The sequence below is a fragment of the Solanum stenotomum genome, chromosome 5, assembly GCF_019186545.1.
Source record: "Solanum stenotomum isolate F172 chromosome 5, ASM1918654v1, whole genome shotgun sequence".
Lineage (NCBI taxonomy): Eukaryota > Viridiplantae > Streptophyta > Magnoliopsida > Solanales > Solanaceae > Solanum > Solanum stenotomum.
The window spans coordinates 9,582,756-9,723,717 of NC_064286.1; the positions used below are offsets into that span (position 1 = coordinate 9,582,756).

The 140,962-nt window shown below is 36.6% G+C and overlaps 3 protein-coding genes across 4 annotated transcripts; 1 reads left to right on the forward strand and 2 right to left on the reverse strand.

The window, feature by feature from the left end:
• Positions 1-41,761: 41,761 nt before the first annotated feature.
• Positions 41,762-113,425, reverse strand: LOC125864461 (vestitone reductase-like). Of its 2 annotated transcripts, XM_049544475.1 has the most exons (5): positions 113,332-113,425; positions 63,891-63,990; positions 62,003-62,527; positions 61,723-61,921; positions 41,762-42,129 (listed from the first exon to the last, which is right to left on the reverse strand). In XM_049544475.1, the coding sequence occupies exons 1-5, from the start codon at positions 113,374-113,376 to the stop codon at positions 41,985-41,987; spliced, it is 1,014 nt and encodes a 337-aa protein (XP_049400432.1). In that variant the 5' UTR covers positions 113,377-113,425; the 3' UTR covers positions 41,762-41,984. The 2 variants fall into 2 exon arrangements, with proteins under 2 accessions (XP_049400432.1, XP_049400431.1); XM_049544474.1 differs by lacking the exon at positions 113,332-113,425 and having other exon boundaries at positions 63,891-64,125.
• LOC125864480 (uncharacterized) lies at positions 81,291-84,316 on the forward strand. The gene is made up of 4 exons (XM_049544502.1): positions 81,291-81,382; positions 81,456-81,561; positions 81,848-82,034; positions 84,267-84,316. The coding sequence occupies exons 1-4, from the start codon at positions 81,291-81,293 to the stop codon at positions 84,314-84,316; spliced, it is 435 nt and encodes a 144-aa protein (XP_049400459.1).
• Positions 113,426-124,375: 10,950 nt separating the features above from the next.
• LOC125863666 (uncharacterized) lies at positions 124,376-124,948 on the reverse strand. The gene has a single exon (XM_049543705.1). It carries the CDS (start codon positions 124,946-124,948, stop codon positions 124,376-124,378), a length of 573 nt encoding a protein of 190 aa, XP_049399662.1.
• Between the last annotated feature and the right edge of the window lie 16,014 nt (positions 124,949-140,962).

A 140,962-nucleotide genomic window follows, 5' to 3' on the forward strand; every position in this document is an offset into this window, starting at 1 on the left:
TAGATCTGACTGTACCTCAATCTCAGAACCAAGTCGAGAAGCCATACTAAAATTCTTCTATATTTAAATAAAGCTTAGATCCGTTCATGGTCTATATAAAAGAGAAGTTAGTTATCCGGCATAGATATAATTCCTTAGCCGGACATAGTCACGGCTTAACTTAGAGATAAAAAGATAAAACTGAAAATAAAAGGAAGTACCTTGTAGGAAACAACACACTTTACTATTCCTCCGGCCAAAATCCGGTAAGCTTACAATACTTGAAAATATTTTACAAGTGGGGAGAGAGAAAGTAGAAAGAAGGAGAGAGGATTTCTAACACCTGCTCTCAATTAAAGAAAAACAAACCTATTTATAGAAAAAAGAAAGCATCTTTGTATAGGATACTGGGCCCCTATCTGGGTCCTGGTAACAATGTATTTACTGTTGGTGAACATTGTTGCTACAGTAGCGCGGGCCCGCTACTGACGCGCATAGGCTTTACACTTTGTCCTTTAATTTTGCCAAAAAATCTTCGGCTTTCTTCAGTGCATCCACTGGACTTTCTTCTTCATATTGTTGGGCTTCGTGCATATCTTCACTTGTTTCACTACGCATTGATGAATCTGATTTTGCGTAATGACTTATATTTAGAAGAATCTTCTTCTTTACTTCTTCTAGATACTTCATAATCATTTCATTTTGTTCTCCTTCATCATGATTAGAAATTTTTTAGCCATATGTTTTACGGAGGTTGAGTCATCAGTCATAATTCCTTTATTAGGAATCGATTTATAATTGTGTATGGTCTTCGTTATTAGATCCAGTAGTTCTTGTCCGTATATAGACTTTGTTTGAGGATCTTTCTTCATCAACTTATCCCAAAAATTATTATAAAAAGTTCTGTATAGGCAAGGGATTTGTTCCTCAGTAAAATCTACTTCTGGAACCCATTTATGAATCCATGGAACAAAGAATTCTATAAAAAAGTATATCTGTTCAATTTGTTGAAAATAACAAATATGTTCTTGATGATATAACTTGTTGGGATCTGGGGAAACCTTGACCCATTCTTTGTATAACTTGAGAAATGGTTCGGGCAATATTTTTATTGTTGGCCCGTGGTATGATCACCAGTTTAAAAACCAATTTGGTATAGGATTTGCAAATATCTTGGCACATACTTTTATAAACCAAGTATGTTTATGCCTCTCATTATTATAACAAAGAACTTTATTAAATGCCTGAATATAATCCCAATAGGTAAAGCTTACCATTACTTTGTTTAGACTGAATTGTCTTTCAGTCATTGAGGAAATACCCCAATCTTCAATATGAATGACGTGTTTTATAATCATTTTAGAGAAGTTATAAACATTCTCACTTGTATTATATCCTGAAAAATGTTGAAATTCAACACCTGTGCTTATCAGCAGAGTCTCATAATATTTTCGAGTTTTGTATGACTCACCCGGGAAATAAAGCCCATTAACTAAATACCTCTGGAATATTTTTCAAGGTTCATCTCTTCTCTGTATTTCAGAGTTTTCTAAGATAAATATCATTTCTCTTTTTTTCTACTTTTTCATATGTTTTGATATCATCAACTTCTTCTTTGGCGATTGAAGCAAAAGAATCACCTTGCTTTTGAGTTAGAAACTCATGTAGTTTAACATATAATGGATCACTTTTTGGAATATCTTCCAGATGTATTGATGATGAAGCTTTTTCTTGGCTCTAGAGTTTAAGTTATATAAACTCATTCCTCCCTTTTGTATAATTGGAGTACTAGATGATGAAATTGGGGATGCTCTTCCCCTTCCGCGAGTATAACTGCCTTTTCCTCTAGCCTTGGTTATCCAAGGAGGATCCATCCTGCAAACATAGCATTTAGTTTTAATCATTCAAGAGGTTATATTTTTAATCATTCAAGAGGTTATAAACTTCATCACAATAAAATCTTTCATAAAGATCTTGTTCAATCATGTAATTATTGACGATATCTATCACCTTTCCGTCTATAATTTTCCATAATATAAGTTCCTTTAAATCTCTATTAAGAGGAACTGCCTTCAAAATCGTAACCAAATCTTTATCAGGAAAGAAGTCAAGAAAACCCATCAGAAGAAAGATATTCTCTTGATAAGAAGTCTGGGAGGGAATTATCACTTCCCTTTTTATAATGAATATCGAAATCAAAAGGGGCTAATTGTGCCTGCCACCTAGCAAAAATTAACTTAGACGCATCATGTTTAAAATCTTTATCAAACATATACTTGACTGGCTGAGCATCAGTTTTTATCAAAAAAATTTGATTATATAAAACATCTTGAAATTTTAAAAACGCACTTAACGATAGTTAACATTTCATGAGCTACCGTCACATATTTTTTCTGAGCATCGCTCCATTTTCCTGAATGAAATCGAATCGAATAAGATATTCATTTTATCATGCGGATTAATTTGTTTCAATATTCCTCCATACCCAATATTAGACGCATCCGTCTCTACAATCTTTGGCCAAGCAGGATTAGCAAGGGTTAAACAAGGTAAAGATTTAACTCTTTCTTTAATAGTCTTTACAAGATCTGTGAGACTATTAGTCCAAGGCTTTTTATGATCTTTTTTTAGCCTGTCATATAACAGAGCTAAATCTCGAGACAAATTCTTGTAGAATAGGGAAACGTAGTTTAAACTTCCTAGAAACCGCTGCAATTGCGTCTTATCTGTAATAATATTAGGGAATTTTGATGCGAATTCAATAGATCACTGAATAGGAGTCATTTTTCCTTGACAAATCAAATGACCCAAAAATCTAACTTCTGTTTGAAAAAGACTCATTTTAGGTTTAGATATGACCAAACCATTTTGAATAACTATTTTCTTAAAAATGTCTAAATGCTTAATATGCATTTCAAGAGTCTTTGAGTATACCAAAATATCATCAATATAAACTATGATGAAATCCAAATAGGGATTGAAAATATCATTCATTATCTTTTGAAATTCTGAGGGAGCATTTTTTAACCCAAAAGGCATTACATTCCATTCATACTGTCCAAATGGAACATTAAATGCCGTTCTATATGAATGGTCTCTAAATATTTGGATTTGCCAATATCCAGATTAATCAACATTTTGAAAAGATATTAGTATCATATAATCTGGTTAATAAATCTCTTTTATTTGGAATAGGATATCTAATCCATTTTAAATTTTTTTTTAAAGGTTTATAATTTATAACTAACCTGGGAACACCTCGTTCTTTTTCTGCTGCGTTATTAACATAAAAAGTAGTACACGACCATGGTGATTTGGAAGGCTTTATCAAACCTTTTTGTAATAAATTATCAATTTCTTTTTTGCAGATTTCAACCAATTCGGTATTCATCTGACAAGGACGTGATTTGGTAGGGATCTTTTCCTCAGAGAAATCATCTTCATATGGAAGAGTTACAATATGCTTTTTCCGATTCCAAAAGGCACTAGGATGATCAACACAAATATCAATGGCCATTTTTTCAGAAATGAATTTAATCTTTTCCTGTACTTTAGCAGATTTTAAAGTATCGAATACATTCATACTAAATATCTCAAGTTGTAAATAATCAACATGCTTTTGTTTCATTTCAATTAGAGCATTAATATCTCTAGAAATAGGCTCGGTGATAAAGGTATAACTAATATCTTGATTTTTATAAGTACCAGAAAATCCTTTAGCATTTATATTAGTAAAAGGATAAATTGCATTTATAAAAGGAGTTCCTAGAATAATAGGAGGGTGTAACTGATTTTTTACTAAGAAAAAGAAGTGAGGAATACAAACTTTATTCTGGCAAATACGAGTATTAGATAATTTATACTTTATATCTAAAGCATGACCCGATGCAGATTTAACCATATGAGTTGTTTTTTCGAAATATTTAGTAGGTACAAGACCTTCTTGAATGCAACTCACATCAGCGCCACTATCAATCATAGCAATGTTAGTTATAGAAAAAGTATTATCAATTAATATAGTACATTTAACTTACCATTTATGAGTGGTAACAATTTGCATCATTCCTAAAAACATATTTTGTTTCGGATCAATATTCAAAGTGTTGGCAAGAGTATTTTCTTTAGCAGTAGAATCATCAACCTTATTTTTTCCTTTGCTATTAGCAGACTCAATCTGAGTAAGACGGTGATCATAAATAATATGATTTTTTTTAAAGAAATTTAATTTCTTCCTTCAAATGTTCAATTTCTCCTTTTAAATCATCAAAAGAGGTATCACGAATAACCATGGTTTATTTAGAAAAGAGTCTATTATGAACTTCAGACAAGGAGTAAGGAGCAGAATAATTAAAATCATCTTTAACCTTTTTATCACTAGGAATACTAGTTGAAGAGCTAGTTTTACTAGAAGCCAATTGAATGATCTTTTCACGAAGAGTATTATCGGTAACTTCTTTTAGAAGTTCTATCACATTGTCTGCAGTGATAGTGAACATATTCATGTCTTCGAAATGAGATTGTAGCTTGTAGAATTCATCATGTTCGCAGTGACAACTTGATCCATGACATTTGCAAGCATCATTCGATTCTTGTTGAACCTTACTAGATGACTCAGGTTGCTCATCCTTTGTTGCATAACTTGCTTCAGAATCATCATAATCTGATTCGGAACCAGAAGTATATAGAAAACTATAAATCTTCTCTTGAGTATCATCATCAAGTTCTAGAGTCTTAAGCTTTTCTAGCTTACAATTTAGAGCTATATGCCCAAATTTTCCACATTTATAACACTTAATCTTATCAAGATTTCATCTTGACCTATTCCTAGTAAATCTATGCGCTCATCTCTTTCTTCTCTAGTCCTTCTCCTAGATCTTCTTTTCTTATGATGAGATCTATGAGATTCTGATTTTAAAGTTTCTCGGTTGGTGCTTTTTAAAGCATCTGGTAAATCGAATTGACTACAAAAATCTCATAATTGAGACTTTTCTCTAAGCTTATCCATTTTAAGCTGTCTTGAGAGTTTTAACTCATTGCACAAATTTATGTCTTCTTGCGTACAAGCCCCAATAAGCTTTCCATAAGTAAAATCACTATAGGGAATAATTCCTTGTGGATTTCTAAGAGTCTTCTTTACTCTTTCTGCAAATAAAGAAGGTAAGCCATCAATAAATTTGGCTTTCCAGAATTCTAAACCATTTTTGGGAAGTTCCATTACCCGACTTAAATAAGTGTCTTTATACCATCTAAACTCACCTAAATGTCTACATCTAAGACCATTTAGTAGAGATCTAATGGTTTCATATTGATTGGTAAATCTACCACTAAAATGTTCAAGAATAGTCAAAATAAGTGTATACACAGCGTCTTCTCTACTTTGAACAAGGGCAAAGCCTAAATTATCAACTCCTTCATTTACTGCCTTAACATTGATTACTGCTGCTCTCGCATCAGAGGGCATATAATTATCCCACCATCCTCTTAGTTGACCGGTAAATCCTGCAATAATCATCTTGCAAATGGTCTTGTCAGTGTTACTAACACTTTTGCAGATAGTAGCATACATAAGCATCCTATGAACCATAATCGTCAACTGCCTATCCGTTAGCCCATCGAGATTCCATTCATAAATCTCACTTCCACTATAAGAAGTGTTAGTTTGATTACAATCTCTTTCCTCTATTAAAACATCTTGAGGAGTAGGCCTGGGATAGTAATATGTTTGCATGCTAGGTTTTCTAGCATAAGCAGTATAACCACTATTCTTCTTTGGATACCCATGAAGTTTATTAACTTCCATTTCCATTTGAGTTTTGAAATCAAAAGTGGCTTCCATCTTATCTGCGAAATCTTCAGCGAGACTTATCGGTTTCACACTTGCACCAAATTGAGAAAACTTTTTATCAAGAAGATTTTCAAGGTCGTGCAAAGGTCTAAGAATAAAATCCTGAATCTCAGGATATTCAGGATGATCAGCACAAATATCAATCCCCAAATTGAGTTTGATAAGTAGGACGCTTGATACCCGGTTAGAACTATCAGACACATGTGCTCAATAAAAGTATGTATTAGCTTCTTGACAGGCCCTTTGCTTGGGTAAAATAATTAAACCATGCAGTCTGAGAAACTATGTTAAAATTCTTGTGTATTTCGATTCTTATGTAGTTGGACTACCTCTACGGATATTGACTTGCTTGATCTATGACTGGGCGGACCACCGCCAGGTCAGTTACTATTATTATTATTATTATTATTATTATTAATATTATTATTTATGGAAGCTTAATTGATTAAATAAGGAGAGACAAAATTGGGTCTCAACAGTTTGCCCCTTTCTTTGTCCGTGGAGGAGAGTAAAGAAGACGTGGACAAAGAAATATTGACACGATCCAATTTTGGGAGACCAACCAAAATATATTTTGAGAAACAATCCTGACATGAAATATTTTTGGAATTATGGCCGAACTCTGGCTTCTAAGTTGCCTACATATCTCAGGTTTCATGAGAAATTAGGCCATGTGTAGTTCAAGAGTGTTTGATTAAAATTTACCCAGTATCAAATTATGGTAATACTGAAATCTTCCAGTGGTGGGGAATGAATATATTAACATGAATAGAGGGAATACAACCAAGCTCAAACTAATGTTACCTACATATCCCGAGATATGAAAATCAGGTCGGATGTAGTTCTTAAGAATAATGAAAAATGTTCTGAAGCAATCTCAACAGAAGACCTATGGTAGAGAGATAGATTTTCAAAAACATTGCCCTAGTGTCGAGTTATAATGATACTGAGGCGTGAAAGAGTTATAAGTAAAATTAAAATCCAAATTTCTAAAAATTGAGTCGAGTTGAGTTCCGAAAGTGAATCCTTGACATAGCTAGTGATGCTTGACATTCCCCTAGTTTGTTGCTTATAGGGAGTTCCTTGTTGTAATATGTTGTCATGTAAAACATGTAAAAGGGTGAAAAGTACCTGTTGCGGTTCTAAAAAAATTGAAATAGTAATGTAAAGAGTAGAGTGTAGATGTTCAAATGATTGTTGATGTCTTTTTTTTTTTGGGTTGTGAATATGATGTAGGTAAAGTAACTTGTAATGTAGAGGCCTCCGACTGGCGCAGCTGTTGTAATGTAAAACCTTCGTCTGACGAGGCAAAACCTGTAATGTAAAGCCTCTGACTGGAGGGACGGTTGTAATGTGAAAGCTTTCATCTGGCTATGTAAAGCTTGTGATGTAAAGCCTACGACTGGCGGGGCGGTTGTAATGTGAAAGCCTTTAACTGGCAATGTAAAGCTCGTAATGTAGACCTCCGACTGGCAGGGCCAAACTGGTAATGTAAAGCCTCTGACTAGCGGGGCAGTTGTAATGTGAAAAGCCTTTATCTGGCTATGTAAAGCTTGTAATGTAGACCTCCGACTGGCGGGGCCAAACTGGTAATGTAAAGCCTCCGACTAGCGGGGCGGTTGTAATGTGAAAAGCCTTTATCTGGCTATGTAAAGCTTGTAATGTAAAGCCTTAAACTGGTGGGCTGGTTGTAATGTGAAAGCCTTCATCTGGCTATGTAAAGCTTATAAAGTAGTCCTCCGACTGGTGGGGTCAAACTAGTAATGTAAAGCCTCCGACTTGAGGGGCGGTCGTAATTTGAAAAGGCTTTATCTAGGTATATAAAACGTGTAATGTAGACCTCCGACTGGTGGGGCCAAACTGGTAATATAAAGCCTCCGACTGGCAGGGAGGCTTTTAATGTAATGCCTTCATCTGGCGAGATAAAGCTTGTAATGTAACATTTAATTGTTGGTGTATGATAGTGTTGCTATGCGTGTATGCCCCCGATCAGTGGAGCTTCAATAACGTCGCTATGATGTATTCTCTGATTGGCGGAGTGTTGCTTCTTTTGCCTATATACAGACTACGATTGGTGGAGTTTGATCGACTTTGCTACGTACATCCTCCAGATTTTGATGATGTTTGCTATGTACAATCTCCAATTAGTGGAGTTTGGCTGATGTTTTCCATGTACAACCTCCTATCGGTGGAGTTTGAGTGACATTTGCTATGTACAACCCCAAACTTGTGGAGTTTGATGATGTTAGACGGTGTTCTCCGATTGGTGTAGTTGTTGACGAGGCTAGATTACAAGCTCCAGTTGGTGGAATTATTTTGATAGAAATCTAACTATCTTATTTTCTATGAGGGCCCTTTTTTTCTTCAGTATTTGATTTGGGTCTTGAGCGTACCTACAAAGATTAAAATGAAATTTTCTTAGACATAAGATGCATGTTGAAGTACTTTCAAGAAATAAAGTAGGGAAATAGTAGTTTGGCTCATGATTTTGAGAAGTTGAATGGTGTCTTTGGTCATGCCCCAAGACTTGATGTTATCTTTCTTGGTTCTTGTGTTCCTGCACTCAAAGAAAATTTTTAGTTTGGGTGGGAGTGTTGATTTGTATTGACTTGTGGACTGAGGCGTCATCATTAGAATCCTTCAGCATCTTCTTAGCCCGTACACATAGTCTCTTACCCTAGAGACTTGGTAGGTGGAAGATCTTTTTTGAAAAGAATTAGCTTGTTTTTTTAGTAAATAAGTATATTACGTTGGTGTGTATATATATATATATATATATATATCATTTGTTGCCTTTGGATTATGACATGTTTCGAAATCCATCGAGCTTTCCATTTTGTTGACTATATCCAACATAGTCATCTCGTAGTTTTACCCTTCTGATGAAGCTTCCCTAGCTGTTTTGCTGATACTTTGACGATCGAGATTCTTCATATTCTAAGGGTGCGCTAACTATGAGGAAGTGTTCCATAAGGGCAAATAATATGGAAATTATGCAATGCATTGATTGAGCCTGACTCAGGCTGCCTACTTATCCCCAAAATAGAAATCAAATCGTAATGTAGTTCGAATATGTAATGACCCTAAAAAAATGAACTAGGTGAACTAGAGCCTCTCATGTGTTTTGATGGTTGGTCATGTGGTGTTTATGGTCTAAATCAGTGTGTGTTGGTGTGAGGTAGTGTGTATTTTGTTTATATGATGAGTCATGACTTTATATGGGTGGTTTAGTGAGTTTTGAAGTCAAACATCAAGGGACGTTCATGACGTTCGAAGACTAGACTTATATGTGGTGCTAGTGTGTTTTGTGTGTTGTCGGTGAATTTAATGTGTCGTTTGAGGTGTGAAGCATGTGGGGATGACCCTAGGGGTTTGAACATGGGTTTCGGGGTTTAAACGTGCGGGTACAACTCCCCCAAGGACCCACGAGGGGCCCTTGAGGAGGACCCCATCCTTAGCCTTGAAGCTGCCTGGGCAGTGGCAAACGACAACCCAAGTTGACGGCCAGTCAACTGATTGACGGCCCGTCAACCATGGGCGTCGACCAGGCCTTGAAGTTCTGCATGTTGGTGAGCTATAGTCACAAACGACAGACCTCATTGACGGGGCGTCACTCAGTTGACGGTCCGTCGTTTGTGGGCGTCAAACGTGACTGTAATCTACAAAATTTTCTGCCAACTTAGGGGTGAGTTGGTAAATTCATCCATAGTTCTAATATGTGTATTGACGAATGTTTTATGTGTTTTTAGGTATTTTAAGTATATTTAAACATTTAAAGTCTATTTTAAAGTCATTCTCCTAAATTCAAAACCCTCCCTCTCTCAAAACTCTCTCAAAACCCCATGGAAGCTCAAGGTGAAAGATAGAGCTAGGGTTGATGGTGGCTACTGATTTCTTCTTTAATTTTGTTTGGTTCTTGAAGAATAAGGTATGGGGACTCTTTATCTTTGATTCCTTCTTCAATCAAAGAGTCAATTCAAAAGATTTCAAAAGTTATTCAAAAACTCAAAAGAAAACCTAATTTCAATTCTAGCATGGGTTCTTGCATGAAAACCTTTTTAAATGATGTTTTATGTTGTTATTAATGATTATTGATGGTTTTAAGAAAGAAATTTTCATGACCCCATGTCTTCTCAAATTCTCTAAATTTGGCCTAAAGTGGGTCTATGGATTTTGAGTAATTGGTGAAGGATTATTGAGTGGTTTGATGTGGGCTGTTCTTAAATGATCTTAGCTATGTTGAATTGTTGGGAATTGTTATTGAATTGTATAGTGTGAGGTAGTAGCCTTGAATGGTTATAAATTGGGATTTAGCCTTTATGTTGGTTATTGGATATTGTTTAGCTTAGCTTGTATAGTTGAATGTTGTTATTATCATTGTTTTTGTATTGTTAATTGTTGGAATATGAGGATGATGAAGATAGCTATGGAAAGAGGGTAAGTTGACCTAACTTGATGAATATTGTATAATTGGCATGGAATTGAGTATTGTGGCTTATGGCTTTTGAAAGGTGGTAAGATGGCTTGATCTCTTGATATTGCTATAATTGCTTCTTAGGTTGGATCCACCTTTGGTGGAAGTGTTGCTTGTTGCTTTTGAATTATAATTGTGGCCATGAAGGGCATTATATGAGTATTGTTGTATTGTTGTGTTATTATATATAAATGAATCTATATGTAAAGTTCTACATGAAGCTATATGTAAAGTTTTATGTGAAGGTATGATGTGAATGAGTTTATGTGATCTTGTGATGATCCTATGTAAAGTGGATAACATTGTGATTTAAAGTATGACTTCTCATGATGTACATATGTGATGTTGGATTATGAAGTGTCTCTATATGGTAATGTTGTGACTTTCTTGGTAGACTTAGATGTCCCTTCTTGTTACTTGAAAGCTCATTGAATGAATGTCTAGGATTGGTAGACCTAAGCATGGTGCCCTTTCTATGAACGATACAAGAGGACTTCTAGATTATATCTTGAATAGGCTAGACCTAGCATGGTACCCTTTTCATGAGTAAGTCTAGACTCCTTAATGTGAATGTATAACCTTGAAGGATGGGCCTTAGGGCGATGTTCCCTTCTTGAGTGAAATGATAGACTTAGAGATGGATGGAGCCGGAACGGCATGAGAATACTTATCTAAGAAAGTCAAATGAGCTATCCTTATGAACCTCGATTGGCCATAACTAAGAACTGGGGCCTTTCTTGGGAAAAGGTACTATGAGTTGGTTGAACTAGAAAAGGAACCCTCTCTAGTACATATGTGATTGAATACTCTATGGGAAACAAGGCTAGCACCGAGTGGATGTGGTTAGGAAGGTGGGCTAGTTGAGTATGAGATTGGGCACATTGAGCTTCCTTGGACATCCCCTAAGCCATGTGCCTACATGGGTGCTTACTAGTTCTACCCTTGACAAGTAGAACAACCTCCACGGAGTAGGATAGACTCCGGATTCCATACCTAGCTAGTATGGTCTATGTTGGTTATGCCTATTCCCATCATATGGGATGTGCACTCTACCTATTTGATAGGTTCTACAAAGTGTAGGTGGTAGTATGGGATGCTACCTATACATGGCACGAGTAGGCCTAGAAGATACTAAAGTTAGTTCCCTAAGTCTAACGACTATTATGTGAAAGTCCCCTTATGTGCTTGAATGTCACCTAAATGTTTTTTTAAAAGAATGTTGGTCTATTGATGTTATGTTGTTAAGGAAATGTCCTTATCTAAGGTAATCTCGAGGAACACTTAAGTGTGCTTGAAGATGTTGTATGGGCGGTCACTTCTTGTCCACTCAAGTGTGTCTTAAAGTTATATTAGGTAAAGGTCCTATGGAAATGAAATGGCATGTGTTCTTTTAAAGTTAAGCATGGGTTGTATATTGATATATGTTGAGTATGTGTATGGTTGGCTATGGTCTTATGTGTAAATGTTGACTTGTATTATGTCTCTTATACTTGTAAAGTGAAGGTTTTATCAAAATGATATGAAAGCATATATTCCTTGTAAATGTCCGTTGTGCATGTTTTCTTGCATGGTCTCCATACTTAGTACTTAATTGTTCTAACCCCTTTATTTCCCTTTTTGACTAAAGTGTAGGGATTTGGAGATGGTGAAATGTTATGGCTACTTGATAGGTTTCTAAGTGTTGAAGATGAAGACTTGGTGAGTCCTCATAGATTCGAGGACAATACCTTACATGTTCCTTTTGATGTATTTCTAGTATTTTGTTTAAGTTTTGTATGGGCTTAGTCCCAATGTTGTATACAAGTATTAGATGGTTTTGAGACATCATGTATAAAGTCTAGAAAGTCTTCCGCATGCTTATTAATGAAAGTATTCTTCGTGTGTGAAGAAAGTTTTAAATTCCTTATGGTTTTTAGTGTCTATGCGATGAATGAATGCTAAGAGGCTTGTATTAGACCTTCGAGAGGTCGAGTACGCCGGTTACGACTAGGGGGTGCTCTCGGGTCGTTACAAAATACAGTGGAGAATTAAAAGTATATATGCAATGACTGAGCTTAACTCAAGATGCTTACATATCCAAGTGGAATCAGGTCGTAACGTAGTTCGAATACAATAGGAAAAAGAAAAATATAAAATGAAATGACCGGGCCTGACTCAGGCTACCTACGTATCCAAGCGGAATCAAGTCAGGATGTAGTTCAATTACAATAGAAAAAGTGGAAAATATGAGGGGAAAAGTAAGAACATGTAATGCAATGACCGATCCTGACTCAGGCTGCCTACGTATCCAAGCGGAATTAGGTTAGGACGTAGCTCAAATACAATAAAAAAGTGAAAAAAATACAATGGACCGAATCCGACAAGGATTGCCTACATATCCCACTGAGGGACTTCAGGTCGAGCGTGGTTCTAAATACATGGAAATGATGATTTTGAGATTTCTAAGGAAGACCAAACTCGATGTGGGTTGCCCACGTACCCCACCATGGGAAGTCAGGTCTAGACATAGTTCTGTTACATCAAAAATGCAAAAGTACAAGAAATAAACACTAATCTTGAGGTCTTCAGATGTAGTATTTCTTGATGGCGTCTGAATCGATTGTCTTTGTGCTCACTTTGCCGTCCATTTCTACTAAGATTACTGCTCCTCCAAAGAGTACTCTATGAACCATGTAGGGTCCTTGCCAATTTGGTGCAAATTTCCCTTTGGCTTCTCTTTGGTGAGGAAAGATCTTCTTCAATACTAATTTCCCCGGTGTGAACTGTCGAGGTTTGACTTTCTTGTTGAATGCTTTGGTCATTCTGTTCTGATAGAGTTGACCATGACAAACTGCGTCCATCCTCTTTTCATCGATGATCATCAATTATTCATGCATGCTACTATCCATTCTACATCATCTAGTCCAACCTCTTAGATAACCCTTAAAGATGGTATTTCCACCTCGGCGGGTATTACTGCCTCTGAACCATAAACCAACATATAAGGAGTTGCCCCAATGGATGTTCTGATTGTGGTGTGATAACCGAGTAAAGCATATGGTAGCTTCTCATGCCATTGCTTATGATTGTCCGCTAGTTCCTTAAAATCTTCTTGATATTCTTGTTTGCGGCCTCAACTGCTCCATTCATCTGTTGCCGGTAAACTATGGAATTTTGATGAAAAATCTTAAAACTTTCACAAGTTTCTCTCATAAGATTGTTGTTGAGATTGACTACATTATCTGTTACGATTGATTATGGAATTCCAAACCAACAAACTATATTGTTGCGAACAAAGTCTGCTACCACCTTCTTAGTCACTGCCTTGTATGTCGAAGCTTTGACCCATTTTGTGAAATAATCGATAGCTATCAGCATGAAATGATGTGCATCTGATGTGGGAGGCTCTATGGGTCCAATAACATCCATTCCCCAAGTGGCAAACGGTCAAGCCGAACCCACTCGTTCGGCGGAACCCGTATAAAATCTCCATGTACTTGACATTATCGACACTTTTGCACGTACCGAATGCTATCCCTCTCCATGGTCATCCAAAAATATCGAGCTTTTAAAATCTTCTTTGCCAAAGTGAAAACATTCATGTGAGGTCCACATGTTCCTGCATGTATTTCTTCCGAAAGCCTTGTCGCTTCTATGGCATTGACATATCTCAGTAATCCTAAATCCAAATTTCTCCTATATAGGATTTCTTCGTTAAGGAAGAAATGATTGGCCATCCTCCTCAAAGTCCGTTTTTGCTTGCTTGTGGAATTTTTAGGATATTCTTGTGCTTCTATCAACCTTCTGATGTCAAAGTACCATGGATTTCCATCCAGTTCATCATCTACATGAAAACAATATGTATGTTGATCATATATCTCTACATCAATAGGGTTGATGTAATTCTTGTCTGGATGCTAAATCATCAAGGACAATGTTGCTAAAGCATCGGTAAACTCATTTTGAGCTCGAGGTACATGCTTGAACTCAATCCTTGTGAATTTTCTACATACCTCCTTTATGCAATGCAAATAAGGAAGAATCTAGACATTCTTAGTGGTTCATTTTCCTTACACCTGATGAACCAATAAGTCAGACTCTCCTATCACCAAGATTTCTTTGATGTTCATGTCTATGACCATTCTGAGTTCGAGAATACAAGCTTCATATTTCGCTATGTTATTGGTAAAATAAAACCTTATCTTGGCTGAGATTGGGTAATATTTTCATGTTTCAAGAATTAAGATTACTTCTATTCTGACTCCTATAGAGTTTGATTCTTTATCAAAGAACATACTACATCCATCATACGACTTTGATATGTATTCTCCTACAAAAAAACCTCTTCATCAGGGAAGTAGGTCGTGAGTGGCTTCTAATCCTAGTCCATCAGGTTTTCTGCGAGGTGATCAGCCAGGTCTTGTCCCTTGATGGCCTTTTGTGTCACGTATGCAATATCAAACTCGATAAACAAAATTTGCCACTTCGCTAGTTTACTTGTAGGCATGCTTTTGAAAGATATACTTGAGTGGATCTATTCTTGAGATAAAGTACGTGGTGTATGTAGACATGTAATGTCTAAATTTTTGCGCTATCCAAGTCAATGCCCAACATGTTTGTTCCAACAAGGAGTATCTTGCTTCGTATGGTCTGAACTTCTTGCTCAAATAATAAATGACTTGTTCTTTTCTACCTGTCTCATCATGCTGCCCAATACACATCCAAATGAATTATCCATGATAGATAGATACAATAACAAAGTCTTTCTAGGCTTTGGTGGGACTAATACTGGTGGATTGAACAAATATTCTTTGATTCTGTCAAAAGCCTTTTGGCATTCCTCTATCCATTTTGTGGTGGCATCCTTATTTAGTAATTTACATATGGATTCACCTATCACTGTGGATTGAGATATGAACTAACTAATGTAATTCAGTCTTCCCAAGAAACCCATCACGTCCTTCCTGGTCCTAGGGGGAGGTAGCTCTTGAATTGCCTTGATCTTTGATGCACTACATAAAAAATGATCATTAGCGACAATTAATTCTTAATTGCCGCTGAATATGTATTTTTAGCAGCAATTAGCACTCTTTGTATATGTCCCTTAAGCCTTTAGCGACATTGGTTCTAATGATACTTAACTAATGTCGGTAAAGACATTAGTACTCTTTATTAATGTCAATATTTATTGCCGCTAAAAAATATTTTTGTTGTAGTGATGGATCCAACTCTATGTCTTTCCTACTAACGATGAATCCTAGTATCATTCCCATGGGTACTCCAAATGCATACTTTGTTGGATTTTAGATTATACTTCCGCAACCTCTTAAAGAACTTTTGTAAGTCGTCCAGGTGGTCTGAACTTCTTTTGGATTTGATAACAACATCATCCACGTACACTTTAATTTCCTTGTGGATCATATCGTGAAAAAGGGTAGTCATGGCCCTCATGTAGGTTGCACTGGCTTTTTTGAGACTGAATGACATTAATCTATAGAAATATACCCTCTGTGGAGTGATAAACATTGTCTTTTCTGAATCATCTTCATCCATCAGGATCTGGTGATATCCTGCAAAGCAATCGACAAATGATTGCAACTCATGTTTTGCACAATTATCGATGAGTATATGAATATTTGGAAGAGAAAAATCATCCTTAGGACTGGCTCTGTTGAGATCTCGATAGTCCACACATATTCTGATCTTTCCATCCTTTTTCGGCACATGATTAATGTTGGCTAACATATGGGGTAATTTGTAACCCACACAACGTTCGCCTCAATTTGCTTAGTTACCTCCTCCTTGATCCTTAAACTCAAATTCGACTTGAACATTCTTGTATTTTGCTTAATGGGTAGACAAGTGAGATCAATTGGTAATTTTAGCAAGACAATATCAGTGCTTAATCCTGGCATGACTCGTAAGACCAAGAAAATACGTCAACATACTGCTTAAGCAACTCTATTAACTCCAGCTTTCTTTTAGCCTTCAAATGTATGCTAACTCGTGTTTCCTTCACATTTTATTCATATCATAAGTTGAAAACCTTTGTTTCATCTATATTGGGTTTTTGGTCTTTTAACTTGCTTGATCTCATGTGGTAGATAGTCAGGCATCATGCTTTCATCATACTCTTTGTGATCTTGTTCATCTCTTACACCATGCTCGATGGATTCATTACATGTCATAACTGTTGAATAAGGATTTTATTAATATGAGTGCTAAAAAGTGCAAAAGGTAAGTAAAATTAAATAGATATTTAAAATAACGAGACATTTTTTTAAAAGAAAAATAAAGACTTTTTATTTCAAAGCATTCTAGCTTTTAGAAGAGGCAAGCAACAAAAGATTAGGCATCATTCAAGACTCATTTTGATCATGCTAATTTTAAAAATTAAAACTACTTTTCCACACTACTAGGACTGGTTGAAACAAGGACAGACTAATGGTCCAGTTCTACAAGATTTCTCCAAGTTTGGCATTATGAATGGTCAATTTATTGAGATTTATCTCTTCCTGTTCTCCAATCATGGCCACAAATAAATTGTCTATTCCTTCTACGATGTCATCATTGCCTGCTTGATCTGGAATCGAATCTTTTTAAAGTACAAAGATTGTCTTGCTTGACCTGTGGTGGACTCTTCTCGAGGTAGGCTCATATCTGAGTCTGTTGATGCCTCTCTGATGCTTCAGCTAGATTGGCTCAACTATGCCATTGAACTTGGGTCCAAGTCCACTCTTAGGTTGATACCCATACTTCAACATCTCTGACGCAACTATTTTGGCTGCACTTGACAATTTTGTATCATCTGGATCGACTTCCTCATTACCCTTACAACTTGCATAATTTCCAAAGTGTGAAAAGTGGCTCAGTCTAACTCATCAACAATCGAAATAGAATTAGCAGAATGAATGGGGTGACCGAGCTCCCTGTGAATGGTAACCTCTATGCGATCCCATTCAAACTTTACAGACTGAAGAAGACTGGAAGGAACCTCTCTTGCCATGCGAACCCATGGTCTTCACAACAACATATTGTAGTTGGATGACACATCCATCACTTGAAATAGGATGGGGAATTCAGCCACCCCCATTTGCAACGTGAGATAAATCTCTCAAATCACACTTCTTTGTAGTCCATGAAAAGCTCTAACTTTCACACAACTTTCCCTTATCTCTCCCACATTAACACTTAAATCCTTCAGAGTGGTAAAAGGACAGATGTTGCATCTAGAACCACCATCTATTAGAACTCGAGTTACAATCTTATCACAACATTTGACTGCGATGTGAAGCACTTTGTTATGCCCAACCCCTTCCGTATGCAACTCATCATCATGGAAAGAAATCTCGTTAGCTTCCAATATTCATCCAATCGTTGAAGATAAGGTTTCACTTGTGGTCTCTTTTGGAATGTTCACTCCGTTAAACACTTCCATCAAAGCATTCCTATGAGCTTCAGAACTCATAAGCAGAGACAAAATGGATATGTGGGCAGGCGTCTTTTTCAGCTACTCTTCGACTGAATAGCCTATAGGCTGCATCGTCTTCCAAAATTCTGCAGCTTCAACATCGATAACATTCTTCTTTGGATTTTGTTCTTTTCCAAGAGCTCCTCGATTTATATCCTCTGAGGCATAACATATTCCCGATCTAGTCATTCCTTGAGCCACGACAGTATCGATCATCTTGCCCTTGGTGCCATGAGACTGCTTTAGTGTCATACTCAGGATTTCTAATGATTAGAGTGGTCACTACAACTCTTGGGAGATATTTTTGGACACTCAAAGGTTCACTTAGTTGAACAGTGATAACAGGTTGTGCCGAAGATGTCATGGCATTTGCTTTATCTATGTTTGGATTGTGAGGGACTTCATATTCTTCATCTAGAGTAATATGTTGACTTCCCGATTCTTATGGTTTGACAAGGGGTTGTTGTTTACATTGGGAGGTACTGGAGTGCATTTGATTACTATTTTCTTGATCAAATACTCGATCTGATTCTTCAAACCATAACAATCTTCTGTGTCGTGTCCTTGGATTCCCGAGTGGTAAGCGCATCGCTTGTTTCCATTGAAGTTGCAAGGGTTCAGATTAAGAAGATTTTATTCAACTGGTTGTAGCACTCCCACTGTCCTCGGCCTCTCAAACAATTGGGCATAGGGTTTGGCAATGGGTGTGTAAGCACAAACATTTGTAACTTCGAGATTTGGATGTAGTCTTGGTGCATATATTGGTCTATTTTAGTGGATTGGTGCATGTACAGGGACATATGGTCTTGGTGGATTTTGGTACGTTGGTGCTCGGGGTGGATAATAGTGTGGTTGGGTATTATGTACTAGGTATGAGCGTATGCAGTATTTGCAACAATTTGGGGATTGTTGGGTTATCGGTGGGATGGTCATCCCTATTGGTAAGTGACAGTTGAAACATCCTCCCTTTTATTGTTGATGCCGCCAATGGCACCCGATTGTATGGCCTTACTTGCAGCTTGCAATGCAACCATAGACTGAATTTTTCTAGATTTGACACATTTCTCTATGAAGTCTCCTATCTTGACCAATTCTACGAACTTATGGCCTATCATTGACATCATCTTGTCAAAGTAGATACCTTCTTGAGCTCGAATAAAGTACTCCAAGAGCTCACTCTCATCTAGTGGTGGTTGCACCTTGCGGCTTCAGTTTTCCAACGTCGTCTGTACTCTTGAACATTCTCAAATGGATTCTTCTATATATTGGCCAATGAGAATTTGTCTGCTCTTATTTCAGTATTGAATCTGAAAGGAGTCATGAAATCCACAGCCATTTCCTGTCAATCACGCCATTTGTGAATGTCCTGACCCGTATACTAGGTCAATGCTTCTCCAAATAGATTCCAGATGAACAACTTCACTCTCAGTTTCTCATTTCTCCCTTCACTGACTAACTTGTCATAATACACCCTTAAATGTGCATTAGGGTCATGATGAGTCCGAGATTTTGGCTCATTTAGGGCTTTGTTTTGATAGTATAAGTGTCCTCAAATGTCTATTTTATGCTCTAAACTGATGTTAAAGTGTTGATTTGCAGCTATGAAGGCAAATGAACAAGGCAAGGACAAGACCTGACCAAAATGAACTAAAAAGCTGAAGAAGTGAAGAAAAAGCAATTCTGGCGATCGCCAAGACCACTCGGCGCACCACCGAGTGGCTCTTTAGATCGCCCAAAGTTCTAGCATGCCAGCCATGGGGAAGAACCAAGTTCGCGATACAAATGGGCAGTTGGCGGATTGCCAATTGGTTTCGCAACAACAAATTGGATCACCCAAAGTCACAGGACCTGAGATGCTGAAGGCCAATGCAGAATGGCGATGGAAGAGGACAATCGGTGGATCGCCGATCGGTTCGGCGAGGCGTGACGTAATCCTCCATGTGGAATCTTAAGCCAAAACGCAACAACTTTTAATTGGAATTTAAAAAAAGACTTCAGGAGTTCCCAGACATTATTGATTCCCTAGTTTTAGAGTTAGAGTTTTCTCTTAGTTTTTGAGTTCTAATTGTAAAATTTTGAGGATTTTGAAAGTGGGTCTTTGAATATAATCCTTGGAAAGAATTGTAAAGGCTTGAAGACTCTTACCCAACTTATGGCAAATCGAGTTGGTAATTGTTTTTACCTTTTAATGATGTTTAGCTAAAACCTCAATTCTTGGGGTGTGATCATGTGATTATGGGTTGAATTAGCTTATGGGTATTGTTATTACTGATTTTAATGCTTAATTGAAGTGGGTTTAATAGATAGTTGTGTTTTAATCTAAGAATTTTAGTTGCAAATGCAATTCGAACTTAGAATTCTAGGCTTGCTTGAAAAAGAGGTTTTAGAATCAAAGCTTTCAATTGATGATAGTAGTCATCGGACTGATATGGGCTTAGCTCGAAAGAGTAAATCCTAATCTCGATTCCTATCTAGCTTGAGAGAGTAGATGAATTAAGGTGTGGGCTGTTCTTATTTGCTAAGCTTGTTGATGTTCGAAAGAAATCACTTGAATCGTGATAGTTGTTCGAGAGAAAACTATCTCACTTATAGCCTAGCCTACCCACTGATATTGATCTATTTATTAGTAATTTCCATTACCCATACAATGAAATTTTCCTATAATCGATCACATCCCGAGAATTCCTCTCCATATTGTTATTTTCCTTATTTTTCTTGTGTTGTAGCTGATAGCTCACAATCCAAACCCCCAATCTGACATTCGTTGTCACCCCTTTAGATTTATTTGTATGTTTCCAATAATTTTTAATTCCTATAATCGTTTAGACCACGTTTGTACTACATAACTGAATTTTAGACACGTACCACTCCCTGTGGGTTCAACCTCAAATCTTCGTTGGGTTTTATACTAACTAATGATTGTTTACACCTAGAATTAGATGAGGTTTATTTGAGACATTATTTATCAGGTCACCTTTTCCATCAAACACGTCAAACTTCGGTGGTTTGTACCCTACCGGCATGTCAATGTCTAGATGGATGCACAAGTCATCATAATCAAGGCTCTCCATTCCCCTAGTGACTTGTAAGATTTTTAATGCCTTTCTTAGACCATGAAGTTGGGCATTTATTGATGCATCCTCTTTCAATCGAGCATATTTCACCATTTATGCATATTGATCGACCTCGTACGAGACATGAACGACAACTGGTGTTATGAAGGTAGGAGCTCCTGCAACATATACATGTGGAACACGTGGCTCATAAGGAACGACGACATGTGGCCCAAGTATTTGCTTCATTATTGATATGGTAGGTTCGTGATTAGAGAGGTCAGGATTGGTCTTGACTGCGGGTGGAAAAACTGGTGGGACTTGACCGTCAACGGGAGCGTGTTGCATTGTTCTGGCTGATTTGGTAAGTCGGCAGAATGCTAGTCAGCCTTTGGGAAGTATATAGGCCTCTTGAAAGTTGGGAAAGTGGCAGCTGATAATTTGGCCAAGTTTCGAACTTGACGTAATTCTTCACTCAAGATCTGGAGTTATTGTTCCATGTGAGTCATTTTCTCTTCATTTTGAATGTCTGTTATATTTTGAGAACCTTGGGGTTCTCAATAGGTATCATTATGTTTGCGGCATCGTTGAACTCATCTCTATCAGTTATCTTTCCTTTGGATCGACAATTGTATCATGGTTCAGCCAATTTGCAAGTTGACAGAAATCAACGTACTTTAGAGAATAAATAATGAACAAAAGAAAAGAAAACAAAGAAAAAGGGAAACCATGTTAGTTTGGGAGATATTGAAAGATGTAACAAATATGTAACACATATATACATCAAGTTAGCGATATTCAAAACGCGTCCTAATATAGAGCCTCTTTTTGCTTAAGATAGGCCTATGTTGCAAATATTTATCTTTGATTGATCCAAAATTTCAACATATTCCAGATTCAGAACGGAGCTAATATTTCAATAATAATTGGGGTAAATCCCAAATTGATTGCCCTATTGGCATATTAGAACAATAAGAAAGGTCATGCAAGACCTCTTTTAAGGAGAAAGAAAATAAATAAAAAGTTTAGGGCCAAGTTAGGTAATCATCATCATCATCTCCCAAATCATAGTAAGGTCTAAACTGGTACTCAGGGATTTGTCGACCTGCCATCCTGGTAATTTGAATCTTCTCCTTCATCAAACCCTATGGAACCATACTCAGAGTGAGTGTTCTCTATTGATGGAACATGTTCATTCTATATGCATCACTCCTCCATCTTTAGGGTCATACAAGTTAGGGTCATGCTCTGAATGTTCTTCTGGATCCTCTTCTATCTCCTCAGTGGGCTCTCTAAGATCCTCTTCTGGGTCTTCCTCTATTTTTTCCTCTGGTTCATCATCAACTCCCTGTATGAGATTGTCCATAGACCGTGGAGTCACCTGATGATACATGGTTATGGTGATGTGCATGAGGTTTACTAGTTCCATGCCAATTTGATTTGATTATTGGGTGTCCGTGACACCCAAGATTCCGTCATAACTAGGCCTTGTCAGAATTCCTCCCATCATAAACCAAGTATAATATTCAGGGGTGCACCATGACTCAACCCCCATGCCTGATTCAAGAATACCATACCATCCTTGTACCAAAGCAGTAATCTTTTAGATCAGGATTATTCCCTCATAATCGACCTCTAGTAGTGCCATATTTGACCATAGAGGAACATCTTGGGTAATCCCAAACTGTCGAAGGACTCTTAGAGGTGCGTAAGGAAGGAAGCTTTCCAACCTAATCAGCTCAATGAAATAGATATGGTTGGTTCTTAACAAAGCCCGACCATGGACCTATGGTAATCGCCATTGAATACGGTTCCTGTGAGGTGGGTCAGGAAAATGTGTCAACCTTCTTCATTGTTTGGGGCGTCCCAGATGCTCAATCTCATCACATGGCTTTTGATCTTGTTGTGTAAGTCTCCGTCAGTGCCATTGTCTGCTTGTCTTTGATAGAAGTGTTCCAACACCCAAACCTGTAGAAACAAGTTATTGCCCCTGAAGTGATCATATCCTCTAGAGCAAAGGGATAGTGATTGAAATATTTCTGCTAAGATCATAGGTACAATGGTTACTCTAACAGGTCCTCTAAACATGTAAATGACCATAGACAGTAGGTTGAAGTTGACACAGTCTCTTTTCTTTGGGAAGATCATAATTCCCAAAAAGGCTACCATGAAAACAATAGCCCTGTGTCTCTCCCAATCAACCCTGGAAATGAAGAATTCTTGTTGAAACCTATCGTAGCTCTCTCGACGACCGAACCTCTTAAAGAGATAAACCAACTTGATGCATCCCTTGTTAACTCTTCACAAACCTAGGCCTACTCTCAACCCCAAATACTAAAGAAAACCAATTTCTGATGTAGTGCGCGGGGTCAAGGGTGCTCTTCCAGCTAATGTTAAATCAATAATTTGACTAATCTCTTTCAGTGCTGGTGTGATTTCAAAATCTGTGAAATGGAAAGGCATTGTCGTTGGTTGCCAGAATTCAATCATTAGAGTAATGAGCAACTTGTTTGCCTCCACATTCAGTAGATCAGTTAATGACCCCAAATGCGGCATAATTTCATTTACGTATACCACTCAGATGTTTCCCCACCAATGTTTCAAAATTTGGGGAACCTCAACCATCATCCTGAGATTAGGGAGGTTTAGGTTGATTTGCATCTGAAAGGAAAAGGGGAATCACTCCTAAAGTCCGGAATCTGTTACGGTTTTATTAGTTGGATCAATCAATCATTTTCACACAAATATATGTCTTTGGGTTTTAAAGAGAAACTCGTTGACAAAAGGGCGACTTCCTAAATGCAGGGACAATACCTCATATTGTCCCGCCTAAGGTGTATGCAAAATGTCTTATTTCTAGAGTAGGATCTTTCCTAGATAATTGAGAGTGGGACTGAGTAATTGCGAGAAGGAGCACTATCTTAATTGCACCAACTCTGAAACTAAAGAATACAAAAAAAGTTTTGGAGGAGTGCAAAACACCCCTCGCATGTTCAGTGTGTATTTGTGTACGGCCAAAGACTCGATATAAATTGCAAAGGCATTGTGAGTAAAGCAATAACAGATACTGTGTCACACCCCAAGCCTACACCCCGGACGTGGCTGGCACTCAAGAACCATTGTTAGACCCAAGCGAACCCTTGGCTTGACTTACTTACTCAGTGGAAGACTCTAAGCATTATTACAATGATCAAATGCGCTTACTCAATGTTAAATAAAATAACTTAGAAAGTTTAAAAGTCAACATTTAACTTGTCCAAAATGACAACTCAAGTCTTAACATATGAAATAATAATGTAAAGACAACTGAACTACTAACTGTCTGCCTGTCTATGAAGCCTCTAAAACAAAGAGGGATGTCGGGACAAGACCCCTGATCATCCTAAAAATGAAATACTGAAAGAAAAGTAAAAGGTGTCCTTCGGAATGCAAGGAGGCTCACCAACTAACTCTGAGTGCTCAACTGGATCAATGAGGCGCTGGGTGATGATCCTAGTTACCAGCATCTGCATCATAAGAAGATGCATGCCAACTAACATCAGTACATTGAATGTACGAGTCTGCGAATTGGAATGCAAAACACAACATAGGCCTAACAAGAATCTGAAAGAAACACTTATCTTGACTTTACTCAACTCCTGAATAACTTAACTCAATATAAAGCAATAAAACATATGCAATATATAGAAAGCTTGCAAAACAGTGGAAAACAACTTAGTTTGTTAAAGAAAATGCAATAACAAACACAACTTTACTCATATAATAAAGTAATATAATTTATGTGGGAGTTTCTCTAACCGACAACCACCACTATGAGCCTAAGTGGTGATACAACTTCTTGCCCACGCTGCCAGAACTATCCTATACTTTGCCGTCATATAGAACGCTTAACTAAGTGGATCCACTGGTGTATGCTAAAAGCATCTTAATGAGTCATCTAAAAAGTATGATCATTTACTACCCATGATGGCTACATAGTTTATGGAAACTTGAGTTAATATGAACTCGCATCCTCATATCGGTGCTCAATACTACTCCCAAAATATACTTAGCTCATCTGTTTTTAAAACAAACTTCTTTCTTTGGTTTGAGATAAATACTCAAAACTTAGCTTAAAAGCTCTCTTGGAATCAATGTTCCCTTTCTTGTTCAAATGTAAAAACAGTTTTAAACTCTTCGGGAATACATTGTCCCCATATACTTCTTTGAAGAAATGAACTTCAATCTTTAATCTTTACTCTTTACTCACCTTGAACTTTGAGTCTTGAAACAAAGTTAAAATGTTTGTGAAAGACTTTTGAAAACTTTGTAAATTTACTTGACTCTTAACTTTACTTGACTTGACTCTTAACTTTCCTTGAAGTGAATTATGGATTCAAGGACTGTGATTTGTGGTAGAAAAGATCTCATGATGTTTAGGAGTGTTTTTAGATAGTTAAACATGAGAAAATACAAGAAATCAATGTCTGGAAACAAATTCGCGACGCGGAGACGCATTTAAATATTTGATCGCGAAATAAAATTTTGATATAGAGGAGTCCGCATCCCAACCGCAATGCGGAGCTGATTTTTATTCGCCGGGGGAGCAAGTCCGCGATGTGGACTTGCGTGTCAAAACCTAGTCGACTTTTTCCTTCTTCTTTTTTCATCCCCAATTCGCCTAAACTTGACTATTCTTTTCAAAATCTTTTTAGATTCAGATACCCAGCTTATGTACCCAAGAACCTAACTCAAGACAACTCTAAAACTCGACATAAAGATCTCAGAACTTCTCAATTCAGCCCAATTCAAGAACGAAAACAATTTCAAAATATACATATCAAGAACATCAAACTTTCATCCTTTTCAGAATGAATTTCGCTGAACTAAACATGTTTGGCGCATGGGTGAACGAAACCAATGCTATAAGAGTCTCACATACCCTGTATAATCAAATCCTTGAGGAAACCCGCAATCAATTCCTTACGAAGCGATGAATCTTGCTCTTCCTCTTCTCCTTTCTCTTATTTTTTCTTCTCTCAAGCCCTAGCGTATTTCTTAATTGCGTAAACTGAACCAACTCAGTTTAGACCCCAAGTAATTTACTAAAAATGGATTTAATAAATTGGGTAAGGAAAAGACTAAACTACCCTTTCAAAATTCGGTTTAGACTTTCCTTAATTGAACAACCCAACTTCAAATGGGCATATCTCACTCATACAAACTCGGAATCACGTAAACTCGACGGCGTTGGAAAGATTATTCGAAGATATTTCATAGGATATCTAGAAACACGCCTAACTCCTTCTGATCTAGGAGTTATGATCATTTGAAAATGACCAAAACTCATCCTTAAGTAAAATAAATTTCCAGATTTTCATTATTTCCTAAAACCACTATTTCCAATTCTTGACTTCTTCCTAGTTACTTCAATTTGTGAGATGTTACAATATCTCCCCCTTGTGAACATTCGTCCTCGAATGAGATTACTCTTACTAGGCTAAGGGTGTAACACCTAACATTCAGCTCAAACACCCAACAAGCAATGCAATTGCAATATGCAATCTCAAAAATTAAAGAGTACTAAGAAAAGAATAAGTACCTTGATCTGGAATTTCTACGGTTTCAAAGAGATGTGGATATCTCTTTTTCAACTTCCCAAGTAGCTTCCTCAACAAACTGGTTCCTCCAAAGAAATTTGACTGATGCTACCTCTTTTGTTCTCAGTCTGCAAACTTGGCAACCTAAAATCTAACAGGAATATCCTCGTAGGATAGGGTATCCTTGATCCCAATATCTTGAGTTGGTATGATAAGTGAAGGATCTCCCATGCACTTCTTCAACATGGAAACATGAAATACAAGATGAACTGCTGCTAACTCTTGTGGTAGCTTTAACTCATAAGCTACTTTGCTAATCTTCTTGGATATTCTGTAAGGTCCAATATACCGGGGACTAAGCTTCCCCTTCTTACCAAATCTCATAACGCCTTTCATGGGTGAAACTTTCAAATACACTCAATCATCTACTTCAAACTCTAACTTCATTCTCCTAACATCAGTGTAGGATTTTTGACGACTCTGCGTTATTTTCAACCTCTCTTGAATCACTTTCACTTTCTCCGTAGCTTGATGAACCAAGTCTGGTCCTATCAACCCAGATTCACCAACTTCAAACCATCCAATAGGAAATCTACATCTTCTCCCATAAAGAGCCTCATAAGAAGCCATCTGGATGCTGGAGTGGTAACTATTGTTGTAAGCAAATTCAATAAGAGGTAGGTGATCATCCCAATTACCTTTGAAAATCAATCACACAATCCCTGAACATATCCTCTAAGGTCTAGATAGTGCGCTCTACTTCCCCATCTGTCTGAGGATGAAAGACAGTACTTAAGTTCACCTTTGAACCTAAGCCTTTTTGGAATGACTTCCAAAACTGTGCAATAAATTGTGCACCTCTATCTGATATAATCGAAATAGGAACTCCATGATGTCTTACTACCTCTTGAATATATAACCTGGCATAATCCTCTGCTGAATAGGTAGTCTTTATTGGCAAAAAGTGGGCTGACTTTGTCATTATATCAACTATCACCCAAATGGAATCATGCTGGCTGCGAGACCTCGGCAAACCTGTGATGAAGTCCATATTAATCATCTCCCACTTCCATTCTAGAAGTTCTATATTTTGAGCCAAACCACCGGGCCTTTGATGCTTTACTTTAAGTTGTTGGCAATTCGAGCACTTAGCAACAAACTCGGCAATGCCCTTCTTCATATTACTCCACCACTAAACCTCTCTCAAATCGCGATACATTTTTGTGGAACCCGGATGAATAGAATATCTGGAGCTATGAGCTTGCTCTGTGATCCTCTCTTGGAGTTCATCCATCCTTGGTACACACAATCTACCTTAATACCTCAATACACCATCTCCCCCTTGTTCAAAAGCCATTACTTTTTGCTTATGAACATTTGCGTTCAACTCAAGCAAAATTGGATCTTGGTCTTACTTCTCTTTTACTTCTGACACTAATGATGATTCAGCCCCATTCATCACCACTACTCCTCCTTCTGTGGAATCTATTAGTCGGACTACCAGGCATGCAAGTCTATGCACATCTTTCGCTAACTCTCTATTTTCTTCCTCAACATGGGCGGTACAATCCATATACAACCTGCTTAAAGCATCAACAACAACATTAGCCTTACTTGGGTGATAAAGAATACTCATGTTATAATCCTTGAGTAATTCTAACCACCGCCTATGTCTTAGATTAAGCACTTTTTGAGTAAACACTTACTGAAGGCTCTTGTGATCAGTGAATACATCTACATGAACACCATACAAATAATGACGTCATATCTTCAAAGCAAATACTACAGTAGCCAACTCTAAGTCATGGGTTGGGTAATTCTTCTCATGGACTTTCAACTATCTGGAGGCATAAGCTATAACCTCGCCATTCTACATTAATACGCAACCCAAACTAACTCTAGACGCATCACAATACACCACAAAACCTTCAGTACCTTCTGGTAAGGTCAAAACTAGGGCAGTAGTTAACCTCTTTTTCAATTCCTGAATGCTTTTCTCATAAGCTTCAGACCATTGAAGCTTCATGTATTTCTGAGTCAACTTGGTCAAATGAGACGAAATGGATGAGAACCCCTTTACGAATCTTCTATAATAGCCAGCCAAACCCAAGAAACTCCTAATATCAGTTAGAGATGTGGGTCTAGGCCAATTCTGCATTGCCTCTATCTTTTGGGTATCAGCTCTAATCCATCACCGGTAACTATGTGGCCCAAGAATGCCATAGACTCAAGCCAAAACTCACATTTAGAGAACTTAGCATATAACTTGTTATCTTTCAAAGTCTTAAGAACTATTCTGAGATGGCTAGCATGGTCTTCTTCATTCCTTGAATAGATTAGTATGTCATCAATGAAGACGATAACAAACATATATAAATAAGGTTTGAAAACTCTATTCATAAGGTCCATGAATGCTGCAGGTGCATTGGTCAAACCGAACGACATGACCAGAAACTCATAGTGACCATATCGGGTCCTGAATGCTGTCTTGGGAATATCACATTCCCTTACTTTCAATCGATGGTAGCTAGATCTGAGGTCTATCTTAGAAAAATAAGAAGCACCCTGAAGCTGATCGAAAAGATCGTCAATTCTCGGAAAAAGGATACCTGTTCTTGATGGTAGCCTTGTTCAACTGACGATAATCTATACACATCCTAAGGGAACCATCTTTCTTTCTTACAAATAAAATCGGAGCACCCCAAGGTGAGACACTTGGTCGAATAAAGCCCTTATGAATGTGATCTTTCAACAACTCTTTAAGTTTTTTCAACTCTGTTAGTGCCATTCTATATGGCGGAATAGAGATAGGACGAGTATCTGGAAGAACATCTATATCGAAGTCTAACTCTCTCTCAGGAGAGACTCCGGGTAGATCATCTGGAAAAACTTTTGGAAACTCATTTACTATAGGAACTGACTGAATAAGAGGTATATTAACACTAGACTCATTAACTCGGACTAAGTGATAGACACATCCCTTGGAAACTAACTTTATTGCCTTAAGGTACGAAATAAAATGACCCTTAGGCACTGCTTAACTACTTTTCCACTCTAAGACTGGCTCATTAGGAATCTGCAACTTAAGAACTCGAGTTCTACAATCAATGGAGGCATAACAGGCATGAAGCCAGTCCATACCTAGAATGACATCAAAATCTACCATGTCTAACTCAATTAAATCAGCCATGGTATCTTTGTGATTGATGGAAATGACACAATCATGATAAACTCGCTCAGCTAGAATAGACTCCCAAACAGGTGTAGAAACACAAAAGGGTTCACAAAGTGTCTCAGGAATAACATCAAACTTATTTGCAACAGAAGGGGTTACAAAATATAAACTTGCTCCTGGGTCTAGCAAAGCATAAACATCAAAAATAAAGACTTTGATCATACCAATGACAACATCTGGAGAGTTCTCTTGCTCATGACGACTAGTGATTGCATAGAGGCGGTTTGCTCCTCCGCCAGTACCGGAAGTAGCTCCTCTAGGTGCAGTCCTGTCTGGTGGAGCAACTGATAAAGATTGGGCTCTATTGCCCTAATTCCACTACCTTGCCTATTCTTAGGGCACTCTTTCATGAAGTGATCCTCTTGTCCACACTTGAAACAACCTGACTAGCCATCACGACACTTACATGGGTGGGTTCTACCACACCTAGCACATGCAGGAGCCTAGTTACCTCCTTGTGCCACACTACCTTGAGACTGTGCAGGTCTAGCTTTGAAATGTTGGGAATTTCGACCATTATACTAATTTTTATTTCTGGGTGCAAGTTTTCTGGGTGTAGGTGCACTAGAAGATGATGGTGCAAGTCCCTTTTGCTTTTGCTAAAAGGACGAACGGTTCACAATACTTTTCTGTTGCCCGTACTCATTCCCTATCTTAGCTTTCTTATTTCTGAATTCTTCCCTATCACTCAACTTTTCTTCTTCAACCTGCTGTACATAGACCATCAACCTTGATATATCCATGTCCCCAATCAACATCGCTGCCCTGCCCTCCTTGCTTGATAAATGGGACAACCCAACAACAAACAGACTCATTTTACTTCTCATATCTGCAACCATCTCTGGAGCATAACGGGATAGTTGGATGAACTTCAACACATACTCATGAACACTCAAGGAATCCTGCTTAAGGGTAAAAAATTCTCGTACCTTATCCACTTTCAGTTCTTAGGAAAAGAAACGCCCCAAGAAAGGTTCCTCAAAACATGCTTAACTCGCAGGTGGTGCTTCCTCAGCTCTACCCTTCTTCCATTGGTTGAACCAAGTCCTAGCAAAATTCTTCAATTGATATGCAGCTAGTTCAACTCGCTCAGTAGTGGCAACGTGCATCATATCAAATACCTTTTGCAGTTTCTCAATGAAGTTCTCAAGATCCTCAGTAGTGCTCGAACCAGTGAAACTTGGAGGGTTCATCCTCAAGAACTCACGAATCCTCGAAGTGTCAGCCTCTTCTTGTCGAGCTCCTCTTTGTTTCCCAACCTGGTTAGTGACAGCTTGACTTAGCATCCTTATTGCTTCTCTGAACTTAGCATTAGTAGCTTCCCCTTGAGGTTGCACTTCAGGTGCATTGGGTACCTCTTGCTCCTCAACATTACGCCTAACAGGACGACCTCTGACAGCTCTTCATAGAGGTATGATTATCTAAAAATACGCGCAAGCACGAATTAGAAGAAACTTTTTAGAGATCAAACTCTAACGCACAAAATGAGTATGAAAGAAGTGAGAAATTTTCCTAAGTGTCTCAGCCTCTTAATTATAGATGTGGCATGCTTCACACCGATAACTAGGACTCTACTAACACGGCTTCATAGCCTGCGTAGGACTCTTGAACTTTGTACTCTGATACCAAGTTTGTCACGCCCCGAGCCTACACATTGGACGTGGCTGGCACTCGAAAACCATAGCTGGCCCCAAGCGAACCCTTGACCTGCTTATTACTCTACGGAAGACTCTAATCATTATTACAATGATCAAATGCACTTACTCAATTGTTAAATAAAATAACTTAGAATGTTTAAAAGTCAACATTCAACTTGGCCAAAATGGCAACTCAAGTCTTAACATATGAAATGATAATGTAAAGACAACTGAACTACTAACTGTCTATGAAGCCTCTAAAACAAATAGGGATATCGGGACAAGACCCCCAATCATCCTAATAATGAAATACTGAAAGCAAAGTAAAATGAGTCCTCCAAAATGCAATTAGGCTCACCAACTGATTCTGAGTGCTTAACTAGATCAACGAGGCGTTAGGTGATGATCCTGGGTACCTGAGTCTGCATTATAAGAAGATGCAGGCCAACTGGTATCAGTACATTGAATGTACAAGTATGAAAGTTGGAATGCTAAACACAACATAGGCTTGAAGAGAATCTAAAAGAAACACTTACCTTGACTTTACTCAACTCTTGAATAACTTAACTCAATATAAATCAATAAAACATATGCAATATATAGAAAGCTTGTAAAATAGTGGAAGACAACTTAGTTTGTTAAAGAAAATGCAATAACAAACATAACTTTACCCATATAATAAAGTAATATAATTTCTATGGGAGTTTCTCTAACTGACAACCACCACTATGAGCCTAAGTGGTGATACAGTGTCTTGCCCACGTGCCAAAACTGTCATATACTTTGTCGTCATATAGAACGCTTAACTAAATGGATCCACTAGTGTATGCTAAAAGCATCTTAAGGAATCATCTAAAATGTATGATCCTTTATTACCCATGATGGCTACATGGTTTATGGAGACTTGAGTTAATATGAACTCGCATCCCCATATTGGTGCTCAATACTACTCCCAAAATATACTTTGCTCATATGTTTTTAAAACAAACTTCTTTTTTGGTTTGAGATAATTACTCATAACTTAGCTTAAAAACTCTCTTGGAATCGATGTTCCCTTTCTTGTTCAAATGTGAAAATATTTTTAAACTCTTCGGGAATACATTGTCCCCATATACTTCTTTGAAGAAATGAACTTCAATCTTTAATCTTTACTCAACTTGAATTTTAAGTCTTGAAACAAAGTTAAAATGTTTGTAAAAGACTTTTGAAAACTTTATAAATTTCTCTTAACTTTACTTGACTTGACTCTTAACTCTTGACTTTCCTTGAATTGAATTATGGATTCAAGGATTGTGATTTGTGATAGGAAAGATCTCGTGATGTTTAGGAGTGTTTTTAGATAGTTAAACAAGAGAAAAGATCAAGAAATCACTGTCTGGAAACAAGTCCACAACGCAGAGATGCATTTAAATATTTGATCACGAAATAAAATTTTGAGACAGAGGAGTCCGCGTGCCAACCGCGACGCGGAGCTGATTTTTGTTCACCGGGGGAGCAAGTCTGCGACGCGGACTTGCGTGCCAAAACCTGCTCGACCTTTTCCTTCTTCGTTTTTCATCCCCAATTCACCTAAACTCGACTATTTTTCTCAAAATCTTTTTAGATTCAGATACCCAACATATGTACCCAAGAACCTAACTCAAAACAACTCTAAAACTCGACATAAAGATCTCAAAACTTCTCAATTCATCTCAATTCAAGAACGAAAACAATTTCAAGATATACATATCAAGAACATCAAGCTTTCAACTTTTTTAGAACGAATTCCGCCAAACTAAACATGTTTGGCACGTGGGTGAACGAACCCAACGCTCTGAGATTCTCACATACCTTGTAGGATCAAATCCTTGAAGAAACCTGCAATCAATTCCTTACGAAGCGATGAATCTTGCTCTTCCACTTCTCCTTTCTCTTCTTTTCTCTTCTCTCAAAGCCCTAGAGAATTTCTTAATTGCGTAAACTGAACTAACTCAGTTTAGACCCCATGTAATTTACTAAAAACGGATTTAATAAATTGGGTAAGGAAAAGACTAAACTACCCTTTCAAAATCCCGTTTAGACTTTCCTTAATTGAACAACCCAACTTTAAATGGGCATATCTCACTCATACAAACTTGGAATCGCGTAAACTCAGCGGCGTTGGAAAGATTATTCCAAGATCTTTCCTACGATATCTGGAAACACGCCAAAATAATTCTGAGCTAGGAGTTATTGCCGTTTGAAGTTAACCAAAACTCATCCTTAACTTAACTTAAACAAATTTCTAGATTTTCATTATTTCCTAAGATTACTATTTCCAATTCTTGACTTCTTCCTAGTTATTTCAATTTGTAAGATGTTACATACTGTTTCAAAAATAAATAAGGAACACAAGTTTGAATTTGACTTGCGACCTTTCAATCAAAGCAATATATCATTTAAGTAAAACAAATATTAAGCTGGAAATAAACAAGTAATCTCAAATCTTATTCCTAAACTAAGTTTTCTAAGATTAAAAACCTAAGTAAGTTCCTCAACACAGTCGCCAAGTTGTCACACCCTATTGCGTTTTCTCTCTATGGTTTTTTTTTCACCTTTTTTCGTTCGTTACTGGATGATTTCAAATGTTGTTTGATTCGCTCGCTCGTTTCTGGATTTTTGTTCGATCTGTTGGTTGCCTTCAATGAGGACCAAAGTCCTTTTTTTATAGCCGATTTTGAGGGGAGGTTTCAAGAATTTAAAATTTGAATCTTTTAAAAAATCAAATCTTAGATGTTCTTCATGATGAAAGAGTAGAAAAATCTCTTAAGAATCTACTTTTTCATGTTGATTTGAAGGGGTTGAGTGATTGATGGAGGAAAAGGGCTAGGGACCACCGGAAAGCAACATTATCCAGCGGTTCATGGCCGTCCTTGGAAGAGATAATCGGAGAGGAGAGTGGAGTGGTCACGGGGAAGGAAGAAGATTTCTCGGAAAGGTAAAAATAAACCTGGGGAAGGAATGATTTGGGGAGAAAGAAGAGAGTTGAGGCGATCCTTTTGGAAAAGGGAGAGGAAAAGCGTGAAGATGGAGGAGTGTAGGGGAGGTAAGGCGTACTATTTTGGGGAAAGATTGAAAAAGTCTTTGGTTTAATTTGGACCGTCTGATCGTTTGATCGAACGATTGATAAAAATAAAGAGTTTAAAATAATAATTATGTATATACATAATAGTAAAAGGTTGGATTAATTAGAGTCGTTAGATTAGATTGGATGGTTAAGATTAAAGGAGAAGAAGCATAATCCATGTGCTTCCTACGTGGCACATTCGGATTGGCCAATTTGAAAGGACTTGGATTGCTATTTTTTTTACTCAAGATTAACCCATATAAAATGCAACCCTTTTCTTTATTAACTAGCCATAATTTATTAAATTAGAAATAATTATTTTCGCAAGATTAATTTATTTGATAAAATTAGTCATTCTAACAATAAAATTAGTAACTCATTAATTAATTAAGCTTCCTAATTTTGAATAATGTATAAAAAATGTTTACTTTTAACAATATAAATTATATATATATATATATATATTCTTAAAATCGATTTAATCCTTAAGAACAACATTTATTTGACGTAAATCTTAAAAAATGGGAAATTATGCAATATTTATAATATATTTAATTTTTATAAGAAATAATATTTATGAAATAAATTTATAGAATAAAATAAATAAATAAAAAATGTTTTCGTATTCCTACAAAAAAAAATTGTAACATATATATTTTAGTATTGCTATTTTTTTTTTATTATTATTATTATTTATTATTATTATTATTATTACTTATTTATTTATTTATGGAAGCTTAATTGATTAATAAGGAGAGCCAAAATTTAGTGTTATCATTCGTGACATTATTTGTTTTGCATTTGTACTTATCACAACTCAAATCTCCCTGTGAAGTACTTGGGCTATAAGATTGGTTCTCTGATGATAGAAGAAAAGAAGACTAAGTTGTGATAACATCTAATCCTACTCATCAGGAGAACCAATTATGAAGTAACCACTACACAAGGATAGCATAACAAAATAAAGTCTAATCGGATACTATAAAGAAAATATCATTAAATCAAACACAACGTGGAAATAGTTTATATAGCTCTGACGAACTAGTTTTACAAATCATGAGCAACTTAGAATAAGAAGTACAACACAAAGAAAACATACAACATATGTTGAATATGAATAACAAAGATGAAATAAGGCTTCGAGCTACCACGGACTAGCTGGCAGCTCAATACTGGAATGATGGTCTCCAAGGCTCTCTCATGAACTCTGCAACCACAAAACTCGTTCATTCGCAGAGGGATGCAACAAGTGTAGCATGAGTATAAAATTATAGTATATACTCTATAAATATAAGTGACATTGAGTCCACTAGCAGCCTTAGGGGAGAAGACCTTGTCCTGAGAAAAAATAGCATTATATTTTTTGTAACAACAATAGTAACTAACTATAGAAAGATTCTGCATAGATTAATGCCTATCAACTTTAGTATCTCTTTTGGCAAGATATAAATTTGAATACCAAAGATTATAGATTCAGGGGTCGTTTGGTAGGCAACAATAAAACAAATAGTCCATGTATTATGTATGGTATTATTTAGTACTATGTTTGTAGGGATTTGGGCCTATGCATAACTACTCTATGGATTAGTTATACCTCCTACATAGTATTATAGGATGTATTAATAATACCTTCCATTTGGAGATATTAGTAATACATATGATATAATACTATGAGATAAGTGTCACGGACTTAGAGTCTCACTAAAGCTCAGTGCGGCACTTGACAACTAACTCACTAATCTTTCAAGATCTTGTAAGCTCAATTAAGCCTTTTTAGCTAAGATCGCTAAGAAAATGTAAAGAAAGACAAGAGAGCTTTGAAAGAAGGCTTTGTATTGTCTTGTGGAAGATTGCTTACACTTTGTTGGATTGCTTGTTTCAAGCATGGATGCCTGACAAATGAGAGGCTATTCTATTTCTACTACTTCGTAGGGGACTAAGAATAAATAATATTTACTTTACAAGTACGTGTCTCATTCTCCTTCAAGAATCAATGATAGGTATTTCTTGATTTTTATGAATTATCCTAGTAATTTTTCGGTTGCAAGGTAGACTTCATATCCTATATCTTATTTGTACTAACAAATCTTGTTTTGTGGTTATTTAAAATTGTTAGTAAATTATGATAATCGTCATAACAATATTGAGAGGGACTATTAAAATGTTTTAATTTATTTTAACTTGGGACTTTTATATGGTTCCAACTTGTTGTTCTAATTAATTAGTTTTGTTCATTTTTATTCAATTTTAAGTCAAATTCATATTATATTTATGGTATTCAATATTTATTTTTTGGTAATGCATTTGGTTTATTAAGACAGTGATTGAGGGTAAGACGGTGAATTCAAGTTTTATAGCACCAAGCGGGTAAGACATCGAGTAAAGTTTTGGTGCACCATGATAATAAGAAGTTGGGTTCAAGTCCCATTGATTTATGACCAAAGACGTCTTTATATGGGTAAGACATTGAGTTTAAGTCATAATGCACTATAGTGATGATATGACGATGACTAACATAAAGTTGTATATTTTGACTGAAAGTCATGGAATTTGCCCAATTAATTTGCTCCATTCTCTTATGTGAATGTGGTAGCAGTGCATAGTATGTCTGAAAAATGACAAGTGGTTGAATTTATGAATATGAGTGTGGTAAAATGTTAATGATCATCATTGTTGTAACTAAAAGAAAGAACATTATGGGTTCTTAAGATGGTCCTTCAAATGTGAAGGTAATTTTGTCCATCAAAGTGGTATGAAAGGTTATTGGGCACATTGTTTTTTAAGATAGTCCTTCAAATGTGAAGGTAATTTTTATCCACCAAAGTGGTATGAAAAGATGTTGGACACATTGTTGTTGATGCAACCCAATTTGAAAAGTTTTGTAAATCCTCCATCAAAATATGGTAGTACATTTAGTACTTTTAAAGTGATGTTGATGTGGGTCAAATAAATTTGATAATGTCAAAGTATGACTAATAAAAACTTATGGAGCATGTACAAAAGGTTATGGTCATTTCTTGAAGAGAATGTTACTTGTGTTCATATGGATAAGGACATGTTCATGTATGGTTGGATAAATGCCGCATCTCACCTCTACGGGAGGTTTGAGATATTGAATTTTTTTTTTTGGATAAATGGTCATTTTGGTCATATACTTTCAGTACTACACAAATATTGTGCTATGTTTTATTATGAACTATTGGAGGACAAAAGAAACAAATGATTCTTTTCTATAAAGGTTGTGGTCATGACCAAAATAAATGTTGTTGTGAGGCAACACAAATTTGCCTTTGGTTGTCAAGAAATAAGTCTTGCATGTAATAATTTTAACCATGACAATAATAATAATTTTCTTCTTGAAGGAGATGGTCATTGATTTTGATGATTCTAAGTATGGAGCTACGGAGGAGGATCCACGGATTGTAGATCAAACCACAGTCCGTACGGTGGATCCGTCGATTGATTCAGAGAAGTGGAGATTTTGAAGATTGGAAAATTGCCTAAGTCCTGAGCCATGTAAGGGACCTACGGACTGTAGATCAATCCACGGTTCGTAGGTCAGTGTCGTAGATCTAAGACGCGTCCTAAAACATTATTTCCTTATTTCGTTTCCTTTTTAGTTAGGACTTGTTTTTCTATATATAGGGCATGTAAAGCTCGTTTTTGGGGGTTAGTCATTGTTACTTTTATTCTAGTTCTTGACTTTGGAGATTAACTTACAACTTTAGCAATTCTTAATTTCCTAAGTTCGTTTTGAAGATTTTGGTTTGGAAATTCAAGTTGAAATTCAGGGTTTGTCATTCACATTACATAAGTTCATGATTTTTTCTTCTAAAAATATGAATTGTGTTCTTGCTAATATGTGTAATTGAATCCACAACTAAGGTTGTGGGAACCATGAGCGATTAACAAAGTATGAATAGTAACTAAGCAATTCTTGAATAGTGTTGTTGCATGCATTGATAATTCTTTCGTTTAGAAGTCTTTTTAACGAGTGCACACGTTAGAACGCGCCTTGTTGCTACTTGTCGGATCAAGGAGGTAGTTAATAAGAAAAGAATTATCAACATAGATTTAGTATGATACTATCTAATAGTCTAATGTCGATTGGTGCGAGGGTAAAAACTAAGCCATACATCGATGTGATGTCTAATATGAGGTAAAGGTAAGGATTAGTAAATTATACACACGTAGCCGGACCAAGGTGCGGGGTGAAATTATCTAGTTACCGGACCAAGGAATTAGAGATACCTAACTTATCACTTTGCATGTAATACACTAGGAAATGATTGCTATTACTAGGATTACCGCGTTATGAGCTTATGGGGAACACATACACCCTAGTTACTTTCTCATCTTGATAACAACTAAAGTTTGAATCTTGCTCACTGAATACTTACATAATTTCTTGAATNGTTAATTACTTGTTTTCAGAAATACATTGACTAAACGAATATAATCGTCAGTTAAGTTAAGTCTAAACCAAATTCCTCGTGGGATCGAACCCAACCTACATGTTGGGTTTTTTACTTGATAACGTTCTCTTATTCTTTTTTAGTATCAAATTTTGGCGCCGCTGCCGGTGCATTTGGCTTTAGATTAAGTTTAATTGCGTTATTGAACTTTAGTCAAATATTTCCTAATTTTACTTTTTTCTTTTGTTTTTGTCTCTCTTAGGTTCCTACTCTAGTGAATGCCAAGTACACGAAGTCAAGGAGAACCGCTTACTCCCTATGATCCAGAACTGAACAGAACTTTACGGAGAATGAATAATCATGAAGTTCCAGTCAATCCTATCAGAGGAGAGTTAGGTGATGGTGTTAGGTTGCAGCCTCCGAGGGTTGGTGATGAGAATAATCAGGTTCAAGTTGAGAATCTACTGAGAGATATAGTGAGGGTACATGATACACCAGGACCAAGACTGTGTGATAACTATAGGGTCAACTTTAATGTTGTTGAATCTGACGGACCTCTTGTCCTACCTCCTCTACCTCCGGGGCATACATTTGTGGTGACTAGCAGTTTGATGCAGATGCTTACTGCAAGGGGCTTGTTTGTGGGTTTGGTATCGAAGGATCCACTTGCACACGTAACCAAGCTAAGGAGTGTTTGCAAAAGTTGTGTGGGTCGACCAGACTTGGACATGGATGTCATTGGATTGCAAGTATTCCCTCTATCATTGACCGGCGATGCTGCTGTGTGGTTTAATGAGCTTCCTTATAACTCAATCTATACATGTGACCAATTAACTGATGTGCTCCTAGCAAGATTCTTTCTAGTGTCTAAGAAGCTGAACCACAAAGATAAACTCAACAATTTTGTAGCACTACCTAGAGAGTCTGTGAGTAGTTCTTGGGACAAGTTCACTACTTTCATAAGGGGTGTTCCGAATCACCTTATTGATGATGAGTTGCTAAAGGAGTATTTCTACCGAGGTCGGTTATGTCGTATTAGAATAGAATCGAAATGACCGTCGACGGTATCTTTGTTATGAAGTAGCACTCAATGCTTTAAATGATTACGAGGATCGTAAATTCAAACATGTCATATAGTGTGGACAGATAAATGATTGGCCAAATAAAATGCACTATTCAAGTATATTTTGTTTCACTTAGAAAAATGATGTTTTTGAACTTATAGTTCATAGGTGGGGTACAAATGAATCATTGTGCGAAAGTATAACTGTAAGATATAAAGTATGATTTGTGACTCGAGACATAAAGGATTTTCGCAAAAATCCTGACATTATTAAATGGAGATATATTCTCCAGTGATGGATGAAATGAGACTTGTTTCAGTCTGGCAATAGATGAAATACTTGAATTTATATACTGAATGATTATTATGTCTATCTAGACGATGAATGTTATATGAAAATCCACGAAGGGTTTAAAAGGTCTTAAAGCAATTCCATTGAGTACCCAATGATTTTGAGACTGCTTAACACAGAGAAATAATCTTTTTGATCTTATGAAAATGATTTAAAATGTCATGTATTAGTGCAATTGTTGCACTTATAGATTGGTGGTTATTCATATGCTAGAAGATTATTTGATATACATAACAAAAGCTATGACAAGATACTAACAAAGCAAGTGACTCAACGCATAGAAGATGCGTGATTTTGTTTGAGAAGAAAATACAAGCTTGAATAAAATTGAAATGATCAATCTCCGAGTCAGAAATGACTTGATTATGTAAATGCAAAATATTTATTTGATCCACATAAAGCTCGATTGCAAGTGGGCTATTTATTTACATATGGAGGCACAACAATATCTTGACATTCAAATAATCAAACATTAGTAACCACTTCTTCAAATCATGCAGAAATAATATTGATCTATGAAGTAAGTCAGGAATTGTTTGGTTGGAATAATGATCTATCATATTCAGAAAATATGTGATTTTATTTTGAAAAGGATATTTCAGCCACCATATACGAAGATGATATATAGCTCAATTGAAGGGAGGATATAATCAAAGGAGATCAGACAAAGTATATTTCACCAAAAGTCTTTTTCACACATGATCTTTATGGTGAGATAGACGTTCAATGACTCATTCAAGTGATAATCTTGTAAACTTATTCAGTAAGGATTGTCAACATCAATATTTGAGAAGTTGTGATATAAGATTGGAATGCATCATCTCTGAGATATCAAGTAAAGTTTTTATCAAGGGGAGAAAAATACACGTTGTACTCTTTTCTTTAACCATGGTTTTATCCCAATTGGGTTTTTCTAGTAAGATTTTTTAACGAGGCAACATTCAAAGCATATTAAAAGATTTGTGCACTCTTTTTCCTTCACTAGGATTTTTTTCCACAAGGTTTTTTCCTAGTATGGTTTTAACAAGACATATTATCTATGGACATCCAAGGGGGAGCGTTATAAAATATTATAGTGTGGATGTCCATTACACCAAGAAGTTACTCTCACCCACTATTTCCATAACTTTCCTCAATTATAAAGATAACCATAGCCTCCATTACCTCCACCTTTATAACCATTATTCTTGTAACATTACATCTCCATTACCTCCTCCATTATATTCATGATTAATGTCATGTTTATTATTACCAACCTTTTGTATGCCTCTATGTCGACTATAAATAGAGGTATAAGAGTTCATATTGTATACACTTGAAGATTTGGTGAACACTCAAAAATAAAAACTTATCTTATATTCTTCTTGTCTTCATATTTATATTGTTCTTTCATTCTTAAGTTTTACAACACATTTCCATTATTTGGTCATGAAAAAAAGACACGGATCAAATCGTTCTAGCTAATCTAGCAGCATAGATTTTAGCTACTTTAAATATTAAAATTAATGATATTAGTTGATATTATAATTTATCAGAAACTTCTTTTCTTACCAAAACCGGAGGGGTATATTTTTAAAACGTATTCACTTAAATGTGATTAATAAGATATTCGTTAAAGTGAAAAAATTGTTAAATATATACACACATATAATTAAAAGACATAAATATGAATTGTATTTCTTCAGTTTTACGCTTTAGGCAAGAAATGTTCTTAATGGAGGCAGGACTTGGGACCTATGCAAGATGAACAAATGGATCGTCACACTTATCCACTTCATATAAAATAAAGCTTCTTAGGTTTACTTGATGTAAAGGTATTAGAGTATGTCTCTTTGTTTGAAACATTCAATTGCTCCATCGAACATTTCCTCAAGGCCATACTTGTACTTGAATCCTGTCTCCAAAAGTCTTTTTGATGACATGCTAGACCCTTTAGGGTCTTTTGTACTTGTCCATGTGTACCTGCAAATAAATAACAATGCATTAATTATTTCCCTCCATTGTAAATGTTTACAACTTTCATTTATATATAAAAAAAAAAGGAAAAGTGTCAAAAATACCTCTCAACTTTGTTTTATCGATTGACTATGTCCTTACTATTAAAATGAAGTTATTTTTACCTCTATCATCACTGATTTCATCATTTGTGCCACTCAATTGGATGAAAAGCTCCAAATTGACTTAAAATTACCCAATTTTACTTAAATTACCCAATTTTAACCCGACCCGACCCACCTAATAGCCTCCCCTTTTTCTCCATTTCCTCCTCCATGCCGGAAATCACCAAACTCCCTCTCTTTGCTGACCTCTTTCACCACCATACAACACCAAACCAGTCACAATAAACCACCGCAAAATGAAGCCCAGATGACCAAATCCAACCAGAAAGAGCTGCCAAATAAGAGCCCAACACCACTATTCTTCTTTTTCTTTTACCATCTCCGGCGAAGCTCCACGCCGGAGAAAAAATCAACCAGCAGCCATCAGTCCTTTTTCTCCTCCGTCACGCCATTGAATCAGTAACCACAAACTAAAAAACCTTGAGCTCGAAGGTCAGGCGAACAATAGCAACCAAAAACGCCTCTAAACAGCCCCCCATTCATCGTAAATTATCGTCCTAACTTAGTAAAATGAATTCTAAATTTTCATGATCTAAGTAAGTAGTATTATTGTTTGATTAGGTAAATAAACGAAGTAGTATTTTAATATGGAATTTATTAGCTTCAATTGAAGAATTATTTATCTTATTATTGTTATTTTGATAGGAAAATTTCAGTGAATGTTGTATCAAAGAAAGAGATAGATTTGGGGTTTTAATTTGATATGAATTCATCTGGTCCAATGGGTCGGGTTAGGGTTAAAATGGATAATTTGGTAAATCATCCAATCTAGATCGTGCTCCATTTGTTGATGCCTAGCATTTTTCGCCTCTCTTCACTTTTCAAGGTCTGTTCTTGTGGAAGGGTTGTTATTTAGGTCTGAATGACATTTAGTTTTGTCTAGCAATCTGCAACTTCTGAGCATATGAAGCTATATTGAAGTTCATACCTTTCAGAATATACTTTAATTTTTTGAGTTTATTTTCATAATTGAAACATACGAGTGCCTTGAACCTTGTAAGTTCATACAATATAGACAATCCATAGGATAGCAGGGTGGGTCATGACTATTGAATATAGCTTAAAGGGTTTAAAAGTTTTAGCCTTAACCTGTCAATATGTATAAAGCCACAACAGATTTCCAAATGGCCAATCTATTTTTAAGAGAAATTCCAAAAATTTTGATCTCGTTTGTTGCAAAAAGTGTAATTTCATTCCTTTGCTTTTATAGGAGTCACTTGGAGATCATCCACACATTTCTGAAACTCCTGTGTTTTTGTCATTGTTACAATTGAACCAATTTTATTCTTAGATGATAGTATGTTATTGAAATGATCACACTATACAATAGCCAAGGATTTTGAATATTCCTGGTCAATAATACAAGTCATTCCATAAGGAACATCTATTGAGAGCCTCATTTATGACATATACTATAGTAACAAAGGCAACACATCAACTTGAGAAATTCTCCACTTCACTAACAACAAGGATCTACATATGTAAATAGGACTTTCAAAAAAGACAAATTCTCTCATTAGGAGTCATTGGGTAATTACAAAAAGTGTTCCATTCTTGAGCCACCTTCCATGGGATGTTATTTGAGCTATACTTCTTCACTCTTGTTTTAATGCATCTAAATATTTCTATTCAATGCACTTTTTTTGCTTTTGGGATTGATTCAAGCCACCCTTATTGGATCTGCCATATTGTCAAGCTCACTATTAATGATAGGTTTCTCACCTATTTTTTCTACCCTATCATGTCGAGTTATAATTTTGATTTTTCCTCCTTTCCTCGTCCTCCTCATAGTAAGCTTTCTGGAAATCACGTTCAAACTCTTGCTGCCCTTTCTTCTTGCAACATTCTGCTTTCCAATTGACCGAATCACATATGATTGTAGAACTTGTGGGAACAAAGTTTGACAACAACTTTGACAGCCACATTTTATGGTAATTAATAGCCACAAATGTGAAAGTTGATAGCCATAAATGTGAAAGTTGACAGTCACATTTGTGGAAGTTGGTAGTTAAATTTTGGTAAAGATCTGGTAGAGTTTGGGAGCCAAACTTTATGGAAATTACTTATCACATGTATGTCACTAATGATGTAATAAAGAGGTTCAAAAGTCTATAAATAGAGTAGTAATTGGACATTTGAAGATAGAAAAAAATAGAGAAAGCAATAGAGAGTAATCCACAAGCTATTTCTTAGTTTGTGAGAAAATAGTGTGGAAGTAATATTATTGTGAGTTGTAAGAAATAAAAGAGTATTGTTCTTATAAAAGAGTAGTAGTCTTTTGACACTACCAAGTTTTCATCAATATTATTGTATTACCTATTCGATATAATATTTACCCCATCATAATATTTGGTGTCGTTGTTACTCTCTTGCTATTGCTATTTAGTGTGGAAATTATCCTTGGTGTGATTATCATTTTTTCCAACAACGTGGTATAAGAGCCATGACAAATAATAGTCGTTGTCCTTTCAGTACCCCTATCGCACAAGAGAAAATTATGAAAAATGGTTTCTACAAATGAAATCCATTGTTGAGTCTCAAGATTTTTTTGGGACGTTGTAGACAAAGAGTATACAAAGCCCGTTAACGAGGAAACTTTGTCCCCAAATGAAAAGGAGGTCTTGTTAAAGACAAGAAAGAAAGATCAACAGGCCCTCACTCTCATCCATCAATGTTTGGATGCTGAAATGTTTGAGAAGGTGGCTAATGCAACCACCTCAAAAGAAGCTTAGGAGATTTTACAAAATTCTCTCCTAAGAGTTGATAAAATAAAGACGATACAACTTCAAATTCTAAGGACAGACTTTGAAGTTTTATAAATTAAAGAATTCAAATTCATTTCGGATTTTTGTTCAAGATTAATGGCTGTTGTGAATCCACTAAGAAGAAACATGGAGGAAGTAGACGATGTGTGTGTGGTAGAAAGGATCCTTCATTTTCTAACACCTAAATTTGATTATATGGTGTGTGCTATTGATGAGTCTATAGATTTTGACTCTATGACGGTAAAGCAATTACATGTTCTTTACAAGCCCACGAAAGAAAGATGAAAAGAAAAAAAGAAGAGTTACTAGAACAACTTCTTAAAACTTAGACATCGTTCAAATGATATGAAGGTGAAAAAAGTTGCAAAGGAAATGGACAATGATAAGGTTGTGGAGGCCGTGGAAGAGGAAGCAGTTATATCAACATATTCAACAATGAAGATAAAAATCACCACTCATTCAGAGGTCGTTGCCATGGTGAGGTAAGGGACGTGGAGCCTATTAAGGTACCAATGAAATGAGGTATGAAAAATCTAAAATTGAGGGTTATAACTGTCATAAAATTGGACATTACTCTTGGGAATGTCGTAGTAATGTTGAAGACAAAGCTAATCTTGTTGACAACAACAAAGACGAAGATGAGTCAACATTGCTATTGGAACTCAAAGAAGAAGATAAAGATGATTGCAGTTCATGGTATCTCGACAATGGAGCAAGCAATCATATGTGTGGATCCAAAGACAAGTTTATGGAGATAAAGAAGACAATGAAAGGTAATGTTTCTTTTGGATATACCTCAAGGATCCAAATTGAAGGAATGTGTATGATTATGATATCCGGTAAAGATGGTGGTCATAAAATGATTAACAATGTTTAATATGCGCCAAAATTGAAAATTAATATTTTTGAATTTGGGTCAACTTCTTGAAAAAGGATATGATATTCATATGAAAAATATGCATATTTGGCTTAGATATTCAAGTAATAACTTAAATGCTTAAGTGCATATGGCAAATAATAGGTTGTTCCATTTGAGTCTTAATACCATCGATGGAAAGTATTTGAAGGCTAATGTCCAAGATGATGCATGGTGTTGACATATGTAACGTGGACACTTGAACTTTGAAGAACTCAAATCAATGGAAGACAAGAATGTGGTTGATGAAATCTCATCAATCAATCATCTCGTCTTTTTTATCTCCACATATTTGTCTTTGTGTCCACACATATGATCGTTTGCTTCATTGTCAAGATACCATGAACTGTAATCATCTTTATCTTCTTCTTTGAGTGTCAATAACAATGTTGACTCATCTTCGTCTTTGTTGTTGTCAACAAGATTAACTTTCTCTTCAACATTAATACGACATTCTCAAGAGTAATATCCAATTTTATAACAGTTATAACACTCAATTTTAGATTTTTTGTACCTCATTTCATTGGTACCTTGATAGCCTTGATGTCCTCTACCTCCCTACTAACCATGGCCATGACCTCTGAATGACTGGTGATTTTTATCTTCATTATTAAATTTGTTGAAATAACTTCTTCCTCTTCCATGACCTACAAGACCGCCATGGCCTCGCCATTTTCCATTTCCTTTGTAACTTCTCTCACTTTCAAATCCTTTGAAGGACACCTGAGTTTTAAGAAGTTTCTCTAATGTCACTTCTTTTCTCCTTTTCATCTTTTCTTCGTGGGCTTGTAGAGAACCTTCCTACTGTTATACTTTCATAGAGTCTAAATCTTTATACTCCTCAATAGCTCACACCACATAATCAAATTTAAGTGTTAGAGAATGAAGGATCTTTTCTACCACACGTACATCATCTGCTTTCTCGACGTATCTTCTTAGTTGATTCACAATAGACATCAATCTTGAACAGAAATTTGAAATAGATTCAAATTCTTTCATTTTTAAAACTCCAAAGTCAGACCTTAGAGTTTGATGTTTTATCTTCTTTACTTTATCAACTCCTTGGATAGAATTTTATAAAATATCTCAAACTTCTTTTAAGCTGGTTCCATTAGCCACCTTCTCAGATACGTCATCATCCAAACATTAATAGATGAGAGTGAGGGTCTGTTGATCTTTGTTTCTTGTCTTTTACAAGACCTCCTTTTCATTCGAGGATAGAGTTTTCTTATTAACGGGTTTTGTATACCCTTTGTCTACAATGTTTCAAATATCTTGAGAGTCAAGAATGCCTTTCATTCGTAGACACCATTTTTCATAATTTTCTCTTGTGAGATGGGGTACTAAAAGGACAACAAACTATTATTTGAAATGGATCTGATACCTCAGTGTTGTGATAATCACACCCAGGATAATGTCCATACTAAATAACAATAACAAGAGAGTAACAATAACACCAAATATTAAAATGGGATAAATATGATACCCGAGTAAGTAATACAATAATATTGATGAAAACTTGATAGTGTCAAAAGACTACTACACTTTTATAAGAAAAACATTCTTTTATTTCTTACAACTCACAATAATATTACTTTCACATTATTTTCTCACAAACTAAGAAATAGCATGTGGATTACTCTCTCTACTCTCTATTTATTTCTCTATTTAGGTGTATCTTCAAATGTTCAATTACTACTCTACTTATAGAGTATTGAACCTCTTGATTACATCATGAGTGACACAAATGTGGCAGCTAATTTCCACAAAGTTTGGCTTCTAAACTCCACCAAAACTCTACCAAAATTTGACTACCAACTTCCCAAATGTGGCTTCCAATTTTTACATGTGCGGCTATCAACTTTCACGGCTATTAATTTCCACAAATGTGGTTGTCAAAGTTTATCCCAATCTTTGTTCCCAAACTATGTCAAGGTTTTCTAAGATGATGTGTTCGCCTCTGAAAATTAAAGATATCTCATAGCTGGGTCGGTCCTGATATCCCCAAAAATCCTTTAACCTAACAGAGCCCAAATATTCATAGGTAGATAACCTACCAACATGATTGGGGGAAATCGAGATCCAGTGGTCGCTACCAGCATAGTCAACTAGACCGACGATCTTGGGTTCTATTGTAAAGACATGGTGAAGACTAAATACACCTAGAGAGAGAACATGATTTCCCAAACGCCAAAACCATTTAAGAAACTGATATATGCATTGCTTAGTGATGAGTCCACAAATTGGACTAATTTAGGGATTTATTTTAATAGAAATAGTGTCCTTAAATGCTCATTTTATCTCAATATCTGATGAAAACTCTTAAGATTAAGGTATTTGAAGTTTTAGTTAAATCATGGACACTTATGCACAAAAAGGAACAAAAAGGCTGAAAAGAACGAAAAAAGTTGAAGCCTGAGCATCACCGATCACACTTGGCGAATCGCCGAAGGGACACACTTCGCTCTTTGTTAAGATAAAAAGAAAGCAGAGCTAGCCAGACAAAGGAAATATACCAAGGAAGCTAGGGCTAGAAGAAGGATTCCCATTGATCCCATCATTCCTCCGTGGAGACGCGAATTCTACACAGCCACAGATTCCTTTTTGGCAGCTCATGACGTGGATAGAAGGGGTGAGGCTAACATCGATGCGGAAGCTAAGGCAAATGAAAACAATGCGAACCAGAATGGAAACACTTTGGGAGCCATTGTTTTATATCAAGCTGATGCATCAAACACCAACGCACAGACAGATAAAATGAATGCATAAACAAGACCCCCTCTTTACCTTCCGCTCTGAGTTTCTTTATTTTTACCGCTAAATATTTTATCACTTGCATTTGAGGACAAACAGTTTTATTGTGGTGGGGTGAGGCCCACACATCTTTGGTGTTGTTTTGAATGCTTTTTTGTGTGTAGATTTGGGTTGTCTATTTATAATTGTGTTAAAATTGTTTCTCGTGGATGTTTGAGCTTGTGGCTCCTCTTTAGTTTTAATTTGCAATACATTTTGACCCTTCCAAAAACTTTTCTTTTTCAAAATTTTTGCCACCTCTTGTGTTGAAAGTGGATGTTCTCTTGCAAATTCGAGTTTCGGTTTCGATCAATACTGTGACTTGAATAGTGCTCTCAATCGAACGAACATGAATGCGCGGCTACGACAAGACCAAATGAAGTTGCATAGACAATATGTGAACTCTTTGCATCTCATTGTGATTTAGCTATCTATCGAATTGATTCTCTTGTGATGACCGTTGCACATTAGCAAAAGTGTGTAGTCTTGTTTGACTTAAGTGTCGATGCCTTATGTGATGAGCGTACTTTGGACCTTGCATGAATAAACCTAGAGTTTGCCTCGTTAGTCTGATTGATTTAGTAAGGTGTGCTCTTGAAATGATCTTAGGAAACTTTTGAAGAGTGTGAGCCAAATTTGACATATACCTCTTTTGTGGCCAACCTGTGAGCGTGTGAAGATCTCTTGAACACCCTTTGAGCCTTACCCTTCTTTGGAAGAACCTTGATGAACCCTAGACCTTACTTGACCCACTACCTATAATCCTCTTGATTTGTGGTTTAGTGAGTAGCCAACTTATGCCAAATTCCTAAGTTGAGGGTGTGGTTAAAAGGAAAACGATAAGTCAAGAAGTGCAAGAAAAGTCTCCCTTAACTCATGGTGTTGCAGAACAATGGAAACCCTCCATATAAAAAAAATAGAGAAAGAAAAGAAAAGAATGAGAAAGAAAAAGTTGTCGAATAAAAGTACAAAAGAAATTGGGTTTCCAAGAAATCCATGGAGGTGGATACAAAGATGACTTAGAAGCATTAGAAAAAGAATTGATAAGGGAAAAGAAGGGGATGCCTTTAGAATACAACATCTCATGAAGAAAAAGTCACTGAGCCTAAATGACCATGCCTTTCCACTCAGCCCTATTACAAGCCTTAGAAAGACCTTTTTGATCTTGAGTAAGCCGCACCAAAGATCGATTGGAAAATAAGGGCAAGCCTATGGGTGAAAACATGCATTGTGTTCCTCATTTTTTGAGTGTGAGCATTGTATCTGATTCCTGATCTTGAATTGATTAACCTCTGTGTGTGAATATGGAATCATTCTTTATGTGAGGGCATTTAGATGTTTTTTGTTGAGTTTGAACTTGCACAAGTAGCAAGTATTGCGAGCATGAGAATCTTTGGTAATAGTGTGTCACAATTTGAATCTTTGAGTACACAATTGATCTTTGCATGAGTAATTTGAGTCTTGTTGTGTATGTTCATGATTTAGTCTTGTGTAGCACTATTCGAGACATCTTTTTTGAACAACTTAACTTGAGTTCTACTTGAAGACAAGCAAAATTTTAAGTTGGGGGTGTAGATGAGTCCACAAATTGGACACATTTAGGACTTTATTTTAATAGAAATAGTGTCCTCAAATGCTCATTTTATCTCAATATCTGATGAAAACTCTTAAGTTTCAGGTATTTGAAGTTTTAGTTGAAGCATGAACACTTATGCGCAAAAAGGAACAAAAATGCTAAAAAGAAAGTTGAAGCCTGAGCATCGGTGATCACACTTGGCGAATCTCCGAAGGGATGCACTTCGCCCTTTGTTCCAGTACACGAAGCCCTGAAGAAAGTGGATCAAAAGTCGATGAAAGGAGCAGTCAGCGTGTCGCCGATCAGTTTCGCGAATCAGAGATATACCACCCAATGATCCAGAACACAAACATGCTGAAGGCAAGGTATAGAAGGCGATGAACGAGAAGAAGGGCAAATCGTCGAATCATTCGGCGATCTCGACTAACCTCGCCGAACGATCCGCCATAACACTATTTCTTGAAACTATAAATACTCGTTGAGAGTTGTAATTAGATGAGACATTCACTTTAGAACATATTTTTATTTTAGCTTTTATTTTCTCTGGAGTTCCAAGTTTGGAGAGGGTTTTGAAGAACTCAAAGATTCAAAGGGTTTCATCTCCAAGAAATTGGGTTTGGGTCTTTTGGATTCTTGATTCTTAGCTTGTATCAAGACTTAAATCTTCATACCCATTTGAATGCAAACTCATTTTGGTATAAATTTCTATCTCTTGTTCATGTCTAGCTAAAGCCCCCATTCTTGGGGTGTGATTTAGCAAATATGTGTTGATATTATTGTTGGGTCTTGCTTGCTGATAGGTTAGATGTATTTTAATGGTGATTTCACCTAGTGCTTGTGGTTTAATTTAATGGGTTTGTAGTTGCAAATACAAAACCACCCATGTGTTTTCGGCTTGCTCGAGAGAGAGGTTACGAAACCAAAACCACTAGACTGATGGCCTAAGGAGTGGGTTGACATGATGTTCAGCCCGAGAGGGTGAGCCCTAGTCCCATATCTAACACTCAGCTCGAGAGAGTGAGTGGGGTAAGGCGTAGGCTGGCCTTCGAGTGGAAAATGGGTGTCCGAGAGGAACCCATTTGAAACAGGGTAAGTTGCCCGAAAGGGAACTTATATCAATTTAAAGCTTAGCCTAGTCACTATTATCTTGCAAATTTCCTATCGAAAGCATGTACCCAATGATTTATATCAATATATATTGTGGTCACACCCTAAGAACTTCTCCCCATACCTGATTTCTGTAACATCTCGCAATTTGAAATAGCTAGGAAGAAGATAAAAACTTGAAATAATCGTGTTTGGAAATAGTGACAAATCTGGAAATTTGTTTAAGTTAGGAAAAGTGAGTTTTTGGTCAACTTCAAATGGCCATAACTCCTAACTCATGATGATTTAGGTGTACTTCTAGATATGATTGGAGATCTACTGGAATGATCTTTCCAACGCCGCCAAGTTTGCGCGATTCCGAGTTCGTATGAGTGAGGTATGCCCTTTGGAAGTTGGGTTGTTCAAATAAGGAAATGCCCAATCCAGATTTTAAGGGGTATTTTAGTCATTTCCTTGTCCTATTAGTTTAATCCGTTTATAGGAGTTTAATATGGGTCAAATCAGATTTTAGTCAGGTTTAGAAAATAGTAATTTACACTAGGGCTTGGGGAAAGGAGAAAAGAGGAGAAAGAAGAAGAAAGGGGAAGATTCATCAAGATCGAACCATTTAGTTGTGGTTTTCGCCAAGGATTTATTCCTACCAGGTATGTGAGGCTTTCATAACGTTGGGATCGTTCTCCCATGTGCCAAAAATAGTTATTTCAGCATGGATTCGTCCTATAAGAGTTTGAAAGTTGAAGTTTTTGATATTTATTCTTGATTTTGATGTTGTTCTTGAATTTGGTTGATATGGGGAAGTTTCTAAGATCGTTACGTCGTATTATAGAATCGTTTCGATATAGGTTCTTAGGTACACTTGTTGGGTACATGAATCTAAAGTGAATTTGAGAAAACGAATTAGATTAAAACGATTTAGGATCAGAAAGAGAGATCAAAAATCCGTCAGACTCACCTGGGGAGGGCCAGGCACATCGAGCCCCCGTAGTTCCCCTGTAGTGCAAGGAAGGCTGGGGCGGTGCACCTGTAGTGCGCCAGAAATGAGCACCAACACGTCATTTTTTACAAGTTTTTCGTCGTTTAGCCTATTTAAGTTATTCTAAAGTGTATTAACACTTTCTATTGATTCTACCTACTCTAATTGACTTCTGAACATCTAGATATCAACCAGAAAGATGAATCATAACCTTGAATCCATAAATTCAAATTCAAGGAAAGTTAAGAGCCATGTCTAGAAAGTTCCTGGAGTCTTTTCAAGAAGTATTTTGCAAATGCTTTTAACTTTGTTTTTACGACTTAAAGTTCAAGTTAAGTAAAGATTCAAGTTCAACTCTTCAAAAGTATATGGGGACTATGTATTCCCAAAGGGTTAAAAATGTTTTCACATCTAAACAAGAAAGGAAAACATCGATTTCCAAAGGGCCTTTATGCTAGTTTTCAGAAAAGAGTAATAGCTTTCTAAACGAAGCAAGCAAGGAAATTGAGATTTCCAAGATAGCCTTGAGCTAAGTTTTTGAGCACTAATCTCTAATCACAAAAGAAATATGTTTTTAAAATATAACAGCTAGTATATTTTGGGAGTAATATTGAGCGCCGAGTTGGGGCGAGCATGAGTTATGATAACTCATGTCTTCATAAAACCATGTAGCCACCATGGGTAGAACATGGTCATACTTTTTAGATGAACCACATAGACTAGTGGATTCACTTAATAGTTCAGGTCCTATACCTTTGGCCGGGGATAGGATGTACTAGCAGTGTGAGGAAGATCGATGTATCATCACTATAGCTCCTATGTGATGATTGTCAGTTAGAGAAACTCCCACATATGTTATTGTATGTTACATACATCAGTTTATTTTGTATTTCTACATACATCTCAGAGTTCATATTGTATCTTTGCATACATACAAAGTTATTATTGTATTTATAAATACACAGAGTTGAAAACCACGTTTTAAATAGATTTTCTTTATATTGCACATGTCTTTAAACTTCTTTAAATTGAAATGAGTTCAGTTAAGTATTCATGAGTTGAGAAGAGCCAAGGTAAGTGTTTCTTTCAGAATCTCTTTCAAGCCTATGTTGTTTTAGCATTCCAACTCGCATACTCGTACATTCAATGTACTGATGCAAGTTGACCTGCATCGTATTATGATTCAGACACATGTAACTAGGACCGACATACCATCGCATCATTGATCCAGTGAGCAGTTCAGAGTCTGTTGGTGATCCTCCTTGCATTTCGGAGGATCCATTTCATTGTTTTCTAGTTTAGTTCATTAGAATGTTGTGGGGCTTGTCCCAACATCCATCTCAATTGTTTTTAGAGGCTTCATAGACAATGAGATGTTAGTCCTTTAGTCTTTTCATTATCATTTCTTATTGCTAAGACTTGGGTTGCCAATTTTGGCTAAGCTGAATGTTTAACCTTTAAACATTCTCAGTTATTTTATTATTAAGTCCACTTAAGTTCATTGATCATTATAGATATGAATATTGTCTTCCGTTGAGTTAAGTAAGCCAGGCTAAGGGTTTGCTTGGGGCCAGCAATGGTCTTTGAGTGCCAGCCGCGTCTGAGGTATAGACTCGGGGCGTAATAAACTTGGTATCAGAGCACATAGTTCAAGAGTCCTAGGGAGTCTATGAAGTTGTGTCTATAGAGTCCTAGTTATCGGTGTGAGGCGCACCACATCTATAATTAGGAGGCTGCAACATTTAGGAATTTCTTCACTTCATTCACACTCATTTCGTGCATTAGAGTTTAATCTCTAAAAGTTTCCCTCTAATTCATCCTTGTGCGTGTTTCAGATAATCATGCCTCCAAGAAGAGCAGTTAGAGGTCATCCAACTAGAAGGAATGCTGATGAACAAAAGTTACCCATTGCACCTGAAGTGCAACCTCAACGGGAAGTGACCAATACTGAGTTCAGAGAGGCAATTAGGATGCTGAGTCAAGCTGTTACTAACCAGGTTGATCAGCCAAGAGGAGCTCAATAAGAAGGGGATGACACTTCGAGGATTCGTGAGTTCTTGAGGATGAATCCTCTAAGTTTCACTGGTTCGAGCACTACTGATGATCCAGAGAACTTCACTGAGGAACTGAAAAAGGTTTTCGAGGTGATGCATGTTGCTGACACTGAACGGGTTGAGCTAGCTGCATATCAATTGAAGAATGTTGCTAGGACTTGGTTTGACCAATGGAAGGAAGGTATAGCTGAGGATGCACTGCCTGCGAGTTGGGCCTGTTTTGAGGAAGCTTTCTTGAGGCGTTTCTTTCCCCAAGAATTGAAAGAGGCCAAGGTACGTGAGTTCTTCACACTTAAGCAGGATTCTCTGAGTGTTCATGAATATGGGTTGAAGTTAACCCAACTATCCTGTTATGCTCCGGAGATGGGTAAGGACATGGGGAGTAGATTGAGCTTGCTTGTTGCTGGGTTGGGCCGTCTATCAAGCAAGGAAGGCCGGGCAGCAATGCTTATTGGGGACATAGTCATTTCGAGGTTGATGGTCTATGTGAAACAGGTTAAGGAAGAGAAGCTGAGAGATAGAGAGGAGTTCAAGAACAGGAGGGCTAAGACAGGGAATGAGTCTGGGCAGCAAAAGAGTAATATCACCGATCATCTTTCCAACAGAAACAGAAGGGACCTGCTCCATCATCTGCTAGTGCACCTGCACCTAAGAACAAGCGTGAGTACTATGGTTAGGATCCAGAGCTAAACCTGTCTATTCTCAGGGTAGTGTAGCGCAAGGGGGGTAGTAAGCCTCCTGCCTGCGCCAAGTGTGGTAGAAACCACTCAGGTATTTGTCGCGAGGGCTCTATCGATTATTTCAAGTGTGGTAAGACTGGGAATTTCATGCGAGATTGTCCAAAGAATAAGCAGGGAAATGGTAATAGGGGCAATAGAGCCCAGTCTTCTTCAGTTGCTCTACTAGACAGAGCTGCACCTAGAGGGGCTACTTCCGGTACTGGCGGAGGATCAAACCATCTATATGCTATCACCAGTCGCCAAGAGCAAGAGGATTCGCCAGATGTTGTCACTGGTATGATCCAAGTCTTTGACTTTATTATTTATGCTTTGCTAGACCCAGGAGCGAGTTTGTCTTTTGTAACTCCTTATGTTGCTATGAATTTTGATGTTATTCCTGATCAACTTAGTGTTTTTACACTTGTTGGTGAGTCTATTCTAGTAGAGCGAGTCTATCGTGATTATCCCATTTTCGTCAATCACAGGAGTACCATGGCAATTTTTATTGAGTTAGACATAGTAGATTTTGATGTCATTCTTGGTATGGACTGCTTCATGCCTGTTATGCCTTAGTTGATTGTAGAACTCGAGTTATCAAGTTTAAGTTTCCAAATGAGCCAGTCTTAGAGTGGAAAATTAGTTCAGCAGTGCCTTAGTGTCTTTTCATTTCGTACCTTAAGGCAAGAAAGTTAGTTTCCAAGGGGTGTGTCTATCACTTAGTCCGAGTTAATGACTCAAGTGTTGAGGTACCTCTTATTCAGTCAGTTCCAATAGTAAAAGAGTTTCCAAAACTCTTTCCAGATGATCTTCTCGGAGTCCTTCCTGAGAGAGAGATAGACTTCGGTATAGACCTTCTTCCAGATACTTGTCCTATATCTATTCCGCCATATAGAATGTCACCAGCAAAGTTAAAAGAGTTAAAATATCAGTTAAATGATCTATTAGATAAAGGATTTATTCAACCAAGTGTTTCACCTTGGGGCGCTTCGATCTTGTTTGTGAGAAAGAAGGATGGTTCCCTTAGGATATGTATAGATTACTGTCAGTTGAACAAGGTTACCATCAATAATAAGTATCCTCTTTCGAGAATTGATGATCTTTTTTATCAGCTTCAGGGTGCTTCTTGTTTTTTGAAAATAGACCTCAGATCTGGATACATTAGTTGAAATTAAGGGAATGTGATATTCCCAAGACAACATTCAGGACCCGTTATGGTCATTATGAGTTTCTAGGCATGTCGTTCGGTTTAACTAATGCACCAGCAATGTTCATGGACCTTATGAATAGAGTCTTCAAACCTTATTTATATATGTTTGTTATCGTATTCACTGATGACATACTAATCTATTCTAGGAATGAAGAAGATCATGCTAGCCACCTCAGAATAGTTCTTCAGACTTTGAAAGATAAAGAGTTATATGCTAAGTTCTCTAAGTATGAATTTTGGCTTGAGACTGTGGCATTCTAAGGTCACATTGTGTCTGGAGAGAAAATTAAAGTTGATACTCAGAAAATTGAGGCAGTACAGAATTGGCCTAGACCCACATCTCCAACTGATATTAGGAGTTTCTTGGGATTAGCTGGCTATTATAGAAGGTTCGTAGAGGGGTTCTCATCTATTTCATCCCCTTTGACCAAGTTGAATCAGAAAACAGTGAAATTTCAATGGTCTGAAGCTTGTGAGAAAAACTTTCAGGAATTGAAAAAGAGGTTGACTACTGCCCCAGTTTTGACCTTACCGAAAGGTACTCAAGGGTTTGTTTTCTATTGTGATGCATCTAGAGTTGGTTTGGGCTGTGTATTAATGCAGAATGGTAAAGTTATAGCTTATGCCTCTAGACAGTTGAAAGTTCATGAGAAAAACTAACCAACCCATGACTTAGAGTTGATTGTTGTAGTATTCGCTTTGAAGATATGGCGTCATTACATCATTATTTGTATGGTGTTCATGTTGATGTATTCACTGATTACAAGAGTCTTCAATATGTGTTCACTTAGAAAGAGCTTAATCTTAGACAAAGGAGGTGGTTAGAATTACTCAAGGATTACAACATGAGTATTCTTTACCACCCAGGTAAGGCTAATGTTGTTGCTGATGCTTAAGCAGGTTGTCTATGGGTAGTACCGCCCATGTTGAGGAAGAAAAGAGAGAGTTAGCAAAAGATGTGCATAGACTTGCATGTTTGGGAGTCAGACTCATGGATTCCACAGAAGGAGGAATAGTGGTGATGAATTGGGCTGAATCATCATTAGTGTTAGAAGTAAAAGGCAAGCAAGACCAAGGCCTTATTTTGCTTGAATTGAAGGCAAATGTTCATAAACAAAAAGTATTAGTTTTTGAACAAGGGGGAGATGGCGTCCTGAGATATCAAGGTAGATTATGTGTACCTATGGTGGATGGACTCCAAGAGAGGATCATGGAGGAAGCTCATAGCTCTAGATATTCCATTCATCTGGGTTCCACAAAGATGTATCGCGATTTGAGAGAAGTGTATTGGTAGAATGGCCTGAATAAGGGCATTGCAGAGTTTGTTGCTAAGTGTCCAAATTACCAACATGTTAAAGTAGAGCACCAAAGGCCCGGTGGTTTGGCTCAGAATATAGAACTTCCAGAATAGAAGTGGGAGATGATTAATATGGATTTCATCACAGGCTTGCCAAAGTCTCACAGATAACATGATTCTATTTGGGTGATTGTCGACAGAATGACAAAATCAGCCCACTTTTTGCCGGTAAAGACTACCCATTCAGCAGAGGATTATGCCAGGTTATATATTTAGGAGGTGGTAAGACTTCATAGGGTTCCAGTCTCCATTATTTCAGATATAGGTGCACAATTTACTGCACAATTTTGGAAATCTTTTCAGAAAAGTTTGGGTTCGAAGGTGAACTTTAGTACTATCGTTCATCCTCAGACAGATGGGCAAGCAGAACGCACTATTCAGACATTAGAAGATATGTTGAGGGCCTGAGTGATCGATTTCAAAGGTAATTGGGATGAACACCTACCCCTTATTGAATTCGCTTATAACAATAGTTACCATTCTAGCATCCAAATGGCTCCATATGAAGTTCTTTATGGGAGAAGATGCAGATCTCCTATTTGATGGTTTGAAGTTGGTGAAGCAGGGTTGATAGGACCAGATTTAGTCTATCAAGCTATGGAGAAGGTTAAAGTGATTCAAGAGAGGTTGAAAATGGCACAGAGTCATCAGAAATCCTACACTGATGTTAAGAGAAGGGCGTTAGAGTTTGAAGTAGATGATTGGGTATATCTAAAGGTTTCACCTATGAAGGGTGTTATGAGGTTTGGTAAGAAGGGGAAACTTAGTCCCCGGTATATTGGGCCTTATCGAATATCCAAAAGGATGGGCAATGTAGCTTATGAGTTGGAGCTACCACAAGAGCTAGCAGCAGTTCATCCGGTGTTTCACATCTCCATGTTGAAGAAGTGCATGGGTGATCCTTCATTGATTATACCAACTGAAAATATTGAGATCAAAGATAGTTTATCTTATAAGGAGATTCCGGTCCAGATTCTAGATCGCCAAGTTCGCAAGTTAAGGACAAAAGAGGTTGCATCAGTCAAAGTCCTTTGGAGGAACCAATTTGTTGAAGAAGAAACTTGGGAAGCTGAAGAGGATATGAAGAAGAGATATCCACATCTCTTTGGATCCGGAGAAAATGCAGACCAAGGTACTAATTCTCTTCGTAGTACTCTTTAAATTATGAGTGCGCATGTTGTTTGTTTGCATTTGCTTGTTGGGTGTTTGAACTTGATATTACCACCCATAACCCAGTTGGAGTAATCTCATTCGAGGATGAATGTTCCCAAGGGGGATATATTGTAACATCTCGCAATTTGAAATAGCTAGGAAGATGCTAAGAACTTGAAATAATTGTTTTTGGAAATAGTGACAAATCTGGAAATTTGTTTAAGTTAGGAAAAGTGAGTTTTTGGTCAACTACAAACAGCCATAACTCCTAGATGAGGATGATTTATATGTACTTCTAGATATGGTTGGAGAGCTCCTGGAATTATCTTTCCAACGCCGCCAAGTTTGCGCAATTCCGAGTTCTTATGAGTGAGATACGCCCTTTGGAAGTTGGGTTGTTCAAATAAGGAAATGTCCAATCCGGATTTTTAAGGTGTATTCTAGTCTTTTCCTTGTCCTATTATTTTGATCCGTTTTTAGGAGTTTAATATGGGTCAAATCAAATTTTAGTCAGTTTTAGAAATTGGAAATTTACACTAGGGCTTGGAGAAAGGAGAAAAGAGGAGAAAGAAGAAGAAATGGGAAGATTCATCAAGATCGATCCATTTATTTGTGGTTTTCGCCAAGGATTTATTCTTACCAAGTATATGAGGCTTTCATAACATTGGGATCGTTCTCCCACGTGCCAAACATATTTATTTCAGCATGGATTCCTCCTAAAAGAGTTCGAAAGTGGAAGTTCTTGATATCTATTCTTGATTTTGATGTTGTTCTTGAATTTGGTTGATATGGGGAAGTTTCTGAGATCGTTACGCCGTATTATAGAGTCGTTTTGTGTTAGGTTCTTAGGTACACTTGTTGGGTACATGAATCTAAAGTGAATTTGAGAAAAAGAATCGGATTAAAATGATTTAGGATTAGAAACGAGAAAAAAAATTCGTCATACTCACCTGGGGAGGGCCAGGCGCGTCTTTCCCCCATACCGCCAGGAAGGCCTGGGCGGCGTGCCTGCAGTGCACCAGAAATGAGCCCTAGAAAGTTGAAGGCTGGCGCGACGTGCCCGGGATGTGCCCAAAACGTCGTTTTTCACTAGTTTTTCGTCGTTTAGCCTATTTAAGTTATTCTAAAGTGTATTAACACTTTCCATTGATTCTAACTACTCTAAATGACTTCTAAACATCTAGAAATCACAGCTAAGTTTTTGAGCACTAATCTCTAATCACCAAATAAGTATATTTTTAAAACATAAGAACTAGTATATTTTGAGAGTAGTATTGAGCACCGAGTTGGGGGCGAGCATGAGTTCAGATAACTCACATCTCCATAAAACCATATAGCCACCATGGGTAGAACAAGGTCATACTTTTTAGATGTACCCTTTTCACATAGACTAGTGGATCCACTTAGTAGTTCAGGTCTTATACCTTTGGTCGGGTATAGGACGCGCTGGCAGCGTGCGGAAGATCGATGTATCATCACTATAGCTCTTATGTGATGGTTGTCGGTTAGGGAAACTCCCACATAAGTTATTGTATTTTACATACATCAGTTTATTTGTATTTCTACATACATCTCATAGTTCATATTGTATCTTTGCATACATACAGAGTTATTATTGTATTTATAAATACACAAAGTTGAAAACCATGTTTTAACCAGTTTTTTTTATATTGCACATGTCTTTAAACTGCTTTATATTGAAATGAATTCAGTTAAGTAATCATGAGTTGAGAAGAGCCAATGTAAGTGTTTCTTTCAAAATCTCTTTCAAGCCTATGTTGTTTTAGCATTCCAACTCGCATACTCGTACATTCAATGTACTGGTGCTAGTTGGCCTGCATCGTATTATGATGTAGACACAGGTAACTAGGATCGGCATTCCGGCGCATCGTTGATCCAGTGAGCAGTTCAGAGTCTATTGGTGAGCCTCCTTGCATTCCGGAGGATCCATTTCATTGTTTTCTACTTTAGTTCATTAGGATGTTGTGGGGCTTGTCCCAACATCCATCTCAGTTGTTTTTAGAGGCTTCATAGACAGTCAGATGTTAGTCCTTTAGTCTTTTCACTATCATTTCTTATTGCTAAGACTTGGGTTGCCACTTTTGGCCAAGTTGAATGTTTAACCTTTAAACATTCTTAGTTATTTTATTATTCAGTTCAGTTAAGTTCATTGATCATTATAGATATGAATATTGTCTTCTGCTTAGTTAAGTAAGTCAGACCAAGGGTTCGCTTGAGGTTAGCAATAATGGTCTTCGAGTGCCAGCCACGTCCGGGGTGTAGGCTCGGGGTGTGATAATTTCCCCTTTATTTTTGTTGTTTTAACTATACTTGTGACAAAGCCCATTTTGATATTTGACACATTTGTCACTTTTTAGATTTCTAATGATTTTATTCGTAAATATCTTTAGCTATGACTAATTAGAACTTAATTTTATTTTTCTATTAATTCTCAAAACCACTACCTTGGGACACGACCCCAACCCTTGGTTGGGTTACTATTTTATCGACGATCGTAGACATTCATACCATAGGTTAGTGTCGTTGGTCACGATAAGCATCACTTAGCTTATAAAAGCAATATCTCATGTTCTATTAGGCACTTCAAAATTAAGAAATTTATATTTTAGAATAGCTATCAAGGTTCATATGTTAAACTATTTAACTCTCGAAAAATGAAATGTGTCACATAAATATTGTGATAGAGAGAGTAATTGCTTAATAATTCACTTTTCTTCTTTCCTCTCCTTGTTTGAAAAGGAAAAACAAATAAAAACAATCAACCAATTAAAGTTAAGGCAAGACTTTGTACTTACTCAATAATTTGTTTTTGAAATTCAGGATATCTTGTCAAAAGAAACTCAACTAGCTTTTCCCTTGTTATTTCAATAGCTGAGCAAATAAACCTCCCTTTTGCATTAGGATTTTCAAAAAGGAAAATGTGAGCATTTGTCACATCATCTACATGTACAAAAGGTACAATTGGAGGGTAACTCATACTAAAATTTTGATGACCTGCACAAATTTTTCCAATTACAATTAAGTAGAACATATATATGTTGAGAAAATGAAAATCTATGATATTTTAAGACGTACCAAGAATCATTTCCATGGATGAACGAACAGAGCCAGGAATTTGAGGAGTAATAAAGGTACCATGTATCCAAGTTGGGATTACAGTCACAAGATCGATACCATTTTTTTCAGCAAATTCTAGAGCTGCTTTTTCTGTCAATGTCTTACTAATCGCGTAAGAACTTGCAAAAGGCTTCAATGTTCTCATAACATCTACATCTGTCCACGAGCATTCATCGATTATGATGTTGGAACTTCCAGTACCCACAACCGTAGATGCACTAGAAGTGTATACAACGCGTTTAACTGTTTTTGAATCGAGACATGCCTGTAAAATACCTATTGCCCCATTAATTGTTCTTTGTGTTATTGTTTCTTCAGGTTCTTTGTTTTCAAAATCAATTGGATGTGCAACATGAAATACACCAATACAGCCTTCAATTGCTGCATTGAAACTTTGTGGTTTGTGTAGATCAGCATTAAAAATATTCAATCTTTCTTGTGCACCTGGGAGATTTGTGAGGTAGCTTACATCCTTCTTGCGATCTACAATCAATAAAAGTTGGCTAAAATTTTGTTCTTCACTTACTTTCAAGAGAGTGTGCACACTCTTTCTGCCACGTTTAAGTTTAGATATGTCGCTAAAATTTTAATAATAATTTAAGGTTACTTATGCATTTATCATTTTTATATTTTCAAGTTCTTTCATTAGATGGTGGAGCCGTGGAGACATACCAACAGAAAACATTTCTCCTAATATTTTATTGCGTTGGTTTTCTTATTATTATTATTTTTTTTGTTGTTTTTGCTCTGACTTTATATTAGATAAGCTTGTTGAATTATAAAGATGAACTTTTATTAATAAAATATTATTTAAGACAGTGTTACACTTTTCAAGCTTTCAAAAAAATTCTACTATTTTCCTAATCGTACAATAATTTACCTATTTAAAAAATTACACTCAAAGTATACTGAAAGTAAAAAATACTAGTGATTTCAAAATATATTTAAGAAATTACAATTAATCATAAAGAAACCAAATGATCACACCAATGAGAAAATCCATGAGGCCATCGTCCCACCAAAAAAAAAAAAAAGGAAGAAAAGAATTCACTATTGGTGTAATAAATACAATCTTGAAAACTATAATAAGAAAAATGACTATAATTAATGATAAGTTAAATTAAAAACTAGGTGTAAAATTATCAATTGATTCATAAAGTGAACAAATATTATTGAACATCTTCTATAGTGAACAACTATTGATATGCGAATAAAGTATTTATCTTTTACCCCGCTCCAACTTACCTTACACCCCACCCCACCACACCTTTCCCTTTCTTCACGGCACTGTCTCTTTTGAAATCCCCATTTGTTCTTCTATCAATTTTTCATGTTTTTCTGAAGTTTTCCAAAATTAGTGTGATGGTTTTTATTTTTTATTTTGTTCATTTCATATTTTATAAGATTTTTCATCAAAAAAAATAATCATGTTTTATAAGATTTTTCTTCAAAAAAATTTCATAATGGAAGGTGGAATAGGTGATAGAGATAAAAATAATAGGAACAATATGTTAAGTAAGTAAAAGTGTCAAAATAACACATTAGAACTCTATTCAAAGTGTTTTAAATAATCAAAACCTACTTAAGGTGTGTCCAGATAAAAGTTAATATCAACTTTAAGAAATTACTAATAAGTTCCGCCTTGACATCATGCCATCACAAAATAGAAATGGCAGAACGTCTAGAAGTTATTCCATTAAAGAATTAAAAAATTGCATACACATAGAAAACAAGTAAAGAAATGCAAACTTAAGTGCCAATAATTAAAAGGATCAAAGTCATCATGTCAATCGACGTGATAAGCCTACGAAAGATTTCAAGTAGGATTGTAGGAATAACAAATTACCTGGATGAGATCTAATAGTTGTGTTAACATAATAACCAAGTTGAAGAAGTCTCATAACCATCCATGATCCAAGATAACCACTTCCTCCTGTTACACATACCTTTCCTTTCTTCTTCATCACTTCTTCCATATCCCCTCTATTCATCTCTTCTTTCTTTTCCTCTCTCTCTCTCTCTCTCTATGTAGTGGTTATAGGTTGTATCAAAGTGGTTAGAAAACAAGGACAAGTTATTGTCATTTACCTATTGGCCATTACCTTCACCTTTTAAAATTGGCCACACATCCCACTAGCATGATTGATATATGTCAAAGGCATTAGATGTAAATATGTCTTTTATATTTTTAATAAAATTGAGCAAGTAAACACACATGTTTTATGTGACATAATATACGTAGGATGTCGTGGAGGACATAAATTGCCACGTGAATAGGGTCGGACCCACCCTTGGGTAAGGGGTGTCAAGCGACACCCCTTCGTTGGAAAATTACATTGTAAATAGAGGTCAAATTTTGGTTTAATAAATATTTATACAAGTATATATTGACACCTCTTGACACAAATTAAAAGTTTAGTATAGTAGTTAAGTTGTTGTGAAAATTTCTTGAGGTTGTGTGTTCTAGCCCTATAGTCTCATAATTATATTTTTTACGACAACCACTAACACCTCTTAATGATAATCATGGATCCACTACTAGCCACGTAACACGCCAAATAGGACATGTGTATATCTACTTGTTCACCTTTATATAAATTTAAATATCTATCACAACTGGAAAAGCAAAATGGATATTTTCATTTCTTTAAATAATTGCTAAATATAAAAAGAAACTTTTTTTTAAAAAATAAATTAAAAAAGTATAAATAAAATTAATTTAAAAGGCCCAGCAATGATTGATGGAACCTTAGGTATTTCAAAATGCATTTAAATAATACTATACGTTTGGGACTATGTTTAAATAATTTTTTGAAATGCCTACTTTATTGTAGATTTCATCGATCAATAAAGTATTAAAATGCGTTTGGGGCCATGTTCTCAATATATGGTTGTCTAAGACCCAAAATTTATAGGAGTTGGGGACCGTATTTAGTTACAAATAATTGTATTTAAATGTTATTGACCTTGAATTTTAATACTTTATTGATGTTCCTTGCCTGAATCATAATGTTTTGAGCTTAAGGGGGTATTTTTATATGCAGTAGGTATTTTGGAGTGAAATGAAGCAAACAGCATGTGATCTAGGATTAAATTGACAAAAAAAAAAAAAAAAAACTGCTTGCAAATGGGATGCTTTATTAATTTAATAAGGTTCGTTCGAAGACATACAAATAAGAACGATGTATGATAAACAATTTCACAAGCATCTTTATTGAGAGTAGTAGTAAAAAATAGAGGGAGATGCTTCAAAAACATAAGATTTGTTAAATTTCAAGATCATGTCTTCGAAACTTCCATCTATAGTCTCCCAGTATATTCGCAACTATATTAAACTTCCTAGGAATATGGTGCAGATTCGGCTATCCCACTGCTAGGATTATAGACATGGACTTATTAAATATAGGAGTATTTGTGATTTGCACCCCTAATGTATGTGTTCTTTAATTTTATGATTTACACCTAATCCTATCATTTTTAATGATTTGCACCATAATTCCGTTAGTTCTTAGCAAAATCATAAAAAGTCTCCGTTAGTTGAATTATTTTCAAAGAATAAAATAGAAAAAATATTAAGTTATTATGTTTGTTAGAATTTTAAAAAATATTAATAATAATATAATTAAATTGATTTTTACCAATAACATAATTGGATCCGTGTGCAAGACGGTGTGTGTTTGTTGGCTATTCAGAATTTCAAAAAGGATACCGGTGTTACGACCTACAAAATAAGAAACAATATGTTACTCTAAATACATCTTTCCGTGAGTCAGAACCATATTATAAAGGTGGAGTGACACCCTCATCTCTTAGGGGGAGAATGACATAGGAGAGACTAGGATGAATAGAGCTTTAATTTAGGGGGAGTAACTGAGTTCTTGGAATTAGAAGCTTACGAGGAAAGATTAAATGCACATAGGAATATCTTGGAACAAGACATTGTCACACATGAAGACAATGAAGGAATCGGGGAAGAAGGAAATAAAAGTAAGGAAGTCGCAAATAAAGACAATGAAGGAATTATTTCAGAAAGTACAACAATCACTCCATTAACCAATGAGTCCTCTCAGAATGTTCTACTTGATCATATACCTCAGGAAACTCTTAATTACTCTTCAAATGAACTTTAAACTATGTCTAATGATTCTCATCCTCCTACTTCCCGTTATCCAATCAGAAAAACTAAAGGTTTACTGAGAATACAATATGAATCTGATCTTAATGCCAATTCAAAATATCATATTAGCAAATATACCTCCACCAAAAGATTATCAACCTCATATGCTCTAACTGTTAATCAATTATCCAAAGTGTCTATTCCTAGTGGCGTGAAGGAATTATTAGCAGAATCACAATGGAGGAAAGCGATGAATGAAGAAATGGAGGCCTCGCAGAGAAATTGAACTTGGAAATTGGTTCTCTTAACCGAAGGAAAGAGGATTGTCAGGTGTAAATGGGTGTATATTGTAAAGCTTAAAGTAGATGGAAGTATTGCTAGGTATAAGGCGAGGCTGGTAGCAAAAGGATACACACAGAAATATGGAGTGGACTATCAGGAAACATTTGCACCAGTGGCTAAATTTAATACTATTCATATCCTTATATCAGCTGCGGCAAATAGAGATTGGTCATTGCGACAATTTAATGTAAAAAATGCATTCTTAAATGGTAACTTGGAGGAAAAGGTTCACATGGATCTCCCACTAGGAATATGTAGGAGCACACTTACAGAAATAAGGTATGGAGATTAAAGAAGTGTCACGCCGAGCCCATACCCCGGGCGTGACCGGCACTCGAGAACTATTGCTGGCCCCAAGCGAACCCTTGGCCTGGCTAGACTCTCAGCGGAAGACTTTAAGCATTAATAAAAGAAATCAAATGAAACTTTACTCATCTGTCTCAAAATAACTTAGAATGTTTTAGAAACGAACATTCAACTAGCTAAAGTGGCAACCCAAGTCTTAACATAAACAACTGAAAATGGAAATACTAATGAACTACACCTACCCGTCTATGAGCCTCTAAAACTATGAGGGATGTTAGGACAAGACCCCCAATCATCCTAACAACTGAAATACTAAAACAATATAAAAGGGATCCTCCGAAAAGCAAAGAGGCTCACCAACTGACTCTGAATGCTCAAATGGATCAATGAAGCGCTGGATGCTGATCCTGGTTACCTGTATCTGCAACATAAAATGATGCAGAACAAATGGAGTCAGTATATTGAATGTACGAGCATGCGAGGGAAAAACTAAACATGACATAAGCTTGAACTGAAATTCTGAAAGGAACAATTACCTCAACTTTACTCGACTCATGGATACTCAACTCAATGCAGAATTAAACAAAAATAAAGATGCAGTTTATATAAAGCATTTAAACAGTTGATAACATCTCAAAGTATTGGAAAATACCATAATATATCAGTTTTATATAAGATTACAAAAATAAATTCTATTTGGGAGATTCTCTAATAGACAACCATCATTATGAGTTATGTAATGATACAACGTCTCACCCACGCTGCCATAACTGTCCTATAACTTGTCGGGATATAGAACGTCTCCACTAAGTAGATCCACTAAGCTATGCTTAAAAGCATTAAGGAATCATCTAAAATGTATGATCCTTTCTATCCACATTGGCTACATGATTTATGAAGACTTGAATTATTATGAACTCGTCCCCATATCGGTGCTCAATATTACTCCCAAAATATACTCAGCTCATACGTTTAAAACATAACTCTTTCTCTGTGGTTTGAGATTATTACTCAAAAACTAGCTCCAAAAGCTCTCTTGAAAATCGGTGTTCCCTCTCTTGTTTAAATGTGAAAACATTTACTCTTTGGGAATACTTAGTTCCCATATAATCTTTTAAAGAAAATGAACTTAGCTCTTACTCTTACTCATTTCAATGCTTAAGTCTTAAAACAAGTTTAAAATATTTGTAAAAAGACTTTTGAAATGACTCTAAGAACTCTCTAAACTTGACTCTTAACTTTCCTTGAATTTGAATTTATGGATTCAAGGTTATGATTCATATTTACGGATGATTTCAAGATGTTTAGAAGTCATCTAGAGTAGTTAGAATCGATAGGAAGTGTTAGTAAACTTTAGAAGGATTCAGACGGGCTAAACGATGGAAAACGGGTGGGGGCAGGTGACCCACGCTAGCCACAAAAGTTCAGAGGCTCTGTTTTGGCACACTGCTGGCGCGCCGCCCCAGACCCTCTGACGCATCTGGGGTGCGCCGCACCAGACCTCCCCCATGCAACTCCAACGAATTTTTCAACTTATTTTCTGATCTCAATTTGACTAAATTCGATTCTTTTTCTCAATTTCTGTTTGGATTCGGTTACCCAATACATGTACCCAAGAATCTAACTCAAAACAACTCTTAAAATCGATAACACTATCTCAAGAAACTCATCAATTCCATCTAAATTCAAGAACAAACGCAAATTCAAGAACACTAATAAAGAAAGTCAAACCTTGAACTTTTTAGGAAAAAAATTATGCTTAAATTAACATTATTGGTGCATGGGTGAACGAACCCAATGCTATGTGAACTCACATACCTCTTAGGGATTAACTCTTCGCGAAATCCGCAAGCGAAATCTCAAGAACGCGTGAAACCTTGGCTTTTCTCCTATTTTCTCTTCTCTCAAAGCCCTAGCGTTAATTTGGAATGCGTAAACTGAGCCAAATCAGTTTAGACCCCAAATAAATTACTAAAAACGAAATAACTTAATAGGGTAATGAAAAGACTAAAATACCCCTCTTAAATCCAGGTAACTTTCCTTAACTGGACAGCCCGACTTCAAATGGACACATCTCTTTCATACGAGCTCAAAAATTAACAAACTTGGTGGCGTTGGAAAGATAATTCAAAGATCTTTCATTTGATAATTTATGGCACACCTAAATCATCCTGTACAAAATGTTATAGTGTTTGAAGTTGAACCAAAACTCATACTTAGCATAACTTGCCAAAATTTCCAAATTTAAATCTTTCCAAAAAAATAGTTTCTTTCTAATTCTAGTTCTTTCAAATAGCGAGGTGTTACAAGAAGGCATTATATGGGTTAAAAGAGTCACCACAGGCATGGTTTGGACGTTTCATGTCTGCAATGACATCAATGGTTTATAAACAGAGTAACTCTAATCACATTATGTTTATCAGACAAAACGAAGGGAAGGTAACATAGTTGATTGTATATGTTTATGACATGGACAGGAAATGATTCCAATGAAATGGATCAACTTCAGAAATTTTTGGCAATAAAATTTGAAATGAAAGACCTAGGACAATTGTGATATTTCCTAGGCATTGAAATATCAAGGTCAAGACAGGGAATTTCCCTTTTTCAGAGAAAATATGTATAGACTTGTTAATGGAGACACAAATGATAGCATGCAAGCCAATTTATACACCTATAGAGACAAACCACAAACTTGGAAACTATTCGGGAGAGAAAATAAAAGATATAGGCAGATATCAACGTCTAGTAGGGAAGTTAATCTATCTGACTCACGCAAGGCCAAACATTGTATATGTTGTAAGTGTTGTGAGTCAGTTCATGCAGAACCCAACAGAAGATCATATGGAAGTTGTCTATAGAATTATGTTATACTTGAAGAGAGCTTCAGGAAAAAAGACTATTATTCTTGAAGAATGAAAGAACCGTCATCGAAGGCTACAAAGATGCAGATTGGAGAGGAGATCTCTTTACTAGGAAATCAACCTCAAGTTATCTCATTTTTGTTGACGACAATCTTGTCATGTGGAGAAGTAAGAAGCAAAAGGTTGTCGCGAGGTCTAGTGCAGAAGCAAAATTTCGAGGGATGGTCAATGGCTTGTGTGAACTATTATGGATTAAATATGTTCTGAAGGATCTTGAAATTGAATGTACAAGAACTATGAGCTTATTCTGTGATAACATAACCGCAATTCAAATAGCACAAAACTCTATTCAACATGATCGAACTAAGCATGTTGAAATTGATAGACACTTCATTAAGGACAAGCTAGATCAAAAGATTATACATTTTCCATTTGTCAAGTCTGAAAGTCAATTGGAAGATGTACTCACCAAGGCTGTATCAGTGAAGGTCTTCCACGAGATGATTGGCAAATTAGGCATGATAGACATATATGCACCGCCTTGAAGGGGACTGTTGAAATTAGGACTATTATGTAAATTTATATTTCTTGGAGTAGGGGTCAATTATTTGTCCTAATTCTAGTCTAATTATACTTGTCATTAAAGTATTAGTTGTATCTATATATATCTCTATTATGAGATGAATAAACAACGTGAAAGGAAAAATATTCTCTAAACCTAAAAGCCTACAAAAACATATGATGAAATCAATCATATTAACTGATATAATAATTTATAGGAGATATTTGTTGTAACGATCTGTTTCCGTAGTTATAGAAAAGTCACCGAGGGAAAATTTAGGGTCGGAAAACTTTTTTGTAGTATTTGGATTTCCCCAACCTTGTCCAGATTTGGTCAAAATTGAAGTCTTTGAGGTGTAGGGAAATCTGGTAACAATCGGGGGAGGTAATTGTGTTTTTGATTTCATAAGGGGATAAATAACTCGTTAAGGAATTCGTACGACATTACGAAATTGAATTCGGGCGAGTAGAACTCCTAAAATCGATCTTAGCGTAAAGGGTATTTTCTGAGCATCATTGGTTAGAGGTGTGTTGTGAAATGAGAATCTTGGAATTCTTGAAACAACTCTTTATCTCGCGTAACCCACTTTGGCGCTGGGTTTTGTTGCTCTGGCGAGGCCGCTACAGCGGGGTAACGGCCGCTATGGCAGGCTAGACCCGAATTAAAGTCGTTAATAAACCCCTTAAAGACCTCATTATGCACTTTTCAACTTTTAGATCTAAGGAACGAACCCCAGGTGACTCCTACTTATTTCCCACCATTCTTGAGGCTAAAGGTAAGCTTTTCACTCCTCGAATCCATTTTTTGATCCGTCGAGCGTAATAGAATTGGTGAATATTGATGGGGGAGGGTTTTGTTATAGAGTCTATGGTGGAAACAACCCTAAATTGGATAATTGGGATAATGGGTATGATCTAGGGTTCATCGAATTGTTAGTAATTCATGTTATTAGTGATTGTTTATTGATTTCCATGTTATATTGATTATTTGTAGACCAAGAACAACCGGAGCGAATTCGGAAAGGGAATGATCAAGTTTCTTAGGGTTTCAAACTTATTTTGAGGTAGGTGATAGTTATGATTTTATGATTGTGTCATGTATGTTTGTTGTTGCTTCATTATGATACTTGTATATGTATGAATGTTGCAATGTCGATCACACTTGTTCTAAATGAGATAGATGAATGATGATTGCCATGAAATTATGACTTATATGTATGATCTTGATGATATACTTTTGATTGTCATTGTGGTGTGTTGAATGGATTGGTTGCCATGTTCTGGCATAACTAACTTGGATCGGTTGCCACGTTCTACATAACTATGGGATCAGTTGCCACGTTCCGGCATAATTATGGGATCGGATACCACGTTCTGGTATGCTAACTGTTTGGGCTTGGGTTCCATGAGAGGACCACTGATTTGATATAAAATGTGAAGTTGCATGGTTGTTCGTAAATGTTGATAATATTGTATATGTCGAAATATATATGCATGTGATTATAATGTTTTCTTGACCTGCTTATGTCTCACTTAGTGGGATAGCCGCGTGATCTTACAAGTACATTGTGGTTGTGTACTTATACTGCACTTGCTCTTATTTTTGTTGAGTACAGGGCATCTTCAAGCGGCTACTGACAGACCTCGCTTAGGAGATCAATGATCATTCGAATTCAAGGGTGAGCCAATTCTTCTGGGCTACAATGGGATTCTCTTTCGTCTATGTCCTCCATTTCTGGACTTAGCCATTTGTTTTAGTTAGTTCATTAGTATGGGGTTGTATCCCTTCTTGTTTAGACTTGGATCATTGTTAGATGTTTTGGTACATTGACTTTCAGGTTCTAGGTTAATTCTTCCGCATTGTTAGTTGTTAGATAGTTTATTAAAGTTTATGGGAACTTTAGTTTTTAGCTATTATTGCTGCTTTCATATACTTAAATGCCTTAGTTTTGGTTTAGTTGCTTGGTTTGAGTTGTAGTAGTGGTTCTCCCACCGGAGAGTTAGTGTGGGTACCAATCACGACGGTCGGGGTCGTGACAAAGTTGGTATTATAGCCTAGGTTCATTGATCTCGATGTACTAGAACGAGTCTAGTAGAGTCTCACAGAACGGTGCGGGGACGCCTTTACTTTTCTTCAAGAGGCTATATGACTTTAGGAAATCTTTGTGTTTTCTCTTGTCTCCTTTCGTGCTATGACTTAATTTCAATTGGTATCTGGCGATTCAAATTGATATCTAACCTCCTTCACTCTTCTGTCCGCAGATGGTTAATTGTAGATTCAACGGCGTCAGGCCTGTAGCTCCTACCAATGCTTCGATTGAGAAATCTATAGTGAGAGGTTGTGGTCGATGCAAAGGTATAGGAAGAGCTAGGGGTAGAGGTCTTGGAAGAGTAGCGCCTGTTGGAAATGGAGCTCCGATTGAGAATGCTCATGTGAATGAGAACCCTCATGTACATCATGAAGAGATTGAAGAGCAAAACGTTGTTGTTGAATATGTTGAGGATATGGGACAAGAAGAAGATGTGCAGGCTGGGAATAGAGGTGTTCTTTCTTTGGATCCAGTGTTAGCTCAACAAATCATGTCGTTATTAAAGGAATTGGTTGGTCCTGGAGTGCTTCCTTCTGCTCAAGCAATTCAAGCTCCTACTAATCCTCCTGTTGCTAGCACTATTCCCAAGGTGGGTGGAACTGGAGGTAATGATGTCTTCTGGAACTGGAGGTAATGATGCTTTCTTTCCTCCTTTGTTGGGTTCTGTTATGACTGGTAATAAGAATGAAATGTTGACAAAGTTTCTGAAGCTAAAGCCTCCTGTGTTTCTTGGTTCTGAGAATGAGGATGCTTGTGAGTTCATTCTGGATTGCTATGAGAGGCTTCATAAACTGGGTATTGTTCATCAACATGGGGTTGAGTTTGTGTCTTTCTAACTTCAAGGTGAGGCTAAGCAGTGGTGGAGAGCTTATATGGAATGCAGATCTTCTACTTTACCTCCACTTATGTGGACCCAACTTCATGCTCTATTCTTAGAGAAATATGTGCCTAGGACTTTGAGGGATCGCAAAAATGATGAGTTCATGGATTTGGAGCAAGGTGGTATGGTTGTGGCTGCTTATGAGGCCAAGTTCCATGCTTTGTCTAGATATACTACTCGATTGGTGACTATTCAGGAAGAGAGAATCCAGTTATTTATTAGGGGATTAAATTCTGAGTTGCAAGTATCATCTGTTCATATGACTTCTGCAACAGACTATGTTAAGAAAGTGGAGGGGGTGAGGTGAGATGGTCAACCTAAGGCATGGGCAAAAAGGGCCAAGAACTCGGGTAACTTTCAATGTTCTTATTCCAAGGGGTCCGAAAGGCCAACGCTTGCAGCCAAGCCAATTCAATCCGATATGCCCGCCTCTACAGGTAGTTACTCGAAAACTCCATCTCATAATTTTTAGGATAGCCGGGGAGTCGCGCCTTCGACGGGCGGCAGACCATCTTCTGATCGTACTTGTTACAACTGTGGAGAACCTGGGCATATGAGGAGAGATTGTCCCCACCCACGTGTGTTAGATTCTGCGCAGCAGCAGTCTAGAGCAGTGGTACCCATGGGGAGTGGTAATAATGGTAGAAGACGTCCACAAAGTGGGCGAGGAGGTAATCAACGAGGCCGTTGAGGTAGAGAAAATGCTAATGCAGACAGAGGTAATGTGCAACAAAGTAGGGAAGTGGTTCGTCAAGATGATAGGGCTCAGTGTTATGCCTTTCCGAGCAAGAATGAGGCATAAGTGTTTAATGCGGTGATCAAAGGTACTATTCTTATCGGTGATCGGATGACTAATGTGTTATTTGATCCGGGTTCTACTTATTCTTATGTATCTGTGTGATTTGCCTCAGAGTTTGATATGATTTGTGATATACTTGATGCCCCTATCCATGTTTACACCCCAGTTGGAGAGTTAGTCATAGTTACCCATGTTTATCATGCTTGTCCTATTTTGTTTATGGGTTTTCTGACTTAGGTTGATTTGGTGATTTTGGATATGACTGACTTTGACATGAATGACTTAGTTGTCCCCCTATTATGCCGTACTTAATTTTAATACTAAGTTAGAAACTCTAGAAATTCTGGGAAGGGAAAAATTAGAGTGGGAAGGGGTGTACAAGACAAAACGAACTAAGATCATATCCTCCATTCGGGCTAAGAAATTGATAGGGCAAGGTTGTTTGGCTTATTTGGCTCATATTAGGGATATTGAGATTGAGGCTTCATCCATTGAGTCAATTCCCATGGTGTCGGAATTTATAGAAGTGTTTCCTAATGATTTGCCTGGTATGCCTCCGGATAGAGATATAGACTTCTGCATTGATTTAGAACCTGGTACTCGACCCATTCCTATCCCTCCATATCTCATGGCTCCGGCAAAATTAAGAGTGCTTAAGGCTCAAATCCAAGAGCTTCTTAATAAGGGATTTATTCATCCTAGTGCTTCCCCATGGGGTGCTCCAGTTTTGTTTGTTAAGAAAAATGATGGTAGTATGAGAATGTGTATAGATTATCGGTAATTGAATAAGGTCACTATTCGAAATAAGTATCCCTTACCTCGAATAGATGATCTTTTCGACCAATTGCAAGGTGCATTAGTTTTCTCTAAGATTGATCTAAGGTCTGGCTATGATCAATTGAAAATTAGGTCTGAGGATGTGCCCAAGACGAAGTTTAGAACTCGCTATGGGCACTATGAGTTTTTGGTTATGTCTTTTGGTTTGACCAATGCGCCTACAACTTTTATGAGTTTAACGAATGGAGTGTTCAAGCCATTTCTTGATTCTTTCGTCATAGTATTTATTGATGATGTTTTGGTCTATTCGAAATGTGAGGAAGAGCATGTCAACCATCTTCGTAGTGTATTAGGTGTTCTTGGGAAGCAAAAGCTATATTCTAAATTTTCTAAGTGTGAATTTTGGTTGAAATCGGTTGCATTTTTACGGAATGTAGTTTCAAAAGAAGGGGTAATGGTAGATCCCTAAAAGATTGAGACGGTTAAGAATTGGGTTAGACCTAGCACTGTGACGGAAGTTAGGAGTTTTGTTTGGCTCACGAGCTATTATCGTCGATTTGTGAAGAGCTTTGCTTCTATCGCTACACATTTGACTAATTTGACCAAAAAGGAGATACCATTTGAATAGACTGAAAAATGTGAGGAGAGCTTCCAAAAGTTCAAGACTCTCTTGACCACTGCCCATTCTAGCATTACCGGTTGAAGGTAAGGATCTTATTGTTTATTGTGATGCTTAACATTCTGGTTTGGGTGTTGTGTTGATGCAGGATAAAAATGTTATAGCTTATGCCTCACGTTAATTGAAGGTGCATGAGAGGAATTATCCAACACATGATTTAGAGTTGGCAGCGATAGTGTTTGCTCTTAATATCTGGCAGCATTACCTATATGGTGTTAAGTGAGAAGTGTTTACCAATCATCGTAGTTTGCATCATGTGTTCACTCAAAAGGATCTAAATTTGAGGCAACGAAGGTGGATAGAGTTACTTAAAGATTATGATGTGACCATTCAATACAATCCGGGCAAGGCTAATATGGTGGCAGACGCTTTGAGTCGAAAAGCGGTGAGTATGGGTAGTTTTGATTGCTTGAATGTGTCCAAGCGATCTTTGGCTAAAGAAATTCAAACCTTAGAGTCTAAGTTCATGCAATTATGTATCTCAGAAAGAGGTGGGGTGTTAGCTAGTATTGAAGTGAGGGCCACATTCATTGAGGAGATCAAGGCCAAACAATTTGCGGATGAGAATTTGGAGGATCTTAGGAAGAAGACTGTGAATGTTAACGCACAAGAGACCACTCTTGATGTGGATGGTGTGCTAAGTTTTAAAGGGAAAATATGTGTTCCTAGAGTAGATGACTTGATTGAGAAATTGTTGGTAGAGTCTCATGGTTCACGATATTCTATTTATCCGGGTGTGACCAAGATGTATTGAGATTTGAAGTGAATTTATTGGTGGCCGGGCATGAAAAAAGATATAGCCGAGTTTGTGGCGAAGTGTCAAAATTGTCAACAAGTGAAGTATGAACATCAAAGGCTTGCAGGTTTACTTCAAAAAATGCCAATTCCGGAATGGAAATGGGAAAGGATAGCCATGGATTTTGTGGTTGGGCTTCCCAAGACTTTGGGGAACTTTGATTCTATTTGGGTAGTGGTTGATAGATTAAAATCCAGAGCAATTGGCTAAAGTTTATGTGAAAGAGATAGTGAGGTTGCATGGGGTGCCCCTCTCTATCATCTCAGACCGTAGTACCCAATTCACATCCAAGTTTTGGAGGAAATTGCATGATAAATTGGGCACATAACTCACTTTTAGTACAACCTTCTATCCACAGACAGACGGGCAGCCGGAGAGGACTATTCAAGTATTAGAAGACATGTTGAGGGCATGTGTGATTGATTTTGGAGGACATTGGGATAAAGTCTTACCTTTGTGTGAATTCTCCTATAATAATAGTTATCACTCCAGCATTGACATGACACCATTCGAGGCACTCTATGGGAGGGGATATAGATCACCCATAAGATGGTTTGAGGCTAGAGATGTGAAACCATTGGGGGTTGATTTAGTGAAGGATGCTCAAGATAAGGTTAGAAGTATTCAAACTAAGCTTCTAGTAGCCCAAAGTAGACAAAAGAAGTATGAGGATCATAAGGCAAGAGACATGGCATTTCAATCAGGTGAAAATGTTCTTCTTAAGGTATCACCCATGAAATGGGTAATGAGATTTGGTAAGAAGGGTAATCTAAGTTCTAGATACATTGGTCCATTTGAAATTCTTGAATGTGTGGGACCGATAGCGTATAGATTGACTTTACCTCCTAATTTATCAAGTGTTCATCCGGTATTTCATGTGTCCATGTTGAAGAGGTATCATGGTGATGAGGATTATATCATTAAGTAGGATTCAATTGTGCTAGACAAGGACCTCCAATATGAGGAAGAATAGATTGCAATTCTTGATCGTGATGTGCACAAGTTGAGGACCAAGGAAAATAATTCCATGAAAGTTCAATGGAAACATTGTCCAGTTGAGGAAGCTACTTGGGAAACATAGAGAGACATGCGAGAAAAGTGTCCCCAATTGTTCGTCGATTCAAGTACTACTTCATTCCTTGCTTAGCCTATTTTCCTAAGTTTTGTCACTCGGGGACGAGTGATAGGTAAATTGGTATCTATCGTAACAACCTGTTTCCATCGTTATAGAAAAGCCAACAAGGGAAAATTTGGGCCGGAAAAACTTTTTTGTAGTATTTGGATTTTCCCAACGTTGTCCAGATTTGGATGAAATCGAAGTCTTTGAGGTGTAGGGAAATCTGGTAAAAATCGAGGGAAGTATTTATGTTTTTGATTTCATGAGGGGATAGATAACTCATTAAGGAATCCGTACGCCTTAACGGAATTGAATTCAGGTGAGTAGAACTATCGGAATCGATCTTAGCGTAAAAGGTATTGTTTGAGCGTCGTTGGTTAGAGGTGTGTTGTGAAATGAGAATCTTGGAATTCTTGAAATAACTCTCTGTCTCGCGTAACCCACTTTGGCGCTGGGGTTTGTCGCTCTGGTGGGGCCGCTACAACGGGGTGACGGTCGCTGTGGCGGGCTAGACGCAAATTAAAGTCGTTAATAAACCCCTAAACAACCTCATTATGCACTTTTAGACTTTTAGAGCTAAGGAACGAACCTTAGGCGACTCCTACTTGTTTTTCACCATTCTTGAGGCTAAAGGTAAGTTTTTCACTCCCCGAATCCATTTTTTGATCCATAGAACATAATATAATAGGTGAATATTGATGGGGGAGGGTTTTGTTATAGATTCTATGGTGGAAACAACCCTAAATTGGATAATTAGGATCGTGGGTATGATCTAGGGTTCATAGAATTGTTAGTAATTCGGGTAATTAGTGATTGTTTATTGATTCCCGTGCTATATTGATTGTTTGTAGATAAAGAACAAGTGGAACAAATTCGGAAAGGGAAGGATTAAGTTTCTCATGGTTTCAAGCTTGTTTCAAGGTAGGAGATAGTTGTGATTCTATGATTGTGTGATGTATGTTTTGTTCTTGCTTCATTCTGATACTTGTATATGTATGAATATTGCAATGTTGATCACATTTGTTGTAAATTATATAGATGAATGATGATTGCACTACTAGAAATTTGACTTACTGCAACGCTTATGTAGCAACGGTTACACAATCGTAGCAATAGATTGCCTATTACAACAGTTATAACTATTGCAATATATCATTGGATTTAATAGAACAATTCTTAAAATGAACCGTGACATCATCCCTATAACTGTCCCTATAGAGTTTCTATGGCTACAGATTTTAGAATCGTTGCAATAGATGACTCTATGGCAACGATTATTTTAGGAGAAATATTGTGGTTCTGATTTTTGTCCCTAAATATATATTTCCCTCCACTAATTTTGCAAAGCGCCAATTTTTTTTATGTCATTAAAAAAATCTAAAAGAAAAAAGGCCTTTCCCATAAAACCCTTTTTCAACCAAATTAAAGCACGCTTTTTCCCAAATGTTGTTCTGTTCTACAAAATCTCAGCGAAATTCTTGGTGAAGAAAACAACAGCGAAGTTCTTGGTGAAGAAATCTCTTTGGTAAAGCTCGTTGGTCTTTCAACAGAAAATTTCTTGGGCATTGATATCTTTTACTTCAGTTGAAGCTCCACTGGTCTTTCGACAACAAATTCTTGGATGTAAAGGTGAGTAAATTTTATGTTTTCTCTCCTAGTTAATGATTTCTAAGTCCCCATTGAATGAGTTTTGAAAGATCGTAAAGAATAATATATGGGTTTGTCTTAAATCTATGTTATTTGTTCTAATCTAGGTCTGCCATATAATCTAGGGTTATAGTTTGTATTTCGTGTTTGGTGGAGATTTGAGAACTCTCAAGCAAAAGTCTTTGAGAGAGTGAATTTTAGTTTTATGAGAGAAATTTCGATTTGTAGTTGACTTTTTCCCTAAAAAAAACGCACATGACATATTTCAAGTAAAAAAAAGTCTAAGATACTTGTCATCTTTTTCTATTCAATAAACTGAATATGCTGGACTGATCAGATTTGAAAATTTCAGGAAGAATTTTCATGCTAGAGTCTAAGAGAGTTTCACTGAATTTACTTCTTGTATGCGTTTGAGTTTATTCCCTCTACCTTTTGATGCTAATATCCACTTCAAGGGTAGCTACGTAGATGAAGATTCTGATTACACTATTTATTTATGATTCTGTTGCAATTTTTGATTGTGAGAGTAGCATGCATAGGATAGGTGAAACTCTTCTAATTAATAGTNATTTCAGGAAGAATTTTCATGCTAGAGTCTAAGAGAGTTTCACTGAATTTACTTCTTGTATGCGTTTGAGTTTATTCCCTCTACCTTTTGATGCTAATATCCACTTCAAGGGTAGCTACGTAGATGAAGATTCTGATTACACTATTTATTTATGATTCTGTTGCAATTTTTGATTGTGAGAGTAGCATGCATAGGATAGGTGAAACTCTTCTAATTAATAGTGTGTATGTATTGATGCAATCGTCATTTCTTTGAAATCCCATTGAGGTCATTAAGTAGTAGACTTTCAAAAGTTAGATTTCAAACTAGTTTTACATTTATTTTCTTCTAAGCTCTTGATAATATGATGTTGCTACTGCTGCTACTTAAGGGTACATTTTGTTTTCAGCTCTTTGTTTCGTAAAACTGATATGATTATTAAATAGAGTTAAATATTTGGTTTCAAATTTTACAGATAAAAAATGTTATTGGTAAGACTTGGTGGATAGTACAACTTCTGTAACTTCTGTAGTCCTATTTTTACACAGATTTGAATAGTCATGAGTCAACAAGAACCTTCAAAAAGAAACAAAAAACCAAAAAATAAGACATTCGCTAAACCAGGATCGTTATCATTCTTGGCAAATAAGAAACGGCGGTTATTGACAACAAATGAAATTGTTCAAGCTATATAGTGCGAGAAAGGACATTTGCTTAAATTACTTGAAGTGCAACAACCAATAGCACCACAATCTGAAGCAAATAGACAATCTGTAGAGGTGCAGCCTGTCGAGGAGCAGCCTTTCGAGGAGCTACCTTCCGTGGATCAAGTGCAAATAAATTATGTCACTCCTCAAACAGATGATCAACCTGAAGAACAAGGTAACATATAAGCTTAGAAACTTATTAAATGTATCCGTGATTTCTAATTATATTTCTTGTATTTTCTTATAGCTGAAGACGTTTCCACTCAAAATAAAAGAAGTAGAACTCAAATGCTTAATGTACAAGCCCGAAAAGAGCGTAAATTGATCCTACTGAATAGCGAAAATCAGCGTGTTGGTCCTACTGATGATGTTGTCATAGAATTAAGCAGCTTCCTAGGAATATTGGCTACAAATGCGACTCTTTGCCCATTTGATATATTAGATTAGAGGAGCATGGACACTAAACAAGATTTATGGGATTATACCAAGGTTTGTAGTTTACAATATTAAATTATTTGTAAAAGTATTTTACTTCTATTGGCTAAGTGAATGACACAAAATTATAGGAGAAATATTATTCCTGAAGCTGCGTACAATTGGACTATGGTAACAATTCGAGAGGCTTGGAGAAGACATAGAAGTGATTTGAAGATGACTTATTACGATCCATATGATAATGATGAAGTTCGAATGGAAAACAGGCCTGGTCATTCCAGAATGTCAATTTAGAGAGCTCCTCAAATATTGGAAGTCTGAAAAATTCAAGGTAAAAATGTTGGTGTGGAAGTCACAATTAAAACAACTTGTTTACAAGACACACTATTGATTCGCTCATGTTGTGAGTTTGATAATGTTGTGAGTTTGATAATTGTTGCAGTCTTCCAAATCTGTTTACTCGCTCTTTTTATTCAATTGGACTTGTTGAAAAAGAAATATTGAGATAATGACCTCGTCTAGTATACTATATAGCACTAATATGCCTTCAATTAACATTATTGATTCACTTCTTTGCAGAAAATGTCTGAAACAAATACTAAGAATCGAAAAAAACTGAAGAATCCACACACTGCTGGCAAAAAGAGTTTCGCTTTAGTCCGTAATAAGTTGGTGTGTTCTCTTATTTACTGTCTAGTATTAACATGACATTTAAACAATTTCTGATACACATTGCAATGTGACTAGGAGAAAGAAGAAGACAGTATCATCTAAGGATCTCTTTGTGGTTTCAAGAACAAGAAAACCCGGGCGTTTGTACGAGGCTTCGAATGAAAATACTACTAGTAAAATTGTATGAGTACTGTCTATTTTCAATTTTTTAATTGAGATAAGTTATTTATTTTAAATTTTAATTTATAAGATTGTGTTTGTTGGATATGCTTTTGTAGGCTGAAATGGAGGGAATTGAAAAACAAATGAGCACAAATGACCAGTATGTTGATGCATTTTCAACCGTCATGGGTCCTGAACATCCGGGACGCCTAAGACTATATGGAGTAGGAGTTACACAGACTACTTTGAAAAAAAAAGTTGGCAATTTGGAATCAACTTTAAATGCAACAACTGATGAAATGCAGCAAATGCAAGAAAAGATGCAGAAAATGGAGAAACAAATGGAGGAACAAAAGAAAACTGTGCGACAAGAAGTTATTGCAGATGTAATTGCACAACTCAAGCATGCGGGATTAATTGATCCTAACATACTGGCAGCATTGTCCATTCCTTCACCAAGCGAACCTACTTCTGTTCAAGGGGCTGAGCAAGGTTGGTGTCGCTAATTCTATGTTTTGAGTGTTTCTTCTTCTTCTTTATGTTTCTCTTGCAACTCTATTTCCTTTCTCTGTTGCGACTTTGTTTATTTTTCTATTGCGACTCTTTTTTTTTGCTCTTCTTCTTCATTTTCCTATTGATGGTGATATGGAGGGTTAAACCAAAGACCTTCCATAAGTTACTATAGTTTAGTACAATTTACGTTGAAGGTTCAGTTGGTGACTTTCTTTGCCTGCTCAATGCAGATGTGGGCATGGTGCAGATTATTTTTGTGCAGATTATGCTGAATTGTACAGATTATAATTGTGAAGTTTTTAGAGTCCTAGCCAAAATCTGCAGAAATTTTTGAATGTGCTCTGAAAATGTGAATATGCTGAAAACAACATTTTTATTTTGAAGTGTCATGTACTAAATTGTGGAGCTTATTTGTGGTGAAATTGTGCTGAAACAACACAACTTAAACCTATCCAAAAAGAATTTTACACATAGAATAGTCTGCTTGAATGGCTTTTTTCAATTCCATCTTTCAGAAACTCTTTCAGATTTCTCAAGAACTGAGCTTGTTCACTTGTACCTTCTATGTTTTCATCACCAGTAAAAGATTGCCATTCTATCCACTTGTGAGCTATAACTTCACAAATACCTTTTGCGATGAGGGACAGCCCCTCATACCCTATATATCATAGAGAAAAAGACAGATTTATTAGGAATGTTGTTCACTAGTTTATTTTCCATTATTTGTAGTTTAAATTAGACAAAACCAACTATAGATTATAGTAGAAAGCTGGAAAGCACCTTGGATCTTCATCCAAGTGTGCATCATTTCATGAGCCAAAGTTACTCCCAAGTCCAACCTGTTTACAAAGATTAGTTATGCATACCATAAACTTTAAGTGGAGAACTTGTTTCAACCTTACATATCCCCTCTTAAAGACTGGAAGTAAATTATCTTTGGAAAAACATAGACATCATCAATCCCAATTTAGGTGACATAGTGGGATGAGTAACACGAAAGAACCTACTACTTAAGGCAAGAACAATAGCTGTAAATGGTTGTTAATAGTGCAGATTTTTTGATAGATTCTTTGAATCCCGAAATATGTTGTATTTAATGCAAATGAGAGATGCATCTACTATTCTAAATCAGTTGCACTTCTTCAACTGGCCATACTATATATTCTAGGATATGTTCATCAGAAGTGGCATCTTGTGATTGTTTATTACATGAATTATGAAAATGCAGATTCTTTTTATATTTTAAGTATATAGCTTGTAGATAAACCTATTGGGTATCATACCACTAAATTAGTCAAACCCAATTTTTCTAAAATATGGCTTCCTTTGGCCAACCTGGGCAACTGCTGGTAGGTGTAATTGTTGTAGAATCTTGGACCATTTAGATAGGAAGTCAGTTGTACAGTTTGCCTCTCTATATATGTAATTGCACTTTAAGATTTCCAGCTGATTTGTGAGCCTTTGAAGGTCCTGAATACACTGGTGGAGTGCCGATGAAGGTTGGTTGTTGTGAGCCTATACCCATGTTGTATGCACTAGTCCATCTTTATCTCTCATTATTTCTACAAACAACAACAATACACCTAGTGTAATCCCTACTAGTGGGGTCTAGGGAGTGTATGAGACAAACCTTACCCCTATCTTTGTAGGGTAGAGAGTATCTACTGAACTAAAAGTATTCCTGACAAGCACCAGATTTAATGTAACAGTAAAAACAACTAAACCTTAATTTGAACTAGTTGTCACTGTCCATATGGTTCCTTTGCTTCCATTATCTTCTATTATTAGCTAGAAGTCATGAACATTACACATACATGATGGCGACCAGTTTGGTATTTCTTTTGTTCCTTTGTTCTCTTGTTTGGTAACAAAACAGAGAGAACTAGCTAAAGGTAGTTGTTCTGGTTGGACGGGCCAGGATGTATGGTATTCTTTACACCGTCTCCAGTTGGGATGAGATACATGCATTCATTTTGGGATTATAGACTTCCAACTCCCCAAGCTGAAGCATCTATGGCAGCAATGAAGTTGCGAAAAAGTTTGAGATTAGTCCATACTCCATATATATAGTTTAATGTTATTTGAGTTTATTGAATTATATGTATGTCTTAGATATAGAGTAATAACTTTGTAATATATGACTATTGTGGAGCCATTAAGCTTTTGCGAAAAAATTGCTAAATTATTTATATTTTTTCTAATTGTATGTAGGTGATGAAATCAAAGAAGGCGATGAAAGCAGTAGTGAAGACTTGACATAGATTGTATATATATTTTGGTTTTATGGATCTTGATTATAATTTTGGTAATGAACATTTCTTCTTGTGAACGATTTATGTGTATTTTATGTTATAAAATTACTGCAATAGCTCAATAATATAATATTTATGGAAGTGCACCAATAATATATATATTATATATACACACACGTTGCAATAGCTTAATAACAACTGTTGCAAAAAGTAAGAATTGTTGAAGTACCCTATAATAACTGTTGCATTACCATGTAATAGCTATCGCATTACTCTATAATAACCGTTGCATTACCCTATAACAACCGTCGCAATAGAATGAAATGGGTTTTGAATTGAAAGAAAAACTGTAGCCATAACCTCAAAAGAACTGATGCATAAAACTCTTTTCCAACGGTTCATAACCGTAGCAATACGACACTAAGCGTTGGCAACTTATTAAAATTAAAACCGTGGCAATAGGTCTATCTACTGCTACGTTTTTTTGAAACGTCGCACATAATCGTAGCAACAGATCTATTGCTACGTGATATGTTGTAGCGGTTGCTTTAACCGTGGCGTTAGACCAATGGCTACTGTAGGAAAGTCTATTGCAACGGTACATGAACTGTGGAAATAGATCAAATTTCTAGTAGTGTTGCCATGAAATCATGACATAAATGTATGATCTTGATGAAATAATTGTGATTGTGATTGTGGTGTGTTGAATGGATCGGTTGCCATGTTCCGGCATAACTAACTTGGATATGTTGCCACGTTCCGGCATAACTATGGGATCTGTTGCCACGTTCTGACATAATTATGGGATCGGATACCATATTCCAGTAGGCTAACTGTTTGGGCTTGGGTTCCATGAGAGGACCAATTATTTGATATAAAATGTGAAGTTGCTCATTGTTCGTAAATGTTGATAATATTGTATATGGTGATATATATGCATGTGATTATAATGTTGTCTTGACTTGCTTATGTTTCACTTAGTGGGATAGCCGTGCGATCCTACCAGTACATTGTGGTTGTGTACTGATACTGCACTTGCTCTTATTTTGTTGAGTAAGGGCATCTTCAAGCGGCTAATGACAGACCTCGCTTAGGAGATCAGTGATCGTTCGAATTCAAGGGTGAGCCAATTCTTTCGGACTGCCATGGAATTCTCTTTCGTTTATGTCCACCATTTCCAGACTTAGACATTTGTTTTAGTTAGTTCATTAGTAAGGGGTTGTATCCCTTCTTGTTTAGACTAGGATCATTGTTAGATGTTTTGGTACATTGACTTTCAGATTCTAGGTTAATTATTCTGCATTGTTAGTTGTTAGATCTTTTATTGAAGATTATGGGAACTTCAGTTTTTAACTATTATTTCTGCTTTCCTATACTTAAATGCCTTAGTTTTGGTTTTAGTTTTTTGGTTTGAGTTGTAGTAGTGGTTCTCCCACCGGAGAGTTAGTGTGGGTGTCAATCACGACGGTCATGGTCGTTCTTACCAAAAGTGAAGTGGTATATTTTTAAAACTGATTCCCTTAACTATGATCAATAAGAATATTATTTAGCGTGATACAATTTGGACTTTTAAATTCAAAGGGCAAAAATCTTAAGTATACAACTTAAATACCTTAATTACTACTATATAACAATAGTTTTTTTTCCGCCTATATAGCAATAGTTTTTTTTTTCAAAACTAGGATTTAATATTAAAAAAAAGATAGCGTAGAATAGTCAGCCACGATTTTCTCATATTCTCTGATTTTCTCCAATTCTTTTACCTTCCACGATTTACTCAGATTTGTTATATATTCTCTCCCATAAAAATATATTTTTTAACAAAAATAAAACTCTCTTTCTACTCATTCTGATCGATTGTTCAAACATGGATACCAATAATTTTTCAATTCTAATTCAACACAACGAACGATGGGCGCATCAGGTATTTGTGATAAATCACGATTGAATTTGTGTTTTTTACGTGATTATTTTAATTATTTTATTTAATATAACAAAGCCGCATAATTTTTTTGGTATTTGTTCATTGGTTTAATGTTAGGATTTTGTGGTTTTGTATAAAATTCATATTGCATGATTCTGTTTTGGTAAATAATTTGGTGAAATGATAGTCTTTTTTAATTTGTGTATAAATTTTATCAACTTTTTGGTAGATTATTAGGTGTAATTGATAGTGTACTTGTGTAGACGATTTGGTGTTAATTGTATTCTGTATTATGTTGTTATAAACACCAGAAATCCTAGTTTATTTTTTGTTTGGGTGTTAATTAGGTCGTATATAAAAATCAGCTTTGGTGATTTTTTTTGTTGGTAAATGAATTGGTGAAAATGATGGTATATTTAAATTCCTTTATTAAACATCAGATTCAGTGAAAATTTTGTTGTATAACATTAGGTATAATTGATTAGTACACTTTGTACAGAGAAATAATAAAAGGCTCAATCAGTCGCTGTCCATCTCTATTCATCTATATATAATGACTACAAAGGGGATACTGGTAAGGGGAATAGGTAACCTAGTACAACACAAATTACAACTAGGAGTCCTACAAGTATACGGACTATGAGTCCTAATATGCCCCCTCAATCTGGATGTGTTGGTATAACGGACAGATTGTCACGCAAAAAGCAAAAACGGGATAAGGATAAACCCTTTTGTAAAAATATCAGCAAGCTGTAAGTGAGAAGGCACATATTGGACAACAAGATCCCTTTGAGCAACTTTATCACGGACATAATAATAGCCAATATCGATATGCTTTGAACGATCATGAAATACTGGGTTGCGAGACATGTATGTTGAGCTGTCGTTGTCACACAACACTCTAATCGGCTCACTAAGATAAAGACCAAGCTCACAAAGAACATGACGAATCCAAGAAGTTTTAGCAACAGTATAAGCAATAGCCCTATATTTAGCCTTTGTACATGACCTTGAAACTGTGGGTTGTTTCTTTGCACGCAAAGAAATAAGATTGAAACTCAAGAGCACAACAAAACCAATAGTAGAACACCTACTGTCAGGACATCCGGCCCAATCAACATTAGAATAAGCAACTACCAATGAATTGGAGGACGAAGCACGCAAGAACAATCCATGCTTAGTAGTACCCTGTAAGTACCTAAAAATATGCTTCACATAATGCAAATGAGTAGTACTAGGTGCATGCATAAATTGAGAAACAACATTCACAGCATAGGCAATATCTGGACGGGTTAAAGTCAAGTATTGAAGTGCACCAACCATGCTCATATATTCACTAGGATCTGAAAGTAACTCATCATCCATAAGAGAAACAGTAGTGCGAGAAGCTAAAGGAGTACCAACTAGTTTACAAGTATGCATGTGAAACTTAATAAGAAGGCCTGAAATATATTTTTGTTGAGATAAATGAAGACCATCAGACGAGCGAACAGCCTGAACACCAAGAAAATAATGAAGTTCACCTAAATCTTTCATGGCAAACTGTCGGGAAATAAGGCTAATAAACTGATCAAGTAGAGGTGAATGACTACCGGTTAAAATAATATGATCAACATAAAGCAAGAGGACAAGAACGCCAGAGGAAGAATGATGAACAAACATAGAGGTATCAGATTTGCTACAAGTAAAACCATGAGATAGGAGAAATGAACTAAAACGATGAAACCATGCACGTGGGGCCTTTTTTAAACAATAAATCGCTTTGGTCAATTTGTAGACATGATTAGGGAAGTCAGGATGAATGAAACCCGGAGGTTGTTTCATAAAGACTTCCTCATTAAGAATACCATGTAAAAAGGCATTTTTGACATCTACTTGGCGAATAGGCCAAAAATTAGAAACAGCTAAAGAGAGTACAATACGAATAGTAGTAGCCCGAACAAGATGACTAAAAGTCTCGTAGTAATCTATGCCAGGTTGTTGGTGAAAACCTTGTGCTACAAGACGGGCTTTGTAACGCTCAATTGACCCATTTGAATTATATTTAATACGATAAACCCACTTACAACCAACTAAATTCATTTGTGACTGGAAAGGAACAACTACCCAAGTTTTATTATCCAAAATAACATTAAATTCATCGGCCATAGCTTGTTGCCATTTAGGATTTTTCACATCCTGAGAGAAACAAAAGGGCTCACAATCACGAAGAGTGTCACTCAACGATAATATATTCTTAGGCTTAGAAATACCAGATTTGGAACGAGATTGCATTTGATGTGATGTAATGATAGATGCGGAAGCGGAAGAACTGGTCGGAGGCAACAAGCTGGATAAAGATGCTGAAATATCATCAGTGTGTGATCCACTAGATGGATCGGTAGAAGGCACAAGAGTTAATAAGGTAGAACAAGGAGCAGATGGAGGAGAACTGGAGGAAGGAATGTTAGAAGGAGTTATGGGTTCACATAATTGCGGAGTAAATAAGGGTGATGTGACAACGAGAGAATCTGGAGAGATAGATGGGGAAGACACTTTTGAAGGACAAGATAATGTAGTGTATGGGAATGCTGACTCATGAAAGACAACATGACGACTAACATAGACACGACCAGTTTTGGGATCTAGACAATGATATCCTTTAGAGTTAGATGCATAACCCAAAAAAATGCAATGAATTGAACGAGTTGCAAGCTTGTGAGATACTCGAACAGAAAGGCTAGAGAAGCATGCACAACCAAAAACTCTAAGAAAATTGTAATCTGGTGGTCTATGAAAAAGTTTTTCAAAGGGGGAAAGTCCTTGCAAATTAGGTGTTGGCAATCTATTAATTGTATAAACAGCATAATAAGCTGCATCAACCCAAATTTGTGATGATAAAATAGCTTCTAAGAGAACGGTACACACTATTTCAATAATGTGTCAATGTTTCCGTTCGGCAACTCCATTTTGTTGAGGAGTGTTTGGACACGACTTACGAAAGAAACTACCCGAGTTAGAAAAATGTGAGAGCATAGATGTGTTATCAAACTCACCACCACCATCACTTTGAAAAGCCTTTATTTTAGTGTTAAATATGTTCTCTGCTAGTTTTTGAAAAGCACAAAAATGTGAAAACACTTCTGATTTATTTTTCATAGGGTATAACCATGCAAACCGAGAAAAATCATCAACAAAAATAACATAGTATTTAAAACCCAAGTTTGATAAAACTTGTGATTGCCAAACATCTGAGTGAATAATGTCTAAAGGAGAAGAACTACAATGATTCACTAAATGAAAGGGTAAGCGTTGAGATTTACCTAACTGACAAGGGACACAATCAGTATTGATAGAACTGACAAAACTAATGTAATTATTTTTCCTAAGATGATTTAGAGTATGAGCTCCACTATGGACTAATCTACGATGCCAAATATATCCAAAATGACGTAAAGCGACACATGCTTGATGATAAGAAGACACTGATGATGTTTGATTATAAGAAGACACAGATGACGATGGTAGCGGATAAACATCACCCTCACTGGAAGCTTGCAGGAGAGTTTGACCCGAGGCTTTGTCCTTAATAGACATAGAAGAAAAGTCAAAATTAATCGCACAATTGTTATCCTTACACAACTTCTTGACAGAAATTAAATTATGACGAAGTTGAGGGACGTGAAACATGGAGTGCAAGTGTAGTGGATGAGATGTAAAAGGTAACTGAGAATATCCAATGTTCTTAATATTAAGCAAAATACCATTTCCAACTAACACACGATCAAAGTCAGTATACGGGGATTTTCGCAAAAAATTACCTTTAGATGGGGTCATATGAGCAAATGCAGTTAAGTCAAAGTACCAAGTAGCGTCAGTTGTTTCACTAACAGACATAGTAGAAAAAAGACTTAGGAAGATCATTAGCAACAAAAGCATGATTGAAACGATTAGTGCACTATAATGCAGAGTGACCAGGATACCCACAAATTTGACAAAAGGTAGAAGATGGGGGTGATCTTAAGACTCCCGAGGATGGTGATGTTGAACTAGCAGATTGTGAATGATAACAAATAGGAGAAACACTACCAATACCTAATGAATACTGTTCATAAAAACCATTGCGTGGAGGGTTGGATGAAGAAATTTGGTGTGATTGATTGTGACCACCAAATGAGCCTCTCCCTCTTCCTCCATGACCCCGACCTCTATATGAGGAAGACCGGCCTCTACCACGACCTCTTGATTTTTAGTAGAGGAATTCGAGGATACATTATGAGTAGCAAAGGTTTGATGAGATACACCTGCAGAGTCTAATTCTTTGTAGCGTTGCAACCTTGCTCATGAAGCAAAAGTTTGGTGCGAAGTTCTTCAAGAGATAGTTGGCCAGGAAAGTGAGTAATGATACCAACCAATGTGTCATACTCCCATCCTAACCCAAGAAGAACATGATCAATAAGATCTTGAGAGGAAACTGGAGAGTTAATTGTTGCAAGGGAGTCTACTATCGTCTTAGCTTATCAGAGATACTAATCAATGGACAGAGAGTCTAATTTGTGCATTGTAGTCAGTTGGCGCTTAAGTTCTATTGATTTGGCCTGACTAGCATCCATAAAACGTCTATGTAAGGATAGCCAAATATCACGCGATGTAGGTAACAAGTGAACATCAACAAGGACCTCACGAGATAATGTCGCAAACAACTAAGACCGTACACTTTGATCAACTCTAACCCATGAACGATAGAGTGGGCTTACTTGCTGGTTGCCAGAGACATGACATAAAAATTGAGTGGGTTGAGGTGTAGAGCCATCCACAAAGCCAAGAAGTTCATGAGAGATCAACAAACAGGTGAATTAAGTATGCCAAGTGAGATAATCTTTAACGAAATTAAGTTTGATAGTCACCAATTTAGTGATATTAGGTATAGCTAAAGCTGTGACATAGTGGAAGGGAGATGGAATTGTTGGTTCTATTGTTCCAGTGTGAGGTGGGAGCGAAGGTAAGGAAATCTGGCCGATAGAAGAACCTGGAAGAATGCTTGGCCCAACATTTTGGAGAGAAAGAGGAGGAGAAAAAGAAGGCAAAGGAGGTATTGAGAAGACTGAAGTAGGTGATCCCGACGCAACATGCAGATGTAGATTGAGTAGATGTAGAATCTAATGTAGAAAAAGGAAGCGAGATATTTGAAGAAGAGGGAATAAGCTACTGGGGAGTCATATTATCGGGAAGAACTAATAGGAAAGAAAAGAACGACTTCAATTAGCCGTTGTCCATCTCTATTCATCTATATATAATGACTACAAGGGGGATATTGGTAAGGGGAATAGGTAACCTAGTACAACACAAATTACAACTAGGAGTCCTAGAAGTCTCAGACTATGAGTCCTACAAGTATATGGACTATGAGTCCTAATACCCTTGAGTATCTTTTAGGCCATATATAAACACCATAATTCGAGAATTTCTATTGGTGTGTGATCTGGTGTAATTGGTATCTTTTAGGCATTATAAAAATACCAACGTTCAAGCTATTATCTGGGTACATCTATTGGTGTAGTTAATAGTCTGATTTTGGTTATTTATAGATAACAATACAAAATTGAAGAAATAATATTGGTTATAGTTCTTATTGATTGGTGATGGTATATTTTAATTCGTGTATAAACAATAAATTTCATTATTTTTTAATGGTAGATTTTTAAGTGTAATTGATAGTGTACATGATTGTAAATGATTTGGTGTAATTGATTTTGTGTATTATGTTTAACTACCACAAAATTGCTGCTATGTTTTTTGGTAAATGATACGATGAAAATGATGGTGAAGAAAACTAATTTATGTCGTCAACAATTTTTTATACCAGAATGATTACCATTTTTTTTTATATATATAAAGGCATTCTAGGTACCAAATTGTGTAATTTAATTACAGTGGGAATACAATTCTATTTATTTTGAAAATTGATTAATAAGTTGTAATCTAATACAAGTAATTATGTGGATTACATTATTGAACGAGTGCTGTATTATGCAAACACTAAATACGATGACTTAATTACTACTATATCTTCCCAATTGGGTGTGGACCCAACCATTTTTCATTTAATACTCAAATATGTCGTGAATGGTCCATCTACACCAATGAAGATTCATAATGATATAGGTGTCAAGTTTATTTAGATAAAAAAAATGCAATTCTGATTTCTTTTCAAGGAATCCTTTATGTGTAACATGTGTGGATATAACTATAAAAGCCATTGAGTACCAAAATGGCATCCTATCAACAAGGCAAGAAATTTTGAGATCCAACACACTATGTTTGACTGATATGGATTCTATTTTGGATGATTTAATTGAAGAATATGAAGAAATTGAAATAATCTCAAATTCTCAACACGATTTGATAACAGAAGATCAAGTTTATATAAACATGAGAAGTTACCAAGATTGTTGAAAGGCTATTACCAAGATTCTACTAATTAGTTACCAAGTTTCATACATTACACCACACTTTAATGCTGTACTAATTAGTTACAAACCAAAAGATAACATTTTACCATAAAAAAATATGAAAGGCAACTCACCAAGATTCTATTAATAAACAAAGCTTTTGTAATAGAAATTAATTGCTACAGACCAAGATTTTTACTAACTCTCATTAAAAAAATCACTATATATACCAACATGATAACATTCGATTTATACTTACTTAGAACACAAATCAAAATGTGTACTTTTACTTTAAACACCATTTATAAATGAATCCTACTAAAAAGAAGGTCTTGAACAAACAATAGGCGGACTATCAATAACTACGATTGGTTTATGAAGCCTAGGGATTTTTCGGAGTGTCCTATTCATAGTATATTGAGGGAAGAACTAAAGGTAAACGATAACAAACCTATTGAAAAGTGATGGATTTATGAGATAAAACAATGGTGAAATTGCAGTTGAACAAAATTCGGAGAGAGAAGAAGAACAAAGAAGAGCGAAGAAGAACACGGATTAGAGAAGTTTTTAATTTTTCAAGAAAATAAAAGTGTATAGGAAATAACAACTGCTTGGAAAATTAAAGAAGTGGAAAAGATAAAAATCTTATACATATCTTTTACTCTTTACATCATTGAATCAAAAAAGGAAGCAAAAGTAAAAAGTATATTTGAAAAGCTCAGTAATAACCATTAAATTGGTGAGATAAAATAATTAAATTTAATACATGATTATCATCCCCAAAATAGGCACAGAATCCCAAAAAACTGACATACTAAAATCGAAAATAAATTTAATATGCTATGCTTGTAATTTATAAACTTCGTTTGTAATTAGATATAAGTAGGTGTATATAATGTTAATTAAAGTCTCAAGTAGTATACTTTTGTAATTTTCACAATTCTTCAAATAGGACACATGTTATTTATCTAAATATGCACTTGAAAAAAAAAATATGAAAGAAAGATATGGACATGTGGTGAGGAGTCTAACATTTTTTCTATCAAAATTTACATGACACAATTGGAATTTTGAAATTTAAATTTTTAAATTTTGCTCGTGAATTTAAACATAGATATTTTAAAATTTAATTATTTAAAAACTATGTCGTAAATACTATAAATCAAAATAATTTCTTAGAAAAATATATAAAATATTTGGATCAACAAAAACATGATTAGCCTCTTGTACCACATAAAATAATTACATAAATTGAAATGGAGATCGTAATTGTTACTGATTACGTTATGTGATTTATGAGGTGACGTAGCAATATTCAAGTACCATCAATTATGAAAAAGTTAATTTCCATTATTGTCATGAAAAAAAGACACAGAACAAACCGTTCTAGATAATCTAGCAGCATAGCTTTTAGCTACTTTAAATATTAAAATTAGTGATATTAGTTGATATTATAATTTATTGGAAATTTATGTTCTTACCAAAAACAGAGGGTATATTTCAAAACGTATTCACTTAATTATGATTAATAAGATATTCGTTAACGTGAAAATATGATAAATATATACATACATATAATTAAAAGACATAAATATGAACTGTATTTCTTCATTTTTATGCTTTAGGCAAGAAATGTTCTTAGTGAATGTAGGACTTTTTGTAATTTTTTATAATTTTTTTATAATTAAACAACTTTCATTTATATCAAAACTAAGAATTACAAAGCCAAACAAGGCTATACCATTTTAGTACCTCATGATTGAACAATATGTTATCAATTATATTCCTTTCTTCTATAAATATAAAAGCTGATTGTGAAGGAATAATTATTGAACTAATGACACATTTAATCCTATTTTTGAGTATCATAGTGGTGATTTTATAAAATATGGTACAAGAAGCAGCTAGGCTATAATTCTTCTTAAGAGTCAGGGCATTAACCTTGGGGAGTAGTGTCAGAATGGTACAACTAAATGACTTTAGAATCTTAACATCCGTAAAGATTTTTTAACAACATTGCATACATCATTTTTTACAGTACAAGTATGTTATTGAAATGATCACTATACTAGCCGAGGATTTTAAATATTCCTACTCAACAATACAAGTCATTCCATAAGAAACATCTATTGAGAGCCTCATTTATGGCATATACTATAGTAACAAAGCCAACACATCAACTTGAGAAATTCTCCACTTCACTAACAAGAAGGATCAACATATGTAAATAGGACTTTCAAAAAAGACAAATTCTCTCATTAGGAGTCATTGGGTAATTACAAAAAGTGTTCCATTCTTGAGCCACCTTCCATGGGTTGTTATTTGAGCAATACTTCTTCACTCTTGTTTTAATGCATCCAAATATTTCTATTCAATGCACTTCTTTTGCTTTTGGGGTTGATTCAAGCCTCCCTTATTGGATCTACCATATTGTCAAGCTCACCATTAATGATAGGTTTCTCACCTATTTTTCTACCCAATCATGTCGAGTTATAATTTTGATTTTTCCTCCTCATAGGAGCTTTTTGGAAATCACGCTCAACCTCTTGCTGCCTTTCTTCTTGCAGCATTCCTCTTTCCAGGTGACCGAATCACATACAGTGATTGCAGAACTTGTGAGAACAAAGATTGGCAGCAATTTTGACAGCCACATTTGTGGTAATTAATACACACAAATGTGAAAGTTGACAGCTATAAATGTGAAAGTTGGCAGTCACATTTGTGGAAGTTGGTAGTTAAATTTTGGCAGAGTTCTGGTAGAGTTTGACGGCCAAACTTTATGGAAATTACTTTCAAATTTATGTCACTAATGATGTAATCAAGAGGTTCAAAACTCTATAAATAGATTAGTAATTGGACATTTGAAGAGACAGAAAAATAGAGAAAGCAATAGAGAGTAATCCACAAGCTATTTCTTAGTTTGTGAAAAAATAGTGTGAAAGTAATATTATTACGAGTTGTACGAAACAAAAGAGTATTGTTCTTATAAAATAATAGTAGTCTTTTGACACTACCAAGTTTTCATCAATATATATTGTATTACCTACTTGATATCATATTTACCTAACTTAATATTTGGTGTCGTTGTTACTCTCTTGCTATTGCTATTTAGTGTGAAAATTATCGAGGGTCTGATTATCATTTTTCCAACAACGTGGTATAAGAGCCATGACAAATAATAGTTGTTGTCCTTTTAGTACCCTCGTCTCCCAAGAGAAAATTATGAAAAATTGTTTCTATGAATGAAATCCATTCTTGGCTCTCAAGATTTGATGGAATGTATGCGTCCACCAGTGATCACAAGACCAGGTCCCCCGACAGAATAAAAGTGCAGAAAATAAATAGCACAATGTAAATTAGGCACAAGAGTTTTACGTGGAAACCTCCTTGCTCAAAGGAGTAAAACCCCGACCTGTCACACAAGATTTTCAACTGTTTTCTCTAATCTTCTCAAGAAAAAGTGTTACAACCAAGAATGAGATTAAACACTTAATATCAACACTAAGTAATACGCCTATTACTTACTGAGCCAAAGCAATGCATCCATTGCCCACTATACTAACCCTTACTGATTAATATAGACTTTAATCGTAAGACACAAAGTTAACTCTAACAATGTTCCTACAATGGCTCACACAAAGATTTGAAACGTTTCTAACAAGAGTGAAACGAAGCTTACAAGTTTAGCACATTACAAGCATTTAACAACACCAACAGATAAAGATTGATCTTCTTGGTCTATCAGGTCCCTTGTTGTATGTGTTCTATTGTGCTTGATCTTTTCCTTGAATATGACCTTCTCTTTGTAAGCTTATGAGTTTTTGTTTGCCAAATCTTAAGTTTGTGTCTTGTGAGAAGAAACTATATCAAAATGAACACAAACTCCTCGGGACGACACCATTGGCTGAGAGCCTGCTGTTCTGAAAAGCTTTGAACCAACCATGTCAGATGTGACAACTTTTAGACAGTTGTGGTTTGACTTTTCACATACACAGTCTTCCAAGGACAAGGTCCCTTGAGTTTTTGAGAAGACGTGCTAGCTCTCTCTCTTTTTGAATGAATGAATCTTTTTGTTGTTTTTCACTTTGATTATATCAACCAAAAAGAGTTATTGACCATTGTAGAAACAACCTCATCCGTTTCTATTGGTGAAGTACGCTAACAACTTCATCAACCCACTGACACTGACAGGAGAGCTTTACATCTGTACACCATTATAAATCTGGACGAGAGAACTCTGCCAGGGACCGGGTCCCTGCATTTGTGAGGATCATCAAAACACCTAGAATATAACATTTCCCCCTTTTTGATGATAACACACAAATATTCCTTACACTTTGTTTATTCATTCATTTACCCTGTCGTCAGTCCCGATAACAAGGATCTGGTTCCTTGTTAGATCCCTAAGTTTGTTAAATTATCAAAACTTATCATTAGCTTCTAAATAACATTTCCCCCTTTTTGATGATAACATACTTATTCACCAGTTCCCCCTATCAACAAGACTCTTCAGGTAACTGGATTGGTCCCCTTTTTACATCATTTTCGAAGTTTGTCAAATCATCAAAACTTCACATTAGCAACAAAATAGCGTTTCCCTCTTTTTGATAATGACACACTTGTTCAATTTATTCCCCCTATCAGCATGATCATGTCCTCTTCAAGTAACGAGCATTGATTCCCCCTATCATTAACATGACCATGTCCTTTTCAAGTAGCTAACATTGATCTCATACCTTAACAATGTTTCCCCTTTTGACATCATAAAAAAAAGGTTAAAAAAGTAAACCAAGTTGACAGAAATGCAGTTCAAGCAAATTCATGGCCACTTGGGCAACACTGAGCATGACTAAAAATATATAAAGTAATGAGACAAGTCAGTAGAAACAAGGCCTTTTTCATTCATAAATAAAAAATTAGCAATCAAACATTGCACATATTAACCAAAACAATATCCACTCAATTTCGATAGAAAAAGAGAAACGAGGATTGACACGGGAATTTAGGAAGAGAGGGGATGACTTAGGAGCAAGGGATTGAAAGTATATGATTAGTAGAGCATATCCCTTAGCATGGTTTTTCAGAAGCTTCTCTTGAAGTTCACATTTTTTGCTGCCCAGACTTCATGTTGACCCTTTAGGGCCAATTGTTTTTTCAACCTTGTCCTCTGATAGTGTTGTTTGAGAAGTTGAGCCTTCAGGTAAACCATTTCGGTATCCTTGTTAGCAAGAGCAACTATCATAGCTTCCAACGCTTGCCTGAGTTTCTGATGACATAAAGATTGGTAAAATCAAACTTACTCAAGGCCTCTGAGATGAATAGATTAATAATTGAGGAACCATTTCAAATTTTTTTAAGGTCAGACACCCTCCTTTTCATAATACTTTGAATTCTCAGAATATCAACCTCTTCCCTTTTGAACATTATCTTTTCCACCTACTTCTTTTTGCTTGTTGGACCTTGTCCTTCTTCACACTCAAAAATTTATTCATCAGAAAATTCTCCAGTGGGACCAAAGGTTTTTTACATTTGAAGTGTTTTTTGAGAGAGTAGAAAAGAGGGTTTTGAAAAACTTTGATTTTTGGAAGGGGATTTGAATTTTTTGGGGAGATAAAGAGATATCAAGTATAAAGGAAATGAAAGGGTATATTATGTGAAAGGAAGTGTCATTTTGGTATTCAAATGATGGGACAATGGTCATATACCTGAATGACAGACATGTGGCAATTGCAACGGTTCTCATGCATAATTCAACATGCAATGTTAAGAGTGCAAGCCTTCGAGAGCAGATCAGGTCCCTCTTTGTAGTTTGAATGTGATTGCCTAGATCTGTCCTGACCTCCCTTTTCCTTTAGCCCTTTTTGCGATGTGTGTATACCTACAAAGGGTATGAGACTGAACTTGCTAAAACATACACTTCCTAATTTAGAGGAAGCCCATAGTTCTCGGTATTCTATTCACCCGGGAGCCACCAAGATGTACCTTGACCTACGGGAAGTCTATTGGTGGAATGAGATGAAGAAAGATATTGTGGGATTTGGGCCACTTAGAAGTGGGAAGATGTAAACATGGACTTTATTGTTGGTTTGCCTCGCACTCGAAGAAAATATGATTCTATTTGGGTCATTATAGATCAAATGACAAAATCATCTCTCTTTATTCCCGTCAAGGTTTCTTTTTCGGCGGAAGACTATGCTAAGCTATACATAAGAGAAATGGTGAAGTTGTATAGGGCTCCTTTATCCATTATTTCCAATCGGGGAACCCAATTTACTTCTCACTTTTGGAAGTCATTCTAAAAAGGTCTTGGCACTACGGTTAAGCATAGCACGACTTTTAATCCCCAAACCGATGGGCAAGCGGAGCGTACCATCCAAACATTGGAAGATATGTTAAGGGCATGTGCAATAGACTTCAAGGGTAATTGGGATGACCACTTACCATTAATAGAGTTTGCCTACAATAATAGCTATCACTCAAGTATAGGTATGGCTTCTTTTTAAGCCTTGTATGGTTGGAGATTCCGTTGGTTGGTTTGAGGTGGGTGAAGTTGCTTTGATAGGTGTCGAACTAGTTTATGAAGCCATTGAGAAAGTTCATCTTATTAGAGAAAGATTGAGAACGACTCATTTGAAAATCTCACCCATGAAGGGTGTGATGAGGTTTGGCAAGATGGGGAAACTTAGTCCTTGGTATGTAGGCCCATACCAAATTTTGAGGCGTGTTGGTAAAGTTGCCTATGAGTTAGATTTGCCAAATGAATTGGCTCTTGTTCATCCGATATTTCATGTTTCTATGCTTAAATTTTTATTGGAGATCCGGTATCCATAATTCCCCTAGAAGGGTTGGGAGTTGACGAAAGTCTTTCATATGAAGAGGTTCCGGTAGAGATCCTAGAACGGCAAGTCAAGAGATTGAGAAACAAGGAAATAGCTTTCGTAAAAGTTTTATGGAGGAATCACTTAGTTGAGGGTGCTACTTAAGAGATCGAGGCTAATATGAAGTCCCGATATCCTCATCTTTTTCCTTCTACTCCTTTTCTAGCTCGAGGAAAGTAGTTTCTCTTGAAGTTTTCTTGTTTTGGGAATCTTGTGTGTTATATGTGTTTCCCATCATTTCCTTGTGTTATGCATGTTCTTGAGAAATTTATGTTTAGTAAGAAAATGAGTTTTATGTCATTGATGTTCTTCATGATGTTGTGTATTGAGTACGGATTGCCTATATGCTTCATGAGATGAACTAATGAACATGTTGTATATGTATATGCTTTTCTTGAGTAAATGGCATAATGATTCCATGATATTGTGTTGAGCATGCTTTTAGCTTTGAGAAGGTAGTTCCTCCTAAGAACATGAGAAAAGTTGAAATTTCATGCATAATGGGTTGTTAGATGTAGTGTCTACTTCCTTGTGATGCATTGATTATGTTTAAGTTGGAATTGATGTTTCCTCCTTTTAATTGTGCATTATTTTGATGTCACAATGCATGATGGACTGCTAGTCTTGAGTCTTTACTTTCGTAAGGTGCCTAGATCGTCATTCGAGGATCAATGTTCCCAATGGGGATATATTGTAACACTCAGGAAAATTTTAGGCTAAACTAGAGCTTAACGTGAGGGTTATAGTCATGAATGTAACTCCCCGCACTTAAAATAGAGGATTTTGTTGTTAGAACGTCAAGGTACTACCCCTCAAGGACCAACAATGGGCCTTTGAGGAGGACCCTTAGAAAACTGCCTGGGCAGTGACCAACTGCAGGACCCACACCCCGTTGCTGGGACCACACCCCGTGGATGGAGGGTCCGTGGTTTGGCCAAAAGTCCTAGTCACCAAACCACAATTGACCAACACAGACCGTGGGTCAAACCACGTTTAATCAGTGTGGTCTCGTGGGTGGTGACCTGGGGCCAGTTTTAGTGGTTAAGTTTAGGGGTATTTTGGGTCTTTACGATTTTAATTAAGATTAAGTGGTGTCGTTTTACCCTAATATAGACCACCTATATAAGGATTTTAGACCCCTAAATTAAGTGATTCAACTCATTATTCCTAAAACCTAAATCAATTCCCAAAGCTTTATCCTAACCAAATATTGTCTCTCTAGAACCTGAAGAAGAAGAAGGAACTTGGAGCTAGGGTTCAAGGAACAAGGCTCTTCACACCAAATTCATTGGGCTTCATTGATAAGGTATGGTAGTCCTTCATCTATGGATTGCTTTCATCCATGGAGTCCCTTTCAAAACCCGAATTATGATATAGTTGTTGTGTTGTTGAAAGGCTTTCTCACATTTTGGATCTATAGGTAGACATGGACGGTGAAAGGATATTCTCACGCATGATCTAAGAGATATCTTATGAATTAAGTCAAGACTTAATATGTACTCCGTGGGAATTAATGCTTAGCACCGAGTAGATATTGGATATGAGATGGAAGCTTTTACATTAGTTGAGTCCGGCTTCCCAATGGGATCCTTTTACACTAGCTGAGTCCGGGTTCCTAAAGTATGTTTCATGAGATGGAGACCTTTTAAGCTAGTTGAGTCTGGGTTTGTAGTAGCAATCTCCTTATCCCATAAATTATATGCCCCCATAAGTTGTTTAGCTAGTGGATCCACCTAAGCTAAAAGTATGGTTCTACCTTAGGCAAGTAGGACACCCATTTTCAGTATGGGTAACACCGGGTGACCATGTATAGCTCACATGGTCTCATGTCGGTTAAGGCTTATTCCCACAACAACAAGAACATGAATATGAATTATAAACTATGGTTACTTCAAGAAGCTTTGTGCATGAATCCAAGGGTGATTTTAATGATGATGACTTATGTTACTTATGTTTATGAATTATGCTTTTGCACTCTCTTTATGATTATGTTTAAACTTGGCAGATTGCATGCTTGCAAATGAAATGTCCATTTTTGCATGATTTCAATGTTTTTATGCATGGCCATCATACTTGGTGCACTTTTGTAGTAACACCTACTTTTCCTACATTTTCCCCCAAGTGTAGGGTCCGGTTCTCGAGATGATAATTCTAGTGGCTAAAGATTGGACTTGGGTATCTTCCGAGCTTGTTGGTGAGTCCTCATGGTTCGAGGATGGCTTTTTCATATGTTTTAGTTCATTTCATGTACTTTTCCTTTTAGGACATGTTGTATGGGCTAGGCCCTATTTCATTTAAACATTATAATAGATGGCTATGTTGAGACTAAGTGTCTAGACTTTCGCTTTCCTTTTTGAAAATTTTTAGACTTGAATTGTGTATTTACTCTTATTGTTCTATTTCTTATGTTATGAGAACTAAGTGGTTTGTATGGAGGCTTTCGGGGTTCTATACGCCATGTTACATCTAGGGGGTACCTTGGGTCGTGACATGTCATGTTGGGACACCTTCAGGGCTAAAAACTTCTCATTTATTCCTTCCCTCTTCGAAGACTCCTGATGTCTATTCATCTCATACGTTTGCAGATTCCCAATAAGTTCATCCATTTTAAGGGTCTTCAGATCTCTAACTTCAGTGATAGCATTGACTTTGCTTTCCTAGGATTTTGAAAGAACTCTTAAGATTTTTTGAACTTGTTTACTTGGATGAATGGGCTCACCAAGGTATTGAAGTTCGTTAGTGATGGAGATGAATTTGGAGTGCATTTCATGAACAGTTTCACCTTCATTCATGCTAAAATTTTCATACTGAGTAGTCAGCATGTCCACCTTTGATTATTTAATTTGAGTTGTTCCTTCAAGGGCTGTCTTCAAGCAGTCCCATATTTTCTTGGCCATTTCACAGGCCGAAATCCTATTGTATTTGTCTGCTCTTATTCCACATACCAGCAACTTTTGGGCTTTATAATTTTTCTCGATCTTTTTTCTGTCTGCTTCATCATATTCCCTTCTAGTTTTGGGAACCTCCCAAGTTAGATCTCCTTCCTTCATGTCCTTGGTAGGAATGTAAGGACCATCAAGCACCACATCCCACAACTTGCTGTCTTCCACCATAATATAATCGTTCATTCTGGTCTTGCACCATCCATAGTATTGGCCATTGAATCTAGGTGTACGAGTTGTGGACTGACCTTCTTTAATATAGGGTGGAGCAGCCATTCCTTCAGGATCTTCTTTCTCTTGGTGTCAACCAGATAGAGAAGTCAAGCTCTGATACCAATTGATGGACAGTATGCGTGTACCAATGATCACAAGGCTAGGTCCCCTAACAAAATAAAAGTGCAGAAACTAATTAACACAATATAAATCATGCACAAGAGTTTTACGTGGAAATCTCCTTGCTCAAGGTAGTAAATCTTACTAATCGTGTAAGATCTTACTGTAACATCTCGCTAATTGAAAGAACAAGAAAGAGTTAGAATTGGAAATAGTCATTTTAGGAAAGAATGAAAAATCTGGAAATTTGTTAAGTTATGTTAAGTTTGGGTTTTTGGTCAACTTCAAACGACCATAACTCCTAGATCAGGATGATTTAGGTGTGCTTCCAGATACCATAGGAAATATCTTGTAATTATCTTTCCAACGCCACCAATTTTACGTGATTCTGAGTTCGTATGAGTGAGTTATGCTCATTTGAAGTTGAGTTGTTCAAATAAGGAAAGTCTCAACCGAATTTTGGAAGGGTATTTTGGTGTTTACCATACCCAATTAAATTAATTCGTTTTTGGTAATTACTTAGGGGTCTAAACTGAACTTGGTCAGTTTACGCTTTTGAAAATTAAGTTAGGGTTTTAGAGAAGAGAAAAGAGGAGAAGAAGCAAGAATTGTCAAATTCTCGAAGCTAAGATTGTGGATTTCATCAAGGGGTAATCCCTATGAGGTATGTGATACTTTCATAGCGTTGGGTTCATTAATCCACGCGCCAATCATGATTATTTCAGCGAAATTCATCCTAAAAAGGGTTGACAGTTTGATGTTCTTGATATGTGTTCTAGCATTTTTTTCGTTCTTGAATTGGGCTGAATTAAGGTGTTCTTGAGATTATCGCATCGAGTTTTGGAGTTGATTTGAGTTAGGTTCTTGGGTACATTTGCTGGGTATCTGAATATATAGAGAAGTTGAGAAGAGTAGTCGAGTTGAGGCGATTTGGGGTTGGAAAAATGAAAAAGGAAAGGTCGAGGGAAATCTAGGCACCAGGTCGAGGTCGCGGACCTGCTCCTCAGAATGGGAAAATTCTCCTCGCGGAGCGATCATGGACCGTTCTGCCTCAAAAATTACTTTCGCGACCAAATATTTAAATACATTTTCCGCATCGCGGACTAGTTTTCAGACAGTGATTTCTGGATCATTTCTCATGTTTAACTATCTAAAAACACTCCTAAACATCATGAGATTGTACCTATCACAAATCATAATCCTTGAATCCATAATTCAATTCAAGGAAAGTTAAGAGTCAAGTCAAGGAAAATTAAGAGTCAAGTTAAGAGAAATTCATAATGTTTTCCAAAAGTGTTTTACAAACATTTTAACTTTGTTTTAAGACTTAAGCTCTGAGTTGAGTAAGAATTAAGAATAAAAGTTCATTTTTTTAAAGATTATACGGGAACTAAGTATTCCCAAGATTTAAAAATGTTTTCACATTTGAGCAAGAAAGGGAACATCGATTCCAAGAGAGCTTTTAAGCTAAGTTTTGAGTAATTATCTCAAACCAAAGAAAGAAGTTTTGTTTTAAAAACATATGAGATAAGTATTTTTTTTGGAGTAGTATTGAGCACTGATATGGGGATGCGAGTTCATAATAACTCAAGTCTCCATAAACTATATAGCCATCATGGGTAGTAAAGGATCATACTCTTTAGATGATTCCTTAAGTGCTTTTTAGCATAGACTAGTGGATCCACTTAGTTAAGGTATTTTATATGAGGACAAAGTCTAGGACAGTTCTGGCAGCGTGGGCAAAATGATGCATCACCACTTAGGCTCATAGTAGTGGTTGTCGGTTAGAGAAACTCCCACAGTATTATATTAAATTACCAGTAAGTTGAGTTATTATTGCATTTCTTTAACAAATTGAGTTGATACTACTGTTTTAAATGCTTTGTATAACTGCAACATTATTGTTGTTTACTTTGCATTTGAATTAAGTTATTCATTAGTTGAGTAAAGTCAAGGTAAGTGTTTTCTTTCAGATTCCTTTCAAGCTTATGTTATGTTTAGTATTCTCCTCGCATACTCATACATTCAATGTACAGATGTCATTTGGCCTGCATCATTTTATGATGCAGACACAGGAAATCATGATCAGCATCCAGGGCCCCGTTGATCTAGTTAAGCACTCAGAGTCAGTTGGTGAGCCTCATTGCATTCCGGAGGACTCCTTTTACTTTACTTTATAGTATTTTAGCTGTTAGGATGATCGGGGGTCTTGTCCTAACATCCCTCATTGCTTAGAGGCTTCATAGATGGATAGTTATAGTTCTTTAGCTTTATTCATTTCAGATGTTGTTTAAAGACTTGAGTTTTTCTTATTAGCTAGTTGAATGCTTTCTTATTAACATTCTTGAGTTATATGGGTTAATTTCTGTTAAGTTAAGTCTTCTGCTGAGTAAGTAAGCCAAGTCAAGGGTTCACTTGGGACCAACAATAGTTCTCGAATGCCAGTCCCGCCCAGGGTGTAGGCTCGGGGAATGATAAACTTGTTATCAGAGCACAGAGTTCAAGAGTCCTAGGGAGTCTATGAGGCCATGTCTGTAGAGTCCTAGTTATCGGTGTGAAGCGCGCCGCATCTGTAATTAGGAGGCTGCGACACTTAGGAAATTATCTCACTTCTTTCACACTCAGTTCGTGCATTAGAGTTTGATCTCTAAAATGTTTCTTCTAATTCATGCTTGTGCATGCCTTTCAATTAATCATTCCTCCAAGAAGAGCTGCAAGAGGTCGTCCTGCTAGGAATAATGTTAAGGAGCAAGGGGTACCTAGTGCACCTGAAGTGCAACCCCAAGGAAAAGTTACCAATGTTGAGTTCAGGGAAGCGATCACGATGTTAAGACAAGTTATGACCAACCATGCTGGGTAACAAAGGGGGGCTCGATAAGAAAAAGTTGATACTTCGAGGATCCGAGAGTTCTTGAGGATGAATCCTCCAAGTTTCACTTGTTCAAGCACTACTGAGGATCCGGAGAATTTTGTTGAAGAATTGTAAAAGGTATTTGAGGTCATGCACGTTACCGATGCTGAGCGAGTTGAAATAGCTGCATATCAACTGAAGAATGTTGCTATGACTTGGTTTGACCAGTGGAAGAAGGGTAGAACTGAGAGAGCACCACCTGCGAGTTAGGCTTATTTTGAGGAGGCCTTCTTGGGTCGTTTCTTTCCCTGAGAACTGAGGGAGGCTAAGGTACGAGAGTTCCTTACACTTAAGCAGGATTGTTTGAGCATTCATAAGTATGGGTTGAAGTTCACCCAACTATCCTGTTATGCTCTAGAGATGCTTGCGGATATGAGGAGTAGAATGAACTTGTTTGTTGCTGGGTTGTCTTGTCTGTCGGGTAAGGAAGGTAAGGCTGCAATGCTAATAGGTCACATGGATATATCAAGGTTGATGATCTATGTGCAGTAGGTTGAGGAAGAGAAGCTGAGGGATATAGAGGAGTTTAGAAACAAGAAAGCGAAGACAGGAAATGTGTCCAGGCAGCAAAGAAGTAATGTGAACTGTTAGTCCTTTCAGCAAAACCAAAAGGGACTTGCTCTATCATCTGCTGGTGCACCTTCACCCAGAAACAAAGGTGAGTACAATAGTTATAATTCACAGCACTTCAGGGCTAGATCTGCCCAATATTTGGGTAGTGTGGCACAATGAGGTAAATGGCTCCTGCTTGTGCTAAGTGTGGTAGAACCCACAGAGGTAAGTGTCACAATAGCTCTACAAGAGTGTGGACGAGAGGGTCACTTCATGAAAGAGTTCCCTAAGAACCGACAAAGTAATGAAAATCAGGGCAATATAGCCCAATCTTCATCAGTTTCTCCACCAAACAGGGTTGCCCCTAGAGGAGCTACTTTAGGTACTAGTGAGGAGGAGCAAACAACCTTTTTGCGATCACTAGTCGTCAAGAGCAAGAAGATTCCCTAGATGTTGTCACTGGTATGATCAAAGTCTTTACTCTTGATGTTTATGCTTTGCTAGAGCCAGGAGAAAGTTTATCTTTTGTGACTCCTTATGTTGCAAATAATTTTGATGTTCTTCCTGAGAAACTTTGTGAACCCTTTTGTGTTTCTACACCTATTGGGGAGTCTATTCTAGCTGAGTGAGTATATTGTGATTGTGTAATTGCCATCAATCACAAGAACCCACGGTTGATTTAGTTGAGTTAGACATAGTAGATTTTGATATCATTCTAGGTATAGACTAGTTTCCTGCCTGTTATGCCTCCATTGATTGTAGAACTCGAGTTGTTAGGTTCCAAATTCCTAATGAGCCAATTATAAAGTGGAGTAGCAGTTCATCAGTGCTTAATGGTCGTTTCATTTCATACCTTTAGGCGAGGAAGTTAGCTTCCAAGAGGTATGTCTATCACTTAGTCCGAGTTAATGACTCTACTGTTGAGATACCTCATATTTAGTCAGTTTCAGTTTCCAGAAGTCTTTCCTGATGATCTTTCCAGAGTCCTTCCTGAGAGAGAAATAGACTTCGGTATAGATATTTTTTGAGATACTCGTCCTATATCTATTTGGCCATATAGAATGGCACCAGCAGAGCTGAAAGAGCTAAAAGAGCAGTTGAAAGATCTCCTTGATAAGGATTTTATTCGACCACCTGTCTCACCTTGGGGTGCTCCAGTCTTGTTTGTGAGGAAGAAGGATGCTTCCCTTAGGATGTGTATAGATTATCGTCAGTTGAACAAGGTTACCATTAAGAATAAGTATCATTTTCTGAGAATTGATGATCTTTTCGATCAGCTTCAGGGTGCTACTTATTTCTCCAAGATAGACCTCAAATCACGCTACCATCAGTTAAGAGTAACGGAAAGTGATATTCCGAAGACAATATTCAGAACCCGTTATGGTCATTATGAGTTCTTAGTTATGTCATTTGGTTTGACCAATGAGCCTGCAACATTCATGGACCTTATGAATGGAGTATTCAAACCTTATTTAGATATGTTTGGTATCGTATTCATTGATGACATACTAATCTATTCGAGGAATGAGGAAGATCATGCTAGTCATCTCAGAATAATTCTCCAAACTCTGAAGGATAGAGAGTTGTATGCCAAGTTCTCTAAGTGTGAGTTTGGCTTGAGTCTGTGGCATTCTTAGGCCACATTGTGTCTGGAGAGGGAATTAAAGTTGATTCTCAGAAAATAGAGGAAGTGCAGAATTGGTCTAGACCCATATCTCCAACTGACATTAGGAGTTTCTTGGGTTGGCTGGCTATTATAGAAGTTCGTAGAGGGGTTCTCATCTATTTCATACCCTTTGACCAAGTTAACTCAGAAAACAGTGAAATTTCAATGGTTGGCAGCTTGTGAAAAAAACTTTTAGGAATTGAAAAAGAGGTTGACTACTGCCCCAATATTGACCTTATCAGAAGGCACGCAAGACTTTGTTGTTTATTATGATGCGTCTAAAGTTGGTTTGGATTGTATGTTAATGCATAATGGCAGGGCATAACTTATGCCTCGAGACAGTTGAAAGTTCATGAGAAGAATTGCCCAACCCATGATCTAGAATTGGCTGTCGTAGTATTTTCTTTAAAAATATGGCGCCATTATCCTTATAGTGTTCGTGTGGATGTGTTCACCGATCACAAGAGTCTTCATTATGTGTTTACTAAGAAAGAGCTTAATCTCAGACAAACGAGGTGGTTCGAATTACTCAAGGATTATGACATGAGTATTCTTTATCACCCAGGTAAGACTAATGTTGTTGCTGATGCCTTGACCAGGTTATCTATGGGTAGTACCGCCCATTTTGAGGAAGATAAAAAAGAGCTAGCAAAAGATGTGCACAAACTTGCACGCTTGGGAGTCCGACTAATGGACTCCACAAAATGAGGGGTAGTGGTGATGAATGGGGCTTAATTATCATTAGTGTCAAAAGTGAAAGAAAAGCAAGACCAAGATCCTATTTTGCTTGAATTGAAGGCAAATGTTCATAAGCAAAAAGTATTAGCTTTTGAACAAAGGGGAGATGGCGTATTGAGGTATCAAGGTAGATTGTGTGTACCAAGGGTGGATGAACTCCAAGAGAAGATCATGGAGGAAACTCACAGCTCCAGATATTCCATTCATCTGGGTTCCACAAAAATGTATCGTGATTTGAGAGAAGTTTATTGGTGGAGTAGTAAGAAGAAGGGCATTGCAGAGTTTGTTGCTAAGTGTTCGAATTGCCAACAAGTTAAGATAGAGCATCAAAGGCCCGGTGATTTGGCTCAGAATATAGAACTTCTGGAATGGAAGAGGGAGATGATCAATATGGACTTCATCACAGGTTTGCCAAGGTCTCGCAGACAGCACGATTCTATTTGGGTGATTGTCGATAGAATGATAAAGTCAGCCTACTTTTTGCCGATAAAGTCTATTCATTCAGCAGAAGATTATGCTAAGTTGTATATTCAAGAGGTGGTAAGACTTCATGGGGTTCCGGCCTCCATTATTTCAAACAGATGTGCGCAAATTACTACACAGTTTTGGAAATCATTCCAAAAAGGCTTGGGTTCAAAAATGAACTTAAGTACTACTTTTCATCCTCAGATAGATGGTCAAGCAGAGCGCACTATTCAGACCTTAGAGGATATGTTGAGGGCTTGTGTGATTGATTTCAAGGGTAATTGGGATAATCACTTACCTTTTATTGAATTTACTTACAACAATTGTTACCACTCTAGCATCCAAATGGCTCCTTATGAAGCTATTTATGGGAGAAGGTGCAAATCTCCTATTGGATGGTTTGAAGTTTGTGAAGTTGGTTGATAGGACCAGACCTAGTTCATCAAGCTACGGAGAAACTGAAAGTGATCTAAGAGAGGTTGAAAACAGCTCAGAGTCGTCAGAAATCCTACACTGATGTTAGGAGAAAAGAGTTAGAGTTTGAAGTAGATGATTGGGTATACTTCAAAGTTCACCCATGAAGGGTGTTATGAGGTTTGGTAAGAAGGGGAAGCTTAGTCCCCGATATATTGGTCCTTACAGGATATTCAAGAGGATTGGCATTGTAGCTTATGAGTTAGAGCTACCCCAAGAGTTGGTAGAGGTTCATCCGTAATTTCATATCTCCATGTTGAAGTGCATGGGCGATCTTTCAATGATCATACCAACTGAAGATATTTGGATCAAGAATAACTTATCTTATGAGGAGATTCCGATTTAGATTCTAGATCGCCAAGTTCGCAAGTTGAGGACTAAGGAAGTAGCATCAGTCAAAGTTCTTTGGAGGAATCCGTTTGTTGAGGAAGCTACTTGGGAAGCTAAAGAAGATAAGAAGAAGAGGTATCCACATCTCTTTGAAACTGGAGAAATTCCAGATCAAGGTACTAATTCTCTTCTTAGTACTCTTTAATGTATAAGTTGGCATGTTGTATTTGCATTGCTTGTTGGGTGTTTGAGCTGAATGTTAGATGTTACACCCTTAGCCTAGTAAGAGTAATCTCATTCGATGATGAATGCTCCCAAGGGGGAGATATTGTAACATCTCGCTAATTGAAAGAACTAGAAATAGTTAGAATTGTAAATAGTCATTTTAGGAAAGAATGATTTTTTTTTAAAATTTGGTAAGTTATATATGTTAAGTTTGGGTTTTTGGTCAACTTCAAACCACCATAACTCCTAGCTCGGAATAATTTAGGTGTGCTTCCATATATCGTAGGAAAGATCTTGGAATTATCTTTCCAACGTCACCAAGTTTGCACGATTCCGAGTTCTTATGAGTGAAATATGCCCATTTGAAGTTGGGCTGTTCAAATAAGGAAAGTCTAAACCAGATTTTAGAAGGGTATTTTGGTCTTTACCATACCCAATTAAATTAATTCATTTTTGGTAATTACTTAGAGGTCTAAACTGAACTTGGTCAGTTTATGCTTTTGAAAATGGAGTTAGGGTTTTAGATAAAAGAAAAGAAGAGGAGAAAAGAGGATAAGAAGCAATAATCGTCAAATTCTCAAAACTAAGATTGTGGATTTCGTCAAGGGGTAATCCCTACAAGGTATGTGAGACTTTCATAGTGTTAGGTTCGTTCATCCACGTGCCAATCGTGATTATTTAAGTGAAATTCGTCCTAAAAAGGGTTGAAAGTTTGATGTTCTTGATATGTGTTCTTGAATTGGGCTGAATTGAGGAGTTCTTGAGATTATCGCGTCGAATTTTGGAGTTGTTTTGAGTTAGGTTCTTCGGTACATTCACTGGGTATCTAAATCTAACGAGAAGTTAAGAAAAACAGTCGAGTTTAGGTGATTTGGGGTTGAAAAACGAAGAAAGAAAAGTCGGGGGAAATCTTGGCACCAGGTTCGCGTCCCGGACCTGTTACTCAGAATGGGAAAATTATCCTCACGGAGGGAGCGTTCACGGACCGTTCTGCCTCAAAACTAATTTTCGCGATCAAATAGTTAATTATATCTCCACGTCGCGGACTAGTTTCCAGACAGTGATTTCTTGATCTTTTCTCATATTTAACTATCTAAAAACACTCCTAAACATCATGAGATCGTTCCTATCACAAATCACAATCCTTGAATCCATAATTCAATTCAAGGAAAGTTAAGAGTCAAGTTAAGAGACGTTCATAAAGTTTTCCAAAAGTCTTTCACAAACGTTTTAACTTTGTTTTAAGACTTAAGCTCTGAGTTGAGTAAATAGTAAGAGTAAAAGTTCATTTTTTCAAAGATTATACGGGAACTAAGTATTCCCAAGAGTTAAAAATGTTTTAACATTTGAGCAAGAAAGGTAACATCGATTCCAAGAGAGCTTTTAAGCTTAGTTTTGAGTAAATATCTCAAACCAAAGAAATAAATTTTGTTCTAAAAAAATATGAGCTAAGTATATTTTTGGGAGTAGTATTGAGCACCGAAATGGGGATGCGAGTTCATAATAACTCTTGTCTCCATAAACCATGTAGTCATCATGGGTAGTAAAGGATCATACTTTTTAGATGATTCCTTAAGTGCTTTTTATCATAGATTAGTGGATCCTCTTAGTTAAGGTGTTCTATATGACGGCAAAGTATAGGACACTTCTAATAGTGTGGGCAAGACGTTGTATCACCACTTAGGCTCATAGTAGTGGTTGTCGGTTAGAGAAACTCCTACAGTATTATATTACGTTACAAGTAAATTGAGTTGTTATTGCATTTCTTTAACAAATTGAGTTGCTACTACTATTTTAAATGCTTTGTATAACGGCATCATTATTGGTGTTTACTTTGAATTTGAGTTAAGTTATTCATGAGTTGAGTAAAGCCAAGGTAAGTGTTTCTTTCAGATTCTTTTCAAGCTTCTGTTATGTTTAGTATTCCCCTCGCATACTCGTACATTCAATATACTGATGCCATTTGGCCTGCACCGTTTTATGATGCAGACACAGGAAATCAGGATCAGCATCCAGGGCCCCGTTGATCCAGTTGAGCACGCAAAGTCAGTTGGTTAGCCTCCTTGCATTCCGGAGGACTCCCTTTACTTTGCTTTCTAGTATTTCAGTTGTTAGGATGATCGGGGGTCTTGTCCCGACATCCCTCGTTGTTTAGAGGCTTTATAGATAGATAGGTATAGTTCTTTAGTCTTATTCATTTCAAATGTTGTTTAAAGACTTGAGTTTTCCTTATTGGATAGTTGAATGCTTTCTTATTAACATTCTTGAGTTATATCGGTTTATCTCTGAAGTCTTCCGCTGAGTAAGTAAGTTAGGCCAAGGGTTCGCTTAGGACCAACAATGGTTTTCGAGTGTCAGTTCAGCCCAAGGTGTAGGCTTGTGGTGTGACACTTATAAAAGGCTTCAATGTTCTCATAACACCTACATCTGTCCATGAGCATTCATCGATTATGTTGGAACTTCCAATACCCACAATCGTAGCTACACTAGAAGTGTATACAACACGTTTGACTGTTTTTGAATCGAGACATGTCTATAAAATACCTATTGCCCCATTAATTGTTCTTTTTGTTATTGTTTCTTCAGTTTCTTTGTTTTCAAAATCAATTGGATGTGCAACATGAAATACACCAATGCAGCCTTCAACATTAAAAATATTCAACTTTTCTTGTGCACCTGGGAGATTTGTGAGGTAGCTTACATCCTTCTTGACATCTACAATCAATGAAAGTTAGGCTAAAAAATTATATAATTTTAACCGGACAATAATGACATAAATTAATCATACTTTGTTTCAATTTATGTGAAGGTATTGCCGGAAAAATAATGGGATAACACACAAGTATCATTTAGACTATGATCGAAATTTCAGAGACATACATTAACTAAATTAAGATTCTATTACTCCGAACCCATTCTTTTGTAATTTTGTACACTTTTTTGTCTTACGTGGCATATAAACCTCTCCCACGTGCCCCAACTATGCCATATAGGATCCAAATCATGTCAATTGATGTGATGAGCATACAAAAGATATATAGGACAAACAAATCACCTGGATGAGATCTAATAGTTGTGTTAACATAATAACCAAGTTGAAGAAGTCTCATAACCATCCATGATACAAGATAACCATTTCCTCCTGTTACACATACCTTTCCTTTCTCCTTCATCACTTCTTCCATATCCCCTCTATTCATCTCTTCTTTCTTTTCCCCTCTCTCTCTCTATGTAGTGGTTATAGGTTGTATCAAGGTTGTTAGAAAACAAGGACAAATTATTGTCATTTACCTATTGGCCATTACCTTCACCTTTTAAATTTGGCCACACATCCCACTAACATGATATGTAAATATGTCTTTTAATTTCGTCTCAGCTGATACATATTTATGTCTTTTGATTTTACGTGTGTAGAAGTAGGTATTTAATTTTTTGGGATAAGGCATAAGTATCCCCCTAGACTATGACCGAAATCTCAGAGACACACCTAAACTTAACTAAGATCCTATTACCCCCGAACTCATTTTTTTCGTATTTTTGTGCACCTTTAATTTTGTGCTGATGTGGCACTTTCAACAACCCAAGTTGGTTGTGTTTATCCACACTCGCCCGTCACGTGTGTAAATATTATTTTTAATTAAAAATTATTTTATTAAAAAAGAATATTTTTTCTTATTTTTTTTTTAAATAATCTGTTTTTAATCTTGTATTTAAATTAATTAATACACATTTTTTTACCTTGTATCGGAAATTTGTTTTTACCTACATTCATTGTTTTTCTCTTTTATTTTTCTATTGATTTTATTTTCTTTGTCTTTCGTTTTGATTTGATTTCAAATGTCTTATATTTATAATAAGTTAATTTTGAAGATATGTCAAAATAAGTGAAGAAAATCAAATAAAACATAAAGAAATTAAAACATTAAAATTAAAGGACACTTTTAAATTATTTAAAAAAAAATACACATAATTTTTTTAAAAATAATTAAAATTGAAAAGATAATAAATTAATTAGAAAAAAATTTTAAAGTGAAAAGAAATTAAAATAAATATTTTACAAAGAAAGAAATAAAAATAATTAAATATATATAAGTTTTATCGTCAATAAATATGTGTACTAACTAATCATAAAGTTACCAATCAAAAAATGACATGTGTCGAATTTGCGCACTCATCACTTGCCTTCAAGAGAGTGTGCACACTCTCTATGCCATGTCAACGTTTGTGGTGTATTTATTCCATTTTAAATTAGTTTAGGGGGGTAATAGAACCCTAGTTAAGTTTAGGCGTGTCTCTGAGATTTCGGTCATAGTCTAGGAGGTACTTATGCATTATCCCAATTTTTTTTATAAAATTGAGCAACTAAACACATACATTCTATATGGCATAATATATGTAGGATGTCGTAGAGGACATAAATTGCCACGTAACACGCCAAATAGAACATGTATATCTACTTGTTCAACTTTATATAAATTTAAATATCTATATATATACAATCAAAATTGAAGAATACAAATATCAAATAAAATCAAATTAAAAAACACATTTATATATTACCTCTATACTAAAGCATTCACTATTGTGAGATACTATCACGGCTGGGAAGGCAATATGTTACATTAAGAGGTATGAGAAAAAATAAACTATAAAATGGAACACTTTTTTATGGTTATTACGTGTAGGAAAATCTATATGCATTTTTTTTAATAACAAATAACAATCGAAAAAATAGATTTAACTTAGATTGCAAATTACTTTGAGTTAACCAACAAATTTTCATTCATTTGTTTTTCTAGCTCTTGTCTAAAACTGATGCGTTTGATCGAGGTAGATGTATCTATTGGGTTCATTGTATAATGTGTTAATGGATAATGGTACATAGAATAAAGATTGGTGAATTATAAAATGTGAAAGTGTTGCAAGTCTGACTGAAGTTATTCCATTCAAGAATACTCATGACAGATGAATGCAACATTTTATATTTCTAGGCTACCTTTTCACATATCATGCATGAATCATTGTGCTCACATATAGGCTATAAATATCATTGTGACCGATATATGTCGTACAATTTTCTATATACATAATATATATTTTGATGAATAGGGTATGATTGACCACCTAGATTATATGTGTAGCTACGCCACCCAACTAACGTGATTGAAATGAGGGACTATTACTACTTCATATGCAAAATCAAGATGACTTTAAGTCTAAATGGGGACTAAGATGGAAACTTACAGATACCAATAAATTTTCATTCATTTCTTTTTCTAGCTCTAGTCTAATTTTTTTTTTCCACATCAACTAACGATTTTATTCATCTCCAAAAAGTTTGATACAAAAGATTTGAGGGGGATAATGCTACAGAACCTTCCTAGGCTAGGATGAAGGCAAATATAACCACCCTTACAAGAGTTTTGGGATGAAGAAAATGCTAAGTTACACGGATATTTAGGATATCCAAAACCTGCACAAAGAAGAAGCTAGCCTATACTAAATTAAAATGTGAAACCCCATTTAGGGAGGATCAAAGGTAAAGTCTTTCTTCTTCATGTGGACCACTCTCAATGCTGGGAGACCCCATCTATCCAAGGCCATTAGCCCCTTTACTTGTTTTGGTAGATCTGCATAACTGTTGTAGAATTTGGATTCTAGGGAATCGTAGCTAAGAGAAGCTAATTTATCCACAACTTGATTGATTTCTCTGAAACAATGCTTAACATATAAGGCCTTAAGCTGGACCATAGACTTTAGACTTTGCACTTCTTTGGTTATTCTCCATGGGGTCTTGATAGAAGAGGTAATCCAGTCCACAATCAGCTTGGAGTCACTCTCCGCCATAACGTGATCATTACCATTTGCATAACACCAATTCACACCAAACAACAAAGAGACTGCCTTAGCCCAGTTGCTAGTTCCTTCTCCGAGAACTAAGGAGAAAGCCATAATAAGATGCCCATTTGAGTCCCTTATCACCCCACCCCCACCACAAATTCCTCTTTTGCAGCTTCCATCGGTATTTAATTTAACAAAAGATGAAAAGGGTCTACACCAAGATAAGGGTACTACCTTCTGGAAGTGGACAGTAGAGTTCACAATAACTAGAACTTTCTCTTAACTGAAGGGAAAGGACGCATTGCTGATGAATTTTTGAATAACTCGACCAACTCCAGTAGCAATGAAGTTAAGAGAACTATTCACATTATAATTTTCATTACCATATTTAATGCTACACCTGTTCCTCCATATCTCCCAAATTATTAGAGTAGGGAAGCATTTGATAATAGTGTTATACACCGAATTAAGGGCTTTTAGGTTCCACCAATTTATGAGGTTTTTTCTATTAAGGAATATCTCTAAAATGACTCCAAAGGGGCCACCGGTGATCTTCCAGAGTTCTTGAGCCATTTCACCACTTCCAAAAAGATGTTCAGTTGTCTCATTATCAGAAGTCTTGCAACAACAACACCTTGAGGTAATGGAGATCCCCATTCTCGCCACTCTTGCATCAGTAGGGATTCTGTCTCTCAAGGATCTCCATACCATGAAGCTCATTTTAAAAGTAACTTCTTTTTTGCCAGGTCATTGAGTTCATCCAAGTCTATTGTCTCTTTTGTCTCAAGAGTAGCCATGCCGAGGATACATTAAAATTACCTTTTTTTTATCCAAAGTCCAAATAAGCGTACCAGGTCCTTCAGGCTTCAAGATGAAAATATAGTTGTTGGTGTAATTTCTAATTGTTTCAGGAAGATAAAGATCCCAACCATCCCAATGTCTAGTGTCTCCTTTGATAGCATCCCTCAACTTTAGTTTCCGCGGCCTGCTTTCTGCTGGTAGGTGAGCCCATAAAGGGCCTTTATCAGACCAGTTGTCATACCAAGCATCAATGTCATCTCTCCCAAGTCTCCACACAATGTAATGGTCCACCTTTGTTCTGATTTTGCACATAGCGTTCCATGCTTGAGCTTGCCCAGAATGCCATTGTTGGAATGTATGCGTCCACCTATGTATATGGGACCAGGTCCTCAACACAGTAATAAACTGTAAAGAACAAATGCTGAAAGTAAAGATTGACAATCAAGTTTACATGAAAACCTCATTGCTCAAGGGAGTAAAACCATGACCTGTTCTTAACAGGACTTTTCAAACTGCTTTCACTAGTCTTCTCCAAGCAAAAGTAAAAGCGAGTTTACAAAATGAGATTAGCCTTCTAATCTCCACACTAAGCAATACTTCCTATCACTTAGCTGAGACAGAGCAGATACAACACTGCCCACTATACTAATCATAACCGATTAATATAGACTTTAGAGTACGAAATTAAGTTACCCTTAACTTAGTTCTTACAATGATTCACACAAGTTTGAAACATTTTTTTCACAAGTGAAACGAATCCTACAATATAAGAACTATTACAAGCAAACAAAATTACAGCTGGTACAGAAAGCAATAGAAGCACTTCTATCAGGTCCCTTGCTGTTTTGAAGCTTGAAAATATCTCTCTTTGAATAAGTGATCAATATTATTGTTTGTTATTTGTTGTTTGATATATACCATGAATAATTATTACCCAACAGACAAACAACCTCGTCGCCTCTGATTGGTGAAGTATTCTACAACTTCACCAACTTTCTGACGCGGACAACTTTTATAGTTGTTCATCACTTTGACCACTAGACGAGTATACACACTCTGTTGAGGACCAGGTCCCTGCGCTTGTGAGGAGATCATCAAAACATCAAGTAACGTAAGCACTTATCAATTTTCCCCTTTTTAATGATGACAAACAACTTGCATAATTCCTCACGTGAGTGAACAAACATTTATTCAAGAACTGGTGTTTCCCGCTTAATCCCCGAACAAATTAATTGCAACAAAACATGTAACAAAATTTCCCCCTTTTGACATCGTTGAAATGGTGAAGAAGTAAACATATCCAAGTTAAAACATAGGGCAATTAAGAATTCAGGGCCACGGGCCACACAGAACATGCGTATGAAAGTAAAAAGAGACGATAAAGGCACACATGAACAGGGCAAAAAATGGTAAGAGCATTATATCACATAAACTGACCACTATAAATAGTCAAAACATAAAGCCACAAGATTTTGGGTTACAAGAGTAAACAGAGGAGAAACTCAGGGCAACTAAAACACATTTAGGACAGAGGGGGAGAGGGAGAGAGGGTGCGAATTAACAATAGCATGCGCTCATTGGCATCTTTATGAACCTTGATAATCTGCCTATTGAGGGCCTTAACCTCCTCACTGAGTGAGGCATTTGTCTTTATCAGTAGTGCATTTTTTTCCCTCAATTTTTGCAGCACCTCCTCGTTAGCGTGACTGGTTCCAAGTCCGTTAGAGATTGCCTTCTGAAGTTCAGACTTTAGTTTAGCACTTTCAACCTCCTTGTCATTCAGAATACCCGTGAGATCTTCCACTTCCCGTTTGAGAGTGGCCTGCTGCTCGAGAACGGTTGCTACTTGAGATCTACCCTTAGCTTGTCGCTCCATGCACTCGCATTCCAGTAAAGTAGCCTCAGTGAACATCTGCTTGGTGGTACCTGGTACTCCCTTTCCTAATGGTACTTCAAAGTGGGTAAGGACAAGTTTCAACAGATATCCATACAGAATGCCATTCTTGGCCTTTTTCCAGGTCATTACTCTGTGCATGTTGCTCTAACATGATAGCAAGGAGACTTATTTCTTCAAGATCAACCAACTTTTCCATGAGAAATAAGTCAGTAACAGACGCAACTGTTTGTTTTTTCGTCCTAGGCACCAACACTTTGTTGATGAACTCAAACACCAACTGATATTCTCCCTTGAGGAACTTCTTGGGTAGCCTGGCACGTTTAACCTCTCCTCATTTTGTGGCAAGCTTGGTGAATTCCTCAGTTGGTTTGCAGCCTTCAATGGTTCGAATTCCTACTATAGGCACCCCCAACATGATCCCTAGAGTTTCTTCATTCAAACATATCTCAATGTCCTTGACAATGGTTGTAATTCCCCCTCCTTCCAGCAGTTCCATTTTGTAGAAAAACTCACGCACTTCAAGTTCGTGCAAATACAGAGCAGGTGGTTCAAAAATATGATTCCATCCTTGAATGGCGACAGCATCAAACAAGGTTGCCATGCAAAATTTTGTTATAATGTTAGTGTCAAAGATTCTGCCATTCAAAACCTTTTGGTGCTCCATTTTCTCTATTCTCTCCTCCCTTGTCATTTCCTCATTCTCACTTTGATTTTGAACCCTAGGACCAGGTCCCTTTACGGGTTGTTTATCCACATAATTTCTTACTCGCTCCCCTTTTACGGGTGATTTCTGTTTTATCACTTTCTCCCTTTTTACAGGAGATTTCCTTGCCCTTTTCTGAGTTCCTTTAGATTTCACCCTTTCTTCTTCAGCATCCCTCTTTCATTTTGCCACATACCTAGTGATATCCTCAGATTGGGTCTCACTATCTTCAACAGGCACAGCAGTTGACGTAGGTTGCGTAGCCAATAACCCTTCTTGTCTCTTTTTCCTTATTCTCTCAGTTTGGCCAGCGTTTGCCTCCATAGCACTTCCCATTACTTTATGTGTGACACTTCTTGTCCCATACTTCTTTTGCTTTTTCGAGTGGGACTCGACAAGCTTTCCCTTTCCTTTTCTTTTTCTCTCATGTGCACGCTCAGCAAGTTTTGCAATAGTGTCATCCTTATACGTACCTTTAACAGTCTCAAGTTTAGGAACTTCCATTGTGACAACATTTGCTCCTCGTACTCCCCATTTGTTTCATTTTAAAGGAGCCTCTTTTTCTTCTTTCTTAACACTCTCAACATCAAAGGATTTTGGTGTTTGGTCAAACAAGGGCTGACCTCTTTGAGGGACCTGATCCGGTGACCTTAATTCCTGCTCCAGTAGAGTAGGTTGAGAGTCACCTCTTAGTGATGCCAGGCTTTGAACCGCTACTAGTTCCGCCCCTGCGGCTAGAATACAGATTCCGGACCCCTCCCTTCTGGCAAGTCTCCTTTAAACAGTCTCTCAAATATGGTAGACGACACCGCCATGGAGCCAACCTCAATTTATTTTGAGGGAGATTCATCATTAGGCTTTGTCACTGATTGCGCGTCTGAATTTTGGGATTTTCCACCAGATAGGACTAGTGTAGTTAGAAAGAAGAACCGGAGAGACTATAACTTCAATCGGAGGAGTGGTGGATTCATCCATTTCACCAACTCCACAGACTGGAGTCGAGGGAGATTCTTTTGGAGTAAGAACAGAGAAGTTGAATGAACTGAGATTTTCAACTTTTGGAGAGATATGGATTTTTGAATAAGAACTAGAGTTAGGCATTTTGAGAGAGAAAGAGAGAGACTTTCGTGAATTTTTGTAGGGATTTTGTGAAGAGATTTTGAAATTGATTTACTAACAGGGGTAAATATATAGATGAAAAGGCATTGTGTCCCAGAAGTAGCGACTTTTTGTTTAAAAGGGAAAAGACGTCTGAAACTGATGCGATGAATGGGAGAGGGACACATGGCAGTAATGTTGACAGTTAGTCAATGTAGTACAAGTGATACTAACTTCATGAGGACCAGGTCCCTTTTTCAGTCTGCAACTTTGCCTAGTGTGATTAAACCGTCCCTTCAGCTTGACATCCATGAGTGTATACCTGCATTAAGGTACCAAAAGTGAATTCTTTTATAACCAACATTAAAACAAGTATAGATACCTGCCCCCCTTAACATAGTCAGCAAGAAGGAGCTTTGTGCAAATTGTCAGGGGATCAGGTGATTTTGTGCATCCCTAGCTTCATCTTGTTCTTAATGAAGGATTCTTTACTCAGTGCCTTTGTAAAGATGTCAGCCACCAGATCTTCAGTTTTGCAGAACTTCATCACCACATTTTGCTTTTCAACATTGTCCCTTAGAAAATGATGCCCGTCTATGTGCTTTGTCCTCTTATGCGGAACAGGATATTCAGCCATCTTCATGGCACTGGTGTTATCACAAATAAGAGGAATGGTGTCAGTGAGTACACCAAAGTCTTCTAGCAGCTGCTTAATCCACAATAGTTGTGCACAACATGATGCAACAGCCACATACAATGCCTCTTCAGTAAACAATGCCACAGAGTTCTGCTTCTTGGTTCCTCATGAAATCAGTGATGATCCCAGAAAGTGTGTCATGCCAGATGTGCTTTTTCGATCAACCAAAACACCTGTATAATCATCATCAGCATAACCAATAAGATCCAACGAGTCACCAGTAGGATAAGAGAGGACCAGTCCTGAGTTCCCTTCAAGTATCTTAAGATATGTTTAGCTACCTTTAGATGAGATTCCTATGGTGCTGCTTGAAATCTTGAACACATCCCTACACTGAATACTATGTCTGGCATGCTTGCAGTGAGGTACATAAGTGACCCAATAATTCCCCTGTACATGGTTTGATTGACCTCCACACCATTTTCATCTTTATCAAGTTTCACACTTGTACTCATGGGAGTATCCAGTGGATGAGAGGATTGATGTTTCCAACCAGACTTTCTGGTAATCTCTTCTTCTCTGTCAGCATCAGAATCACCTTCATTCCTTTAAAGATTTTGAGACAATACCTCATGTGTTGGACTGGAGGGACCAGGTACTCCTGAATGTTCTACATCCTTCACATTTGTACCCTGATCTTCCTGTTCTCTGTTGGTCAGCTCCTCAAGCTCATAGTCTTCTTTGTTCTCATTCCTCTTCTCCGACTCGTCAAACTTAACACGCATGCTCTTTTCAATACATAGAGTTCTTTTGTTAAAAACCCTATATGCCTTGCTTGTAGACGAGTACCCAACAAATACTCCTTCATCACTTCTGGTATCAAACATGCCTAAATTCTTTCCATTATTTAGCACAAAATATTTGCACCTAAATGGCTTAAGATGGGCAATTGAGGGTTTTCTGCCATTCAACAATTCATAGGGTGTTTTCTTGATCAACGACCTGACAAGACACCTGTTGGTCACATAGCATGTTTATTGACATCTTCAACCCATAAATCATTGCATGCCCTGAATCGATCAGTATATTTCTAGCGATCTCCACCAGAGTTCTGTTCTTTCTTTCAACAACTCCATTTTTGCTGAGGAGATCTTGGTTCTAAGAAGTTGTGATTGATTCCATTTTCTGCACAAAACCCTTCATGTTGAGAGTTCTCAAACTCTGTATCATGATCAGATCTGATACTGGCTATCTTGCAACTATCTCATCTTTCATCCGCAGGAACATGTTCCAAGTAAACTTGGAAAAATCATCAACAATGACAATAATATATTTCTTACCTCCTCTGCTTTGGATTCTGATAGGACCACATAAGTCCATGTGGAGCAGCTCCAGAGGTCTTGTTGCACTGACTCCCTTCTTAGCTTTGAATAATGACTTAGTTTGTTTCTCTCTAGCACAAACATTACAAACTTTATCATTTGAAAACTCCAGTTTTGGAAATCCACGGACCAGGTCCCCTTTAACAAGTTTGTTCAACAAAGAAGTATTCACATGACCCATTCGTCGATGCCACAGATATGCATCATCAGTTTGAGCACTTAGACAGGACAAATCATCTCCCTCAATAGAGTCCAGATTTGCAACATACATATTTTTGACTCTAGTAGCAGACATGACAACCCATTTGGTAATGCAATTTGTAACCAAACATTTGTCAGCCATGAACTTGACTTCATTTCCTTTGACACAGATTTGCGAAATACTCAAAAGATTGTATTTCAGACCCTTCACATAGTGTACATTCTTTATAGAATTATCAGCAGATCTCCCTATTCTGCCAATACCAAGAATAGAACCCTTCTTTCCACCACCAAATGACACACCACCACCATGGTGTGCTTCCAAAGAGAGGAAGTTTGAAGTATCTCCGGTCATGTGCCTTGAGAATCCACTGTCCATGTACCAACACTGACTCCTTCCTCTCTTCTGCATAAGAATCACTTGTTAGATTTTGGAACCCACTTCAAACGGTGTTTCCAATAACTATCAAAAGGCTTGATAAGAAACCTTTCTGTCCGGGGGGAAAAGTGTTCTTACTAAAACGATAACGGTGACCAGGTCCCTTGTGTTCCCTTTTATCATTGTTTTCAGATATGACAAATTTCACATGCTTTTGTTTTACTTTTCTTAGAGTCTTACACTTTTCTTTTAGATGACCATTACACCCACAGTGAGTGCATAATAGACTGTCAGATACAGACACATATTTGCTATGGGGATTATAGGGAGGTTATATTGGTCTGCATCCTAACCCTTTTCTTTCCATTGAAACTGTAATTAGACAGGTCAGAGAGTATCTTAGATGAATCAGTCCACTTTAGAGAGTGGCTTAGCTCCTCCTTGACCCTACTCAGATAATTTCTTAGTTGGGAGTTAGTTTCAAGAGAAGCAACTAGCTTAGACTCAGAAATTTTAAGCTTTCTTCCAATTCTTCCTAAACGATGCTAAGCTTTCTCTTTCCACCCACTGAACTACCAGGATCCTCCTCAGGAGTTATGTTGCTAGTTTTTAGAGTACCTATCCTTACACTCATTTCAGAAACTTGAGACATCAGAGTTGAATTCTCATTCTCATACAAACTTAATTTTTCATTTAACATTAAGTTTTCAGTGGTTCGTTCATCAACAGAATCAATAAGTAGGGCAACAAGTTTCCTCAAATTTTCAACAGGTAAAGTATCTAGATCATCCTTAAGATCAAAAAGAGTTACCTCATTTGGATCTTCATTATCATCAGAATTAGCCATCAAGGAGAAAATGGAGTTGAAAATACTTTCATCATCTTCAATGGCCATCATTGAAACATCGTCATGGCTTTCTACATCTTCTTCTGACTCACTTGAATCATCTCCCCATACAGCAAAGGCTTTTCTCACCAATTGATCAGCATGAGCCTTTCTCCGAGCATTGTTTGGGACCAGATCCCTCTTGCGAGGTCTGGGGGCAGTCCCTTGACCAGGCTTGCCATATTTATGGCAAGATCATTTGCAGTAGCAGTTCTACTAGCAACGGTTTTCTTTTGGAAGCCTTCATGTTTCTTTATGATCTTCTGAAATCTTCTAGTGCCATACGACATCTCATCCTCCTCCTCAGTCACCTCAGTTTGAGAAGGTCTCAAGGCAATGAACTTCTCCTTCTTTTCTTCTTTCATCGTTGTTCCCTATATCTTGTTTAGCTCGTAGGTTTGAAGATTCCCAATCAGTTCATCCATGGGAAGAGTCATCAGATCTTTAGCTTCTGTTATGGAATCCATCTTGCTTTCCCAGGATTTAGGAAGCACCTTAAAAATTTTGCGAACCTGCTTGCTAACAGGGATAGGCTCACCCAGGCACGTGAGCTCGTTAGTGATAGAGGTGAATCTTGAGTTCATATAAAAAATGGTTTCACCCTCCTTCATGATGAAGTTCTCATACTGAGTGGTGACCATGTCAACTTTAGATTCTGTCACTCTCTTAGTTCCTTCATGAGCAGTTTGAAGACAGTCCCAAATTTCCTTGGCAGTCTCACACGCAGAAATTCTGTTGTATTCATCAGCTCCAATGCCACACACCAGAATCTTTTCTGTTTTGTAGTTCTTTTCTATATTCTTCCTATATTTTTCGTTGTACTCCTTTCTGATTTTGACAACAATAGTGGTGAGCTCTCCATCCTTCACCTCTTTTATAGGAATATAAGTGCCATCAAGAATAATGTCCCACAACTCCGTGTCCTCAGCATTGATGTAGTCAAGCATTCGATTCTTCCACCATCCATAGTACTAGAAATTGAAACGACGTGGCATGGTGGAAGATTGTCCTTCCTCCATATTGGGTGGAGCTGTCATTCCTTCAGGATTTTTTCTTTTCTTGGTGTTAACCAAACTGAAAAGTGAAGCTCTGATATCACTTGTTGGAATGTATGCGTCCACCTATGTATATGGGACCAGGTCCTCAACACAGTTACATTAATAAACAGTGTAGAACAAATGCTTAAAGTAAAGATTGACAATCAAGTTTATGTGGAAACCTTTTTGCTCAAGGGAGTAAAACCACGACCAGTTCTCAACAGGACTTTTCAAATTGCTTCCACTAATCTTCTCCAAGAAAAAGTAAAGGCCAGTTTACAAAATGAGATTAGCCTGCTAATCTCCACACTAAGCAATACCACCTATCACTTAGCTGAGCCAGAGCAGATACAACACTACCCACTTTACTAATCCTAACCGATAAATATACACTTTAGAGTAAGAAACTAAGTTACCCTTAACCTGGTTCTTACAATGATTCACGCAAGTTTGAAATGTTTCTTTCACAAGTGAAACGAATCCTACAATATAAGAACTATTACAAGCAAACAAAATTACAGCTGGTACAGAAAACAATAGAAGCACTTCTATCAGGTCCCTTGTTGTTTTGAAGCTTGAAAAATATCTCTCTTAGAATGAATGATCAATATTGTTGTTTGTAGTTTGATATATACCATGAAGAATTATTACCCAACAGACAAACAACCTCATCGCCTCTGATTGGTGAAGTATTCTGCAACTACACCAACTTTCTGACATGGACAACTTTTATATCTGTTCAACACTTTGACCACTAGACGAGTATTCATACTCTGCAGAGGACCAGGTCCCTACGCTTGTGAGGAGTTCATCAAAAAATCAAGGAACATAGGCAGTTATCAACCATTGATTAGTCAAAAGATAAGATCTTTGACAATACTTAGCCACCACAAACCTTTCCCAAAGAGAGTTGTTGGTTCTAAGATCCCACCAAAGCTTAGTAGTAAAGGCAATACATATGTCATTTAATCTTCTAAAGTTTGCACCTCCTTGTTCATAAGGGAAACAAAGGTTCTCCCAAGAAGCCCAATGGTGTTTTTTCTTTTCTGCCGCACCACCCCAGAAAAATCTGATAATCAACCTTTCAATTTGGTTGAGTACACCCTTAGGAGGGTCCATAACAACCAAGAGGTGAGTAGGCAAAGCCAAAAGCACATGTTTAATGAGAACAACCTTGCCCCCTAAAGAAAGAAATTTGGCATGCCATCCATTAATTTTATTAAGAACCTTGCATATCATCTCAGTAAGAATAGAGATCATCTTCCTTCCTGTGTAGATAGGGAACCCTAGGTAGTTTACTGGGAATGACTTGTATTTTATTCCAGTAATTCTCTCAATTCTCTTGATGGAGTGATATGGTTCATTAGAGGCCATGATGAGGCAACTCTTATGCTTGTTGATGTGAGGCCAAAAATACATATTTTTTAATCATTATTTGTCTCACATTTATTATTTATATCTGTCCTTTTTAGCATGATTTTTATGGATTGTGCTATATAATATATTTTATTTGTAGGAGTAAATTGGTGTAAAGTTGAAGAAGTTTGAAGCTAAAATGAATTAAAGATGGAAGGCTGAAGAAGGAAATAAAGCAATAACTTAATGGATTAAATTGAATAAAATAATATATAAATATATATATATATGAAATGCCTTAGAATGAAATTCAATTGTTAACGGCGTAAGACTGTTGGCACGTGTCACAACTGAAGGCGGCAGCAACAAAAGAAGTGAGGCGGCACAGTTCAAGCAGAAATTGGATTTCTTTTTATTTTGGGTTCCTAATTTGATTTGGACTCAATTATTTTATTTAGGATTTTCTACATCTATAAATAGTCCGTAGAAATAATAATTAGAGAACATCAATTATTCGGGGAGGAGGTCAATTATAGGGCATCAAAGTATAAATTTGTTAATATTTTTTAGGGTTCTTTTCTTCTTCTTTCTTTTCTTAGAGATTAGTGGCTAAACACCATTGTTCTGGGGCTGTAGCTATAAATTGAATGTTGATTATATAAGGTTCTTGAATTAATTCTTGGTTGTCATTATAAGTTACTTCTATATTCTTGTTTTTGTATTTTATGTTTGTGCATCATAAGATAAATCAATTGTGTATTCTTAAAATCGAGAGAGTAGAGGGTAGATACACGAGATAATATAGAAAGTTCGATCATCCATTACGAGTTGATTTGTGTTTAGGAGTGACCCCGGACGAACAAATTGCTTGGTTGTGAAACAAGATGAAATATAAATGCTCGCCAGTTAGGCCTGTCTATCCTTGCTAAATGATGTAGTTAGACAACTAACTGGAGTAGGCGACTAGAGGTCAAGAGACCTGACTCATACAATTAACCTTGTAAACGAGTACCTTGACAACTAAAATTAGATCTAACCCAAGAATATGATACATGAGATTCATTGCATGTTGTAGCCCTAGAATTTTCCAACCACTGTAAGTAATCTTATAATTTAATTCCTGCATTCTTTTCTTTATAAATAAAAATCAAACTCTTTTGACACTCTCAAATAAATAATTAAACTAGTATAATTTTGTAGAAATAGTTAATTGACAAGTGATTTGGGTTTGATAATTCGGTACTTTTAAGAGCCACTATATTACTTGCGCAATCACGTACACTTGCATGTGCAATTGAAAGCAACAAGTTTTTGGCGCCGCTGCCGAGGACTTAGAAATTAACTATTATTCTAGGTTATAATTTTCTTTTTATTTATTTATTAATTTTTTTGTACTTTAATTAGTTTTTTTTTCTGAGAAATTAATTATTATTTTTTCTTTCTTTGAATAATTTGTACTCTTATTGATATGGATGATTGGGATAAATCGTGTTTGGCTGATGAATGTCCTTTATGTCATATATATGGTTGTCAGTATATTCATTGGAATGGTTATCCTAAATCTTATTCCCTGCCCTCGAACTCCTATTATGATTCTTCTTTTATTTATGATGTTGGCAGTGGCGCTGAAGTGGCGAATGCAAAACAAGAGGCGCACAATGTGAATTCACTTATGGAATGTACGGACATGCTGGACAAAGTTAATTTGATAGTTACAGAACAAAGATTTGAATGCGCGGAAGATCACAAAAAAATCAAGAAATTACTGGATAAGCTTGACGTTATTCAATTAGAAATTACAGTGCAAGCTAAATTAGAAGAGAGAGAAGCCCAACAAGGAGAAAGTTGTGGAGAAATAGAGATAGTGAGCCAATCTTGGCTACAAGAACATACTCAACTTCTAAAGTTTCAAGAATCTATCCATGATGGTCTAATATACATGACAACTCAATTGATTGAAGGAAGAGTTGAGCTCACACAAGAAATAGATCAATTTGGCTCAGATGTTAATGACTTGGAGGTTCACTTGAAAAAAAAGATTGAGGCGTCAGAAACCCAATTATCAATTGTCGTGGATGATGACCAACTAGTGGAGCAAAAAGTGGAATTCCAACCATTCAAATATACCTTATTCCTTAATATCGATGTTGAGAAAGAGTACAAAAATGAGAATGTCGTAAAAAATGCTTCTTTGAAGTTGAGGAAACTTGAATCTCATTCAAAACACTTTTCTATAAAATGTGAATTAATGGATGAGTGTATAGATGAGGAACAAGGCCCCTACATTCTAAAGCTTTTTAGTCCACATAGACAAAACGACATTCCTCACCTAAGGGCCAAAAAGTGCAAGATGCGACATATATTACTTGGTTCCTTTATCTTTATATCACCTCCCCTAGAGAGCAGCAGAAAAATTGATGCAAAGTTAGGGGTAAAATTCATAAGTTCAAAGTGGAAAGAAAAGTGGTGAACTTACTTGTGTCGTGCCGCGACGTTAAGTTATGCGCTTATTGGGAGGCAACCCAATTTATCGTGCAACTTCTTATTTATTTATTTTTTATTTTTTTGTGTCATTTTTTGTGTCATTTTTACAGGTTTTGGAGAAGTCTGAGTATTTGAAATTTGGTGTTAAGGAGCACGTTTGAGCTTAAGTGTGACGTGACGACCCTTGATAAAAATTGAGAGAACATGTTACTAGCTAGGCCTATAGGCCTCAGGGAGTTTTCCTAACCCTCGTTTTAAATTTTATTTGATGCTTTGGGGACATAGCATATTTTTAAGCGGGGTGGAGTAATTAATTCCTTTTTTTTACTATTTTATTGAGTCTTTTCTTTTTTGGGATGAGTTCCTTGGCTTTTGTTTTTTGCTTTCTTCCCGAAGATAGTCCATTTGAACCAAGTGTCTTTTATTTTTTTAGGAATAAATTTTCTTTTAATTTTCTTTTTGAGAGAAAAGAAAATACCCTTTTGAGTGGTGTGATACTTGCTATTTAGGCCTAATTTTTGAGTAGTACTTTCTTGTGAATGCTTGATTGATAAAAATTTTTTACAGACACTTTGACACCTAAGTTCATGGTTGTGACTTTGCATATAGCTTATTTTATTTTGTAGTTTGTTATGATAATGTCTCTCTTAGAAGTGGAATTGATCCATCATGATTGATACATGTGCCATGTGTGGTGTTATTTCGTTTATTCCATGTTTTGCATCTTAGTCTAGAATTTGCCCTTCATGTTATTGAAGTGAAATAAAAAGTGTTGATTTGTTTAGGAGATGATAATAGGCTATTTTTTATTTTTCTGGTAAATTTTATCCTTTTCAGATATTGTATCACTAGTTAGACCTTTTGAGCCTGTTGCCATTTGTTGGTAGCCATATTAATGTGACTTTGACTATTTTATTGAATCCCTAGTTTTTGCAACTTGCTTCCTTGAGGATTATAGCATAGACTTATTCTAATTATGAACTCTGAGAAAAAGGGATGGTAGAGAGAAAAGGTAATCATTGATAACTACAAAGTGCTTAAAAATCCCTCTTTAAAAGAATGTGACATGAAAATAAAATTCCTTAGAAAAAAAAAAGAAAGAAAAAAATGATTGAAACATTCTTGAGATGATGAGAATTACTTGTGAAATAATTGTTGAAGAGAGGGTTGAAAATAAAGAGAAGAAAATAATGGGTGATGAAGTCTAAAATTACAAAGTGCTTAAAGAAGTGTAAGTCACTATTATATAGTTATCCTACCTGTCCCCTAGCCTACATTACAACCCGTTAAAGTCCTGTTTGATTCTATTCAAGCATGCTTAATTAGTGGAGATGTACATAATGTGCAAGCCTATGGTTCTTTGTGCATACATGTGAATTTTATTTATGAGTGTGAGTTGTTCTATGATGCTAAGCCCTTAATTTATATTCAATCTTTTCAAATGAGTGTGTGGACTATTTCAACTTGTGAGGGCACTTGTTTCATGATGGATAAGTGATTTTATTAACTTTCTTTGATGAGCATAGGGGAGCTATCTTAAATTTGATGAGTTCAAAGTCCTTCCTTGAGGTTAGGAGGTTAGAAGTTTGTTGTTTATTTGGATGTCTTGCATAATGACTGAGAATTGTACGTGATGTTTTGAAATTGGTATATGGCCTAATTGTTTGTATTAACAAAAGTGACGATATTCCTACTATGATTTTTTGAGATGAGTCTAATGTTTGCTCGAGGACGAGCAAAATTTTAAGTGTGGGGTGTTGATGTGAGGCAAAAAATATATATTTTAATCCTCATTCGTCTCACATTTATTATTTATATATGCCCTTGTTGAGCATGAATTTTATGGATTGTGCTAAATAATATAGTTTATTTGTAGGAGTAAATTGGTGTAAAGTTGAAGAAGTTTGAAGCTAAAATGAATTAAAGAAGGAAGGTTGAAGAAGGAAATAAAGCAACAACTTAATGGATTAAATTGAATAAAATAATATATAAATATATATATATGAAATGGCTTAGAATGAAATTCAATTGTTAACGGCGTAGGACTGCTGGCACGTGTCACAACTGAAGGCAGCAGCAACAAAAGAAGTGAGGCGGTACAATTCAAGCAGAAATTGGATTCCTTTTTAATTTGGGTTACTAATTTTGATTTGGACTCAATTATTTTATTTAAGGTTGTCTACATCTATAAATAGTCCACAAAAATAATTATTAGAGTACATCAATTATTAGGGGAGGAGGTCAATTATAGGGCATCAAAGTATAAAGTTGTCAATATTTTTTAGGGTTCTTTTCTTCTTCTTTCTTTTCTTAGAGATTAGTGGCTAAACGCCCTTGTTCTGGGGCTATAGCTACGAAGTGAATGTTGATTATTTCAGGTTCTTGAATTAATTCTTGGTTATCTTTATAAGTTACTTCTATATTCTTGCTTTAGTATTTTATGCTTGCGCACCATAAGATAAATCTATTGTCTATTCTTAAAATCGAGAAAGGAGAGGGTAGATAGACCAGAGAATATAGAAAGCTCAATCATCCATTATGAGTTGATTTGTGTTTAGGAGTGACGCCCGGACGAACAAGTTGCTTGGTTACGAAATAGGATTTGTAGTTTTGATGATTTCACAAACCATGTGACCTCGTAAAGGGTCCTGATCCTTTTGTCAATAGGGATGTCCCTTTTTAGGTGACCATTGCAACCACAGTGAAGACATAATAGATTATCTGACATAGACACATATTTACTGTGGGGATTGTAGGGAGGACTAATGTTCAAGCTACCTAACCCCTTCTTGTTGTAGTTACTTTGACTGGTGATGTTAGAAAGTAGCTTGGTGGAGCTGGTCCATTTTAGAGAATTTTCCAATTCTTCTCTAAGAAGGACCGGGTCCCTCTCCATCTGATCATTCCTTTCCAAGGCTAGAGCAAGTCTGGTCACAGCAGTGTTCAGACTGGCTTCTAGCTCTATTTGCAAGCTAGCGGCTTCCCCTTTTCTTTTGCCAGATTTTTCATTCATTATTCTTAATTGTTCCTGAGTTCTAGATTTTCAGTTCCTAGAACTATCGATTGTTCCTCGATAACAGACATGTGGACTGTCAAGGCTATCTTTTCTTCACTAAAATTATCTAGATTGTTATTCATAGAGTCCTTTTCAGTAGTTAACTCTATAACAAAATCGATCAGGCCATCAACTAGATTTCTCAACCTTCTAACAGAATAAGTATTCAAGTTTTGTTTAAGGTCAATGAGAGTTACCCTTTCTTCTTCTTCCTCGCCATACGATTTTGCCATGAGGGGGAACAAGCCATCAAACATATTCTCATCATTTTTGACAACCAACATGGATGCTTCATTTGAATATTCTTATTCTCATGACTCTGTTGAAGAATTCCCACAGACAGCAAGGGCTTTCCTCACTATAAAGTCAGCTGCAACTGTTCTTGCATTCTTCTCGGGTTCCAGGTCCCTTCTTTTATCTTTTTCACCTCCAGGTCTTGGATACTCTTTGGTTTCAGCTTTGAGCATCGGACAATCTCTCATGAAGTGTCCCGCCTTTCCACAATTATTACATAAGTCACTTGCATTTGCAGCACGGAGAGGGTTCCGTCCTTTTCGAAAACCTCCATGCTTTCTCATAATTTTATGAAATATCTTGGTGAGATAAGCCATGTCTTCCTTTTCACTGGAGATTTCACCTGGTGAGATCTTGAGAGCTAGAGACTTGTCTTTCTTTACCTCCTTCTTTGAAGTGTCTTGGTTTCTATTCATCCATCGTCAGAACCTTCAGGTCCTTTGCTTCAGTATGTCATCCACTTTGTTCACCAATGACTTGGGAAGGACTCGAAGAATCTTCCTGGCCTGCTTACTGGAATGAATAGGTTCTCCCAAACATCGTAGCTCATTGCTTATGGAGGATAATCTTATATGTATGTCATGAATAGTCTCCCCCTCATTCATTGTGAAGTTCTCATATTGGGTGGTCAACATATCCATATTTGATTCCTTCACCTACTTTGTGCCCTCATGAGCTATTTTCAGACAATCCCAGATTTATTTTGCCAACTCATAAGCAGAGATGCGGTTGTATTCTTCAGCACCTAGACCATATAGTAGCAACTTCTTAGCTTTATAGCTTTTCTCGATCTTTTTTTGTCCGCCTCGTTGTACTGTTGGCGAGTCTTTGGAACGACTTTTGTAATTTCACCATCTTTCACTTCGATCGTTGGGATGAAGGGTCCATCCAACACAATATCCCACAACTCTCTTTCTTCTGCCATTAAATAGTCGTGCGTCCTTATTTTCCACCAGCTATAGAACTGGCCATTGAAACGAGGTGGTCTTGTTGACGATTGTCCTTCTTGTAGGTTTAGTGGAGCAGCCATCCTTTTACAGGAATCTCTCTATTGGTGTTAACTAGCTAGAGAGCACCTGCTTTGATACCAATTGATAGAATATGTGCGTCCACTATCAGCCAATGGACCAGGTCCGTTGACTCAGCAAGAACAGTAATAAGGAATAGACAATGAACATAAAACACACAAGCAGTTTACGTGGAAACCTCCTTGTTCAAGGGAGTAAAACCACGACCTATCACACATGATTTTCAATTGTTTTCACTAATCACTTCAAGCAAAAGTAAAACACAGATACAACACCAAATGAGATTAAGTTATTAATATCAAAGCTAAGTAATAACTCTATCACTTTTTGAGCCTAAGAAGATACCACACTACCCACTAAGCTATCAACCCTAGATAACTTATACTTCAACTAAGCAGATACTACACTGCCCACTAAATCAACTAGCTCATATATGATTTATAATTTGACTAAGCAGATAAAACACTGCCCACTAAATTAGTTAACTCTAATTGATTTAGACTTTTACAATTCGAACAAAGATCTGAATCCTTTGATAGATTAGGAACAGATTTACAATGAAAGCACATACAATATAATCCTAAGACAACTAGACAGCTTGCAGCTCTATTAGGTCTGTGTTTCTCTTGAGGATGATTCTTCATCACGATGGTCTTTGCGCGTATACTTGAGAATTTTTCAAGATGCAAAAACTGAGGTTGTGTCTATGATACATAACCTTTACGAAGAATAGACACAACCTTCGAGGCCATGCCATTGGCCGAGGTTTCTGCTATTGTTGGAGACTGCGGACCAACCAATTGTACTTTTTACAGCCTGGCATTTGTGTGAAATCCGCACAAAAAATTCAGTCTACTCTAGACAGAAAATAGCACAAAAAGGGACCTTCTCCCATTCCTAAGTCCTCAAACAGGAAAAGGAATTACCTGCCTCATTGGGCAACAAACACTCTTATTACACCCTTATCAGCTTACTAGGAACTAAGATAAAAATGGGTTCCCAAGTCTAATAAGTGATCTTTATTGCAGGGGAGTGAAGAAAGTAGTAGTCAGTGCTGGTTTATGGACAGTGGATTCTCGAAGCACATGACTGGGAAGCCTGAAAACTTCCTTTCACTCAAGGCACTTCAAGGTGGAGGTGTCTCTTTTGGTGATGGGAAGAAAGGGTATATTCTGGGAGTTGGTAGAATTGGGAAATCACTTGAACATTCTATTGAAAATATCTACTATGTGAGTGGTTTAAAATACAATATTCTTAATGTTTCCTAGATTTATGACAAGGGAAACGAGGTCAAATTTCTATCAGAGAAATGCATTGTTACCAGCTTGTCAACTAATGAAGTGATCCTGACGGCCAGAAGGTGGAAGAATATGTATGTGGCAGACCTGAATACTGCCCAAGGAGACGATCTGACATGCCTTAGCGCTCAAAGTAAAAATGCCAACTTATGGCATATGAGGCTAGGTCATGTGAGCTCTTCTCTACTAAACAAACTTGTCTCTAGGGACCTGGTGTGTGGCTCACCAAAACTGAAGTTCAGTGACAACAAAGTGTGTGATGCATGCGTCAAAGGAAAACAAATCAGATATGCATTCAAGCCAAAGAAGAAAGTAAGCTCGCTAAGAGCTCTTAAGTTGAATCACATGGATCTGTGTGGGCCAGTGAAAATCCAAAGTAGATGCAGAAAGAAGTACATCCTGGTGATTGTGGATGACTACTCAAGATTCACTTGGGCTATGTTCCTCAAGTCTAAATGCAAGACAGCTGATGTACTGATGGTATTCTTTAATATGATTCAAACAAAGAATAACTGCAAGATTGTAGGGATCAGGTCTGATCACAGAAATGAGTTTGAGAATGGAAGGCTTGATACCTTCTGTGCAGACAATGGTATTTATCACAACTTCTTAGCACCAAGAACTCCTCAACAAAATAGGGTTGTTGAAAGAAAGAACAGAACTCAGGTAGACATTGCCAAAACCATGCTCATAGAGTCATATCTTCTTCAGAAATTTTGGGCTAAGTAGTTAACACTGCATGCTACGTGATTAACAGGTGTTTGATCAGGTCTCTATTGAGCAAAACATCATATGAGCTATTCAACAACATAAAGCCAAAATTGAATTATTTAAGGGCTTTTGGTTGCAATTATTTTGTGTTAAACAATGACAAGGATGATCTGGGAATATTTGATCCTAGAAGTAATGAAGGTGTGTTTGTAGGGTACTCATCTTCCAGCAAAGCTTACAGAGTCTTCAATAAAAGAACATTATGCGTTGAGCAAAGTGTTCATGTGGTTTTAGATGAAAGTGGTGATTTGAAGAATCTTGAATTGGAGGATGATGATGATCTTAAGGAGCTGTTTAAAATTCAGAGAGATGAAATTAATGGTCCACTAGTTGAAGGAAGTCAAAACCTTGATGGTACCGGCTTCGGTCAATCAGAGAAAGTCAATGAAGCTGACAAGTGGTTCATCAAACAATGCAGATCATGAGGAATCATTACACTATGAGAATGATGATTCCAAAGATGAAGACGAACAGATGGATCAACCTCAACCCGTTGAGCTCTAAATTAGGATGGAAGCATCAATTGTCTCATCCTCTTGACAATCTCATTTCACCAATGAATTCTGGAATGCAAACCAGATCCAAGACTAGAAATTTGGTTGTATTTTCAACATTCATTTCAACTATTGAGCCCAAAAATGTGAAAGAGGCCTTGAAAAATGTTGACTTGGTCAATTCCATGCAAGACTAACTCCATCAGTTTGAGTGGAGCAAGGTGTGGCACCTGGTTCCTAGACCTATAGACAGGACCATTATAGGTAACAGGTGGGTGTGTTCAGAAACAAACTTGATGAAAATTGGGTTATCACAAGTAACACGTCAAGACTGGTTATTCAGGGCTATAATCAAGAGGAAGGAATTGACTTTGACAAAACTTTTGCCCCTATCGCTAGAATGGAGGCTATCAAAATCCTTATTGCCTTTGCAGCGTTCATGGGATTCAAGCTCTTCCAAATGGATGTCAAAAGTTCCTTCTTTAATGGAGACCTAAAGGAAGAAGTGTATGTGAAACAACCACCTGGCTTTGAGGATGATGAATTCCCAATACTCCAAAAAAAGCTCCTACAGCTCTATATGAGCAGCTGTCCAGATTTTTTCTGAAGAATGGATTCAAGAGGGGCAAGATAGACAACACTTTATTTCTGAAGAAAAGAGAAAACGAACTGCTCAACATCCAAGTATATGTGGATGATATCATTTTTGGAGATACCTCTGGATCTCTGTGTGAAGAATTTGCTACTTTGATGGGGAATGAATTCGAGATGAGCATGATGGGAGAGTTGAATTCTTCTTAGGACTGCAGATCAAGAAAACCTCAAGTGGCACCTCAATACATCAAGAGAAGTACATCAAGGATTTTCTAAAGAAGTTTGATATGGTTGACTCTAAGCATATTGACACCCCCCTTTGGTACAAACTCAAAGATGGGAGCAGACTAGTCTAATGCTCTGGTGAATCAAACCATATACATATGTATTATTGGATCATTGTTGTATCTAACAATTGGTAGACATGACATTGTCTTCAGTGTAAGCATGTGTGCAAAGTTCCAAGCATGTCCCAGAGAGTCGCATCTGAAATTAACCAAGCGGATTCTGTGGTATCTAAAGAAGACACCTGGTCTTCTTCTATCCAGCAGGGGACTACTTTGATCTAGTAGGGTATGCAGATGCTGATTTTGCAGGGTATTAGGTGGACAGGAAGAGCACTTCCGTAATGGCACACTTCCTGGGGTCCTCACTCATCTCTTGGGGAACCAAGCAAAAAAATTCAGTGGCTCTCTCCACGGCTGAAGTTGAATATGTAGTTGTTGCATCATGTTGTGCACAACTACTATGGATCAAGCAACAACTTCAGGATTTTTTCTTTTCTTGGTGTTAACCAAACTGGAAAGTGAAGCTCTAATACCACTTGTTGGAATGTATGCATCCACCTATGTATATGGGGCCAGGTCCTCAACACAGTTACATTAATAAACAGTCTAGAACAAATGCTCAAAGTAAAGATTGAAAATCAAGTTTATGTGGAAACCCCTTTGCTCAAGGGAGTAAAACCACGACCAGTTCTCAACAGGACTTTTCAAATTGCTTCCACTAATCTTCTCCCACAAAAAGTAAAGGCCAGTTTACAAAATGAGATTAGCCTGCTAATCTCCACACTAAGCAATACCACCTATCACTTAGCTGAGCCAGAGCAGATACAATACTACCCACTTTACTAATCCTAACCGATAAATACACTTTAGAGTAAGAAACTAAGTTACCCTTGGCCTGGTTCTTACAAAGATTCACACAAGTTTGAAATGTTTCTTTCACAAGTGAAATGAATCCTAAAATATAAGAACTATTACAAGCAAACAAAATTACAGCTGGTACAGAAAGCAATAGAAGCACTTCTATCAGGTCCCTTGTTGTTTTGAAGCTTGAAAAATATCTCTCTTTGAATGAATGATCAATATTGTTGTTTGTAGTTTAATATATACCATAAAGAATTATTACCCAACAGACAAACAACCTCGTCGCCTCTGATTGGTTAAGTATTCTGCAACTACACCAACTTTCTGACGTGGACAACTTTTACAGTTGTTCAACACTTTGACCACTGGACGAGTATTCATACTCTGCAGAGGACCAGGTCCCTACGCTTGTGAGGAGATCATCAAAAAATCAAGGAACATAGGCAGTTATCAACCATTGATTAGTCAAAAGATAAGATCTTTGACAATACTTAGCCACCACAAACCTTTCCCAAAGAGAGTTGTTGGTTCTAAGATCCCACCAAAGCTTAGTAGTAAAGGCAATACATATGTCATTTCATCTTCTAAAGTTTGCACCTCCTTGTTCATAAGGGAAACAAAGGTTCTCCCAAGAAGCACAATGGTGTTTTTTCTTTTCTGCCGCACCACCCCAGAAAAATCTGATAATCAACCTTTCAATTTGGTTGAGTACACCCTTAGGAGGGTCCGTAACAACCAAGAGGTGAGTAGGCGAAGCCAAAAGCACATGTTTAATGCGAACAACCTTGCCCCCTGTAGAAAGAAATTTGGCATGCCATCCATTAATTTTATTAAGAACCTTGCATATCATCTCAGTAAGAATAGAGATCATCTTCCTTCCTGTGTAGATAGGGAACCCTAGGTAGTTTACTGGGAATGACTTGTATTTTATTCCAGTAATTCTCTCAATTCTCTTGATGGAGTGATATGGTTCATTAGAGGCCATGATGAGGCAACTCTTATGCTTGTTGATGTGAGGCCAAAAATACATATTTTTTAATCATTATTTGTCCCACATTTATTATTTATATCTGTCCTTTTTAACATGAATTTTATGGATTGTGCTAAATAATATATTTTATTTGTAGGAGTAAATTGGTGTAAAGTTGAAGAAGTTTGAAGCTAAAATGAATTAAAGATGGAAGGTTGAAGAAGGAAATAAAGCAACAACTTAATGGATTAAATTGAATAAAATAATATATAAATATATATATATATGAAATGCCTTAGAATGAAATTCAATTGTTAACGGTGTAGGACTTCTGGCACGTGTCACAACTGACAGCGGCAGCAACAAAAGAAGTGAGGCGGCACAGTTCAAGCAGAAATTGGATTCCTTTTTACTTTGGTTCCTAATTTGATTTGGACTCAATTATTTTATTTAGGATTTTCTACATCTATAAATAGTCCATAGAAATATTAATTAGAGAACATCAATTATTCGGGGAGGAGGTCAATTATAGGGCATCAAAGTATAAAGTTGTTAATATTTTTTAGAGTTCTTTTCTTCTTCTTTCTTTTCTTAGATATTAGTGGCTAAACACCATTTTTCTGGGGCTGTAGCTATGAATTGAATGTTGATTATATAAGGTTCTTGAATTAATTCTTGGTTGTCATTATAAGTTACTTCTATATTCTTGTTTTAGTATTTTATGATTGTGCACTATAAGATAAATCTATTTTCTATTCTTAAAATCGAGAGAGTAGAGGGTAGATACACCAGATAATATAGAAAGCTCGATCATCCATTACGAGTTGATTTGTGTTTAGGAGTGACCCCCGGACGAACAAATTGCTTGGTTATGAAACAAGATGAAATATAAATGCTCGCCAGTTAGGCCTGTCTATCCTCGCTCAATGATGTAGTTAGACAACTAACTGGAGTAGGCGACTAGAGGTCGAGAGAGCCGACTCATACGATTAACCTTGTAAACGAGTAACTTGACAACTAAAATTAGATCTAAGCCAAGAATATGATACATGAGATTCATTGCATGTTGTAGCCCTAGAATTTTCCAACCATTGTAAGTAATCTTATAATTTAATTCCTGCATTCTTTTCTTTATAAATAAAAATCAAACTCTGTTGACACTCTCAAATAAATAATTAAACTAGTATAATTTTGTAGAAATAGTTAACTGACAAGTCATTTGGGTTTGATAATTTGGTACTTTTAAGAGCCACTATATTACTTGCGCAACCACGTACACTTGCATGTGCAATTGGGAGCAACAAGTTTTTGGCGCCGCTGCCGAGGACTTAAAAATTAACTATTATTCTAGGTTATAATTTTTCTTTTTATTTATTTATTAATTTTTTTGTACTTTAATTAGTTTTTTTTCTGAGAAATTAATTATTAGTTTTTCTTTCTTTGAATAATTTGGTACTCTTATTGATATGGATGATTGGGATAAATCGTGGTTGGGTGATGAATGTCCCTTATGTTATATATATGGTTGTCAGTATATTCATTGGAATGGTTGTCCTAAATCTTATTCCCTGCCCTGGAACCCCTATTATGATTCTTCTGTTATTTATGATGTTGGCAGGGGCGCTGAAGTGGAGAATGCAAAACAAGAGGCGCACAATTTGAATTCACTTATAGAATGTACGGACATGCTGGCCAAAGTTAATTTGAAAATTACATAACAAAGATTTGAATGCGCGGAAGATCACAAAAAAATCATGAAATTTGTAACGACCCTAAAAATGAACTAGTGAAACTAGAGCCTCACATGTGAGTTTGGAGTTGAGAACTTGATGAAATGATGAGGAATGACCGTGACGTCCGGAAACTAGTCATTTGAACTAGTGAGTTGTAAGGGTCAACTTTAAATGGTCATATATTTTAGCTCAAAATGAATTAGGTGGACCTTTACCAATCCAATTAAAGGTCTTTGAGTCCTCTTTCCAACGCCACCGAGTTTGCCTAATTCCGACCTTGGAGTAAAAAGTTATGCCCGAAATATTGAAGCACTGTCAGGCTGAAAAAAAAGGGCGAACTAAGACGGGAAGGGGTAGAATTTTTAAGTTAAGACTTTATGGGTCCTTAGTCCTTTTCCAAAATTGACCCTATGTTATTTTATTCTTTTCCTAGCAACTATAAGACCTTTTTATGACTTAATTCCTTTCATTTAAGTCACTCCTCTTAGAATTAAAAAGAAACCCATCTCCTTTCATATATTTCTCTCTAACTCAAGGAAGAAGAGGAGTTGGAGCTAGGATTGAAGATTTCGAGTGCTTCTTCTTCAATTTTCGTGGGTTTTCAACTTAGAGGTATGGGGATCCTTATCCTTGATTATTCTTTCTTTCAAGGAACCCAATCAAAAGGTTTTCAAGGTTTTTCAAATACACACAAAAACC

Excerpts from the sequence above, each read along its gene's own strand:
- LOC125864480 (XM_049544502.1), top strand. The coding sequence starts at position 81,291 with ATGTCTGAAACAAATACTAAGAATCGAAAAAAACTGAAGAATCCACAC. Across the intron at positions 81,383-81,455 it reads TTAGTCCGTAATAAGTTGGT|GAGAAAGAAGAAGACAGTAT; the intron begins GTGTTCTCTTAT and ends CAATGTGACTAG. Across the intron at positions 81,562-81,847 it reads AAAATACTACTAGTAAAATT|CAAATGCAAGAAAAGATGCA; the intron begins GTATGAGTACTG and ends GATGAAATGCAG.
- LOC125864461 (XM_049544475.1), bottom strand. The coding sequence starts at position 113,376 with ATGAATAGAGGGGATATGGAAGAAGTGATGAAGGAGAAAGGAAAG. Across the intron at positions 63,991-113,331 it reads TGATGAAGGAGAAAGGAAAG|GTATGTGTAACAGGAGGAAG; the intron begins GTATGTGTAACA and ends AAGAAAGGAAAG. Across the intron at positions 42,130-61,722 it reads TTTCAAAAACAAATTATTGA|GTACACATGGACAAGTACAA; the intron begins GTAAGTACAAAG and ends ATTTATTTGCAG.
- LOC125863666 (XM_049543705.1), bottom strand. The coding sequence starts at position 124,948 with ATGCTTGACTACATCAATGCTGAGGACACGGAGTTGTGGGACATTATT.